Below are 144,179 nucleotides of genomic sequence, written 5' to 3'. Positions count from 1 at the left end.
ACAGAATCAGAGTAGCCTATAGGTTTATATTATCTGACTCTGTGTAGATTATTATAGGCTACATTTGCAAATGCAGCAAACTTATTTAAGTTTGCCATTAAACCATTGATCAAATCACAGCACTGGCTATTACCAGCATAATGTTACCGTTAATGTGGGCAATTATCATACCTCCCTCATCCTCCTCATCTCTCCTCACTGTTCCTCTGCCTCTGAATTTTTCTGATGTCCATCTCTGAATAGTTTTATCAGAAGGCTATGTTTAGTTTTACAGTGACAGCTTCACAAACAGTATAGGCTACTTTTACAGGACTCTACAGTATACGTATAAATCATTATTAATTGTCCGCATGTGTACATGCAGCCTACACATGGTGTGAGTGTGTGTGTGAGGGAGAGAGCATAAGCTGGTAAACTGTTGCTAAATGTAGGCTACAATGACGCTAAAACAGATGCTAATTATGTGGGCAACATTCTCTAACAGCGATCAACTTTTTTTTCTATCAAACAAAAGTTGTGAATTTGTTGTAACATTAAAACGGGACGACTTACTCTGTGCTCACAGTGATGTGACGAGCTCCAGCGGTTTCCACTGTGTATGTGTGTGTGTACAACGAAACACTCAAAAGAATCATGTGAACAATTTTCATGTTGCGTTCAATCTTACCCAGCTACAGAGATGCTATTTCCTGATTGGCTGTTATGGCCCTTTTCTTTTTTTCCTTGTTTTTTTTTATTGGCTGGTAAGTGACAGGCTCGAGTCATGACTAAAGCAGGCACAGAGATGCACTCATGAATGCCGTTTCCAGCGAGAGCAGTGCAAGAATTTTACTGCGGCACTGGAGACTTTTACTAAGGCACGTGCCCCAGTGAATAAGGTCTAGTGACGCCCCTGTTGTTAGGCCTCCTGGGTCATTACCTGTATCTGGTAGGCCTCCCGGGTCATTTTTGGCCACTTCTGCATTGGCTGTTATCTGTCTGTTTGTTTTCTTCTTCACTTTAGGCTTCAAAGAAAGAAAACGGCAGACAGGAAAAAACACTTTATTGACAAAGATATTTTTTTCCATTTCACATTTGTAAAATATTTTCAGAATATATTTTGAAATATATTTGAAATATATTTTTGGAATATATGCAAATATTCTAAATTGGCCCGTTAAATATATGTAAATATATATATATATTTTTAAATATATTTTAGTTAAATATGTGAATATATTTATATGTCAATATATTTACTAACAACATATATTTTTTAACTTTTGCAAATTGTTTCATTTGAAATATATTTTGAAATTTAAAAAGTTACAATTTTCACAAACAAACAACACATTTTCAATTTATTTCATTTAAAATCTGAGTTCAGCTATGTTTGAGTTGACAGCTGTCCCCAGTTGTCCCTTGGTGGCCTGTGGAAACTTCTTCAACACTGCGTCTGGGGGTAGAAGGATAGACACTTTGTTTAGGATTAGCTATTAGATGTGATCAGCATTTCCCAAAAGCATAGTTAGCAACTGCATTTGTTTCCTAGATACAGTATCTAATAAACTGGCAACCAGGGTTGGGTAGTAACGGATTACATGTAATCTGGATTACGTAATCAGATTACAAAAATCAATTAACTATAATCAGCCCAGATTACAATAAAAAAATTGTGTAATCAGATTACAGTTACATTGTTGGGGATTACCTGATTACATTTTATTATGCAAGCAATGCAACTTTTTAATGATAGCCTAGTTATCTTTTAATTCGACAAGCTTCGGGCTTGCCGGTTCGATCCCCGACCAGTAGAAAAAATGTGGGCGGGGGAAGTGGTTGAGCACTGCTCTCCCATGCCCACATCCATGGCTGAAGTGCCCTTGAGTAAGGCACCTAACCCCTCATTGATCCCCGAGCGCCGTTGTAGCAGACAGCTCACTGCTCCGGGTTGGTGTGTGCTTCACCTCACTGTGTGCTCATTGTGTGCTTCACCTCACTGTGTGTTCACTGTGCTTCAATAATTTGCGGATTGGGAGACCAAATTTCCCTCACGGGATCAAAACTAACTTATTTACTATTGGGGCAGGTCTCTCGGCACACTGCCTGATCTTTTCCTCCTAATCTTAATGTAGCCTCTTGTTTTAGTGTTACCGTTTACTTTGAGAAAGTCACCAGGTCCCCCTGGTTGAAAAACATCCCAAAGGAATCATTTTCTCACCCCCACAATTTAAATGGACATTCAATCTCAGGCCATGTCCCTGGGTCAAAAAAATCCAGCAAAAGCTAAATTCATTGTCCAGGTGTGCCCTTATAAAGGTTAAGCTGAGTTGTGCATGTTTGGAGAATAGTGATCCATGATCACATCCATGATGACTAAGTGATACATTTTGGGATGGGGAAAATTTCAACCACCAAAATACCACCCCCAAAGTGGAGAATAGCTATAGAAATGTATTAGTTTTCAGACAATGGGACCTGGTGACCTCAAAGTAAATGGTAACACTAAAACAAGGGGCTACATTAAGATTTTTTGGAGGAAAAGATCAGTTAATTCACACAGGAATGCTTTACTCAGAGCAAAGAGATTTCTTAGATGTAATGAAATAATAAACAGAAAAATAGAATGAGAATTCTTTCATCAATTCAGTGGTGGTGTCTTTTACTTAGGGGACATATTTATTGAAGTAATCTAAAAGTAATCCTAAAGTAATCAGATTACGTTACATGTTTTTGGTAATCCTGATTACGTTACTGATTACCAAAATTGCCATGTAATTTGTAGTCAGTAATGGATTACATTTCAAAGTAATCTGACCCAACCCTGGTAGTGACCATGGCTTTCTTAATCTATTTTTAATAATTTTACAACATGTGTTTCCTCTGTAAAAGAAATATTTAGCTTGCTTTGCATTTAACTTCACAGCCTGCTGTTAAAATCCTTAAATTCAGGGACAGGGCAAAAAAAAAAACTTCACTCTTAACAGCAGCCTGCCAGCCTAGATGTGAAATATTCACTGAGATTTTGTTTAAACGGCCAACGTTATAGCCAATATTTTAAAACAATTTATTAGGTAGAGATGATGCCACATGTCTACATGCAGTGTTATCGATGTCAATTCGAAAGTTTGTTTAACGTTACAGTGAAGCCCTCGTGCATGTAAATGAAACGTCACACGTACTGTAACGTTAGCAAAAATCTAACAGTTAGCTAACGTTAACCTTAGCTGCTAGCCTTTTATTTTTATTTTTTAAAATATTTTTTTGGCTTTTTTGCCTTTTATTTGGACAGGACAGTGGAGAGTGACAGGAAGCAAGTGGGGGAGAGAGAGATGGGGTGGGATCGGGAAATGACCGCAGGTTGGATTCGAACCTGGGTCCCCGTGGGCACTTGGACCCGTATAAGGTACTGGCGCTGATAACGTTCACAACACTAACGTTAACGTTGAGGCAAACGCATTTAATCTTCAATTTAACCTGAACATGTTAAGATTTATGAACTAAAAAAAAACTCACCTGCAATTTTTTTCACGACTGCCTGAGACTGGCCATCCACCTTTTGGAGCGGTTTTGGCCTCCTGCCACTCAACAGCAAATAACGTTATTTCTTCTTGAGAAATAAGTCCATCCATCCATTTATCCAAATTGAATCCCCTCATGTTGGTTACAGAGATGATGCTGTGCTTCCCCTTATTTGTGTCTTCAGTCCACTCAACCCAGGCATTACATTATTATATTTAACATTAACTTACATGCAAATAAACTAACCTAGAGCTAACAAACGACCGTTATGTGTGAGTTGTCAGTTGGAAGCAAGGATCCTAGAGCTCTAGAACAGTGGTTTTCAAAGTGTGGGGCGGGGCCCCCTGGGGGGCCGCGAGGGAGTGCCAGGGGGGGGGCTCAGCAAGTTGGAAGGAAAAATAAAAGCAACAAATAAAATGTAAATATACCTATTACTATGAGGGTTGTTATACAATGCCATTACAATAATTTGTTGCATATCTGAACATTATATTTTCCATGATAATGACTGGGAACTGGGAATAATAGTAGAGTGAAAGCTATCAGCAGAAAGCCCCAAATGCAATTTTTACACACTATGCTCCATCGCAAAGTGCTAAAATAATTATTAGAATTAGCTTAATGTATTTTTACATTTGCCGTAGTATTGTCGATGGGTTTAATAACACATCAAGGGGGTCCTTGGCTAGTGGTATTTGGAGGGCCTTGTTGTGGAAAAGTCTGGGAACCCCTGCTCTAGAATCTTCAGTTTGAAGTTGGAGATCATAGCGACACATGATTGGCCCACAGTCAACAAGGACAAAGCACGCACAAATATTACTATGCCGGTTCATTTGCCACGGAGTTAATCTTGCGCAAAAAAGCGTTGGATGAGTTGTTCCAAGAAATGAAGCGCCAGGGAGTGCCAAATCGCAGTGGCATCCTGTATAATATGTATTGTATATATTGTAAATGTATATATTGTATATAAATGTACAATCAATGTATATATTGTATATAAATGTACAATAAATGTATATATTGTATAAATACTTTTACAGAATTTAATACAGTTATTTAATAGTGTGTGTATGCAGTGTTAGTCAAGTGTTAGTTAGACACTGAGTTCTATCTATTGTTTAAGTGCACTTCACTGTTGGAGTGTCACTGTTATACTACATCATAAATATTGTGCATATTTTCAATATTTAAAGGACTTCAGGAAAGATGTAAAAAAAAACAATAAATCTAATTGCACTTATAGTGTTAGGTGCCACCTAATATGGCCTAATAGTCCTAGCAACTATCTGTCATTTTACATTGCAGTCATTTAAATATAAGTAGGCCTACAGTATAGTACAGTAGTGAAATATGGTACTGTTGTGAAAAGGTAGGAATTACTATAATCAAAATACATTTTCGACCATTTAGCATAACATTTTATGACCATATATTTTGTCATATATTTTACATTACAAGTTATACATGTAAATATATTTCACACTTAACATCATATATGTTTGTTATATTTCAGAATGTATTTCAACATGATAAATATAAGTGAACAACAATGCAAATACATTTCAATGTATTTGGAATATATGCCACATATATTTTTGACACTTTAAAATATATTTCAATATTTTTTTTTTCTGTATGGGACAGAATGAACAAGTGATAACTCCTAATTAAATGATAATATCTTACTAACAATTATGTTAGTTACTGGCTAATTAATGATGAATATGGGTGTGTTAATTTAAAGTGTTACCATTTTTTCCAATTTGATGGTGAATTCTTAAAAAAGCCAGCAGTTTCGGTTGGCACAATTTGCAGCACATTCACCAGGAGTCATTCTTAATGCCTACTATCTCAAACATCTCTCTCAGATAATGGCAAGGATGATTGGGAATGTCTTGCTGCTTGTCTGCCGAATCTCTCGGATCTCCGTTTTCTTCATTTTCAATCATGTCCTGGCCGTCCATACTACTATCTGCTAACGTTAACTTTACTGCCATCAAGCTGCAATGATTTGCCGCGAATGAATGCCGCCCAAATCTGTCGAGTCGTCTTGTAGTGGTGCATCGAGTGCAACGTATATTCCCATCTAATTAGATTAAATGCGGAAAATAATAATGGTAACTCCACTGAAATTATTTGAAACTAAAGTAACAGGCCAATTTTGTAAAATGTAAGGAGTAGAAAGTACTGATATTCATGTTAAAATGTAAGGAGTAAAATTAAAAAAGTCGCCACAAAAATAAATAATAAAGTAAAGTAAAAATATCTGAAAAATCTACTTGAGTACAGTAACAAAGTATTTGTACTTTACAGTAACAAAGTATTTGTACTTTGTTACTTCCCATATCTGCGGATAATAAACTCCTTGCGGGCGGGTAGCGGATGAGAACCAAAACAGTATTTTAGTTTGCTGAAATAGGCTAAAACATAAATGAAAAATATGTGTAATATTTGTATGTCTAAATTACCATCACGTTACTACTGCGACTTTACTTCTTCTCGTAGTTGCACAAACTTCCTGTTACGCCAGCAGAGTGAAGAGACGGCTGTTGTGACGATATGCGCGTGCAGAGAGGAGGGGCTGTGCAGGTGATAACACCTCATGCCACTCAGCCATTTCTCATTTACTGGGACAAAATAACATACACACACCAAATAAATTAATTTAGAATGTGTGAATCACCTCCTATTTCTGTTCAAGCTTCAGTAACAGAATAAATGTGGACATTAAGTGTTTTACTTAATCCCTGTGCATGTCATTTGTTTGAATTTTATGTTTTATTCACATAGTTTCAATTTTATTGGGTCATTAAATATTGAAAGGTGTCCTTTCTAATTGATGAAAGTAAACAAAGCTGGCATTTGCTTTTTAGCTCAGGTTTACAGTTTTTCCTCGATTGCTTTGACCTGCTTAAGGAAACTGGGATCCACTTGGTCTTCATGAACACTGTCTTTGCACAGCAGAAGTCATCTCTTGCGAATGTGTTCACACATTTTCATTGGGTTCACACAGTTCTCACACCCTTTTGCAAAACAGTTAACACAGGTGTCATTCAAAAACCCTAAACTCTATTGGTTTTCCCGTGCTAAACAAAAGGAAAACATCTGTTCATAGGTGGTATAGATTCCTTGCATAAGTCTGAATCTCTGATTTACACCTGTGTAAAACTCCTTTGCACAATTCTTCAATCAGCAATCATTCATTATCCATAAGATATGCCATGTCTGTTCTGTGTTGCTATTTGCCAGTACGCTGGATCTAAGGCACATTTAGAGAAATTATTGTATAGTGTATTTAGTGAAGAAAACAGTAGAAAATGTGTTTACTGTAGATCTATTTTGATGACAAATGACAAGTTGTAGTTCAATGAAATGTGCCTTGTCTAAGTGCTTACTGTAAGTTACAGTTACATCTTTGGAGGAATGAATACAATTATTTTTTATTCAGTACATTTAGTCTTTTCAGGAAAATGAAAAAGAAATGGAACAGACATAGCAAACATGCTCATTTTGAGAACTATATTTTGTATTTTGTTGTCCAGTGTGTAATGATTGATTGAAATCACACAGTGATTTGACGACAGGATATGTTATTTGAAGGCAAGATTTGCCTTTGCTGCAAGATTTGCCTTTGCTGGAAGTGTTGCTGGAAGAGTAACAGCCTTTTGCAAGCAAAAGCATGTGTCATTTTGGCCAGAGTGCTTTTGTTCAGACACGGGTGTTAACTGTTTTGAGAATGTGATGTCAGAGTTGACACAAGCATCAAAACGATCGAGAAAAACTGTAATATAGTCTAGTGTATTTCAGTGGCAATTATCATCCTTGCATTACACCACCCCTAGTGGACAAAAATAACTTTGCATCCCTGTAATTATATGTGAATCTATGGAGATTCATTTATGTCATATTATATTAAGAATGCCTATATAAAAAAAAAATTCATAGATGAGATTAGAGGATTCTAGACTGGAAGACTCTACTGGGATTACACTAAGAAGGTTGGTGTCTGGCCAGCACCAAAAACACAACAAGCCAGAATGTACTCATTGTATTGATGCAATCAGAGCATCGGGGCAAAACAGCAGGTTAAGATCCTTAATGTAGCACTTTGTGGAGACTGTAGTGTGAGCTTGGAGAGGGGAAGGTGGGGTGAGAGGGGGTCGGACGAGAGGGGAGCGGAACTGCAGAATCCGGAATCCGGCTCCCGATCCAGATTTTCCTGTTTGCTGGAAGCCTGTGGAACATGCAACGGATGTCTCCTCTATCTCCCTCTCTCACTCTCTCTCTCGCTCTCTCTCTCTCTCACTCTATCCCCCTCTGTGTGTCTCTCTCTCTCTCTGCCTCCCTTCTCTACCTCCTATTCGCTTCCCTTATTTTTGTCCCTCTATCCCCATTTTTCTCTTTTTTTCCATCCTCCCTCTCTCTGTCCCTCCATCCTCTCCCCTTCCAGCCTCTTGTGCGCACTCTATGTCTCTCCTTCCTCTCTCTCCCTCTCTCTCTCTCCCTCTCTCTCTCTTCTCTCATTCTCTCTCGCTCCCTCTGTCTCCCTCTTCTCTCATTCTCTCTCTCTCCCTCCTCTCTCCACTGCAGTGAAGGACCAAGACCACTGTGATACACTCACACACACACACACACACACACACTCACGCACGCACACACACACACACACACACACACACACACTCACACACACACGGGAACCCGCGCTAGCACCTCTCCTGTCTCACTTGCGCGGCTTGCATGAGAGGAACGGGGAAGGGGAACCGGCTGGTTTTTCTTTTTTCTTTTTCCTTATTTTTGTGTTGCGTGTTCCGTGTCGATCGTTTCCCGGGGAGGGATTTGACGGATGGCAACCCCACCAGCACCAGCCGCTCCATCCTGCCCACCCACCAGCCCGCTGCATGTCACACCATGACTGAACGGAGCTTCATTGCACTGTGAAGGAGTCTGCACGCGCTCAGATGTGGCCACCGCGCCAGGAACCGACTGCCAGGTAACGGCCACAGCTGTACGTATGTGTGTGTGTGTGTGTGAGGGAAAGGGCTGACTTGCTGCAGGGATTTGATGTGGTATCTGAAGGTGATTAGACATTGCTCTGTGCCAGATGTTGCTTGTAGTGTGAACGAGATGCAGTGTATGTATGCGTGTGTGTGTGTGTGGTGAGAATCACCTGTGATTGGGGGGGTGGGGGTATGTGTGTGTGTGTGTGTGGTGAGAATCACCTGTGATTGGGGGGGTGGGGGTATGTGTGTGTGTGTGTGGTGAGAATCACCTGTGATTGGGGGGTGGGGGGCTCCATTCTGACAGAAGAGAGAGAGAAGGAGATAAGGACAGGATGAGGAAGAAAGGGACACAGAAGAGAGAGATGGAGGAAGAGAGGGACACAGAGAGAGAGAGAGATGGAGGGAAAGAGGGATATAGGACCAGAGGAAGAGAGGGCATTGGGGTGAAATGAGAGGAGTGATAGAGTGAGAGAGAAAAAGACAAGCGATGCAGAGGTGCTGGACCACATCTGGAACATCTGTGTTTCAGACACACACACACTGTATGGCCTTTATCTCATGCAACATCTCTCCCTCTCTGCCTACATGAAGCTGAAGAAAAGGTTGCCTAGCAATAATCCAGAGAATGGTCTGATTGGCCGGTGGGGGGGGGGGGGGGGGGGCGTGAGCGAGGCTAAAGGAAGGAAGGAGAGAATGATAATCTTCTGTTTTTTATTTAGTGCTTCCTCCACACAAACATACTCCTAGTGCAAACATGCTGTATATGTGCCATTGTGCTGTGCACTGTGCTGGGAAGGGACTACATGGAAAAGGCTGGAGGAGAGAGAGAGAGAGGGATAGAGAGGGATAGGTGCAGCATGCATTGTGCATGACAGAGAGAGATGGGACAGCTGTATGAGTGCACGCGCGCGCGTGTGTGTGTGTGTGTGTGTGTGTGTGTGTGTGTGTGTGTGTGTGCGCGTGTGCGCGCCAGAGAATAAGAGAGAGAGAGGTTTCTCCAGCCTATGCAATGACATCTGGATCTCATTAGATATAGAGTCATCAAACCCCTGATAAGATTCATGGCTAATATTCAGCCTCTGTGTCTGTGAGAGAGTGTTCATTTACACTGTGTGTGTGTGAGAGAGTGTTGATTTACACTCTGTGTGTGTGAGAGAGTGTTGATTTACACTGTGTGTGTGAGAGTGTTGATTTACACTGTGTGTGTGAGAGAATGTTCATTTACACTGTGTGTGAGAGAGTGTTCATTTAGAGCCAGCCAATGGATCTCTGATTAAGATTCATTACTCCTGTGTATGAATGTGTTTTGGTGAGTGTGTGTGTGTGTATATATGTTTCAATTCTCTTTTGAAGATCACCATCATCACAACATATCACAGTTGTGTGCATGTGAACATGTGTATGATAGCAAGCAAATGGCCTCCTCATTAAAATGCATCTGTAATACTCTACTGGTGTGTGTGTGTGTGTGTGTGTGTGTGTGTGTGTGAGAAAAGTGAATGTGTACTTCGGTGTGACAATAAGTGAGCTATGGGGTCCTGATTAAGATTCATCATTCATTGTGTGTGTGTGTCACAGGATGTGTGTTTAATGGGAGTGTGTGTGTATGTGTATGTGTGATTTTGAGCCAATGGCTCCCTTATGAAGATTCATTACTAATGTCCTTCCAGTGTGTGTGTGTGTGTGTGTGTGTGTGTGAACGAGAGAGAGAGAGATAGAGGGAGTTCAAGCATATTTGTGAGTGCGATCACTACCAGCCAAATAATGAAGATTCATAAATGGTGTCCCGCCTCTAGAAGTGTCTGTGTGTGTTTCCTTTGATGTGTGTTTGTGTAACTGCGTGTGTGTGATAGAGTGAATGTGTGTGTGTGAATATGTTTTTGTGTTTTGTCAGGTGTGAGTGTGTAAGTGGATGTATGATTGAGGTCCGTCACTAATATCACCGTTGCTTCATTTCTCGCTGAGTGGGGTGAGGGCCAGTGTGTTAGACTGGTCACCTTGCCTGTTTCAGTATCCCCTCTTATGTTTTGACAAGTGTGTGTGTGTGCGTGTAAGATCATGCTAGATTATAGCAATCAGCAAAAAAGTTTGTGTGTGTGTAAGACTGGCATTACTAGTTTATATATTTGTAAGTGTCTGTTTGTGTACATGTGTGTGTATGTGTGTGTGTACATGTGTGTGTGTGTGAGAGCGAGAGTCACTGAAAGTAGCAGTCTGTTTGCATGTGGGTGTGTTGATCTGCTAGTGATTATCAGTCTGTCTCTGTAAACATAACTGTGATAAGCTGTGTGTGTGTATGTGTGAGAGAGTGTGTGACAGTTATACTCAGTATAAGTGTGTGTATTTGTAATGTATGTTTGACTGAATGACACTAAAAGTACCTGTTTGTTTTTGTCTTGGAGTTTGAGTGAGATCGACAGCCTGTGTGTGTGTGACAGTGTGTGTGTGTGTGTGTGTTAGAGAGTCATTACCAGTGTGTGTGTATATGTGTGTTAGTCAGCCTTGTATCTGCATGTATACATGTGAGCTAGACTGAAAATATCTTTTTGTGTGAGTGTCGGACAAACTGACATTTCCAGCATGTGTGATGTGTGATCATGACAGTTAGTCAGAGACCATCAGGTGTAAGTTTCTCTCTCTGTCTCTGTCTCTCTCTCCCTTTCTCTCTCTCTCTCCATTTCTCTCTCTCTCTCTCTGTCTCTCTCCCTTTCTCTCTCTCTCTCTGTCTCTCTCTCCCTTTCTCTCTCTCTCTCTCTCTGTCTCTCTGTGTGTATGAAAAAACATGTGTGATCATGGCAGTCAGTCAGAGACCATCAGGTGTGTGTGTGTGTGAGTTTGTGTAAAACCATCTGTTTGATGGACCACCAGTATCATCATAAATTGGTGGAAATCCAGCAGCAACTCTGCAATATCACTGAGAGGGAATGTGGGATGACCTGTCAGCGTGGATTTGTATGTCTGTAAATGTGGGTATGTGTCACTGACTTACAGGTGTGTCTGTCTGACAGACAGGCAGGATAAGTGTTTATGTTTGGAGATACTCTACCTGCCCTTAACCCTAAGAATAGATGTAAGTAAATGCTGCACCCAGAATCTACTTGTGTGTCCAAGACCATAATACGTGACAGAGAGGGATTATGTATGTGCTTGCTTAAGTGTGTGTATGTGTGTGTGTGTGTGTGTGTGTGTGGTAACAACAATATTGATTTTGCACTTCATACTGTATGTATGGGGTTCATGTCAGAAATATAGATTTTGAAGCGGTTTGTATTGGCATTTGAAATTAGAACCGGTAGGTTCATTTTCCTCTGCACTGATTTCAACACACACCTTCTCATTCCCATGGACACCCAGGCTACTGTGCTCACCTGCTCACAGAGGAATACCTGTGCCCGCTCACCTGTAGTATGCAGCGATGCCCCAGTACATCGGCCTAACATCGGTATCGGACCATACTTTCCTTGTTGACTGGTATAGGCCATATTATTTAGTATCGTCGAATAATATGATGTTTATCCATTATGTCACATCAATTCTGCATCGGCTAAGTGTTACGTTATGCGTGGACCGGTGTCGGCTAAGTGTTCGTTATGCACGGACCGGTGTCGGCTAAGTGTTCGTTTTGTGTGGACCGGTGTCGGCTAAGTGTTACGTTATGCATGGACCGGTGTCGGCTAAATGTTACGTTATGCGTGGACCAGTGTCGGCTAAGTGTTACGTTATGTGTGGTTTGGTGTCTGCTAAGTGTTACGTTATGCGCAGACCGGTGTCGGCTAAGTGTTATGTTATGCGCGGACCGGTGTCGACTAAGTGTTACGTTATGCGTGGACACAGCTGAAAGTGATTCAAGCAATGGAAATGGTTCAGTTATTTTTTTATGTTGAATATTTGTTTTCCTCGGAATACTTGTTTGCCAAGTCAGGAATTCTTATTTGGGAAAAGGGCAAGCACCCTGTCTTTCGTTAATGGCAATACGTAAATTAAACTGGATTGGAAACTGAATTCAACCTGTAGGACAGGGAAGGTTAGCTGGGCTAGTTATGAAATACTCAGACATGATATTGTGTGTGTGTGTGTGTGTGTGTGAGAGAGAGTGAGTGAGTGCGGGCAAACATTGAGCTAATAAAAGCCTTAATATGAGCAGTTTATACCTGGCTCGTCTACAGTAATTTGTCAGAGAACTGAGACACGTAAAAAATGTAACATAAAATTGTTTTAATTAATCATAATCAAGCTAAGTTTACAACAATCGTGATATTGATTAAATTGTAATTGATTCATCCTGCCCTGGTTTGTGCATGTGTGTATGTGTGTGTGTGTGTGTGTGTGGGGGGGGTGTTATGGGTGGGTTTTTAAGAGTTGGTTTGAGAGTGTGTGTGTGTAAGTTTGTGCAAGGGGTCAGTTTGGATTATATGAACCAGGACATTGACATAAACTTTATTGTGTCACCAATTCTCCATGTGGCAGTGTGTGTGTGTGTGTGTGTGGGCGGGGTACTTGTATGTATACTCAACATGAGTCTTTGAGTTGGCAGGTGTGTATCTGTATGTTGAGAGTGTGTATAAGAGAGTGTGGGTGTACTGTATGTGAGTGTGTATATACTGAGACAGAGGTTAGCTGGGTTTATTGAGTCCTGTGGCACAGACAAACACACACACACACACACACACAATCTGGGGGTAGTGTGGCAGAGAAACCTCCTGGGAGCTTCGGACCATAATTACAGATCAACACATTTTCATTTGGCCTCCTGAGTTGACCAATCTAGACATTCTTTACAGAATCAGTGTCTAATAGGCGAGAGTGCGAAAGACGAACACTGCTGTCTCTTTTACAGTTCGGCAGAGGGCTCTGCAGCGATCATGTCTGTATCATGTATGTTTTATATAATGATTTACACAAGTATGTGGAAGCCCTGTTGAAACGGCTGCGCTTGCTATAGAACCAAATGCTTACATTACAGAATAACTCATGTGTGCTTTATAGGCCTAATATATCACACAGCGGGTAAAATGAGGCTACCCTCAGGGCGCTGCTGCCGCTGGAGGAAGGTTTCGGGGTGAAAGGTTACGTGTGCATGTGCGCGTGATTGCTCACAGCAAGATTTATGCTGTATAAAGCCTTTGAGAACTCTTTATGTAGCATGAGGAGATGGTGACTGTGGTATGCGTTGGGCTTTATTCTGTACTACTGCATAGGGTAGGAAGACAACACACTGTTTCCTTTCTTCGTTCTATATTTTTGTAAATAGTCAGTTGAAGCATACTTATGTGCATACAGTCATGCGTGACTTACCAGGCTCCTCGCTCAATTCCATGTTGTACAAGCCCAAGTTATAACATCTTGCACTAACACAAGAAGTTCCTCATAAAATGTATACGGCTCTGTGCCGCTACACAGGCCTCTGTCATTGCCATGTCAACGCAGGCAGATGTGAAAAGTGTAGAAAAGGCACGCACGTCCATACCAGGGCAAGTAGCCTCTCCTAAGTTTCGTGTACTGGACAAAAGCAAGAGTCACAGCGATAAGAGTAAAGGCCACAGACCAGACGTAGCTCCCAAACATATTTAATGACGTGACGTTTCGGGGCAAGTCCTTCCTCAGAGGATGCAGGCAGATGTGGCTGTGTGAGGAGTGAGGAAGAGAAGCTGGGGGAAGCTATCACTTAGCTGTTAGGGCACCGTCTCTGTACCACACTTCCCAGAGTGACACGCTGTTAGAGTTGTGATGTTCAGGTGTGAGCTCCTCGACTTGGGGAAGCCCCGACGCACCTTTAAAAGAGAATAGGGAAAACAAAGCTGAAAGGAAGAGACTGTGATTTTAACTTAACTTAACTTCCACTGCTAATTGCTTCGTAAAGAGTGCTAGCTGTCTGATCGTGTAAGCTAAAAAGAAAGGTCATTATGCTCTAATTTTGTATGATGTGCAACACCAAAGGCAGTTCATTAAAGCTGTCAGCCCCAGAACAAAGACTTATTTTATTGTATTTTATTTTATTTATTTGCTAGGCAAAAGTCTCAAATTAGAGCCCATATTGACCAGTGTGTCAGCACAAGGCCTGGGTCTGCCCACACGGTGTTGGGGTCCCAAATTGGAGCCCATGTGGACCAGTGTGTCTGCCCACACGGTGTTAACCGTTACCGTACACTTGGAAATATTGGCATCTAGTTCTCACTCCATGGTTCTCACAACATTTATAGCCTATTTGTGGTACGTGTTGGGGTCCCAAATTAGAGCCCATATTGTTCGTAGCGTCCTGGCTCTTTAAATGGTCAACACGCACAGTGGCTCAGACTGAGCCATCAACCACTCCAGCTTCATGTCGCTTCAGGAGCAGGGATAGGAGGGGCCACATCCTTCACTCAAATATGAGTCCGTGCAATTAAACGCTGTGTAATGCAGTGAGTCATGGTGATTAATGGTGATTCATCGCATAGTAATGGTTTGTACTTACGCATATTACGAGTGAAGGTGACGAGTCTTAGTTATTATGTACAATTTGTAATTACATGTAATGTGTGGTTATTCACTGATGATTAATGTGTAACGATGGCTGTAATGCTGCAGGTGGTAACAGTATATCAAAGTGAAATGAAATGATACCGGTGATGCAGTGAAGTGAAATAAAATAATAAAGTGTAATATGTCTGAACTACTGTACATAAAGTTTAATTGGTAGCGGTGAGGAATATTGAATCTTAGAGAAATAGATCCTCCTGTTTTAAACCGATAATTTATGTATTACACCGTGCATAAGGGTGTGATTAAACCAGGACAACGGCCCTTTAACATTACGTGGTGCTATTTAGAGCTGATGTGCTTCTGCTGCAGGGAGGAATCCAATATCTACATTTTAGCAGAGAAGATGCTCTTCCTGTGAGTGATAACTGTGTGTGTGTGTGTGTGTGCAGAGAAGATGCTCTTCTTGTGAGTGATAACTGTGTGTGTGTGTGTGTGTGCGCAGAGAAGATGCTCTTCCTGTGAGTGATAACAGTGTGTGTGTGTGTGTGCAGAGAAGATGCTCTTCCTGTGAGTGATAACGGTGTGTGTGTGTGCAGAGAAGATGCTCTTCCTGTGAGTGATAACAGTGTGTGTGTGTGTGTGTGCAGAGAAGATGCTCTTCTTGTGAGTGATAACTGTGTGTGTGTGTGTGCAGAGAAGATGCTCTTCTTGTGAGTGATAACGGTGTGTGTGTGCAGAGAAGATGCTCTTCCTGTGAGTGATAACGCTGTGTGTGTGTGTGCAGAGAAGATGCTCTTCTTGTGAGTGATAACTGTGTGTGTGTGTGTGTGCAGAGAAAATGCTCTTCCTGTGAGTGATAACGGTGTGTGTGTGCAGAGAAGATGCTCTTCTTGTGAGTGATAACGGTGTGTGTGTGTGTGTGCAGAGAAGATGCTCTCCCTGTGAGTGATAACGGTGTGTGTGTGTGTGTGCAGAGAAGATGCTCTTCTTGTGAGTGATAATGGTGTGTGTGTGTGTGTGCAGAGAAGATGCTCTCCCTGTGAGTGATAACGGTGTGTGTGTGTGTGTGTGTGTGTGCAGAGAAGATGCTCTTCTTGTGAGTGATAATGGTGTGTGTGTGTGTGCAGAGAAGATGCTCTTCCTGTGAGTGATAATGGTGTGTGTGTGTGTGCAGAGAAGATGCTCTTCTTGTGAGTGATAATGGTGTGTGTGTGTGTGTGTGCAGAGAAGATGCTCTTCTTGTGAGTGATAATGGTGTGTGTGTGTGTGCAGAGAATATGCACTTCTTGTGAGTGATAACAGTGTGTGTGTGTGCAGAGAAGATGCTCTTCTTGTGAGTGATAATGGTCTGTGTGTGTGCATAGAAGATGCTCTTCTTGTGAGTGATAATGGTGTGTGTGTGCATGTGTGCAGAGAAGATGCTCTTCTTGTGAGTGATAATGGTGTGTGTGCATAGAAGATGCTCTTCTTGTGAGTGATAATGGTGTGTGTGTGTGCAGAGAAGATGCTCTTCTTGTGAGTGATAATGGTGTGTGTGTGTGTGTGTGCAGAGAAGATGCTCTTCTTGTGAGTGAAAACGGTGTGTGTGTGTGTGTGTGCAGAGAAGATGCTCTTCTTGTGAGTGATAATGGTATGTGTGTGTGTGTGTGTGCAGAGAAGATGCTCTTCTTGTGAGTGATAATGGTGTGTGTGTGTGTGTGCAGAGAAGATGCTCTTCTTGTGAGTGATAATGGTGTGTGTGTGTGTGTGCAGAGAAGATGCTCTTCTTGTGAGTGATAGCGGAGTTCCCGCAGCGAGCTGCAACACCCTATTGACACTGATCTCTGATCTGTTGTATTTTTACTCTCACCAGCCAAATCATCTGTTTTATGCTGTTGCATAAGGTCTCCTCTTCATCGCTGCCTAGCCTGCCTCTATAGCTCCCTCTCCCTCTCGCTTTTTCTCAACTTCTGCCTATAGACTTCCCATCTTACCGCTCACTCCCTCACACACACACACACACACACACACTCACGCTCTCTCTCACACACACAAACACACACAGTCTCTCACACACACACACATGCGCAAACAGTCTCTGTAACACGGCGCACAGAATAAGATGAGCTGCTCCCGGCCTGTTTCCATGGCGATGTGGAGGAGGCTGTGTGTGTGTGAGAGAGAGAGAGCGAGAGTGTGTGTGTGTTTGTTTTTTCTCTGTGCATTCCTCCAAACGGATCCAGGCCAGAACAGTGTGGCAGAGTGGAGGTGGTTTTAAATATTTCTGTGCATGTGTGTGTGTGCGTGCGCACGAGTGTGTATGTGTGTAAGGCAGAGAGCGGGTGAAAAGGTGTGTGTGTGTGCGCGTGCACATTTGTGTATGGAAGAGAGCGGGTGATGCATGTCCAACACATGCGATTTTATGTTTGTGTTATACATTGAAAGATGTTCCTGAATGTGTGTTTATGTTTGTGTGTGTTTTAGAGAGAACAAGCAAAAGCATTTGGTACCCATTTTACATAATTCTGTCAGGTATCCTTAGGAGAAAAGAAGAGATCATTTAAGCTGTGCGCTTATGATGCTGTGTCTATGAGACAGACAATAAATGGTATCATTTGGGAGATTTTAATTGTGTGTGTGTGTGTGTGTGTGATTTAGTATGATGCATTGAGTGGTGTGTGTGTGTGTGTAATTTAGTATGATGCATTGAGTGGGTTGTATAATGTGTGTTTTGTGTGCACGGTTGGCCTCTACCGTTTGTCCTCGCGTCAAAGTGTGTATAGGTGGCTTACTGTGTATCAGGATGTGTGTGTGAGTGTGTGTGTGTGTGTGTGTATCATCCGTTGCTCTGATTGGTACATTACAGAAGAAGCTCAACTCTGTGCTGGCTAGAAGTGTGTCCTTCTCTGGATGCTACACATGATTGCATATCTCTATGTTCAATAACTGCAAGCAGGGTAGCGTGCATATCCCATCCTTATAACTATGAGCTAACTATGTTCAAAGTTCTTTCTACTAGACATCTTCTCTTGACAATATTTCTACTAGTATGTATTTTTCTGATACATGTCTGCTAGCACACTCTAGCTCTACTAAAATCACTGCTGGGTCATTCCACGTCAATTCAACCAGGGCCCACGCACTTAGGTCTGAATTGACGTGGTCTGAAAAAATTACCAGGTGTACCTATGTTACCCAGGAGACACACTGTAAAATTACTCTTATGTAAGATTAATACTTTCCAAGATACAGCCAGTTTTACAGGTGGAGGGGGGTGTCGATTTTGTTCGGCCTCTTTTTTTTGTCAAAGTTCACAAGCCCACAGCGCAAGAACTAAACCATGTAGGAGGCTCAAATTTTGCATTCTGGTTAAATTACGTGGAATGACCCTGCTTGTATTGTAGTAGTTAGCCAGCTAGCATACCTTTTCTTATGAAGCATCGGCAAACATGCCTCTGCTGGTGTCACTCTGTCCATTTTGATGGACCCAGGTAGCAGCAGGCTGGCGGACTGCTGTCGGCCCACTTGGGGCAGATCTGGTGGACTGCTGTCGGCCCACTTGGGGCAGGTCTAGCGGTCCGCTGGTGCTTTGCTCATCGGTTTTCCGGCGGTCCACTGGCGGGTCGCTGACGAACGCCACATCATTTTGTCACATATCAATCCAGACACTTTTCAATTTCAGTTTCAGTTATAATTTTTCCTTAAATCTTACACTTACCCCCCTATTTTGAGTTTTTGCTCGAAATTGCACACCGCCTACTAACAATGGCCCTTATTCCACATACTTTGACTTATATTTAAGTGCTTGCCCTCTTTTGAAAGCTGAGGCCTTGTAGGTTATGTTAGTACCAATAGATTGACTGTGTGATGAACTGTCAGAGAGTGGCAGTAGAATGATTAAAACAATTTAGGGGTTTTTGTACATCTCTGGAAATGACCACATTCTGCCCTCTTGGTCATTTATTTAGTCTTGGAAACACAACTGAGGCCCACTACCAGGTCTTGTGAATCTGTATCTCAAAGTAGATCAATATAGAATGAATTATGAGTACTTTAGACCATTATTTGCCAAGGTATGCTCATGCCTTTTATACAATGCGCTATGGAAACTCCCCATAGGACTTTTGGTTACCCAAAATGCATACTGACAATACAAGGCTTATAATGTGTGGCAACCTCTTGGTGTAGAAGCATAATCCAGGTCTCAAATGAAAGGTAACACACACACACGTGTGTGGTAGGGGAAACCAGTCAATAGTCAGGGTTTAAGTATCCTTCCAGGTTGCCGTGAGATGCAGAGCCGGACAGTAACGGAGTACATTTACTTGAGTACAGTACTTGAGTACAATTTTGAGGGATCTGTACTTTACTCGAGTATCATTTTTGGGGAGTACTCATGACTTTACTCAAGTACATTTGAGAGGCAAATATTGTACTCTTCACTCCACTACATTTCTATCCATAACCGTGAGTACCCGTTACTACTTCTAAAAAAAAAAAAAGGAAAAAAGAAAAATCTCGAAAACCCTCAATTTGTTGTTTCCCTCTCAAACGTGATTGGATTGTGCAGCCGCCACTGATTGGGACAGCCTATCAGCAATCACCTTCAGCTTTCCGCCAAAGTCAACTCCATGGTCAGATTTAGATAAGAGACGAAACCATGGACGAAACAATGGATGAAGACACAGCAGGTCCATCCCGGGGATGTGCCAACCTGTGGCCCCACCTCGCCAGACTATTTAAATTTTCTGAACAAGTTAATGATAGTTTTCGCTTCAAGTGCTTCAATTATAAAATAGTATTTTGTATTTGAAATATGTATGATTGATTTTACTTCCAATTAATTTTACATTCTCCAAGGTATTAACATTAACATTTTTCATAACTCCATGTAGGACGTTTCTGTACATAAATGTAAGCACTGTGGCAGTAGTAATGCAATATTTAGAAAATGTAGGCTACTCTTGTACTCTTGATACTCAAGTACTTTTAAAAACAAGTACTTCAGTACGTTTACTTAAGTAGACATCTGACTGTTGTACTTTTACTTGTAGTACTTGAGTAAAATTTAGCAAAGGGTATCTGTACTTTTACTCAAGTAATGAAGCTGTGTACTCTGTCCGCCTCTGGTGAGATGTCATTGGTCACCTCAGTACATGTGGACCACACTGAATAAGACCCTGATTCAAAGTCAAAGTCAAAGTCTGCTTTATTGTCAATTTCTTCACATGTCAAGACATACAAAGAGATCGAAATTACGTTTCCCACTATCCCACGGTGGAGACAAGACATTTTACCAATTAGGTCCACAGACAAAAACATAACATTCAATTAAACAATATAAAAAGTAAATAAGAAGGCACATACAGTGAAGAAATAAGAGCAGCAAAAAAAAAAAAAAATGGGTTGCAATTGTGCATACAGTAGACAGTCAATATAATAATAGTGCAAAAGTCAGGCCAATAAATGGCTGAGGTAGTTCTGTTTGACCTAAGTATGCAAGTGGCATAGTGGTGCAAGTTATGTAAGAGCAGCATAAGTGTGTTCAGAAGTGTTTTCAGGACACAGGACAACAACAACAAGTTGCAAAGTGTACAAGTGGAGTAGTGCAAGTGGAGTAGTGCAAGGCAGCCATTGTGGGTCCAAAAGTCCAGGATGTTATGTGGCTGAGGGTGGAGGGGGGAGAGGGGGGAGAGAGTTCAGCATCCTAACAGCCTGGTGTATGAAGCTGTTGGTGAGTCTGGTGGTGCGGGAGCGCAGGCTTCTGTACCTCTTCCCAGAGGGCAGTGGATCAAACAAATTGTGAGCGGGGTGACTTGCAGATTGCATGATAAATGATGATTAGACATGAATTGAATTCTCTTCATTTCTATACTACTTGTGAAGAAAAGGTGACAGACTGTTGGTCAAGCCTGTTGACCTGCCTGTTGAAGTTCTTCTTTTCAATTGTGTATCACATAGAAATAATAAATGGCCAAACTCATGGATTGATAATGCAGACGGTAGTGATGTCAGGGCGGTGGGTGCTTCTGACGTGCTGATTGGTGCTGCAGGTTATGGCATGAAATTGCTTTCTGCTGCACTCTTACACAACATCATTTGGCTTTGCAACTTTATGGCCTCAGTTGGTCCTGAGACAATTAGGCCCATTTTGTTGTAAATAATGATATGCAAAGCACTCTCCCAAGCCGTAATGGTCTGCGGTGTTAAACAGGCTTTAAGGGTGCAGAGCTGGTGCAATATGAGTGGAAGATGCACAGGAAGGCAGAGCTGTGGTGGCAACAGTCAACAGAATGGTGCTTCACACATTTAAGGTTTTTTTTTCTTTCTTTTTTTTTCTTAACAGGCTCTTTTAATTAAGTGCTGGTATCAGATAATAAGCGCCCAATTTCTTGAAGTTCATTGCAGAAACTCTATAGCCTGCAGACAGTGTGTGTGTGTGACACCCCTCTGATCTCCCACCCAGCCATGTGTTGCTCCTGGAGTGTGAATGATTTGGAGGGGGGTAGGTGGGGGTTGGAGGCAGATAGGAGGGGGTGGGTGGGGGTTGGAGGGGGATAGGTGGAGGTTGGAGTGGGTGGGTGGAGGTTTAACTCCATACTGGAGCACACACAGAATGTAGACAGTACACCGCTGAACACCGTTTAAAAGGTACACAATGAAACGCTTCAACAACCAATATCACTTCACAGCCCTTTGGGAGGTTCAAGTCTTAAATGTGGAAACGATCTCATGTTGACATTTGCACTGTAGTCGATTCCATTGGTGGTGCACAATAAAGAGAGAGCAACACACTTACATAACCCAGTCAAGTGTGTCTTGTGGCTTCAACTAAATTAATTGATATGAACATGCAGTGCAAAAACTTTGACACAATACGTTGAGCTAACTTAGTCAAGGCAACTCGATAACTTAACTGGGTGATATTGAGTGCGCTAATCTTTTTCTCTCTGGAGGAATCAACACCATTAACGGATGGAGTAAATCATGTCTCCTCTTCAAAATAAAGTGCTGGTGTCAGATTTGTCTCAAACCAGTTCCCTCCCAGACTTCACCACAAACAGTATTGGGGGCAGCCGTGGCCTACTGGTTTGATCCCGTGAGGGAAATTTGGTCTCTGCATTTATCCCAATCCGTGAATTAGTGAAACACACTCAGTACACAGTGAACACACAGTGAGGTGAAGCACACACTAATCCCGGCGCAGTGAGCTGCCTGCAACAACAGCGGCGCTCGGGGAGCAGTGAGGGTTAGGTGCCTTGCTCAAGGGTACTTCAGCCGTGCCTACTGGTCGGGGTTCGAACCGGCAACCCTCCGGTTACAAGTCCGAAGCGCTAACCAGTATTTAGCACATACATGGGCAACATACGGCCCGCGGGCCACATCCGGCCCGTGGGCTTTCCCTGACCTGCCCGCGTAAGGTCCGTGAAAGAACAATAGTCAAGAGCCATAGAGATAATGCATGCAAATCAATATCGTTGTTTTTATTTTGAAAGCGACTGCTATTTGTACGCCCATACATTTGTGCGTGGATGCATAAGACGTAAACACCCTCACTGATGTGCTGGTGAATAGAATTTATGCTTCTGCGTCGACACAATGCAGTTGCCTTTACGTTGGCGTAAACCTTTCAAAGTTTTGTGTCTCTTATGTCTGCGTCGCTCACCACTGCAAAGGTTGTTAGAACGAACTCCTACTGCTGCTCGTTGGCGATACGAAGTGTTCATTTCAAAACGTAGACAGTTTACAATCGGATAACCCTGTAATTGTAACCAAAATATGTCTGAGTTTATTTGCAAAGCTTATGTTAGCGAACTAGTATGATGCTACTACCCACAGGTTGCTTGAAGCAGCCGGCTCAACACACAGAGCGAGTTGACCAATCACAGTTATGTGCATAAAGCCCTCCTCAACAGTCCCAGTTTGTCATGTGGCCCCTTGAGGAAACTAGTTGCCCACCCCTGATTTAGCAGTATTTAAGTATTTAGCACACGGTCAGTATTGAGCACAAGGTCAGTATTTAGCACACGGTCAGTATTTAGCACATTTAGCACACGGACAGTATTTAGCACATTTAGCACAAGGTCGGTATTTAGCACAAGGTCAGTATTTAGCACAAGGTCGGTATTTAGCACACGGTCGGTATTTAGCACACGGTCGGTATTTAGCATGGCGGTCAGTATTTCGCACGGCGGTCAGTATTTAGCACGGCGGTGGTCTGCCAGTAGGGTTGCTCCCGTCCTGGTCTAGTTCACACCTCCTCTTCTGATGGGCTGAGGCGCGACGGGCAGGAGGTACACTGACTGGGTCGTGGGTCTCCATGGTGGTGGTAGCCTACACTTCCTCCTCACCTACAGGGAATATTTATACGCATGAATTATTGAACACTTGCTGCATATGAGCAGTTAGTGACCAAATGTAATTTATATTAGTTTGTTTGGGAATATGATCAGGCAATAACCAACTCTTTAGAGACCAACGCATTTGAATTTGCTCTGGCAGATCCATTGGGCCACTCTCTCATTCATGCCCATTTCCTAATCACCCAAAACCCAGGAGCCAATCACAACAGCATATCCAGCATAGGGGCGGGCTTACAATGACAGACAGAGAGAAGGATGGTTAGCACCACTTTGTACACAGCCAATGCCTATGCTGATGAAATTGACACAACTGCATTTAAAAACCTTTGTGTGTACATCATAAGACTTTAATGTACAGGGCCCTAATATCTCAATTAAGAATTAGTCTGCTGTCGGCCAGGCTAAGTCTCACCAGATTACGTCCATGACCACATCCGACAAGTAAAGTTATGAGTGGAAATGTACTAAACATGTCATAGTAACCTAGTAGAATAATGTAGTACTTATAGCAGACAAGGGGAGATGCTGTTGGTGGTAGCCTACACCAGAGGACTTTAACTGGTCTCTGACCATGCATTCAATAATGTTGTTTAACTGTAGGCATCACCATTTTTAAACCAAACACCTCATATTAATAGTAGTGGTCCTCATGGTGCGTTGCTACTTAGTCAGAGTGGTGGTCCCCAGCTCACAATCAGTTGATGCCTTGATGCTTCAAGTCCAAATTGGCTTCTGTCAAGCACCTTGAGTCATATTCATATATTTTTACGCTAAAATGAAATAAAATTTAATTGAATATCCGTTGTGCTCTATGCCTTTAGGAAAACACTATTTTTCAACAGAAAAATGTATTTGTGTGTGGACATGCAGTAGGCCTTACACACACACACACCTTCTCACAGCAGTCTGGGGACTAGTAGTTGTGTGGTTTGGCATAGCGTACCTGGACAGGTAGTTTTGCGGTTTGGCATAGCGTACCTGGTCAGGTAATTGTGAGGTTTGGCATAGCGTACCTGGACAGGTAGTTGTGTTTGGCATAGCGTACCTGGACAGGTAGTTTTGCGGTTTGGCATAGTGTACCTGGACAGGTAATTGTGAGGTTTGGCATAGTGTACCTGGACAGGTAGTTGTGTTTGGCATAGTGTACCTGGACAGGTAATTGTGAGGTTTGGCATAGCGTACCTGGACAGGTAGTTTTGCGGTTTGGCATAGCGTACCTGGACAGGTAGTTTTGCGGTTTGGTATAGCGTAGCTGGACAGGTAGTTGTGAGGTTTGGCATAGCGTACCTGGACAGGTAGTTATGCGGTTTGGCATAGCATACCTGGACAGGTAGTTGTGTTTGGCGTAGCGTACCTGGACAGGTAATTGTGAGGTTTGGCATAGCGTACCTGGACAGGTAGTTGTGCAGATTGGCATAGCGTACCAGGACTGAGCAGATTATTGCAGCTGGTATCCTGGTGGCGGGTTCTGCATTTGATCCCAAATTAGCCCAGAGCTGTGGCCTGGCATACAGTTCGGCCGTTTATTATTCAGGAGAACGTGCGGCTTGCCAGCTTGGCTAGCTGTTGACAGATCTAGACTGGAACATTTCGGCTCTCCCATAGCCAGGTGACTGCTACTGATAGAGCCGACAGCTTCTGTGTTTCATCCCAAATGGGTCCAGATCTGCTGTTCCTTTTCTGACACACAGAAAAGGAACGAGTTGCTTTAAGGCCAGGTGTGATTTCAACACCAACGAAAGTGAGTTCAGAGCCCTATGCTTTGTTTTGTATATACAAATATGAATGTATAAGTTTGCCCAGGTGAGACTGAATGGGCCGCCAAGAATAATTAACCCATTAGTTATGAATGATAACATCCACACATTAACATATAGTTTATGAGTAGACGTTGTCATTCATATTAGCTAGAGTGATATTATACCGGTAGTTTATGAGTGGACTTTATCATCCATATTAGCTAGAGTGATACTTTTTTGCTATTATTGTTATAGTTATCATTTTTGGCATGAACGGCCTTTGACTAGTACTAGTGGTGGTAGCTGCTAGAGAAGGCAACATTTCAAAATGATAAATAAAGGAATCGTGTTTACAGTTTTGGAGAGACAGTTCAGTGAGTCCTTTATTTAGGATCAGGTAGCTCGGTAACTCGGCGCTGAGTAACCAGACCACCCACATGTTGGTACCTTTCTACACCAGTCAGCGTTCGCTTAACGGAAAGTCTGACTCCAGAACAGCTCGAAAGCCCCAGTAGAGATTCCCTCAGGGAGAAGAAGGCTGCAAACGCATGCATATTTAGGCCCTGAAGGCCAACACATGCTCTCTCACACACACTCACACTCACACACACACAAACACACACACGTTGTGATTAACACACAGGTGAAGTCCTCTACCCCTCGACTGGTCCATGCGTTGGTTGAGCGATGCAGTTTCCATGACGATGCTCCATATTCATATCCACATTCAGACTGTATTTTTTCTATCAACAGAACTGTCCAAAGCTCCCGCCTCCCACACGCTAGTCAGCCTCTCTGCCAGCCGCTCGCACCAGTTGTATGCTGGGACTTCAACACACTGATTCCCTTCCACATCTGTTGCTTGATGTGGACTAAAACAACGTCTGATTCTTAAATGGTCATTATCGTCGCTATCATTTTGATACCTTTGTATTTAGTAAGATATATTTCAACCACTGGCCATTGTGCTGGAATGCAATTGACAGTAATGTGATGGGTAAATGGATAGTGATAGCTCATGTGGTTATGTTATATAGACATTTAATTCACTTCATTCTGAACCGATTGTCATGAAATTTGGTTTGCTATAAATGTGGGAGAATGATATCGGTTACTTTTTGGAATCTAATCCCATTATGACAATCTAATCACTGTTTGCTTAAATTCTACTAAAAAATGAATAGCCAGAACTTCATGTTTTGGTGGTAATTACATATGCCCTCCGCAACAGAATTAATTAATTCAGGTAAGTAATCTAGACCACTCCAATGTGACAAAAGCATTGACGTATTCCATCTAATAGAAGTGAATGGAAATGCAGTATCTCGGTTTCTGTGTCCCATCACATCCCATACGTGCACTCAGCTCTGCTGTTACCATCAGTAACCCTGAACACACACACATACACACACACACACACACACACCCAGCACCACCACCACAAGCGCAAAACCAACAAAACGCCCACATACACCTCAGGCAACATCTACTCTCTATCTATCTGTGTTCTCCTCCGCATATCCTTACAGGGATTAAATGATACTTCATTCAGTTGCTGCTGTCAGGGATCATGCTATTCTCCTCTGCGTTTTTTTGTCATTTTTTATACTGTTACAGAAGAGGAATTGTATTAAGTGATATCACATTCAATTGATGTTCCTGGGAATTGTGTTTGTGTGTGTGTGTGTGTGTGGGGGGGGCATAACCTGCATTGTTGGCATGGTGAAATCATTCAAAAGTGGGTGAGGTATAGCCTGGGCTTTAGCATGTAGCCTGAGGTTTAGCATACGCTGGGCATCACAAGAGGGATCTTTTCAAATTACAGTCTCATTTCCAGTCCTGTGTCAAAGTCTCTTAAAAGGAGCTATTACTATTTGAAGCTTAATATGAACACAGTAATTGACTCACTGCTTGCGATAAATGGTCTTTGTGGGCTGTGTAACAAATTTTAAAAGCTATGATGGATAAGATATTAATGAAAGGGTGCGACCAGAATTCTTGTTTCAAAAATAACAGGAGAGAAGGGTGTTTTCAGATGGAGTGACATAATGCTAATTAACGATGGAGTGACATAATGCTAATTAACAATGGAGTGACATAATCCATATAACACTGGAGTGACATAATGCTAATTAATGATGGAGTGACATAATTAATGATGGAGTGACATAATGCTAATTAACAATGGAGTGACATAATCCATATAACACTGGAGTGACATAATGCTAATTAATGATGGAATGACATAATTAATGATGGAGTGACATAATGCTAATTAATGATGGAGTGACATCAATCTATAAAGCAAGAAGCGTCTGTGTGTCCGGATGTCTGTGTGTCTGTGGCACACATATCTCGCTGACTGTTTGTCAGACTGATTTCTGGTGTCTTGCTATGGACATGAGTAAGTGCAGTGCCAAATTTGATGTTGTTTGAATAAGAAATGCAAAAGATATCGGTAAAAGAAGCACATTGGCTTTCGCCACTAGCCACTCCCCCTCCCACACACCACTGTACTGTAAGCTACCAGTGAGGATAGAAGCAGGGCTTTGGCAGAGCTGGATCAGTGTAGGTTACACGGGTAAAAACTTAACATGTCTGACCTCAACAATAAAGTAAACTCCGCGGATTTTGCAACAACACGCCAACACACACAGGTATGCAGGCTCTTCAAAATGACGTAAAAAATGATGTGCAATAAACGGACACTTCGAATAGCCCAGGCTTTAAAGAACGTCTCAGAATGCCACACATGCAAAGCATAACCAGCGACGAGTGGCAGACAGAGTGTGATGTCACTTATATGAATAGCCCAGGCTACTTTGGACTGTCTTTAGACTTTGAATAACCAAACGACAATTCCAACTGCAAGGTCCTAAATTGAAACGAGCAATAATGGTCCCGAATTAAAGAACGTCTCAGAATGCCACACATGCAAAGCATAACCAGCGACAAGCAACGAGTGGCAGACAGAGTGTGATGTCACTTATAGGCCACCAGAGACTGTTTTTGAGTCACACCGTTGCAAATTTCATATGCATCATTCCACAAAATGGTTTGTTTTCTCTATCATCAAGGTATTCAATAGGTTAAGCATATATCCTTGACTCAAAACAGCTGTTAGGATTATGTCATTTTGATTTGTAAAAACTGTCACATGCAGCCATGCTTAAATTCTGCTCACTTCACATTTATTATATTATTATATTATCTGCATTTATTATTGAATGCTTACCTGGAAATATGTTTTTCCCTATCATCCTATTTTTAAAGCAGGCCTATACCTGCAGGCATGTAATTGGGCTACAGGAATAGCATGTTTGAACAGGCACTGCACCAGTAATGCTAAATAATAATGGAGTGACATAATGCTAATTAACAATGTAGTGACATAATGCTAATTAATGACAAGAACTACATTCAAGTACATTTAGAAGTCCTTTTTAGATTTTCCTAAATCATTTTAGTATAATCTAAAATGTCTACATGTTATAACATTTCTACCAGTAATACCCTGATTTAATTTCTGTTCATGATAACATGATAACAGTCATGTTTGAGTCTGTATTTAATCTTTACTGTTAATAAGGTCTATATGAAGATTCGGTAACACTCCATAATAAGGTGCCATAATAAATAGCAAACTAGTAATTACCTAACCCTTTGTTAATATTTGTTAATTGTTACTAACATATCTATTTGGCACAAGTTAATAGTTTTTTCATCATCAATTAAATATTTGTTGTTTGCATAAAATCTGTATGTTAATGTTTTAGCAAATCTATTAACTAATATTGTATTAATATGTGTTAATAGTTAACTAAATGTATTTTTGGCACTAATTAACAGTTATTTCTTACATCATTTAAATGTTAAATGTTTATTTACAAACTTTATGTTAATAGAAAAGTTAATGACTTATTATTATTTAGCTAATTGATATTAAACTGTGCTTCTGCCTATCCCAATATGAACCACTTCCCATAGGACTCTTACAATAGATAGACAGATACTTTATTGATCCCGAAGGGGAAATTCAAGAAAAAAACACGGAGCTACCTTGACATGCCGCCACTCTTGTCGGCGCCAGAAACGCTTGCAATAAAATTGGTTAAGCTTAATTAATATATTAGTAGTATATAGCTATAAGCGTGGGGCCCCTTATAATAAAGTTGGTTGAGCTTAATTAATATATTAGTAATATATAACTATCAATATGGGGGACCCTTATAATAAAGTTGGTTAAGCTTAATTAATATATTAGTAATATATAACTATCAGTATGGGGGACCCTTATAATAAAGTTGGTTAAGCTTTATTAATATATTAGTAATATATAACTATTAGTCAGACAGTGAAGGGACTGAGACCAAAACTGGCTTATCACTTTTATTCCTTTAGGAAAAGTTCAAACAAAACATGCCTTCAGACACTGGCATACATAAAACAGCATCTGCACAAGCAAAATAAAAAGAAGTAGTTGAATGGGCTTTATTACAGTACATGCATGATTCCTATACCATCACTGTCAGCCCTACTAGCGGGAGACGTGCGACATGGAATGTTCAGGTGCACAGAACGAGTTTATTAATATTCTGAGACTCACTAAACACTCACAGACGTAGACCATACGGAGGTAATGCATAAACATAATGCTAAACTAAATGTACATTAATTTCCTGCTAGACTGAATTGCACTTTCCATGAGCACTAAGCTAAACTACACTGAATGCATGGAAAGTTGCAAGCGGAGTTTACAGCTAGTCACGTTAGACTCGTGTGTATGAACTCGTGGTCATAATGAAAACAGGCCTATTTACGTGTGGATTTGTGTGACTTTCATGTGAAGAACGTCTCAAAAACACGTAACTTTGGAAAGCGAAGAATGCGTGTGCTTGTGATCCACAAATGCAGACTCACATTTCACAAATTAAATTTTCGGTTTTACAAATGGCATTTTATTTACAAATGCACATCTATATTTGTAAAAATCAATATACGAGTTACAAATATGATTTTTTTTATTTGTAGATATCAAAACACACATGCAAATCAAGAAATATTTGTGGATCCCCCTCTGTGCATATACAAATATTATTGAGACAAATTTAGCTCCATAATTTGTGTGTGTGTGTGTGTGTTCATGTGTTTAGGTAAGTTAATGTATGCATTTGTGGCAGTAGCATATTGTGTATGTTTCCAGTAGCGTGTGTGTGTGTGTGTGTGTTTTCATCTGACAAGTGTGTGGTTGGAAGAAACCACCAACTGCATTGATTATGTGGAGGAGGCTGAGTGTGTGTGTGTGTGTGTGTTCTCTGTTGGCTGACGGGTTGGGTTAGGGACTGGCACACACCCCTCAGCCAGGCTGTGGATGGGAAAAGCAGGACGCAATAATCCCTTTTCTCTTCTCCTCACTCCTATCTTCCTTCCTTCTCTTCTTCCCCTGTTCTGTTCTGTTTGTTTCCCTCCATCCCTCTCTTCCTCCTGTTCTCCTCTCCTCCTCCTGTTCTCCTCTCCTCCTCCTGTTCTCCTCTACTCCTCCTGTTCTCCTCTCCTCCTGTTCTCCTCTCCTCCTCCTGTTCTCCTCTACTCCTCCTGTTCTCCTCTCCTCCTGTTCTCCTCTCCTCTTCCCTGCTCTCTTCCTACTGTTCTCCTCTCTCCCTCCTCTCTTCCTCCTGTTCTCTCTGTTCTGTTTCTTTCTTCTCTGTATTCATATTCACCCTCCATCTGTTTACCCCCCCCTCTACCTGGAAGCATGTCAATCTCTTCCTCCTCCTGGCTTGTCCCCTCTTTCTATTTGTGTGAATGCTGTGTGTGTGTGTGTGAGGAGGGTCTCCGTGTGCGTGTGTATGTGTGTGAGAGAGAGAGGGGAGGGTCTGATCTGTGTGTATGTGTGTGAGAGAGAGAGGGGAGGGTCTGTTTTGTGTGTGTGTCTGTATCTTTACTGTATGTGTGTATTCTGGCTTTGCTCTTTAGTCATTGGTCCTTAAAGGAGAATTCCGGTGTGATTTTGACCTAAAGTGTGTTGAAACATGATACCGAGTGTGAACGTATGTCTCCTAGCTCATTTCGGCTTGTCCCCTGCACTCAGAAATCTGGCGCTAGTTAGCCAATGCTACCAACAGTTTTTCGATGGGGGTGATTCCAAACATAATTCTGTGGAAAAGCATGGATTCCAGTTTCTAGAATCTGATCCCTTATCATACCTGTTCATTCTTACTCGTCGCTCGACTTATCGTGACTAAAACGCTAAACTCTGTGAAGATACTGTCTGTATAAATCGTCTTGTAAGTGAACTACCAGTGCTTTTTCAATGTCTTGTTTTAAATGTCAAGGCCCTTGGAAGTCTACCAATGAAGTATGGAGCTACTTTGAGCCTCGTAAATGGTGTAAAACAGTGATTTATTTGCATGGCTAGGCCGATGCCCGAGGCACCCCCATCGAAAAACTGTTTGTAGCATCGGCTAACTAGCGCCACATTTCTGAGTGCAGAGGACAAGCCGAGATGAGCTATAAGCATACGTTCACACTCGGTATCATGTTTCAACACACTTTAGGTCAATATTCTCCTTTAAGCACGAGTGTGTGTGCAGGCGTGTGTGTGCGTGTGTGTGCATGTTCTCCCCAGGTATTTAGCCTCTCCTTATGCAGTCTTGCAGTCCATACTTGAGGAATGAAGAATCACATAGAAATTGCACTAATCTGTTTCCCTCCTCTCTCTACAGAATAACTGCTCTGTTACAAACATCACTCAGGCTCTGTTTTATCTGTTGCCAATACTGCTGTCAATTTGCTCCCCAGTAACGTAAGCTACTAACAATTTGTTCCTAAATAGTGGCAGCCTTCTCCTCCACAGCATGCTGCAGAAATGCAGTGTGTTACACAACGACACGGTTCAATTATAAACTGCCATTTCTTTTAACAGTCTTTTGTGAGCACACAGCCTGCATCAGAGAAGCAAATCACTTTCAAAATAGCGTCACTTATTCTAATAGTATGAGAGTATGTATATAAGTGACAATAGCATCACTTATTCTAATAGTATGAGAGTATAATAAGAGTATATGAGTGACAATAGCATCACTTATTCTTATTCTTTAATGATTTTATGCTTATGCAAGTAGTCAGTAGTCATATGATAGCTTACAACAGCCAGCAGACCATCTCCTTCTCTCTCAGCCTACAACAGCCAGCAATAAGAACACACACACACACACACAACATTAAATTGTACTTTTGTACTTTTTCTTTTCGTATGTTTATGAGAATATGGCTTGAGCGTGGTGACCCTTTGACACCATGTTGTTTGTACGTGAGTGTTAAGGAGGCCACACAGACACAGAGAGTGCTAGCGAGGAGACGATAATTAGCTTCTTATCCAACCATGTGTTTCTGCTGATTGCCAAAGCCACAGCTGGTCTGTGAGGCGACGGTGTGGAGGAGTGGGATGGGTAAAGCGAAACAATATCATGGATTTAATCGTACATTATACATGTTGGCGTGGCAACACATACAGTACAGGAGGGAAGAGAGAAAAAGGGGGAAGTGATAGTTAACAGAAATGATAACGAACAACTGAACTTAGCAACGAGTGATGTTTAAATTAGTAACTTAATATTGGACGGTCACTATAATACTAGCAGAATAGATTTCAACTGAACTTAGCAACAAATGATGTTTCAATTAATAACTTAAACATTGGATGGCCATTAAGCAGAGTACTAGCAGAACAGATTTCATGTTGAGCACCAGTAGAATTTCACTCTTCATTAAAAGACATGACAAGTAAAGGTGATCGGTATTTAGCAAACAATTTTCTCCAAAATGACATTGACTTCCAACAGTGGGTTGGCAATCAGACCAGGCCGGGCTAACCCATTATCAAGTAGTAATGCCACCGATGCTTTGCCACACCCATGAGTGCAGCGAGATCTTTTACCAGTCTGCTGTTGCACATCTTTTACCAGTCTGCTGTTGCACATCTTTTACCAGTCTGCTGTTGCACATCTGGTGATGCACATCTTTTACCAGTCTGCTGTTGCACATCTTTTACCAGTCTGCTGTTGCACATCTGGTGATGCACATCTTTTACCAGTCTGCTGTTGCACATCTTTTACCAGTCTGCTGTTGCACATCTTTTACCAGTCTGCTGATGCACATCTTTTACCAGTCTGCTGATGCACATCTTTTACCAGTCTGCTGTTGCACATCTGCTGTTGCACATCTTTTACCAGTCTGCTGATGCACATCTTTTACCAGTCTGCTGTTGCACATCTGGTGATGCACATCTTTTACCAGTCTGCTGTTGCACATCTGCTGATGCACATCTTTTACCAGTCTGCTGTTGCACATCTGGTGATGCACATCTTTTACCAGTCTGCTGATGCACATCTTTTACCAGTCTGCTGTTGCACATCTGGTGATGCACATCTTTTACCAGTCTGCTGTTGCACATCTGGTGATGCACATCTTTTACCAGTCTGCTGTTGCACATCTGGTGATGCACATCTTTTACCAGTCTGCTGATGCAAGTGCCGTTTTCTTTGCAGCCATCTGTTGTGGCAGCAGCATCAGAGCCAGTCACACCAAGGCATACAAAGCAGCACGATGTGAGTTTAAGTCTAAAAGCCAGGAAGCTAGCCATTGCACAATCTCTTATTGGCACCACTAGAAGCTTGCCAACATGCTAAATTATGTCTTTTGACACCACAGTCAGCAATATGATGCTGTGAAAAGTTGTCTTTCATTTTAGTGGTGTGTTCCTACCCGGGATACAGAACTGCATAGTGCCTATCCTGGATGGCCGGTGGTGTTTATTGGTCCTTCAAATGACCGTATACTGGCTCTGTACTGGGGGAAGCTCAGGAGCCCTTAGAGTTGGTGGTTGAGAGGGATGTTGCACATATGACTCTTCATGATGGACAACACTATACATACCCTGTACAAACTACTGGTCAGACAGTGTCTACAAACTCTGCTACACTAAAGACTGCTACAGGAAACTCTGCTACACTAAAGACTGCTACAGGAAACTCTGCTACACTAAAGACTGCTACAGGAAATGACTGTAACTGCTATAGCAGTATTAATAGCCCACAGTCATAGGAGTATACACTGACTCATACAGTGCTATATTTATTTATTTATTAGCTGTGTATCTGTGGGATTCGCTAACCAGCTCTTTCTGTGTTTTCCCTGTTCTTTTCTTCTCCCCTCCTCTCATTCGCTCTTTTCTCCCCTGTACACTTCTCTCCATCTCCTCTCTTCTCCTGTCTTCTCCTTTCCTCTTCTCTCCATCTATCTCTTCTCCTTTATTCCTCTTTCTTCTTCTCTCTATCTTTTCTCCTGACTTTTCACCTCTCTGCACTGCTCTGTTCGCTCTTGTCTCTCACCCTCTCTCCGTTTCTCCTTCTCTTTCATCCCCTCTCTCTCTCCTCTACTCTCTTCCTCCTGTTCTCTCTCCTCTCATCCTCCTCCTGTTCTCTCTCTCCTCTCCTCTCTTCCTCCTGTTCTCTCTCCTGTCCTCCTCCTCCTGTTCTCTCTCTCCTCTCCTCTCTTCCTCCTGTTCTCTCTCCTCTCATCCTCCTTCTGTTCTCTCTCTCCTCTCCTCTCTTCCTCCTGTTCTTTCTCTCCTCTCCTCCTCCTGTCAGCCCAGCAGTGTCCCCCCTCCCCGCCGTCCTGATGTTCCGGTGATGCCCGGCGCCCCCCCCTCAGGAGCATGAAGAGCCTAGCAGGCGGGCGGCCGCAGTACCCGTACCCCCCAGTGCACAGCCGCGACCCGCGTTACGCCCCCTCCTACCTCCTGAGCCCGACGGAGGGCAGCTTCCCCCTGGACACGGCCCTGCTCCAGCAGCACGTGTCGCCCCGCACCTCGCTGCACTCCGACTGCCTGGTGATGGCGCCCGGGCTACTCCCCGCCAGCGCCGGGGTGCCCGCCGAGCACGTCTCCAGCAGCACCTTTCCCAGGATGCACTACAGCTCGCAGTACTACAACTCCATCCCGCGGGAGGACTGCGTCGCGCTCACGCCCACCGTCGCACACGCGCCCTCGTCCTACTCCTCCTCCTCCTCCCATCACCACTACCACCAACAACAACAACAACAACAACAACAACAACAGCACCATCACTACAGCAACGCCCTGGCCGGTCACCACAGCAACCCGCGCAGCAACCGCCTCCCGTCGGGGATGATGGACCAGGTGGAGAAACAGCGGCCGGTCCAGCGCGAGGGCTTCCACACGCTGCAGTACCACCGCGGGGGCGGCACCGGCGAGAGCCCGGGCCGAATCCGGCACCTGGTGCACTCGGTGCAGAAGCTGTTCACCAAGTCGCACTCGCTGGAGGGCTCGTCCAAGGCCAACGGCGGGGGCGGCCGTGTGGACAGCGTGCACCAGCATCACCACTCGTCCACCTCCTCCAAGCACGGCGGCAGCGGCAAGCGCAGCAAGAGCAAGGAGCGGAGACACCGCTCGTCCGGCGACTGGTGGAGCTCCGACGACAACCTGGACAGCGACGGCACCTTCCGCGCCGCGCACGGCATGATGGGAACGCGCCAGCAACAGATGGAGTACGCTGCTCAACACTGCCCCCCGCTGGACCACCCGAGCGGCCACTTTGGCCGCCTCTCGCTCAAGACGTCCAAGAGCAGCGGCGACATCAAGTGCTCGGCCTGCAAGGCCGCGCCGCCCGACGGGAAATTCCTCAAGCGGAGCTCCTGGTCGACGCTGACCGTCAGCCAGGCCAAGGAGGCGTACAGGAAGTCCTCGCTCAACCTGGACAAGCCGTCCTCGCTGCACCACGAGCACATGGGCCATCGGCTGCACCACTACCTGCAGGTGAGTCGCACGACCCAGAGCACAGGTGTGTTTGCTAACATTGGCAAGCATGTGTGGGCAATAGGCAATAGGCAAACGCAACACAAAGTGTTGTAACAGTGGACAGTGTGCAGTCTGGTATGGTGTGGATGTGTGGGTTGAGGGGTCTTGTTCCGCCCTGAAAGGACTTATTTTCCCAGTAATGACCGGCGTTCTATACATCATCCCGCTTATTACACGGCTACTTGCCAAAACAAAATAATAAACTTCCCACGATATGACTCTTTAGCCTACATAGCCTAGGCTATAGCCTATTTGTTACCGTTCATCGTGGCATTTGCTGAGAATAGTTCGCAACAACACACGTTGAACTTGAATCAAACATTCTTTAGAACACAGCTGATCAACCGTCTGCTTTCACTTTTGAATGAAGTTCCAGTTCTTGCGTAGTGATATGAAATACCTGAAGTAGAAGCACAAACCGTAGAACTTTGGGAAAGCCCATTCAAGTCAATGGAGCGTTGTACTTGCCTTGTGAAGAGCCGTGTAATAACTAATCAATAGTGCTGCCGGCTATCTGAACACATCGATAGAGCAGTGGACTATTTGAACATCAGACTGAGCCAAAGGAGTGTCCGGTGATTACAACGCTGACTTTAATCACATGTGCCTTACGCAGGGGGGGTGACTTACGTTGGGGGGGGGGGGGGCGGGGGCCTTTAATCACATGTGCCTTACGCAGGGGGGGGTGACTTACGCGGGGGGGGGGCTGGCTTTAATCACATGTACCTTACGCAGGGGGGGGGGGGGCCTTTAATCACATGTGCCTTACGCAGGGGGGGGCCTTTAAAGGTGTATTATGCAGGTTTAGGTATTTTGGGCGAGTTTAGAGATCCCTCTAGAGTCGCAATGTATTTATATGGTTATATGGTACTTATCCCCCCTGTACACAATGCAAATGATTTTGTTGTGGAGGTGAAGGAACAACAGGCAAAAACTATCTCCAAAGAGCTATATCTAATGACAAAGTAATGTTTCACGATTCTCGTGAGTTTTGGCGGGGTGCCGCTCTTGGAGGTTGCATGGCTGGTTTTCTCGGTAGGTACTCGCTATGTCTATGCTGTATAGCTATGCTAGGTAAACGATTTGCCTATTTGCAAGTTCGTTTACCATCAAATTGGCTTCATAAAGGGGAAAATCTTGCATAGTGTGCCTTTAATCACATGTGCCTTATGCAGGGGGGTGGTGATGGTGGCGGGTGCAGAGGCACCTTACGCAGTGCAGGGAGATGACAACAGCAGGACAGAGCAGCTCTGACCTACAGCATGCTCAGTGCCCATTCATCTTCATATTCACACCGCAGACGGACATGGAGATACATTACAGGAGCGATCGGCAGGCGGACGCAGAGATCTACTAAAGCTCTCACCCCCGGTGCTTACTGGGCCTCAGTGCTACAGCCAGAGTGCCCTCTTGGCAGAAGGAGCCTGTCATTTATCATGACGATAATGCCTCCGTTATAATGAACTAAGAGCGTATGCAGGTGTCAGAGAGTGTGAGAGCGTTTGCCCCTCATAATGTGTGCACTTGGCCCTGATAACCTCAGATTACACACATTAGGAATGGAAGCAGACGCTATGGCAGTGCGTCTCAGATTACACACATTAGGAACGGAAGCAGACGCTATGGCAGTGCGTCTCAGGTTACACACATTAAGATCGGAAGCAGACGCTATGGCAGTGCGGTGCCTCAGATTACACACTTTAAGAACGGAAGCAGACGCTATGGCAGTGCGTCTCAGATTACACACATTAGGAATGGAAGCAGACGCTATGGCAGTGCGGTGCCTCAGATTACACACATAATGTGTGCACTTGGCCCTGATAACCTCAGATTACACACATTAGGAATGGAAGCAGACGCTATGGCAGTGCGTCTCAGATTACACACATTAGGAACGGAAGCAGACGCTATGGCAGTGCGTCTCAGGTTACACACATTAAGATCGGAAGCAGACGCTATGGCAGTGCGGTGCCTCAGATTACACACTTTAAGAACGGAAGCAGACGCTATGGCAGTGCGTCTCAGATTACACACATTAGGAATGGAAGCAGACGCTATGGCAGTGCGGTGCCTCAGATTACACACATTAGGAATGGAAGCAGACGCTATGGCAGTGCGGTGCCTCAGATTACACACATTAGGAATGGAAGCAGACGCTATGGCAGTGCGGTGCCTCAGATTACACACATTAGGAATGGAAGCAGACGCTATGGCAGTGCGTCTCAGATTACACACTTTAAGAACGGAAGCAAACGATATGGCAGTGCGTCTCAGATTACACACATTAGGAATGGAAGCAGACGCTATGGCAGTGCGTTTCAGATTACACACATTAGGAATGGAAGCAGACGCTATGGCAGTGCGTCTCAGATTACACACATTAGGAATGGAAGCAGACGCTATGGCAGTGCGTCTCAGATTACACACATTAGGAATGGAAGCAGACGCTATGGCAGTGCGTCTCAGATTACACACATTAGGAATGGAAGCAGACGCTATGGCAGTGTGGCGCTTTACAAGAGTAGTCGAGGAGCTCTTGGCAGAAGGAGCCTGTCATTTATCATGACGATAATGCCTCCGTTATAATGAACTAAGAGCGTATGCAGGTGTCAGAGAGTGTGAGAGCGTTTGCCCCTCATAATGTGTGCACTTGGCCCTGATAACCTCAGATTACACACATTAGGAATGGAAGCAGACGCTATGGCAGTGCGTCTCAGATTACACACATTAGGAACGGAAGCAGACGCTATGGCAGTGCGTCTCAGGTTACACACATTAAGATCGGAAGCAGACGCTATGGCAGTGCGTCTCAGATTACACACATTAGGAATGGAAGCAGACGCTATGGCAGTGCGGTGCCTCAGATTACACACATTAGGAATGGAAGCAGACGCTATGGCAGTGCGGTGCCTCAGATTACACACATTAGGAATGGAAGCAGACGCTATGGCAGTGTGGCACCTCAGATTACACACATTAGGAACGGAAGCAGACGCTATGGCAGTGCGTCTCAGATTACACACATTAGGAATGGAAGCAGACGCTATGGCAGTGCGGTGCCTCAGATTACACACATTAGGAATGGAAGCAGACGCTATGGCAGTGCGTCTCAGATTACACACTTTAAGAACGGAAGCAAACGATATGGCAGTGCGTCTCAGATTACACACATTAGGAATGGAAGCAGACGCTATGGCAGTGCGTTTCAGATTACACACATTAGGAATGGAAGCAGACGCTATGGCAGTGCGTCTCAGATTACACACATTAGGAATGGAAGCAGACGCTATGGCAGTGCGTCTCAGATTACACACATTAGTAATGGAAGCAGACGCTATGGCAGTGCGTCTCAGATTACACACATTAGGAATGGAAGCAGACGCTATGGCAGTGTGGCGCTTTACAAGAGTAGTCGAGGAGCTCCTCAAAACATCTACTGGTATCTACGGCAACGTGAGGAGACAGGCCATTTATTAGACTAATTGCCTTTAGTAAATAATGCATTTTTCAGTACACTAAAATATTATCCTTAACATTTCATTCATACATATTTCATTCTTTTTTATTAATTTATTTTATTATTAATATGTCTATTTCTCTTGATCTTCTATCTCTTCCCATCGTCATTACTGGTTCCTGTTCCTCTGTGGAACATGAAGAATGGCCTGCGGAAATACAAACACATGTACATTTGCCATTGCCATCTGAGCCCATTTTGCTCATAAAATATTATAGTATTTATTTTTTTTCATTAGGCTATTGATTGAATTGAGTTGTTTATTATTGCTATTCTCCTTAATGTTATCTTACCAATATAACTATTGTTGTTATTTGTATGTCGCTTTGGACAAAAGTGTCTGCTAAATACCATAACCATAAAATAGGCAACACAGTGTGTGACATGGTGAGTGTAGTGTGGTTATAGTCATAGTCATAGTAGGTTTTGTCACATGTGTGGGGGTTGTACAAGTGAAATGGACCTTACTACATAAGCAGCAGGTAGGCCAGCTAACAGTGAATTACAATAGTCCAGCTTGGAGATAACAATGGCCTGTTCAAGAAGTTGTGTGGAATCTTGTGTCAGATAAGGTCTGATCTTCCTAATGTTGTAAAGGACAAACCAACATGATTTTGCAATTGAGGCTACAGTACATGCTCAAAGAAGTTAAGTCGATCATCAATTACGACGCCCAAGTTTACGTGCCGACCTAGTTGGGGTCAATGAAGATGAGTCAAGCTGGATGTTAATCTAATGGGAAACGCTAGAGTCCTCAGGTGGGAAAGATAGGTAAAGTTGAGTGTCGTCCGCATAGCAATGATAATCAAATCCATGGGACCGAATGGCCTCACCTAAAGTACCAGTACATAATGACTAGTTGACTAGTCGACAGCTGTTACGAAAAACTTTTAACTAATACATTTTTTTATCCTTCTCAATCCCTCAGTAGCCTAACTAAATCGAGTTAACATCACTTATGTCATTGTCTTTTATTTGTTCCAGTGATAATGAAGTATTTACTCAGAAAGAGGCCAGATTTTGGACGCTAATCACACACTAGACACCCATTAGCGTGTGATTAAGAAAAGGCCAGGCCGCAGTGTCACTGTGTGTGGTGATTAGTAGAGCACAGAGTAGCTGCAACTAGTGCGTCTGGACTGCAGGCTGTTAAACATGAAGATCCAAAAAAAAAATCCATCACAATAACTCACAGTGGACTGGACACAGGAAACACTGAAATCACACTTACATTTCACATCATATTTAGTGGGTATGTTGCTGTACCATTATGTATTTGAGTACTGGTGCTACTACTATGTTGAGTATTACTATGCATAAACACTGAGACATGTTTTGTAGATTAAGCTTAAACCACCTTTGCACTTTACACTAGAGCTTCAATACGCAAGAGGCTTCACTGTCATGCTTTGTCTAAATTCATATGTCTGTGCTATTCCTGTGTGTTGGTTTACTGTACATGAATACCAATACTGGTTAATGTTTCTCCTTATTAATGAAAGCTGTCTGGTCTCCTAATTAGTCTCGTTTCCTTGCAAGGCCTTTAAGACTGTGGGCCCTATCATGACATTCTAAAGTGCATCGTCACTCGTCAAAAGTCTATTCAAATTTAGTAGGATGTCCAGTTCACATTGGGAGGGGTTTCGTTCTCAAAAGTGGAGCGCATGGCGTAACAAGGTGTTCCTAGGTCTTTTAATCAGTCATATGGGTGTGTTTGGGGCGTAACATCATTTTAAACCAATGAGAATGACATCTGCCATTCCCTTTAACGGCGCAACGCGCGATATGTCAAATAAATGCATCGGTATTTTGGCATTCAACGGCGCATTTGAAGGAGGCTGCTTGCGAGACCGTATGGAATAGTCATTCTTAAACCATGCTTTACTAAAACCTAGCATAGCCTTCACGCATTTGCACTCGTCTATTATTTGAACTCATTGGCAAAGTGAAACTAACTTCACCAAGGAGTCAGTCAACGACAAGACAGTTATATGCAGTTACTTTCACTATTGACTGACAATGGGTTACCATAGAAAACATAGGCTGGAAAAAGCAACACTTACCCTAATGTTGCTCAAATGACTAAATAAAACAACATTTATCCTGCAGAGGAGTTGCTTATATCGTGACAGTGCGTCTTCAGCTGTGCTCCATTGTCTCTCGCCTCTCCCCTAATCACTTTTAACCGTCATTACCAATTTGCAAATGATGGTGAATAACTACTCATCATGAGATGTACAGTATTTCGTAATATCTTTATTCTAATTATGTTTACCATTGTAATCGTGCAATTTGTAATGCTTTGCATGGACGTGCGCTGGTGTGCGTTCATGAATGATAGAAGGATGGTGCGTGCACCTGCCAATATGACTGTTGACATGCGCTCTTAAAATAGCATATGAACAACTCGCCATTGACTTCTGACCAGGTTTAGGTGGTGTATGATAGCGATTTTTAGACAATGCGCCAGGTCCCTCCCTAGGTTGTTAATTGCCACACCCCTGGGCGCAATGCTTAAAAAATAAAGGTGCAAAATAACGAATTCAACTTCGCGCCGGTGAATAACGAACTTTACGCCATGCGCTGGTGACCGAAAATACAGCCCTGTATGAGAAAGCCTGGCGACTCTGCTGCCTCAGAAGCAGTTAGCCCAAATCAAACAAGCTCGCTATGCAAATCGTTTGCTATAAAACAAGATGATAGAACCAATTCTGCAAATGATTTGGTTGGGTATGGGGTTATAATCAAGATAAAGATTGACTTATTGCCATTTCAACATACAGTAGTTGGTTAGGGATTTGGTTTGGTGAGCTCAAACAGGATAAGACTAGACCAAGGGAACTCTAATACACAAGGAAAACATAAGTATACCATGTTTACATCACTAAATTAAGAATTATGGTTAAAAAAAAAGAATCATGGTGGCTTACTTAACTTTGTTTGCCTGTTCCAGATGTTGATGTTTACTTACTATAACTATGGAATGCTGCTGTGCTTTTGATATGATTGGTTGGCTGTAGAGTGGTTACAATTGATTGGCTATGGCGTCGTTGTGATGTTAATAGACCTCTTGTTGTCCCGTGACTGTGAAATGGGAGCACAATCCATAATAAACGGATCCACCTGAGCTTTGAAAGGTCTGTAGTGAGACAAGCCATAATCGTTTCTTCAGCATTTCATGGAAGTGATTCTTGTTTCCCCCCCGAGAAGATAAACTTGGTCTCAGTGGACTTTTGTGAGGCAGGGAAATTGCTTTTTTATGGTTTATTGTGTCCATTTCACAGCGATATGAGAATGAAGACAAAGATATCTATAGGTCACTGCTGTAGTGTATTAATTGGTGCATTCATCCATCCATTCATCGTTCATTCATTCATTCATCGTTCATTCATTCTTCATTCATTCATTGTTAGGGCCCTGCCTTTGTTTGTGTTCTTTCCTCTCCTGTCTGCATTGCAGGGGTGGAGCCTAGTGGTCAGGCGTGCCTCGTCTGCCCTAACTAACCGACTGGGACATAACAGGCTACCTGGCAGCTGGACAGTGTTCCTCCTCCCCACCTTAGACCACTTTGCACCTTTGCTTTGCTTTACACACCACACTGCATTCATTCAGACTTACATGATGACACTCCTGTTTCTTGCCACACTTATCCGGACATTTTCTCTCTTTTCTATTTACTTTAATAAATAACGTTTTATTTAGATGTTATCCTTGCGTGGTCGCCCTTCATATTGCCGAGCCACACGCATACAGGCATGGTTTGGTAATATCATCCATTCATCTATTAAATTCATTCATCCATTCATTTGTGTTTGGGACAGGACAGTAGAGAGGTAACATAGTTAATTCATCCATTCATTGGTGTAGATAGTGGTGGGAAATGAGAGGAGAGATGGGTGGGAGATAAGACTCGATCCCGATCCTCTCCTTGGGTGCTGAGACTGTATGTGGTGTGGGACATGCATGCTACCATCTACACCACTGCCATCTACACTCATCTCACCCATCTACACCACTACTATCTACACCCATCTACACCACTGCCATCTACACCCATCTACACCACTACCATCTACACCCATCTACACCACTACCATCTACACCCATCTACACCACTACCATCTACACCCATCTACACCACTACCATCTACACCACTACCATCTACACCCATCTACACCACTACCATCTACACCCATCTACACCACTACCATCTACACCACTGCCATCTACACCCATCTACACCACTACCATCTACACCACTGCCATCTACACCGCTACCATCTACACCACTGCTAGCTACACCACTACCATCTACACCCATCTACACCACTACCATCTACACCCATCTACACCACTGCCATCTACACCACTACCATCTACACCCATCTACACCACTACCATCTACACCCATCTACACCACTGCCATCTACACTCATCTACACCACTACCATCTACACCCATCTACACCACTACCATCTACACCCATCCTTACCACTGCCATCTACACCCATCTACACCACTACCATCTACACCCATCTACACCACTACCATCTACACCCATCTTCACCACTGCCATCTACACCACTACCATCTACACCCATCTTCACCACTACCATCTACACCACTGCCATCTACACCCATCTACACCACTGCCATCTACACCCATCTACACCACTACCATCTACACCCATCTACACCACTACCATCTACACCACTGCCATCTACACCACTGCCATCTACTACACCCATCTACACCACTGCCATCTACACCCATCTACACCCATCTACACCACTACCATCTACACCCATCTACACCACTGCCATCTCCACCACTGCCATCTACACCACTGCCATCTCCACCACTGCTTTCCTGTTTGACTGATGTTCGGGTTTGTCTTCTGTCGTGGCGGTGGTGGGGCACAGGTTCCCGGGGACGAGTGGAGAGGTTACCCTGGCGATGATGAGATTCCGTGCCGGCGGATGCGGAGCAGCAGCTACGTGAAGGCCATGGGAGACGAGGAGAGCGCCGGAGAGTCCGACCCAAGCCCCAAGAGCTCCCCGACCAAGACCGTCCGCCCTGACGCCCTCGTCCTTAAGTCGGCCATACAGAGACCCCACCTAGAACCCCACAGGTACCTGCGCATACAGAGACCACACCTAGAACCCCACAGGTACCCTTGCATACAGAGACCACACCTAGAACCCCACAGGTACCCTCGCATACAGAGACCACACCTACAACCCCAGAGGTACCTAGACATGGAAAGACCACAGCTAGAACCCAAAAGTTGATCTGTGCAATTTTGTTCACTGTTTTACAATCCCTTTATAACATTAATGATGACATGTTGACATTTCTTGTGCCATGTCGGTCATACCGAGACCACACACACAGACCCATAACGGCACCTGTACAATTTGGTTCACTGTTTCACAACCCCTTCCTAACACAAACGATGAGAGGAGCGATTCCACTTAGCGCCCGTGTCCTCATGTTGGCCATACAGAGATACAAAGGTGTGTATGTGCTTTCACTCCATGGGACCCCCTATATAGAGACCACATCATGGACCCCCCCCCCCATATAGAGACCACATCATGGACCCTGGACCCCCCCCATATAAAGACCACATCGTGGACTCCCCCCCCCCATATAGAGACCACATCATGGACCCTGGACCCCCCCCCCCCCCCATATAGAGACCACATCGTGGACCCCCAAAGGCGTACATGTCACTGTAACTCCAACCAGCAGCTCCGTCAAGGGCATTACCTCAGCCTCATGCAACCAACTTACAACCCCAAATCAGAAAATGTTGGGACGTTGTGTAAAATGCAAATAAAACCAAACTTTAATAATATAATAATATAATAGTCTCGTAAACCCATATTTAGCAGCAAAAACGACTTAGACAACATATGAAATGTTGAAAATTAATATTTTTGACTATTTGACTATTGATGACTATTTCACATAATTTTTTTTATTTGATGCCGGCAACATGTTTCAAAGTTGGGCCAGGGAATTTTTACCACTGTTCTGCTTCACCTCTTCATTTAACACAATTCTGTAAATGTTTAGGAACTGAGGAGACCAGTTGCTAGAGTTTTGAGAATTAAATGTTGTCCCATTCCTGTCTGATATAGGATTTCAGTTGCTCAACAGTATGGGGTATTGTTAGTAATGTTTTTCATGTTTAGCAACTTAATATGAGTTTACAAGATTTGCAGATTACATTCTGTTTTTATTTGCATTTTACATAGTGTCCCAAGATTTTCTGATTTGGGGTTGCATAATGCATACAATGATGTGTATGTAGGCTATGAGCAAAAAGCATGTTGTGTTTTACACCACACACACACACACAAACACACCAGTAGGTTTACCGTAGCACGCACATACACACAGGGAGAGAGAGCGAGAGGGAGAGAGAGAGCAGAGAGAGAGGGAGGGAGAGAGAGGGATAGAGAGAGCAGAGGGAGAGAGAGAGCAGAGAGAGAGCAGAGAGAGAGCAGAGAGAGGGAGAGAGAGGGAGAGAGAGGGATAGAGAGAGGGAGGGAGAGAGCAGAGATAGCGAGAGCCGAGAGAGAGAGTAGAGAGAGAGAGAGAGGGGAGAGAGAGAGAGGGGAGAGAGAGAGCAGAGAGGGAGGGAGAGAGAGGGAGAGTGAGAGCAGAGAGAGAGAGAGGGAGAGAGAGAGCAGAGAGGGGGAGAGGGAAGGAGAGAGAGAGGGAGGGAGGGAGAGAGGGAAGGAGAGAGAGAGAGCAGAGAGGCACTTTCTCTTTTATCTGAAGCTGGTCTCTCCTGACATGCTGCCTTCCCAGTGCCACAGAGCACAGAGCCCCTTTCATTCATCCCCTCTCATCTACACACTCCTCCATCCCTTTTTCCTCCTCTCCTCTCTCCCCTCTCATCTACACACTCCTCCATCCCTTCTTCCTCCTCTCCTCTTACCCCCTCTCCTCTCTCCTCTCATCCCCTCTCCTCTACACACTCCTCGATCCCTTTTTCCTCCTCGCCTCTCCTCTCCTCCCCTGTCCTCTCCTCTCTCCCCTCTCATCACCTCTCCTGTCCTCTCCTCTACACACTCCTTGATCCCTTCTTCCTCCTCTCCTCTCCTCTCCTCTTACCCCCTCTCCTCTCCTCTGTCCCCTCTCATCACCTCTCCTCCCCTCTCCTCTCATCTACACACTCCTCTCATCTCCTCTCCTCTCTCTCCTCTTCTCCCCTCTCCTCTCTCCCCTCTCATCTCCTCTCCTGTCCTCTCCTCTCTCCTCTCCACTTAGCCTAGACCAGAGGTCTTCAGTGTTTTTCAGGCCAAGGACCCATTCATCCACTATTGCACATCATATAAAATAATATTGCTAAATAACCCAGGCAAACTGTAATGTGTAGAGAAGCTGTAATATCATGTATAAAAGTGCTTTGTGATGAAGTATGAGTCATTCCATATCAGTTCAAACCGCATTGGTCATAGATATTTGCTAATGTGTCCAATTAGTCATAATACCAATATGTGTGTGTTGAACTGATGGAATAACACGTATACGGTCTTAATAATACTACTTGACACATTGCTGTACTTCTAGAACTGCACTTGCTGCACTTCTTTGTGGAGGGAAAACAAGTTTGGTATGAAATAATCTGGTGCATAAATCTGTTCTTATTCTGTGTAGAGTTGAAAAGATTGAACCTGAACAGCATTTTAATTTCTTGTTTTCTTGCTACGTGAATTCCATAATCTCCCATTGCTGCTGTAGCCGGTCACTTGTCATCTCTGTGTGTTAGTGCTGCTGCTCCCCCACCACCACCATATGCAGAGCTCTCATAACTGCCCCCAGTACTGGGAGAGTGCAGACCTCTCATAACTGCCCCCAGTACTGTGGGGGAGTGTAGAACTCTCATTTAAATGCCCCCAGTACTGTGGGAGAGTGCAGACCTCTCATAACTGCCCCCAGTACTGTGGGGGAGTGTAGAACTCTCATTTAAATGCCCCCAGTACTGTGGGAGAGTGCAGACCTCTCATAACTGCCCCCAGTACTGTGGGAGAGTGCAGACCTCTCATAACTGCCCCCAGTACTGTGGGGGAGTGTAGAATGACTTCCATTTCCAGTTCTTCACCACCTCTTCACTGGTCCACCTCTCTTCTCTTGTATCTCCCAACACCTCTAACTCCCTCTGTCCCTCCTTCTCCCCTCTGCAGACCTGTTGTGGGTTCCACCTCGACATGGCTATAAACCAGGGGGTCAGGATTTGGTTAGCTTCAGCCACTTAGCATGGCATTTGGCCGCCGACATTTTTGAAAACATGGCGTTACATGGTTGCAACTTCCGGCACCAGTTTTTACATGCTGATTGGTAGATGACAGCTCATGCACGAGTTTAGTGTTGGGCACGAGCGTCCTCGCGCGTCCATGTTGGTTTGCATTTCTGGAAGACGACAAATAAAACAACTAACTACTTGGATTAAGTTACTGATACTTGACTTAATGCCTACATTGTTTAGGCTTATTATACCAGACTTTGTGGTAAATAAAAGAAAAAAGTAAATGTTGTCATATACTATTATTTGCCTTATTTGTGGGTTGACAAGGTAACTGACTATGACAATACATGTATGCATAGCAATTACCTATATCCAATTATTAGCCTACTCATTGCGTTGTGTATGAAAACTATTTTAAAACGCTGTAGTAGCCTACCTGTAGTCCATGACAAGGCAACGTCGGGATCATGTAACCTCCCCAAGTCATTTAAAACGAAGCTTATTTAGTTTGCTTTCTTGCAACATTGACATGATTAGGCCATGCATTTGATTTAAATGGCCAGGCTGCCAGTCGAAGCAAAAGCCAAATATCCAACAACAGTTGCAGACTCTTGAAATGCCTGCTCGAACCTCAATACCCGAGGGATTTGCGCTTCTATCGGTAAGTTTAATTTGCGTTGCCTTCATTTCGTCTGCCTGCAAATGTAGCCTAGGTTTAACAAGCTGCAAATTCACACTGGGTGCAGCAAAAATCCCAGCTATCCACAAGTTTCTTCGTCCCATGTCTTATAGTCATTTTCGTTGAATAGCTTATTGCGCAATTAGTATACAGCTTGTCCAAATATACATTTAGGGATCATTATTTGTGTAGCCTAAAGTGATTCAATATTGATTCGCATAGTTTATTATCACATATGAACATCACATTAAATAACCTAGGACTTCAGAGACAGGGCAAACACCACCATTCCCAAAATGTTATCCCAACCAATGAAATACATTTGCGCTTATAACGAGGTGAAGTGAAGCGCGTTCACGAACAACTTCTTTTCCTCTGAGGGAATGTCCAATCTTCATCAACGACATACCGTTGTACCTTACGTTGTCTCTGTCTGTAACGTGGAATTTAATAGGCTAATTCTACCTGGTGCCGGAAACGAACACCCATGAAACGGCATTTTCATAAAGATGGCTGCGGTCAATTTCAAACTTTTTTGGCTGAAGTAGCTAGCCTAGCATGGGCCATTGAAATGAATGGGGGCGGGACTTAGTCACTCTCTCCAGTTATATATAATACCTACATGCTATAAACCTATAAATATATCGCTTCACTAAAGTGTGCTAAAGTGGTTCAGACAGGACTTGATTCCAGACCGCTGCAAGTCTCTGCACGGTACGGTGGCCTGGAAGTGTAAAAAAAATTAACAATGGTAAATTAATTATTTACAAGATTAAAAACAAATGTACAATGTTTTAAGCAAATGTACAATTTTTTAAACAAATTTACAAGTTTTAAACAAATTTACAATGAGTGAACAAATTTACAATGAGTGAACACGTTTACAAGTTTTTAAACAAATTGACGATGAGTGAACACATTTACAAGTTTTTAAACAAATGTACGTTTTTTACGGAAAGGGTAGGTACAATAAACGGAAGTGTGGTCTATCAAACACTTCACACTTTCTAGCCTTCTTGTTAGCTAAAATGTATTGCGAAGCCGCTATTCGTCCGATAAATTACTACTTTAATCGAGGCCATAACTTGACGCCTTATCGTCTCCGTAGGGCAGACATGTTAGGCTTTTGTCACAGTTCTGGCAGAAATGGCCACGGTTGGTGGGGGTGCTGCAGTAGGGGCAGAACATGGTGATACCAGAGAATGTACGTTGGCTGTTGCTCTGTGCTTTCTGACTGAGAGAAAGCTCACGCATCTTACCAGGCTCACGCTACTATTCGAAAAGACCTCACTTCCTGTAGCCACTACTTCCGTCTACCTACCCTTTCCGTAAAAAACATACATTTGTTTAAAAACTTGTAAATTTGTTCACTCATTGTCAATTTGTTTAAAAACTTGTAAATTTGTTCACTCATTGTAAATTTGCTTAAAACATTGTACATTTGTTTAAAAACTTGTACATTTGTTTTTAAACTTGTACATTTGTTTTTAATCTTGTAAATAATTCATTTACCATTATTATTTTTTTTGCACTTCCAGGCCACCGTAGCACGGTGCTCAGGATAAAAGCATTCACTAGACACCGGCCATCTAGGTTTACCTTTAGTTATGTGTGTGTGCGTCTAAGTTTACCTTTAGTAATGTGTGTGTGCATCTAAGTTTACCTTTAGTAATGTGTGTGTTCGTCTAGGTTTACTTTTAGTAATGTGTATGTGCGTATAGGTTTACCTTTAGTAATGTGTGTGCACGTTATTATGGTCTGAGCATTGCATTACAATTAATCACGTTATTATGGTCTAAGCATTGCGTTACACTTAATCACGTTATTATGGTCTAAGCATTGCGTTACGCTTAATCCGTTATTATGGTCTAAGCATTGCGTTACGCTTAATTGCGTTATTATGGTCTAAGCATTGCGTTACGTTTAATCGCGTTATTATAGTCTAACCATTGCGTTACACTTAATCACGTTATTATGGTCTAAGCATTGCGTTACACTTAATCACGTTATTATGGTCTAAGCATTGCGTTACACTTTATTACGTTATTATGGTCTAAGCATTGCGTTACACTTAATCACGTTATTATGGTCTAAGCATTGCGTTACGTTTAATCGCGTTATTATGGTCTAACCATTGCGTTACACTTAATCACGTTATTATGGTCTAACCATTGCGTTACACTTAATCACGTTATTATGGTCTAAGCATTGCGTTACACTTAATCACGTTATTATGGTCTAAGCATTGCGTTACACTTTATTACGTTATTATGGTCTAAGCATTGCGTTACACTTAATCACGTTATTATGGTCTAAGCATTGCGTTACTCTTAATCACGTTTAGGGTTGGGCACCGAAACACGATTCTAATATGGCACCGGTGCCAACGCAAACGGTAGTAACTGCATCGAATAACAACGTGGATTTCGGTGCCTCATTTCGGTGCTTAAATAGCGTTTTTTTATTTATTTTTATACGAGGCATCACTGCATGTCATGCGCCATCTCTAACCTCTTGCTCTGATAGCAACACATCCAGATACAGTTAGCTAACATATGATAAACACTGGATGTATAAACCAGAGGGGTGCACCACATAGGCGAGTGGACAGTGTTTGACAGCTTGCGTGAGCCCAAAGTAGCTTACTTTAAAGCGATATCGCGAGCTCCTGTCAAAATCTAGCAGTGGGCCTAACTACTAACCTGACCCTAGCCAGATGAATTTCGCTCCGCCTAGCTCCACTCATCCATCTGGAACCAATCCATTGAAGTGTTGCTTCAGAAGGCTGGGCCTAATCAAAAAATGCTTGCATATGATTGAATAAGCCACTTGTCCGTCATCTATTGACGTGCTACTTCAACCACTCACATCGAAGCCAATCCGTGACGCTAATAACAGTCTCACAGTCGCTTCGACGCTATGTGACATCTATGAAACTCGCGCCCTGCGTCCTGATTGGCTGTAACATAAAATCGGTTGCAGAAATCACTGTCAATGGAAGAGGTCCCAGATGGATGTGAGTGAAGCTAGGCGGAGCTAAGCAGAACGAAATTCATCGGGCTAGGGTCAGGTTACCTAACTACTACACACAAGCAAAAGGCTATGAAACAACATCAACAGTAGGCTAGCCTATACGTTACACAATATCCTTGCTAATGCGCTAACTGACATTTATTTGAAATGTTATCAGCAAAGTTGTAAGGTGAAAACTTTATTTCACGGTGTGGTATGGCATTATATTTATCTTTCATGTGCACGAGGCCCATATAGCATCACAATGAATATGAAGATCATGTTAAAAGTTAGCTGGCAAAAACATAAATATGTAGGTTACATACCTGATGTCACTGAGCTGTCAAAAAGGCTATGAAACCATCTCCGTACGTTATTGCTAATTAAACTCAGCTGACTGGTGTTAGCGCATAGCCATAGTTGCTGTTAAAATGCCTACTAGGCTAGCGATGGGAATCTAAACACTTCAACACCGACATGTAGCCTAACATGTTCAAAACTACTGCGTGTTATGGGTTAAGACATGTAATTTCTTTAAGCATTTGGGAACACACTGAATTAACTGGAAAGTAGAGTCCCTGTTAGATTAGCTTGCTTGCAAATGCCGTTGTCCATGACCTGGCAGTTTTATGGCAAGCGGTTTTAACCGCCTACACTGGGTAAATTTGAAAGCAGAGCTTACCATTGTGTGTGCATGCATGGCAAGCTGTTTTAACATTTAAATGTATTATTCGTAGGAGCAATGAGATATTGATAGTAAATTGAATATAACAGTTTAATTTCATGTTCAAATTTGTCTTATCAATAAAAAAAAAGCAATTCATGTTTTAGACCATTTTAATTTAAAACATTTTAAAAACAAAGTACCGGTTCAGGCACCGTTTTGGCACCGGCACTGTTTTAAAAGTATCGATTTAGCACCGGTATCGGATAAAACCCAAATGATACCCAACCCTAATCACGTTATTATGATCTAAGCATTGCGTTACACTTAATCACGTTATTATGGTCTAAGAATTGCGTTACACTTAATCACGTTATTATGGTATAAGCATTGCGTTACACTTAATCACGTTATTATGGTATAAGCATTGCGTTACACTTAATCACGTTATTATGGTATAAGCATTGCGTTACACTTAATCACGTTATTATGGTCTAAGCATTGCGTTACACTTAATCACGTTATTATGGTCTAAGCATTGCGTTACACTTAATCGCGTTATTATGGTCTAAGCATTGCGTTACACTTAATCACGTTATTATGGTATAAGCATTGCGTTACACTTAATCACGTTATTATGGTCTAAGCATTGCGTTACACTTAATCACGTTATTATGGTCTAAGCATTGCGTTACACTTAATCACGTTATTATGGTCTAAGCATTGCGTTACACTTAATCACGTTATTATGGTATAAGCATTGCGTTACACTTAATCACGTTATTATGGTCTAAGCATTGCGTTACACTTAATCACGTTATTATGGTATAAGCATTGCGTTACACTTAATCACGTTATTATGGTCTAAGCATTGCGTTACACTTAATCACGTTATTATGGTATAAGCATTGCGTTACACTTAATCACGTTATTATGGTATAAGCATTGCGTTACACTTAATCACGTTATTATGGTATAAGCATTGCGTTACACTTAATCACGTTATTATGGTATAAGCATTGCGTTACACTTAATCACGTTATTATGGTCTAAGACTACACTTGCCGCTGCTGCTTCGGTATTTTCAGTGTGATGGCCACCTTACCCTCTCTCTCCTCCTCTCCTCGTCACCCCTCCCCAGTCAGGGCTACCACCTGCAGACGTCTCGTGACATGCGTCCCCTCCCCAGCGTGAGCCTGGACCCCCCCACCACGTACCATCCCCCCCCCTACCGCTCTCGCAACCAGAGCTACATGCGCGCAGTGAGCACTCTCAGCCAGGCAAGCTGCGTCAGCCAGGTGAGTCCACACTAGTCCACATCAATGCACACACACAACACATACACACACAATACAGTCTCTCTCTCCCACACACACACACACACACACACACAATACAGTCTCTCTCTCCCACACACACACACACACACACACAACACATACACACACAATAATGTCTCTGTCTCCCACACACACACACATCACATACACACAATAGAGTCTCTGTCTCCCACACACAGACAACACATACACACACAATACTGTCTCTGTCTCCCACACACACACACACACACACACACACAATACAGTCTCTCTCTCCCACACACACACACACACACACACAACACATACACACACAATAATGTCTCTGTCTCCCACACACACACACATCACATACACACAATAGAGTCTCTGTCTCCCACACACAGACAACACATACACACACAATACTGTCTCTGTCTCCCACACACACACACAACACATACACACACAATACAGTCTCTCTCTCCCACACACACACACACACACACACACACAACACATACACACACAATACTGTCTCTGTCTCCCACACACACACACACACACACACACACACACACCACACACAACACATACACACACAATACTGTCTCTGTCTCCCACACACACACACACACACACACACACACACATACACACACAATACAATCTCTCTCTCCCACAAACACAAACACACATACACACACTCTCTTCACACACACATGTGCACACACAAACCTTCATTATGTGACATCTGAGATCATCTGACACAAATAGAACAACGTATTCTCATTAGACCAGCACACACACACATACACCATACCTCTTCATTAACACTAGATGTCTCCAACTACATCTTACTATTTTTATTCTGAACACAGACAGACACACTCACACACACACACACACACACTCCACCTGTTTTGAGTGGTACTGTAAGTATAAACTAGTGCATTCACAGCAGGACTGGGCTTCTTATTGGCTGACAAGTCTACAATGGGATTATCCTGGTTTCGAAGTGAAAAGTGGGTTTATTGAGTTTCAGACCTCGACAGCAGGTTTATTTGCTTTCAGGAGTACAGAGTAGGTTTCATAGACTTTCACACAAGAACAGTGGATGTCTTTCATGTATTACATGATGTAAGTAGTTCATTTTCTACTTTTCTTCAGAGAAGCTTACTTGTATGTCTTTTGAGATAAAGTAAATTCCACCATTTCAGTTTAATGCTTGAAGAAACTAATGTCTAGCTGTGTACTCATGGTTGCTTTTAATCACAAGATTCTATTCTAGAAGTGTCAGATTCAAGGTTCTAGCTATTGACGTTAGGAGTCAAGGTTCCAGCAGGCGATTGCACCAGCTGAGTTTAAGTTCCATAGAAAGTTTGCATGCAACATGTTTTTAAAACATTGAAACTTAGTCGTTTTAAAATAGCGCTGCATTCTTTTTCAGTTGCATCACTGCTAGTTAAGTTACATCGAAGTTAGTTGTTCCTAAATCAAAATATTGTCACAGACTGGTGTATTTTCACCATGGACAACCAATATAGACTGATGACGGAAACCCCATCTCAGCAACCCCATTCTCTACATGTGTCGTGTTTTCCAGAGATTTACAGCCACCATGGCTGCTTTATTGTGTGGAATATAAAAAACGTGTAAATAAGATTTGTAATACACGTGCAGAATGTTCAGACACTGTTCAAGTGATTAAAATGTGGAATAGAATGTAACTCCATGGTTAAATGTAACCTTCCTACCACTTAACTGAGATAACAAGTTATATACTTACTTATTTCAGTTACAACAACGCTGAAACTATTTGCATGGTACAATCCATTATATTTTAGTAGCTTCTAAATTCCAAGTTAGTGACTATTTACTATCGAACAGGGCAAAGACGTATTGTAGCTTACGCTCTGCTGGTGCAGGCGGCTTCAGATGTGCAATAAAGGTTGTGCTCAGATAAAAGGTTTTAGCTGTGCAATAAGAACTGTCTTTACCTCTAGAGTTTTGGCTGAGGCTGCCTATACTCTTAGGTTTCAAGCTATATGGTAAAGGAGATGTAGTTTAGGAATGAGAATTGCTCCCTGTCTTGTGATTAGTGGATGGGGTGGGGGATTCCTCAGGGATAGCCGCATGCCTAGGAAAGAGCAAACATCCCATGCTGTTTTATCTGGTCTACACCTCAGTGAAACTGTCTCTGTTCATTCTCTTCTCTCTTTATTCGTGTTTCTGTGTGTTGAAGTCTATTGATGTGTCTGATTCTAATTCACAAGACACCGTTTGCAGGTTTCCTCCCTCTGACAAGGTGAGACGTTTGCCTGTGTTGTTGTCTGCGTGCTAACCTTCCTTCCATATTCATCACCGCATAAAGGGGAAGAATCAGAATGAGAGAGAGAGTGGAAGAGGAAAAACTAAGGACTGCTATTCCTGTTTTTGTCTCTCAGGTGAGTGAGACTGAGGTCAATGGCCAGTTTGAGTCAGTTTGCGAGTCCGTTTTTAGCGAACTAGAGAGCCAGGCCATGGGTGCGCTGGACTTGCCCGGCTCGTTCCGCACGCGGAGCCACAGTTACCTGCGTGCAATACAGGCTGGGTATTCCCAAGACGACGACTGCTTGCCCTCCGTGACATCCTCCACTGTCACGTCGACTCTCAGATCCACAACAGGTAACGAAGCAAACGCTGGGCCCCATCGCCCTTCGCTACTTGCCACCACCACCATGCCCGAAAAACTCCCCCCCCCCCCCCCCCTTCCCTCAACTCTCTTCCCGAGAGAGAGTCTGTGAGACAGCCAGCCAGCGAGTCGGCAGTGAGAGGTGCTTTAGTCACATGTGCTCACCGTTGTGCTGTGCTGAGCTGCGCTGTGCTGCCTCATCCCCCCCCCCACCCCCCTCCTCCCAAACACACTCGCCTCGCGCATCTGCAGAGGGAGACCTGTTGCCTGCCATCCGGATGCCTGCCTACCATCAGTGGATAGATATCTCTGTCGGCTCCTGTCCCTGTCGCCATGTGTCTGTTTTCTTCTGGTGCTCTGTGTGTTGGGGGGGGGGGATTGATGGTGGTGTGGGGGTGGTGGAGGTGGGGGCTGGTGGTTGTGAAGGGAGGGTGGGTTCTGCTTGCCAGTCCTTGTGCACGATCCATGCATCATTCTTTACGGTTCCCTGCTTGGTGTTGTGTGCTGGGGGGTGGGGATGTGGGGGTGGGAAAGGAGTCTTGTCAATAACAACAGCAGCAGCAGCAACAACAAAAACAATGTGTGACCTCACACGCCAGCGCCAGAGTCACAGAGCACCTAGCATGCAGTAGCTACATCCCACTTCCTGGTCACAGCATGAAGCGTGTTTATAGAGGAACATGTGATGAGGGAACAAGCACAACCAAGTTCACAACAGGCATCACTACAACACAGCACAACCTAGATCACATCAGAGACTATAACAAAGCATCACTAACACACAGCACAACCTAGATCACATCAGAGACTATAACAAAGCATCACTAACACACAGCACAACCTAGATCACATCAGGGACTATAACAAAGTATCACTACAACACAGCACAACCTAGATCACATCAGGGACTATAACAAAGCATCACTAACACACAGCACAACCTAGATCACATCAGAGACTATAACAAAGCATCACTAACACACAGCACAACCTAGATCACATCAGGGACTATAACAAAGTATCACTACAACACAGCACAACCTAGATCACATCAGGGACTATAACAAAGCATCACTAACACACAGCACAACCTAGATCACATCAGGGACTATAAGAATTATCACTACAACACAGCACAACCTAGATCACATCAGGGACTATAACAAAGCATCACTAACACACAGCACAACCTAGATCACATCAGAGACTATAACAAAGCATCACTAACACACAGCACAGCCTAGAACACATCAGGGACTATAACAAAGTATCACTACAACACAGCACAACCTAGATCACATCAGGGACTATAACAAAGCATCACTAACACACAGCACAACCTAGATCACATCAGATACTATAACAAAGCATCACTAACACACAGCACAACCTAGATCACATCAGGGACTATAACAAAGTATCACTACAACACAGCACAACCTAGATCACATCAGGGACTATAACAAAGCATCACTAACACACAGCACAACCTAGATCACATCAGGGACTATAACAAAGCATCACTAACACACAGCACAACCTAGATCACATCAGAGACTATAACAAAGCATCACTAACACACAGCACAGCCTAGATCACATCAGGGACTATAACAAAGTATCACTACAACACAGCACAACCTAGATCACATCAGGGACTATAACAAAGCATCACTAACACACAGCACAACCTAGATCACATCAGGGACTATAAGAATTATCACTACAACACAGCACAACCTAGATCACATCAGGGACTATAACAAAGCATCACTAACACACAGCACAACCTAGATCACACACTTGCATAGTGCGGACCTTTGCTAAGGTCAAGTGCTGTGTCTCCCGACGCTAGTGAAGAATAACTAAGTTCATCAAGCCATCCCATCAGTCGGAGCCGCTCCCAAGTTTAATGGGTACTTCCTTGGCTCATGCTGCACCTTGAAAAGTTACGTTAAAAGCAGATTTTTGGCATAATCCTGCACACAGACGGATAAACAAACAATCCGCACCAGAAACACAAACTCCTTTGTGGAGATAATGACAGTTACCAGTTTATGAGACAATCTGCGTCTAGCTCACATTTCTACGTTCTAACTCAAATCAGGGACTAGGAAACAACAGCCCAGTTCATGTTATTATTGAGAACGTCCCATTGCACCATTAAGTAAATAACATCAGACTTCATAACTGATAGAAAAAACTAGCACATGGTAATAATCTTTTCACATTTACTATAGGAGCTAGCCGCCGGTATGAACCAGTTCATTCTATTTCACTAGCAATTAGGATTGAGGGTAAAGGCTGAGACATTACAGTCGATGACGTCATTTCACTCTGAAAGAGGTTTTGAGGGGTGAACTATCCGCCTACAAAACAAGCATTTCTGACAGATCTTTATTTATTAAAAAGATGACATCAGAGGGAGGCAAAAATACACACATACAACTAACTGACTTGTGCTGTATTGTTTTATTGTGACGTCTTGAGTCACGTTTTTAGTTCTACACACACACACTCACACACCACATATGCATACAAACACACACTTACACACCACATACAAAGACATACTAATGTCTCATGGCGCCTTAGGCACAGCAGCAAAGCACATCTGGCATATTCCACAAAATGTTGATAAACAAAATGAAAATACTCTAATCTTGTGTAAATGGTACAGCCCCCTTAACGAAGACCTCGTCCTTCAGTGATATCAAATATAAAAGCAGGACCAGGTATAGAGTTGGACAGCACCAGGTTATAATGGCATCAAGTCAGACAGTGAAAACGGGGAGCAAGCAGTTCTTCCCTTGATGCAGCCTGCAGGGATTTCTTTCTGTAACTCTTGAACGGAAAGGGCTCTGTGAATCTGTGTAACTTAGGCCACATTCCAGATCATTCGGAAGTCGGAGATCAGACAGGGACTGGGGTTCTGACTTTGTACTTTTGTACCATTGTACTTTTTTCCAATAGGAGGTCGGAATTCTTGACTTCCGAGTTTGTCTGGAATGAAATTGGGAGATTCCAACTAGAAAGTATCCAAATGAAAGATTACTTTACCTTGTGCACATATTACCATGTGAACTGACCCGTTGTCATCAGTGCTTTTGGTGTTGTCATAAAGACTAAAGCTATGAACCCTATTGAAATACCACTCTTTAACATGGCCTACCAAAATGGATTTTATGACAATTTCATGGCTATTTGGTTTACAAAGTCAGGTTGGACCACAGCTGAACAGAACTGATTTGGGGTTTCTGTCAAACAAATGTCCTTGTGCATCATTACATTTCCATGCTTGATTTGGTCTGCTAGAAAAACAATCCCTCAAGTCACCCCCTGTGACCAGAGCATACTTGAGGATCAAGGAGAGCGTTCCAATCCCACAGTCCCGCGTTTTGAGTCCTGTTGCCTGGTAGACTGGTCCCTCGAGCCACTTGTAGACTGCAGGTGTGTAAAGCACTTGACCTGAGGGACATCAACCAGGCACTGTCCTCGGATGTCACAAGATCAAGGGACTCTTGTGCTCAAAAATGTGAAAATAAACAAAAAAAAGTCAAATTGATTGAGGGAAGAAAGAATACTAAATCATCTTGATTCTTGATGAACATGGTATAACTTACAACTTAGGCCCAAAAAATATTGCCTCAAGTAGTTTACACAGTCATCAATGGGCACCAAAACCCAAGTATATTTTGTTTGAGAGCCTTTTTGTGTTTTCAACCCACCCAAGAGGCGGAGACTAGCTGGTCCTCTTGTAGAGAGCGGGGCTGGGCACCAGCCCTCCTTCAACCCCAGCAGGATAACCAGGGGGGAGAGAACAGCGGGAGTCCTTTCAGGTGTCTGTCTCAGGTACTTTAATGTCAACACGCATACATATATCTATGTATATGTGTGTTTCTTTCCACTGCCTTCTCATACAGCCACAACTGCGAAAAGACTCATGTAGACGCAATCCTTCTGAGATCTTTGAGCACAAACTCGACCATGAGGAAAATATCAAACACCTGCAATACTGTAGAAAGTAAAAAGTGTCAGTCCTGGATTTCAGGAGAATTTTTTTTTATCTAATTCGAAAGTGCTTATGTGACTGATAACATCAGGTGGAATCTGTATAGGTTATGTACTGCTATAGAGGGCTGGCACTGTCATTCACTTGCATTCATTTTTTGGGTTCTCATAAGTGTATGGAAGTAAATAACAGTGTTTTAGGTAGCTAGCCGCCTGGAGCATTAGCTAAACTTATTGATATTACATCTGCCTTTATTGGTGATGTTGGCAGTCTTAATGAAGGGCCCAAAATGTTCAAGTATTAATATCTTTCTACATCATGATAACTGTACTACAACCACTGTGGATATTTGATAAAGCAAGGGCTGGAGACTTCATTGATCGTTTGGTGAAACAGTTGTAGGTTTGTTCAGCCTACCTGAAGCCCCTCATTTAGCTCTGTCCTCTGGCGAGGTCAAGCCCCGCTCCTTTCTTTCTCTATCTTCGGTAATGACCAATCTGCCTCGTGGCACATGGAGTTGACCTAACCCGTAGGGCCGTGGGATTGCAGCCTTTCCCTGGTAAATCCTTCTACCACCCCACTCTCAAACAACCCCTCCCCCCCTTCCAACCTGTAACTATATGGAAGGCCAGCGTGCCTCTTTATAACCAAATAACAGACCTTACAGTGTTCAATAGGGTTCATAACTATGACTGGAGCCGACGGCTTGTGATTTTACCATTGCCTTTTCATCTTCTCTTGCACCCAAAACAAACTGAACTGCTATGGCACTCTTAACTGCACAAATGCAGTTAGAGTGTATTTCGGTAACACAATTACCGCCTTGACTCGATGTCGTTGAGAGTGATGAGAATAAGACTGAGGAGGATTGGGGTTGCGTGATAGAGACTCTCATTCAGTGAAAAGATGAAAAGACATTGGACTGTTGATGTCGTGTGTGAGAAGGCAGTGTGAAAAAACACCTCATGACACCAGAAGTGTGTGAGTTAAATATCTAGCCACAGACCTTAATTAATTAACAGACCCTGTGCAAGTGAACTTCATTTTGCAGTGGGACAGGGTAGAAATATTAAAAAACTTAAAGCAAAGATTCCCTAGAACTGTAACACTGTAAGGAACACCCAAAGGACAGCAGTAGGCAGCGCCATCTCAGGTCCAGCAGAAGACTAAACCATTTGACTGGGTGATCGGTGCAAACATGCTGGGCAATCATTATACCACCAACCAGCCAAGAGACCAGCAGAACTGTGTCGACTATAAGTGCACTATCCTAAGACCAGGGGAGTACTGCTATCCATTGAGATTTCCAGACCAAAAGACTGTAGATATTATCCATATGGGAGATCAGTAGATCTGTTCACCATTCTAGCTGACCTTAGGACCCGTGGCAAGCCATTATCCAAAGATCATCGAGTCACCTTGAGACTAGACTGTACAGATGTTGAGACCATCACAATCTCCACCCTGTACGCATCTGAAAATGATTCAGAAATCTGAGACCAACTCTTAAAAAACCTTGCAGATAACCTCCCTGAGGCTAGCAGTCCATCAGACTTCTATTCTATGACCAGTGTTTACCCAAAAGGGAATACCATCCTATGACCAAAAGACTGTCCAGTTACCACAAGAAGAGAACCATCCCAAACCCAACAGTTTGTCCAGTGTAGACTAGCCGGCCACTACCCCAGGACTTGTAAAACCTGCATCCTGAGATTGTCAGGGAACTGCCACGACCCTTTCTACCCAACACAGACAAGTGTACATGTTCAATAGACCCTTTCAACAATAAAAACAAAAACAATGCTTGAACGTTCTATTTGGTTCCCAATCTACTTCCTCTGCATTAAGATAACATATGGAATGTTAAAACGGAAGCCTTGTGGGACCACCTATGATGCTGATAATGGAACTCTCTTGAAAGGGTCTATAGTGAGACAAGGACACAGTAGAGACCAGCACAGCAGACACAGGCATGCAAAAAATATAAATATCAATAATGTAATCCTACTTAGTTGATGAGACATTGAATTTCACACTTTTCCTTTGCTAAACCATCCTAATTTATTAGGTTTCACTTAATCGCACCCTGGTAAGTTTAGCATTTGAGATGTTCTGTTAGGATCTGTTGGGTCTGTTTAACTCACACACTTTTAGGGGGTTCTGTAGACTGTCATCATTGAGGCCCGTGCCTGTGTTGACACCTGATTCCCGTTGCGGTCTTTCCTGTCTATGTTCTCTCCCTTCCTGTGTGTCTACTGCTTCCTGTCTCCACACTCACGTTTGTGTTCCCAGAGGGCTACGATGGCCTGGACGCTACGTCCTTGCTGAATGACGACATCATCGAGGACGATGACGCAGCCAGCTCATCGGCCTATCAGGAGCTGGAGAACTTGGAGCGCGAACATGCCGCGCGCAGTCAGCACAGCACCAGCTCCACGGTAACCGCCATCTCCGTCCCGCCCTCGTCCCCCCGGGGATACCGCGTGCCACCGCGTCCGCCGCCCACGGAACCCGCCGCGCCCCAGGCCCTGCAGGCCTTCAAGGAATCCGCCGGAGTGCTGGCGGCATTTAACATGCAGTGGAAGGAAGAGATCTCAGCCATGCGCTACGAGCTGGCCGAGCTACGCAGAGACGTGTGCGGGGAACTCAAGACCTTCAACAGCAACTTCTTTAACTTCACGCAGTGCTACAACATGTGGACCATGTGCCGAGAGGCTGCGGACGGGAGCGGGGGTGGGGGTGGGAGGAGCGGAGGAGGTGGAGGGGGGTCAGGGGCGGGCGGCCCTGGGGAGCGCGTTTCCGTGGGAACGCAGGCAAACGCGGCACCCGTGCGGCAGGACACGGTGGATGCCTCGGTGATGTGCCAGCCAGAGCCGTCGGTGCTGTGCCAGCCGGAACCGTCCGCCTTCAGCATTCTGGACCTGATGCGGCCGCCCCTCATCACCATCCCGTCTGAGCCCGCCGTGCCCGAGCTCACCATCACCTCCGCCAGCCCCACATCCGCCAGTCCCGCCAGCTCTCGCACCTCCGAGGACTCCACCTGGGACCCGCCCAAGAAGCAGCGCCATCAGCACTACCACCACCGGCCCGAACGCCACGACGGCCGCAGGAGCACCAGCCTCGAGCTCTGGAGTCGCAAGTACCCCAGCGGGCCCATGGCCTACCTGTCCCTCTCGTTCTAGTGGGGATGAGCCAGCAGTCTGCTGACCAGCGTCCTCTGGTTGGGAAGAGTCAGCAGCCAATCAGAGACCAGCGGCCTGCCTGTCTCGCCGGCATTCTAACAGAGAGAGAAGGAGACCAGCGGTTCCACAAGCCACCTGTCTCTCTCTCGGAACTGGCAGCCTCGAGCACCTAGCTGTTTTGTTCTCTGACAGAGGAATCAGCTGACTGATGGCCTACTGGTTCCTTTGGTTCTAAGGGCTGGTTCTAATCAGCTGACTGATGGCCTACTGGTTCCTTTGGTTCTAAGGGCTGGTTCTAATAGCTGGGGGCACTGACCAGTGTTTAGCCTGATGGACGAGTCAGCTTGTGTCCTCATGATTGTGTCTTATAGTGACTGAGCACAGTGTACATGCACACACGCAGACATGCAAATACCCTCACCGCAATGCAGCCCGTGCTTCTGAGGAAACTTACACAAGACACATACACACACACACACCTGCACACCTTAGCACAGTATTGCCATATCCATCTCATGAAACACGGTCACACACAGACCTGACAGGCTAGAGTCACTCACCAAAAGACACTTCCCCACATTCTAACCAACCAGGAACACAACACCAGGAACACACACATTCACCTTGCACAAAATCACACTCGCACATACACACACACACCCAGACCTACCACAGTGACATCAAAATAACATATCTCCTAACTGCATAGACATACAGCCACACACAACACATATATACACCTAGCACAGAATAGCCAACCCTACCCCAGGAGCAACACGCACGCACACACACACACACACACACAAACACACACACACTCCCGCAGCGTGTGCATTCAGAGGTGAAAGGTGTGTTCTGGGTCAGGGGTAACCCAAAGCGGACACGAGCTGTGCAGGGAGCCAGGTGTTGTTTGTTTATGCATTTAATTTGTGCATGTCTTTAATCTGATATTTTTCAAAAATATCTCTCTCTATATACATACATAGAAATATATATATATTTCCACAGAATGTGTAAAACGATGTCACAAATATCATTTTTTTGACAAATTATGTAAATCAAGTCCCAAAAAGCTTCAATCGTTAGTGGCAGATAGTTATCTCGTGATTCCACGCTGACACTACTCAGAAAGTATGAGATCGTCCTGTCAAAATCACTGTGTGTTTACTTGGTGGAAAATGGACCAGTGTCTAATATTTATGGAAACGCTCTTTATTATTTTCTGTTTACAAATCACGACCACAGGTATGTGTGTAGTGACATTTCACTGAAGTGATCCATCAGAGAGGATGCCCTCTACTGGCAGAAATGTATCTACTTCAGGCAAGGGACAGGAACCAGACTCAGTTTAAGAAGTGACGGTGATCGGACCAATCCAAAAACAAGCCTGCTGGTCAAGAGGAGTTAAATCTCTTGCCTGGATTCAGCTTGTCAGTCCTATCATCTTTCCCCTACACTTTTCCTTGACCTTGACGTAAAATGTCATGAGGTCAAGGTGAGATGCGAAGAACTATTCAATATGACTGCTTAGAGATCCCCACTGCACTAACTCTAGACTACATAATTGTGTGAAGGCAGACATTGATATTGTCATGGGTCAGGTTTATTGTTATTGTTATTATTTGTTCCTGGTGCACTGACTTGTAGGGCACCACTATTTTCTTTTCCTTTTGTAAAGGATGCACCATATTCCCTTTACTAGGAGATTCGAAAGGAAGCACTTTTAGAGACTTCGACCTGGTGTCATCATGGCGGTCACTTTGATAATTCTGTTAGGAACCTTCCTAAACAAGAAAGACTATCTGAATCCAGCCCTTGACTCATGTCTTATGAGACTTAAGAGAGGAGCGCTTTACAGGTGTTCGTTAGGGCTACTGAACATGCAAATGTCATTCCTTATTAGATAAGATGTTCATTGAGTTGTTTTTTTAAGAAACAAAGCTCAATTGTTTACACCCACTTATCAAGAAAACAAGATGTCACTCTGCAATTCAAGCTTCTTCTTAATATGTCTACGTAAGAGGGTAAACATAATGGTTAGATAGCTAGGAACAAAATCTTAGTAAAAATCTGTTGCTATTAATTGCAGAGAATAACTTCAGAGCAAAATATTCACATACTTGGGCTCCTTTTGCACTGCCCTGTAGTGGAGGGAAGCTAGGATGCCTATCTAGGGTGCCCCTTTTCCTTCACAACAGTATGTAAACAGCACCCAAAAGATGCACTTCGGAGAGCAAGGACACAAGAGTGTGATGATGAATCGGAAGCTATAGCAGACGAGTAGAGAAGCGAAAGATGCTTGGACGATCTTATGAATCAAAATGGCGCCCATGTTTTCCCCATTTTATATCCCCACTGTGATGTGTTGACAGAGAGAAAGAGAGTGAGTGTTTGTGAGCCTTAATTAAACGTCATTAAAGAGCTGATCACTAAACAGAGGCTTGGATTAGTGTAAAGATCTGTGTGAATACTGGAAACTACAGGAAGATCAGTCATGATGTCTGCTCATTCCACTGTTTGGTTGAATTTCCCCATTCTCATGTATTCTTTAGATTGTGTAATAACCGTAGGTTATTTGCACACCTATGAAGTAGCTCCAGTTTTTTGGCCGTATCACACTTATATATATATGTATATTAATTCACCGAACTCCTTGTGAAGTTTAAATTAACTGTCACGTTGCATCAGAGCTGTAAAATACAGACGTTATTACAGAAAGAAATGCATTTACGAGGTGTAGGCTAAAGGCCCTCTGTTGGCACGTCGGTAGGGTTGCCAACTGTTCCTAATACGGGATTGTCTCATATTTGAAAGGAAAAAGATGTGTTCCGTATTGAACTGATATGGAACACATTTTGTTCCGTATTATTGAGAGTCAACTCAGTGCAAATCCATGACAGATCAGTATAATAAGTTAGACTATGAACGAAGAATGCACGATTCGTATGAGATAAAGGGAAACCTTGCTGCTGTCATTTTTCCCTCTCGGCTTGTCTGTCATTACTATCCCAACAGAGAATGCACTTTTCATTTGAGCCACTTTTTTTTGAGCCACTTTTTTTTCTTTTCATTTGAGCCACTTATTTTTTTCTGTCATATCTGCCAGTCCAGTTTTATACATATACGTTTTTTGGTTTTAGTAGAATATAGGCTACAAACAGTTATTTCTTTATTAAGTGTTTTTGCATCAAAATGATTCTTGTTTTGCACCGGATAGAAAATGAGTAGGCTAGTAGGCTACATTAATTCACTACGGAGCCCTGGAGGCATCATTGCAAGAATTTTTGTAATTGCACATTGCAAGAATTTTTTGTATATCATGAGAAAAACCTTGTCTTGTTAGCGAAATGTTCCTGGGAATTTTTCCGCAGACCCAGCCAAACGTACAGTACCACCAGGTACGTTTCTGAGGTGCAAACTAGCCAGTGGGGGTGCTACAGAGAGGCATTTAGACATAGTTTACTACAGTTAGGTCTGGTCAAACTAGATTGTAGCTTACACGAGCTCAGAAGTATTCTTTGGTTAACAAAGTTTTGAATTAATGGTGCCTATTTATCGCTAAGTTTTACAAAATATAAGGGCACAAACTCTGATCTGCCCCATCTTGGTTGCAGCCCAGGGATTTTAGCTCAATTGTCAACACGCTTCCGACACGACTTCCGCTCCGTGGCGCAGCTGTTCGCCCGTTCGAATTCGGCCGTGTGGCAAGTCTGGTCTTCGTGCATTGTGTTGAATTGCGCGGCTTGGCCGGACTCGTTGTGTGCACATGGCCGAACTCGACCACCCCCCCCCCCCCCCGTTCATTATTTTCATATCAGGAAGTTGCTAACCCTACGTGTCGGGGGCTGATTTATCACCTCGAATGTGCATTTCTTTCTGTGAACTGAACGCCGTGTCGTCCATTATTCCACATAGTTTCCAATCAGCTCTGGTGAATCAAATGATTCATTATAAGGTGCATACTGTGCACACCTACCCTGGCTGTGGCTGTGCTTAAGACATGTATGAATGTTTGTTTAAAATGTTCCTGTTTCATTTGCGCACAGCAAAAAACACACTGGCGGTGTCTGAAACACCAGACAGCATTTAGGCCCATCGACTGGGTCTCCAGAGAAGTGTAGCTAGAATAAGCTGTTTTACAAGATAACATAGCACATACAGTTGGTAAAATTGCCTTTTATGTCTACCATCAACATTAACATGTTAGTGTGTGTATAGTAATTGCAATTCATTACAATTTCTTCAAATCTATTAGCTCAAATTTAAAAACCAAAAAGAATAATCCATTCAAAACTTGATACACTGTGTTGTAGCCACAAATAGCCTTCATTGGAGTAGATTCATTGTTCCTTTTCTTCTAATTCTTCTTCTTCGTGGTAGCATTAGTAACATTTCACCAAAGCATCAGGCATCTGTTTGCGCAACATTATGTAAGCTACACACGGCACGTGTTGTGACTAAGACTATAGCTAAAGGCTAGCTTGTAAGGTAACTGAAGTTATTTCAAATGTTTATGGGATGGGCCCTTTCACAGAAAAAAGTATAATTCCACCCATAAGTATCATTCCATATGGCCAAGTAAGTTGCAGCCATGTATGGGATTCATACAGAAGCCTTTCAGTCAACTTCAACCTTTTTCAGTACAGGGGTCATTCTATAATTCAGGGTACATTTCAAGTGTAGAGAGAAACCAAAACATGTAATGACTTTTTTATCATTAAACTTTTGTATAGTCATAGAACACACTTCAAAGTTAACATGACAAGTATTTGCTGAGCTTAAACCTGTAAGACTTCAAGTATTTATTTGAATAAATTATGTAATAACACAAAAATCTGTCAACTCTGTTAGAGACAAACTCGGTAAATTATATATATTTAGCAAATGTGATACATTTTTAAATTATGCCTTCCCTAAGAGAACTTTGGTCTCTACAGTCACTGTAGCAACTTCTGATAAGATCGCTCACTTTTTGTCCTGAGATAAAAACACATTCGACTGGCAAGTTTCCAAGAGGTACAGTACATATTTTCTAAAAAAAGGTAGCTTTTACATATATAATTAAAAAAAAGAAAATATGTGGTAAAAATATTAGTTGTAACACATCTTCTGATTTACATTTGGAACAAAAAAACATATTTACCCATCATTTTAAGAGCAAACTCTTAAATTAGCAGAGTTGACACTCATTAAATGCTATTGAAAACAGAGTTGACACCACACCATTGTCAACTCTGTTAATGATCTAACAAATCATTAATCTATGCAGAATTAACACAGAATTAACAGAGTTACTGCATACTCAAACTAGTTACTGCATGATATGTATAAAACCAGAATTTAATGGCTTTTAATCATATTATTGTTTTTTTAAAAATTGAGTGAGAGTTTCACTCCAATAACGCAATAATAGAGTTTACGGATAATTACTCTACTGTTGGTGTATCCTCAACATTTTGTTCAAATTAATGAGAGAAGAAGCTTAACATATCTCACTGCCTTTCCAAAGTTTCCTGTCAGAGGAATTGGCATCTGTCTGTGTAGGCATCATGCTTCATATTCAAAGTCTGTGTAGATTTTAAGCAGTTTTATAACAGAGTTGACAAGAACTTTGAGATGGACCAAAATTATATATTATTTAAACTTAAATCTTGCATAATACAGAAAATACACAATGTATAAAACTAATGTTATAAAAGTTAGTAAATTAATCTCCAAAAAATAGATTGTTAGACTTAGCATCATGTTTAGTCAAGTTGAATGCATGACTCTGTAGTCGGAGACAGTCAATAATATGGGGTGTAGAAGTAATTTAGTTAATATTTTGTGGATAAATTGGGTCTAAAATAAAATAAAGCATTGTTATTCAAATGCATAATTGCATAATTGTTCAAAATTCAAAATATGCATAATTGTTCAAAATTGATTCATTATGATTTATTTTTTTGATAATAACTAAATCTTTATCATGGAGATGGGAAATGTACCCTGAATTATAGAATGACCCACAGACTGAATATGTGAATATGGAGCTATGGTTAGTAGTGGGAACGACAATGTGAGAGAAAAAAAACCTAAACATAGCGTGATGGCTATTGTTGGAGTTTGAGACTGGTGTGTTCGGCTTCTCAGTAGCAGGTTTTTCCTAAATGGACAGAGAGTTTGGTTTGTGAGTGGAATTATCTGGAATGATTGTATTATCTTTACTAGGAGAGTCTGGATGTAATGACGTCTGATATACTTTCTGCACCCTCCCAAAGGCAACTCCTTAAATTGTTCAACATTAATTATTCTCTGAACAGAAGTAAAAGTAAAGGTCTGATCACCAGAACTACATTCTAACTCACAAGAAGGAGTCTACCTTCCCAACCTAGAGAGTTAGCAACTACGTTTTAGCTACTTTTGTACATTACAAAGAGGGTTTAATTTCAGTACATATCAAAGATATATATATATTCATTCATATATTAATCATATATAACACATATTAAGATAGCAATGCCCACTTAACAGAAAATTTAGATTTTCATCTATTTTATGTATTTTACCAAAATGAACATTCCTGTTAGATGTTAGAAACTGTGACCATATCAAAACCACTAATGAAGCATACTATGCACAGACTAGCCACTAGACTACACATTACAGTACCACACACACACACACACACACACACCATCAGTCACACTGCCACCAACCATACACACATTACAGTAGGCCTACACACATGCAGTCAGTCACACTCAAGCATACACACATTCCACAGCACCATGAAAACTACTGCACACACACAATGTAGCACTACACAAACAGACAGACACTCTTAGACCTAATGGCTCTGTTTGTGCCATGTTAATAGATAGATAGATAGATAATTTATTCATCCCAAGGGACATTTTAGAATTTTTATTACCCACCTATGCCCACCGTAAGGAGTGGTGTGGCATCTAACTAAAGAGAGTAAAATATATTTTATCTGATTTAGATGCCATTCAGGGCACAGGTTATACTGTGAACTGCGTTGCCATGGCTGGGCAGGCATGCCCACAGTCCCGATTAAGGCAGAGACTTGAGAGGTCTTGACCAAGGCCATGTTTATAGGGCTTCATGAACAGGGCCATGTTTATAGGGCTTCATGAACAGGGCCATGTTTATAGGGCTTCATGAACAGGGCCATTGTGTCACAACACACCCTGGAATGTATTCAGCAAGAAAGACCCACAACATCATACTTACGTAAGAGAAAGGGAAAAAAGACCTACACTTACTTAAACACCTGCAATAGCTGTGAGTAACTACTTTCAGCCTATAGAAGTGGCGCGGTGGGCCAAGAGCAATTGTCCCAGACCTGACCCCACACACGACCCTGAGCAGCTCCTCATAAACACAGATTAAGTCGAGACTGAACCACCATACCAGTGGTCTGGCTGTGTAGGACTGCCAGGTCGTTTTAGCCTGGAAGAGGGGGTGGTGTTTGTGACCGCTGCTAGTCTCGCTAGGGTGTCATGGCAACCATAGGATATGTAATGCCTTCAAGATAGAAGTATGGCATGTTACATTTATAAGAAAAAGTCATCTCCAATGTTGCACACATTTTATTTAATGGTGGTTTTCATATGTAACTCCCTGTCCTCTATGCAGGTATATGGAGGAGAGACATCACATCGGGAAATGGGAGGGGAAATCATATATAATGATTTAAATGGTATATTAATCATATATAATGGTGCTCAGTCTCATCTTTCAAGGATGCCTCAAACATTCATTCTATGCAAAGCCGGTGTTGCATATCTTTCATTTGATTTGTTTGGATGTCATGCAGTTGAACTATGTGGCATGTGCTCATTTATAGACGGTCATATAGCACTTTGAGATGTATTTGCAGGTATGCTTACTGTATATGCTAGTCAGTTTGCCATGTTCAGGTTTTCTCATATACTGTATTAGTGAGATTGTTATTTGAAGGGTATACTCATATTACAGCATCTGTGATGTTCTTTTAATCATTCATCTTGAAGCTGTTTTTAATCAGTTCATTTTCAGTGTTTAGGCTAAGCAAAGCTAGAGATATGTGGGGGTCATTAAGTCCTCGCTGTGCTGGTCAGAATCCACTGATAACCACTGATTATTGTAATAAAAGAACAGTTAGACGTAACAGAAACAGGCTTATGGGTTCATGAATACAACTGCAGTTGCCCTTTATGTGCGAAAATGTATAGTGTGCCCAATTCCACAAGATATATTGGTCCTTGGGTCACTTAAAAATCAACACAGTAGGCCACACTTCTATCTTTAGCAGACACTATACAGTGTTAGCATTATTAGAAAAATGTCTATCTTACACAGACGCCAGGGTGTCTGTTTAACCAATATCGTTAGTTGGTGCTGAGACAGGTGACTGTCATTTGCCATATAGTGTTTAGTACAGGCATAGATCTTAGATAACCATTTCCCTAACGCCAAAGTTTTTAGCATTTGCTCATAATAGGTGACCAGCATAGAGAGATTTTGCGCTAACACGAGTGACTGTTCGAGCAGTTTTTGCAAACCTAGCCGACTGCTACTGAGGCCTTTGGTGTACATTGCAGCCAACACGGCGTCAGACTAGCGGTGACATCAGCCACCTGACAGATGAAGTTTGCTGTTGGTACAGGTGACGTTTAGAGAGTTTGCTGCAAACAGGTTTGGTGACTCACAGGACAGGTGATGTTTTCAGCGTAAGTCTGCCTCACTATGTAATAAATTTTTCTGCTTTTGCAAAAAGGAAGGTTCCTCACACAGGCTATGCAGGCATCTAGGATAACTCACTTTTTATTTGAAGCATGCAGGGATCTAGGACAACTCACTTTTTATTTGAAATATTGAATGTGATTTGAATTAACACATTTTCAAAAGCATCTGTTGATGTCAGCTATTTGCAGATGTTTTGGTAACTGATGTATCTGTAACATAACTGGTGTAATGCTATTATTAATCATTGTTTCATATAAATTATGATAAGTTAGTGACTTTTTTCAGTCACTCTGAGACAGATTATAACCCAAATGCACAAATTAGTGTTTAGTGTCACAGCCAAGTTTAGTGTCACAGCCTATCCCCTAACTATGAGTGTGACTTGGGAATGTGGAGTAATTGACTCAGGAATCAGGTACAAGAATATATGTTATTATTATATACATATATAATCTATGTCATATGATAATGTTATATAAAATACATCTACAGATTTCAAATATTAAAAATACTAAAATAGTGCCACAGTCGCCCATTTAAATCAGATATCATGTCTGTAAACAACTTTGTCTGAATACCATTACCACAGTTTGGGGACCCAAACTACACTTGCCTTCCTGGTACACTTACTTTCTAGGGTGATACATCTTACACCACTTGTGAATGTTAACATGTTACAGTCACAGAGGGGCATTAAATATAACACCTATGGATCTGAATGATACTCCAAACTTCCCTCTACTGGGGCCCCAGTTCTACAATTAAAATGAGACTAATTTATTAGTAATTATTAGAATATTGAACAATGAACGAAACGAGGAGAATACTGATGACATTTGTCATTCCTGATAACTGAAATATAGGTGGCCTCAAGTAGCTTCACAATTACCCACAATGCATCGGTAGCATTGGTATATTTGTATTTCCAAATTGGCATTTGTATGAGCAGGTGGGTTAACAGAAACAGAAACACTGGCAATGGTTACTGCTGATATCTACACTTACATATACAACCAATTAGATTCCTCATTGAAGCATCTCAAAATGATGTCTTTGTCTGTGATGTTGGTGTGTGTCTTTGTTTTAGACTGTTCATAGCACCTTCCATGGGGAGAATGCATAGCTTGTGTGTTACACATGGTCACTAGGCCATGTGGCAGAAATCATAAAGACTTTATAGAAGTATTAACAGAATTGTCTTTCCGTTGTATGAAAATGAAATTATGTAGATCTGTTCAAATAGATTGAGATGAACTGCAGGATGTGATAGTGTGGAGTGAGAGAGAGTGTGTGTGTGGGGGGTTACATTATGTGCAATCAGATAAGGTAATTACTGTGGTATGGCTTCTTTCAAGGATGTGTGTGTGTGTGTGAAGTAAATCTCTATGGGAGGTGGACCTCTCTTTACGTTCTACCAGTTATTAATTTAAAACCACAACAGAGATTGCAACTTAATATTTGATAGTGTACAAGAGTGTACAACAAGGTTTCATTACAATTTTCTTACCCCTTGTCATGATGGAAAAAAAAATAATCATGTCAGTGGTTGACAGGTAGGAAACTGAAGTTATTTTGAACGGTCATCATTTGCTTACATCTGTAGCTATTGATTGCTTTATGTACATTTTTACTGTGGGAATGTGTTTGGAAGACGCCTAAACAGGCCACCTTTTCATGTTTACATTAGCAACGAAGCTGCCATGGCGATGTGGTTGTTATGACATGTTGAACGGAACATAAGACCATCCAATGAGGACATGGCAAAGAGAGAGAGGAATGTGATCAGGGCAAGGGGAGGACTTGTGAGACTGGAAGAGGTGCGCTACAGGTATCCTCCTCTCAGATCAACTGTCTGTCTCCCTGCTTCCTCTTGTGTGCGCTGTGGTGGTCACTCCAGAACATTTGACCTGCCAAGTCTTCTTTTTTCTTGAACTTTTCTGGCATTTCAATGGTATTTTCTTTTGTTTGTTTTTCATACGTTTGATTACTTGAATGCTTACTGTGATGCTTAAATGTGAATTTATGGTTGATGGTTCATAAGTTGTATATTTTTTCATAAACCAATATATGAGACATTGAAACCAACTCAAAAACACTGTTCTCTGGCTTGATTCCACAGACACCACTGGGTGGGGTTTTCATGGTTCATGGTGTCACTCTGCGAGCTGGGTGGCTTAACACAACTGGATTTTCATGGGGCTCATAGCTTTAATCTCAAACCATGCGTCCAGCACAATGACAATGGCAAGCAATATTCACACAATATTCTCACAAGAACCAAATGACCACGGTTCATTCAGAGCACCACATATCCTTGGCTCAGAGTAGCCATGTTCCACATAATGATAGCAGATGTCAGTAATTCAAATATGTAAACGTGTCCGCTCACTTATGACAGATAGAGAGGCTATAACTGCTATGTGTAATGGGTTATATCAGAAGGCCCCTACCAGTGATCTGTGGCCCTATAATCAACTGTGCACTCGCAACATAAGGAAGTCGTTAAGGTAGAGGGTGATTAACCACCAACAGTCATGTCCCATGCTAGCAGTACTCCATCCCAGCCGAAAAGCCATGCTACAGTGCTCCAGTGTTACAATGCTCCGATTACATTTGTTTCAACACTGAAAAGCCATGCTACAGTGCTCCAGTGCTACAATGCTCCGATTACATTTGTTTCAACACTGAAAAGCCATGCTACAGTGCTCCAGTGCTCCAATGCTACAATTACATTTGTTTCAACACTGAAAAGCCATGCTACAGTGCTCCAGTGCTACAATTACATTTGTTTCAACACTGACTGTGTAGGTAGAACTGTAGCTGCAACATGCCGTTTCGTAAGTAAAACCCTGTTCTAAAACAATTCCTATTTTCTCCTAATTAGGAAGCAACACTTCAGTTTTATTCCACTTGCTATCTTTGGAATCTCCACTCATGAATTAGAAGTCAAGCCCAATGCCAAAATCCTATATTTGACTTTTTAAACCTGATAAAGCTGGTAAAGTTCCGCTTTAAAATCTACTCTGTTAGAGAAGTCCTTATCTCTCATGGAAAATACAGTGACTGAATTTGTTCAGATGTTTTCTCCAAAGTTCTGATCAGCTCTAAAAGTCTTTTACATTGGCTTTATTCTGGATTAAACTCAAAAAACGCATTTCCTTAGTCATTTATCCTACATCAATGGATTAAACCACTTTTGAACCAACTGGTTTAAATGTATGTTTTTGGTTAGTAAAATATTCTCTAGATTAAACTGAAATAGTTTTTCAATCCAAAACAAGCAGGCCAAACATAATGCAGATATGATTAAAATAGCTCCTTTAAGTTGTTCTAAGTTGTCTCCCTCTTCTTGTCCTATAGGTACTCGTATATTAGCAGAACGACGTAGGCGGGATGGTATGTGTGATGGGATCCCCTCTTCAAATGTTTCTCCATCCCATTTAAATCAGTTGTCAATATTACTGTATCAGAATAAAAGCGTAGATATTAACAAATAATGATTTACTAAGATTTGGTCCTGGATATAAATGTGCATAAACTGTATGTTAAAGTAAGTTTTGTCTATTTAAATGTGTCATGTCACTTTATAAACATTATTGGAGCACATAGCTACTCAATACATTGTTGCTTAAATATTGAGTCGATACATTTCAAACTATACCCTGCACGGATTTTAATTTACACAACTGACTACACAATGACTACACTAACAACCATACAATCTGGAAATAAATCACACAGGAGCCTGCAAACCTCTGGTGTCCTGCAGCCAGAGGCCTGTGTATGTACCAGAGTCTGTGCACAAATCTAGCGATCACCTTTCTACGTATTATCTTTATAAACAGCATCATATTTCCTGCCTTCTGTTCTGGAAGTAGAGCTCTTCAGTGCTCAGTGTCATTCCAAAAGGAGATCCTAGAGAGCAGTTTCTTTGGAGCAATGTACACCATAATCCTACCCTACCCTACCCTTAATATCCACCATAATCCTACCCTATATTAATACTGCATATACCATAATCCTACACTACCCTTAATATCCATAATCCTACCCTACCCTACCCTTAGTATCCACCATAATCCTACCATTAATATGCACCATAATCCTACCCTACCCTTAATATGCACCATAACCCTACCCTACCCTTAATATGCACCATAACCCTACCCTTAATACACAGACCCCCCCCCTTCACCCTAGGCCCTCCTAAAGGCCCCTGTGGATCAGGAGAGTCCTCCACGCTGACACTGAGAGCATGCACTGTGGCATCATGTCTGTGGACATCCAGAAGCTGCATATGAACGTCCCCATAGTCTCACCACACTCCACCTGAACGTCCCCATAGTATCGTCTCGCTCCACCTGAATGTCCCCATAGTGGCGTCTCGCTCCACCTGAACGTTCCCAAAGTGTCGTCTCGCTCCACCTGAACGTCCCCATAGTGTCATCATGCTCCACCTGAACGTCCCCATAGTGTGGTCACACTCCACTTCACGCTCCAGCTTCTTGAATTTCCCCTTGGGGATCAATAAAGTATCTATCTATCTATCTATCTATCTATCACCCGAACGTCCCCATAGTGTGATCACGCTCCACTTCACGCTCCACCTGAACGTCCCCATAGTGTGGTCTCGCTCCACCTGAACGTCCCCATAGTATCATCACGCTCCACCTGAACGTCCCCATAGTGTGGTCTCGCTCCACCTGAACGTCCCCATAGTGTGGTCGCGCTCCCCCTGAACGTCCCCATAGTATCATCATGCTCCACCTGAACGTCCCCATAGTGTGGTCTCGCTCCACCTGAACGTCCCCATAGTATCATCATGCTCCACCTGAACGTCCCCATAGTGTGGTCGCGCTCCCCCTGAACGTCCCCATAGTATCATCATGCTCCACCTGAACGTCCCCATAGTGTGGTCTCGCTCCACCTGAACGTCCCCATAGTGTGGTCGCGCTCCCCCTGAACGTCCCCATAGTATCATCATGCTCCACCTGAACGTCCCCATAGTGTGGTCGCGCTCCCCCTGAACGTCCCCATAGTATCATCATGCTCCACCTGAACGTCCCCATAGTGTGGTCTCGCTCCCCCTGAACGTCCCTCAGTGGGCCCGTGCTATTCTATCCTCTCTGACGATCACGGCCTCTGAAGAACAGAGCCAGTAGATGGGGAGCGGGCACAGACTGTTCTCTGGTTGTGTTGTTGTGTCCATCCTGCTCATCACTTCATCATTTCTGTAGGGTTTGTATCTGGTATTTCATAATGTAATATCAGGTCAAGAGCATATAAACAGAAGTGTCCCTCTCTCTTTCTTTCTCTGTCTATCTCTCTTTCTACAGAGGGTTTATTCTGATCTGTTAAATGTACTGTATCAGTCAATCCTGTTGAATCTCCTGTGGATCTCTTATGTCTTAATGAATCTCTCATGTTGATGTGACATAAGTCTTACAGGGTATTGTAACATTTGAATGACTTGTGTACTCCATACCAGTTATTTTATTGTTTATTATCTGCATTTTTTAATTATTTTACAAAACTTTTCAAGTATGTTTTTGATTTAATTTCTTATTTTCTGTTCCCGTTTATGTATTCATTGATTGACTTGTTTTATATCAATTACATTTGCCTTTCAAAAATCTCCATCACGTTGCACCATTTGTGTTTTGTTTATGGTATGGTATGAAGTTGTTGTGATCTGCCTGATTTCATGACATCATCTGGGGATGGAGAGATAACTGTCTGACTAACGAGGTTCTCAGGGTTCCATGTGATGTCATTTATGCAATGCTGTGCAATGCATGTGTGCACTGTGTGTGTGTGTGTGTGTGTGAGAGAGAGAGTGATACATTTTCTGTGTGTGTGTGTACTGTATCTGTTGTCTGGCACAGTGAAGTGGTGTCAAGAGGTGGATTTCAAGACAGTAATGTTTTATATGTTTGTAGTGTGTGTGTGTGTGTGTGAGTGTGTGTGTGTATGACACCTCTTTGCTGTGTGAATTGTAATGATGTCACCTCGTGTCCACAGGGATCCAGTTCCGTCTCCCCACCGCCTGCAGCGTTGACCGCACACAACCTGCACCCTCAGGTATCACACACACACACACACACACAACCTGCACCCTCAGGTATCACACATACACACACACACACACACACAACCTGCACCCTCAGGTATCACACATACACACACACACACACACACACACACACACACAACCTGCACCCTCAGGTATCACACATACACACACACACACACACACAACCTGCACCCTCAGGTATCACACACACACACACACACACACACACACACACACACACACACACACACACACACACACACACAACCTGCACCCTCAGGTATCACACACACACACACACACACACACACACACACAACCTGCACCCTCAGGTATCACACACACACACACACACACACACACACACACAACCTGCACCCTCAGGTATCACACACACACACACACACACACACACACACACACACACACACACACACACACACACTCAGCGTTGACCGCACACAACCTGCACCCTCAGGTATCACACACACACACACACACACACACACACACACACACACTCACCGTTGACGGCACACAACCTGCACCCTCAGGTATCACACACACTAACACACACACACACACACACTCAGCGTTGACCGCACACAACCTGCACCCTCAGGTAACACACACACACACACACACACACACACACACACACACACACACACACACACACACACAACATACATACACACACTTTACTCCTCTCCCACCTCTTTGTCACTCGTGATGTAGACTGTGCATGGCTTGCCCCCACAGTCAGGAACCCCCCCCCCCCCCCCCCACACACACACACACAATGCTTCCTGTACAGATCACATAAACACTTTGCACTTCCTTTCCCAACATTCAACCATAACACCCCAGTCACTGACATATACTGTATCATCTGGGCTACATATAGCTCCACCCACACTCACTCCATCACACCATACTCAGCTATGTCGTTCTCATCACTCCAGTTCTCACACACACACACACACACACACACACACACACACAGTCCCCTCCTCCTCCTCATCACACACACACACACACACACACACACTGACCCCTCCTCCTCCTCATCACTCCAGGAGGGACAAGTAAAATGTTTCTTTGTGCTACCCTGGTGCCCATGACCACAACTAAAATGACATGTCCGTTAGAGGTCTGTCCATGAAATCAGGATCAGCTTTCAGCACCTAGTGGCTGCAGCTGGAACTGCATCTGTGGAAGACTATGCAGACTCCTGCCTCCTCCTTACATTGTGTTTAGTAATAAAATGGAGATAAAATTAAATTCAGCCTTTCATCATAACCAATCATCCACAATAAAAGATCTCGTTCTTTTTTTTATATATATATATATTTTTTTTTTTGGCCTTTTATGCCTTTAATCTGATAGGATAGTGGAGAATGACAGGAAGTGAGTGGGAGAGAGAATCGGGGTGGGATCCGGAAAGGACCACGGGGCGGGAATCGAACCTGGGTCGCCGGTGTACGGTGCAGGTGCCCCAGCCAGTTGCGCCACGGCCAGGGCAAAAGATCTCGTTCTGTTGTGATGCAAAACTGACTTGATTTAGTTGATTGATTATAATGGGTTCCTATAGCACAACACATGGAACAATGTGTGCTTACACACACACACACACACGGGCACACACACACACACACACGGGCACACACACACACACACGGACACACACACACACATGGCACACGGACACACACACACACACAAACTACACTGTGAATAAGACACTTAAGGAGCCCATATGCTGATAATTTTTTTTAGAATTGTAGCATATTGTATGTGGCTGTGCCAAGGCAATTAACTATCATCGCTTAATTGACCCAGAGTAAATGATTATCCCTTTAGTCCTCACCTCATCCTCTTATTTCTTCTCTCTTCTCCTCATCCTTATTTCTCTCTCTTCTCCCCATCCTCATTTCTTCTCTCTTCTCCTCGTCCTCTCATTTCTTCTCTCTCTTCTCATCCTCTCATTTCTTCTCTCTCTTCTCCTTATCTTCTCATTTCTTCTCTCTCTTCTCCTTATCTTCTCATTTCTTCTCTCTCTTCTCCTCATCCTCTCATTTCTTCTCTTCCCCCCTCTCTGCTTTTATAATTTGTCTGTTTCTGAAATGATTTTGTGTGTTTATGTTCATTGATGTATCTCCATATCTCCTTTCCTCTCTTCACTTCTTTCCTCTCTTCCTTCTTGCCTTCTGTCTTTCGTCTGGCACCCCAGTCACCTACAGTACATATCACACACACCCACCCACACACACTTACCCCCCACACACACACACACACACAGCCATAGCACCCTAGTCCTTGGCATTTATGAGTCACCAACCTCACCCCCCCTCCTTTGGCTGAGATTACATAATTTGGGGTATTTATATCAACTCTTTCTTCATCCGCCTCTGATTTAAGGGCTGCCAAACGGGTGTTGTTATTCTCTCCTGCTGAATAGTGTGGGGGTATTTATATCACATGTGTCTCTTCTCTTCCTCCTCCTCTCCTCAGCTCCGGGAGTGTCCTACCCCCCCAGCGTGAAGCAGACCCCCCCTCAGGTGCCCCCCCGCAGTATGACGCGGCCCATCATTTCCGTCACAGCCCAGAGCAGCACGGAGACCGCGCCGGACACACAGCTGGAGGCGGGCCTGGGCCTGACGGAGGGCACTAGGGCCCTGCGGCATCTCCCCTCTGGAGTGGACAGTGGTGGCAAGCGGCTGCTGTCCACGGGAAGCCAGGGTTCCATCCAGACCTGCGACAAAGCTGTGCTGGTGTCAAAGGCGGAAGAGTACCTGAAAACACCACGCTCATCTGTGGGGATACAGGTACACGTACACACACACACACACACACACACACAGACTCTCGTAAAGCCATGCTGGTGTCAAAGGCAGAGGAGTACCTAAAATCAAAAAACCTTTACTGCCAATATGAAACAACATAAAAAAAGGTGCACCTCATTGCAAAAACCGTATCCTGTCTGATTGCCCCTAAGATAGCTGTCAGTGGTAACAAGGCATCAAGGCATGTCCGAATCAAATATTTTTATAAAATGCTGCCTTCTGAGATACCTATGTTTTGGAAACTCCCTTTAACATCCAACATTCTATCGAATTATGTCAGCGATGTCGGTATCCTGGCAACAGCTTTTTGTGTTGCTATCTTGCTAGGCCGTCCGAAAACAAAGTTCATAGCTGCTACCTTGATGCCTGCTACTGTGAGTGACTTATTAAACAGCTGGCGACAGCGAGACAGCAGGCAGCGGCCTTCCGTTTTGGACAGACTCACTCTCTCAAAGAAGAATGCTAGTCTACAAACACCAAGTACTTTTCATTATGCGAGCATGTATTCTTGTGGGGAAATTCTTGAATTTGTGTGTGTATGTGTGTGTGTGTGTGTGTGTGTTATATTAGGTTGAGACAACAACTGACTCGGAGTCAGAGAGGAGAGGGCTTCCACAATTCCACTCGGTGGGCATCCAGGTGGAGGACTTCAAACGGTAATGTCTTTCCGTACACCACACACACACACACACACACACACACATATTCCTCATCAAATTACACCTCACCGATACATTAGAGTACATCCAGAAGGTAAATTATACCTCACTGATACACACTTGAATTTCCCCTTGGGGATTAATAAAGTATCTATCTATCTATCTACATTACAGTACATCACCGATACATTAAAGTACATCACCATTACAGTACCTCCACGATACATCAGAGTACATCACCGATACATTAGAGTACATCAGAGTACATCAGAGTACATAACCGATACATTAGAGTTCATCAGAGTACATCACCGATAGATTAGAGTACATCACCGATACATCAGAGTACATCACCGATACATTAGAGTACATCAGAGTACATCACCGATACATTAAAGTACATCACCGATACATTAGTGTACATCAGAGTACATCACCGATACATTAGATTACATCACCGATACATTAGAGTACCTCACCGATACATTAGAGTTCATCACCGATACATTAGAGTACATCACCGATACATTAGTGTACATCCAGAAGGTGAATTTCAAACAGTAGGGTCTCTACTACCCTTATATTCAACATACTGTATCTTACATCAGATGACCTCACTCTACATGTCACCACATTGCATCATGTTATCTGTGTGTGTGTGTGTGTGTGTGTGTGTGTGTGCGCGTGTGTGTGTGTGTGTGTGTGTGCGTGTGTGTGTGTGTGTGTTGTCTACCTGTGTGTCCTATATCATGTTATCTCTGTGTGTGTATGTGTGTGTGTGTGTGTGTATTTGTGTGTGTGTGTGTGTTGTCTACCTGTGTGTCCTATATCATGTTCTCTGTGCGTGTGTGTTGTCTACCTGTGTGTCCTATATCATGTTCTCTGTGTGTGTGTGTGTGTTGTTGTCTACCTGTGTTTCCTATATCATGTTCTCTGTGTGTGTGTGTGCGTCCTCTCAGACAGGGGCGGTTCAAGCGCTCCAACAGCGTGACGACGGCGGTGCAGGCGGACCTGGAGCTGGAGGGATTTCCCTCCATGGAGGACAAGGGCCTGCAGTTCGGCGGCTTCCACTCGGAGCCCACCACGCCCACGCAGTACGGCGCGCTACGCACCGTCCGCACCCAGGGCCTCTTCAGCTACCGCGACGACTACCGGCCGCCCAGCCCGCAGACGCCCGCCTGGATGGCCGAGGGCCCCCCCGGGGCGGAGGGGGGGGTGGCCGGGGCGGAGGGAGGCCCTCGGGCATCGCCGCTGCGGAGGGACGGCAACTGGTTCATGCAGCTGCTGGACGAGGAGAGTCGGCGGCTGGAGGACTGGTGCCGGGACATGGAGCAGGAGGCCGAGCAGCAGCAGCTGACCGAGGACAGTGAGTGTCCTGCAGCTGACAACACAGACAGCCCAGGAGGCTCCCTGGGCCCCCAACCAGGCATGGAGCACCAATACTCTCTCAGCGCACACACACACACACACACACACACACATCCCTCCACACCACACACACATACACCCCTCACCACACACACACACACACACACACACACACACCCCTCCCCACCACACACACACATCCCTCCACACCACACACACATACACCCCTCACCACCACACACACACACCCCTCCCCACCACAAACACACACACACACCCTCCCCCCCACCACACACATACACACACACCCCTCCCCACCACACACACACACATACAAACCCTCCACCCCACCACACACATATATTGTACACACACACACACATACAAACTCTCCACCCCACCACACACATATACTGTACACACACACACACACACACACACACACACACACACACACACAGACCCCACCCCCTCCCCTCCCCCCTGCCTGGGGTCTCACAGGGTCAGGGCCTACTGTGTTGTGAGAGCACTAGTCTGGGAACAACTGATTAAAGTTGTGGGATGAATTTGCGCTGAAATCCACCACAAACACACACAGCTGTTTCGCTCTATCAGATTTGCACACAATTCAACCAGAGCACCAGTCAGTATTGCGCTTTTCTGTTAAAATCAACAACACTGAAAAGCTGTGGAAGGATTATGGAAATGTGTAACAAGTTGCCCTGAACATGCAAATCAGTTCTATCTACATTAAGGTCCCATTTCCCTGATTGTGCCCAAGTGTCATGAGTTGTCTGGACCTGGGAGACCACAACTCACATTTCCTGGAGTCTCACCGAGCCAGTCGTGACTTCCACTTGAATATTTCAGCACTGGAAATCCCCTGCAAACAAATTTTATTGCAGCATGCCCTGACAAAAGCCACATTCAGGGCTGCTGTTTACGTTTTGACTAACCACAGCACTATGTGAGTTTCTAAAACTAGTGAGCTAGCAGCCTAAGACGCATACAGAAGCCTTGTAAACTCCACCCTTAGCATTAATGACTCTGTTAGAAGCCTTGCAAACACCACCCTTAGCCTTAATGGCACTGTTAGAAGCCTTGCAAACATCACCAGGAGGGATGAATGAAACATTGCGCACGTTCCACTTTTGCTGAAATAATTCCCGAAGTGTGATGTTCAGAACTGAAAATGCAACTGTATCCGACAGAGGACAGATGTAGGTTGCTAGTGACAAAATATTAGCTTTCAGCAGTGTTGGGGAAGTTACTTTTAAAAAGTAATGCTCGTTACTCGTTACTTCTCAAAAAAGTAACCCGTTACTTTACTTAGTTTTTTACGTTACTCGTTACTTTTACGTTACTTTTATGTTGCTCGACTTTGGGGCAGAACCTAATATCTGTTCCTAAATGTGTAGGCCTACATAAAGTTCTACTATGGAGGACATAACAGGTATTTCTTTTGTGCTCTTTATTATAAAAAAATGCCACAAACAGAGCACTTGACAAGAAAACATTGGGCTTATAGGCTTCAACACCACCACTAAAGCCCTATGAAACAATATCAAATAACATAGCCTCGCTACATCTTGGGCATATAGGTGAACACAAAATATATGAGGGCTTATTTTATAGCCTTATACTCTTTTATTAAACAGGCACACCTCCGAAATTTGCTGCAAAGCTAGTGCAAATCGTATCAATAGGCTGACAGTTGAGTTAACGGCAGTGGACAAAATCGGGACACATTGTAGGCTACAACTAACACTCACATTCCTTCCCTTTAGTTTCAATGAGTTCGAAGTAATGTGAATACATTGCCACCAGCCCCTGTCACGTACCGTGGAGCTATGATTGCACTTCATGCTACCAGCCTCTGTCACGTAGGCTGCCGTGTGGCGCTCATGCCTATTGCGCAAGCACTCAGCTGTGAAAGCAGCGTCGCTGTCAAATCTGTCCCTGCCTGGGAAAAGTAACGCTGCGCCGATATGAAAAAGGAACTACGTTACGTTACCAAATTTTCAGTAGTAGCGCGTTACACTACTTTTTACTCTAAAAAGTAGTTACGTTACTGTAACTCGTTACTTTGTTACTTTGTAACGCGTTACACACAACACTGGCTTTCACTGGTATGATCTTTTTGTAAATTACGTTTAATTAAAAATGTCAATCGTTCTGGCTGTTCCCCTTTGGTAGTCTGTCAACAATCAAAGTTCTCCTGCATGAACTCTAGCTTCCATGTGGTAGTTCCCTGTGGAAGTTTTGGTCTGACTCCTCAATGTTTGCGGAAAAGGACTGGCTCATGGTGACACATTTTGCCTTATTGTTATTGTTTGACTTAAGACTTTGCCCAACAAACAAATAAGGGTCCATAGTCAGCGATGACATGTTCCCTTGGTCATCCCCAGTGTGTGTTCTCTTGGTCATCCCCAGTGTGTGTTCTCTTGGTCATCCCCAGTGTGTGTTCCCTTGGTCATCCCCAGTGTGTGCTGTGATGATTGCCTGGCCCTGTCAGACCCCCTTACTGGTCACCTCAATCGCCACCTTCCCCCTCCCCACACTGCCCTCTCACCTGGCTCAACTCCACTGCACACCCTTAACTCAGTTCACCTGATCCCTAGATTCACCTGACATCCTTACCTCTCTCAACCTTTGACCTCTCACCAAAGGCTCACCTCTCTGGGTTACTTATCTGAACCCTCAATTTACCTGAACCTCAGCTGCAGCCAACCTTTGAACTTTCCACTCAGCTGAGCTCTCAACTCACCTTCAACCCACCCAAAAGTAAACACAACCTCACCGTCATCTGAGCGCTCTAAACCCACTTGACACCCTCGACTCACCTGACCTTTGACCTTTCTACTTTCCTTCCCTCTTACCTATCCACTAGGCCCCATGTCCAGAGCTAACCACACTGCTGTCTCGGCACACTCACCTGTGCTTAACTCACCTGAGCATCTCCTTTATCCAAATCCCCCTCTCTGCTCTCTGAATGATGAGGCCCACCACCACATATAGTCACACTACTGCCCTCCGCGCTCTCACCTGAAGCTCACCTGAGACTTTACTTTTCTACCTCAAGGGCGCGGCTGGTAGCACATGCACACCTGTTGGGCCCTCCGCACCGGTCATCTCTGCTTCATAGCACCTGCCTACTTTCAGCTCGCATACATGTGCAGAGGCAGGGAATACTACACACATGAACATGAAAGCTCAAATAAAACTGCTTCCTTTGTGACTTGGTGCTCATCTCCGTCGTTCCATCTCATTTGTCTAATCTGTTCCAATTTTTAGCTGAGAAACGGAAGTCCATTTGCGTGTCCCATGAATGTCATCTCTCTTCCTCATCTCACACATGAAGCACCCCTCCCTTCATCTCAGCTCAGTGGTTTTCTGCTCATCAGGGCTGTGCAGGGCTTCAGAAGCTACGCTTTCATTCAAATTCCATAACAGACTTCACAACTACAATGACAAAAATAATCATGAAGTGGATTTGTCCTTCAGATTAGACAGATTACATAGTAGATTAGACAGATTACATTATGGATAGGCAGTGAAGGTTTCTTTTGTGCTTGGTGGTTGATAAGCGCATAATAAAGTCACCTTACACCTTCTTAAAATATTCTTTGTTATTCTTAGCAATCTTATTTAAAAATATAAATGTTATCCTATTTGGTTGGAACCTGAGTTGAAGACTATATTGACAGATTATAACACTATAGCACATCCACCATCCATTCCCAGTCTAGCCTATCCCCACACCTGTGCGTTCTGCATCAATGTGGTAGTCATAATACACTCCTGGAGCAGTGCAGTGGGAAGATGCCTATCCCCACACCTGTGCGTTCTGCATCAATGTGGTAGTCATAACACACTCATCATAATACACTCCTGGAGCAGTGCAGTGGGAAGATGAAAGTAAAAATAGCTGAAATGACTATAAAGGATTGAACTGCTGGTGTCAGCCCTATGTTCCCACAGCCCTCCCACATTTCTAAGGTTAGGATTGGAGTTGGGGTTAGGCCTGGGTGGTTAGGTGTGGGTGGGTGGCGGGTTAGGGAACATAGGGCTGTGGGAACATAGGCATGTTCCCGAACTGCTAGTCATTAGAGTTAGCTCTTGATGCTAACTCATTTTCCTGATAGATATTTGTAGAAGTACTGAGGATATGTTGTGTGTGTGTGTGTGTGTGTGTGTGTGTGTATCTGTGTTTTTGTGTGTGTGTATCTGTGTGTTTGTGTGTGTGTTTTTCAGTCCTAGGTAAAATCAGGAGTGCGGTGGGCAGCGCTCAGCTCCTTATGTCTCAGAAGTTCCAGCAGTTCTATTGGCTCTGTCAGCAGAACCTGGTGAGTGACTCATCTTCACTGCAGTCTGCATAGTGGTGCTAGTGCATAGTAGTGCTAGTGTAACCTGCCTTCTGTAGACTAGCAAACTCGTAACCTCTGATATGAGAGACAGGCGTGCTAGGAGACTGTTAGCATTCACAGCCTGCGTTCTGTTAACAAGCATAGTCCCTCAACGTACTCAAACTTATGATACAGTACATGTTCAGCAGGTATATCATGATCATAACTGGTTTTGTATTAAAGGTACAGTCAGCGATTGTGCAGGAAATCGTATGTGTTTGTGTTTATGTTTATATTAACAAGCCAGAGACGTAGCTCACCCCTACCTTCAATATTCCTAAAGAAACTCCTCGCAGAGTTTCACTTTGGTTTGGCCCACAGGCTGCCCCCACTTTGTTTGTTTCCAGTTCTCGGAGCCTGGGCTGCCTACAGAGACAGAGGCAGCTAGCGTATCGTGATGAGACGATTACTGAATGTGACAAAAATGGTTTGGGCTTGAGATCGCATACGATCGCTGACTGCACCTTTAAGTACTCTCTGACAGTAAATCTGAGTGCGGTGCTTGATTATGGTTCAATGTCGCCCCCTTCAGGACCCCAGTGCCATGCCCAGGCCAACATCGCAGGACCTGGCGGGCTTCTGGGACCTGCTGCAGCTGTCCATCGACGACGTGTCCACCAAGTTCCAGGAGCTGCAGCAGATAAGGGGCAATGAGTGGAAGCCTTTAGAGAGCCCAGAGAAGAAGGTGTGTAGCACACACACACACACACACACACACACACACACACTGTACATACACCTACACACTCTCACACACACACACCCACACACACACACACACATACACACCACATGCATACTGTACATACACCTACACACTCATACACACACACACACACACACGCACACCACACGCATACATTCACCTACACACTCACACACATACACATACACACACCACATGCATACATACACCTACACACTCACACACATACACACTCTCACACACACACACCACATGCATACATACACCTACACACTCACACACTCATACACACACACACACACACACCACACGCCTACATACACCTACACACTCACACACGCACCACACGCATACATACGCCTACACACTCACACACATACACACACACACACAGATACAAATATATACACCTACACACACACATACACACATACACACACACACACACACGGATACATACACGAAAACATCCACCTACACCCGCAAACACCTACACACTTGGCATACAAACACCACCAATTGCATACACATACTCACACACACACCACACGCCTACATACACATACTCACACACACACCACACGCCTACATACACATACTCACACACACACCACACGCCTACATACACATACCACACGCCTACATACACATACTCACACACAACAGAAAGACCTACATCAGGGGTCGGATCATTGCATGACTGGCCAGAACATAGCTGCATAGCTGAGGAAGAACATAGCTGAGGAAGAACATAGCTGCATAGCTGAGGCAGAACATAGCTGAGGAAGAACATAGCTGCATAGCTGAGGAAGAACATAGCTGCATAGCTGAGGAAGAACATAGCTGCATAGCTGAGGAAGAACATAGCTGCATAGCTGAGGAAGAACATAGCTGAGGAAGAACATAGCTGCATAGCTGAGGAAGAACATAGCTGCATAGCTGAGGAAGAACATAGCTGAGGAAGAACATAGCTGCATAGCTGAGGTAGCCGTGGCCTAATGGTTAGCGCTTCAGACTTGTAACCAGAGGGTTGCCGGTTTGAACCCCGACCAGTAGGCACGGCTGAAGTGCCCTTGAGCAAGGCACCTAACCCCTCACTGCTCCCCGAGCGCCGCTGTTGTTGCAGGCAGCTCACTGCGCCGGGATTAGTGTGTGCTTCACCTCACTGTGTATTCACTGTGTGCTGAGTATGTTTCACTAATTCACGGATTGGGATAAATGCAGAGACCAAATTTCCGGGGATCAAAAGAGTATATATACTTACTTAGAACATAGCTGCATAGCTGAGGTAGTAGTGGCTGAGGAGTGTTCCTAGATTCGCAATTATTATGACCGCCGCGCAGCAGATTTTTTTTTTTTTTCTTTTCTCTTTTTCGCACGGCCAATTTTCCGTCAAGGATTCCCGGGACACTGAAAGACCGGGGTACACGAAACTTGGTGGGCATGTAGCCCCACATGGATACCTGTACACCAACTGGCCTGTAGGTGGCCAGACACAGTTTTCTGTGAATATCTCGAGAACCGTAGGGTTTAGGAGGACCACCTTTTTTTTGTATGTTGATCTTAAGGGGCCATGTGAACCCATTCCATAACCACTCATTTCATGTATAGCGCCACCTAGTTAAAAACAAAAAAGTAAAAATGAGGTGTTGTAATCGCAGGTATCTGTGACCTAACATGGTCAAAACTGCACGAAATTGGAAGTGTAGGATCATTATGACACCCTCTGAATGCACGCCAAGTTTTGTGGAATTCCGTTCATGGGGGGCCATACAATAAATTAATTTATGTTACTATACACCAACTGGCCTGTAGGTGGCCGGACACAGTTTTCTGTAAATATCTCGAGAACCGTAGGGCCTAGGAGGACCCCCTTTTTTTTGGATGTTGTTCTTAAGGGGCCATGTCAACCCATCCCATTACCACTTATTTCATGTATAGCACCACCTAGTTAAAAATTAAAAAGCAAAAAATTAGGTGTTTTAATCACAATATCTCTGGCTGACATGATCAAAACTGCACGAAATTGAAAGTGTAGGATCATTATGATACCCTCCGAATGTATGCCAAGTTTCGTGGACTTTCGTTCATGGGGGGCCATACAATACATTATTTTATGTGTACATTTAGTGACCGTAAACCAACAGAGTTTTCTGTGAATATCTTGAGAACTGTAGGGCCTAGGATGACCAATTTTTTGCGTATGTTTTCCTCCAGGGGTTAATGTTAACCCATTCCATATGGGTTATCATTATCATAAACAGATACACACGCACACACATACATTCACAGTAATCATACGTATGACACATACTCACACAGTAGACATATGTACGCATGCATGCACATGCACACACACAGGCAAATACACAGGCAAACACACAAGCACATGCACGCACACACACACCCACCCACACACACACACATAAACATAAACATGTACACGCACACATGCACACAATTCAAGAATTTCTCAGAATTATGAACAGGCAAGATGGGGGTGGGGTTGTATAAAATGTATTTTACATGTGAACTCTATGAACTAATCATGTTTTGGTACTTGTTGTCTAGCAGATATCAATGAGAATTGAGTGTGCATAATGCAATTCAGTGAGACAGTTAGAATCATATATGCCTTTCAGCGTGACTTATTTTTGTGAAAAAAATGTGCTGGACTTGGCGGGGGTCATATTTTGTACCGCTCTGCGGTACATCTAGTTATTCTTTGGACTTGTTTTGTTATGTAACTCGATTCCTGTGTCTGTGCTCGTTTTCATTCTTTCAGAAAGCTAAATAACGCCATAGAATGTTGATATCATTATGATGTCATTAACACACCTCTCTTTCACCTCTTTTTCCCCTCCCTCTCTCTATACTTCCGTATACTTTACCATATCACATTATTTTTATGCAGGCAGGAAAATGGCCACCCCCTGTTCCACGGAGGCCCTCTAGAGGCCGCGGGGCGATGATGCGGGACCGTTCCCTGGACCTCCAGGACCGGCAGCGTCAGGAAGCTCGGCGACGTCTCCTGGCAGCCAAACGGGCTGCATCCTTCCGACAGAGCTCTGTCACGGAGCGTGGCGACAGCATCGAGATCTACATCCCTGAAGCCCAGACCAGGCTCTGACACACACACACACACACACACACACACACACTCACACACACACACTCACACACAAACTCTCAAAGCAACACACTCACCAATCTACACCCACTTCCTGCAGCATGTGGAGAGATCAGCCAATGGTGTTTTTCTCCCCATGGCTTCATTAGTAATATTCTATTTAATATCTTACACCTCTTTGATATCAGTCATCAAACTCATCTAGTAATCTCTGACGTTAGTTATCACATGACCCGTCACATCAACCGCACGACCTCTGACATCATCAGTCATCACATGACCTTTATCTTATTATGACATCAGTCAGCACGTGGCCAGTTATGTGTCACATGACCTCCAGCATCAGTCATGAAGTGAACTATAATTCATCGAATGGTATACAACCTCCCAAGACACAACCACACGTCATCATCCTACCACATGAGTGGCTTCATTCTTTTGATATCTCGCACACCAAATAGGTCATCCTTCAGCCTTTGTCCGTCCAGGATATGGACGCAAAGTGGTGCAAAAACACTCCTCAATACGTCGGAGTGAAGACTACTGAATCATAACCTACTGAATACACCTTGAGTAAACCACTGATGGTTCTCTGTGTGGGCGCAACACAGTGAACACTGCTGAATGAATGCACACTACCGAGTGAGCGCTACGCGACCCGCAGAGTATAAGTGATGAACTCTCAGACGTGAAACTCTGCTGTTTTAACACCACCGAGTGTGAAATTGTAAACACTACTGAGAGAAATCCTACTGACTGTAAATGGTGCTGCTTTTTACTCTCCCGTTAAGCCCCGCCCTACACAGGCACTTCAGCCAATCACAGATGTCCATGTAGATGGGCTCCTCCCTCTAACCAGGAGGCAGGCATTGGGATTGGATTACTTTAAGCAGGCTTCTTTAACAGGAGAACAGATGTGGGGATTGGTTGTTTTTTTAAGTATAGAATTATTTAAACCTGCATACAGAGACTGCCAACAATTCAGGAGTCTCACTTTAGTCCTTTGTTACATCATGGCATTATGACATCACCAAATGCATCAACGATCGACTGATATGGGTGATGTCACCAGTGTTACTATGGAGATCCCCTGCTGGTTAAGTGTTAAGTTACTGGAGTAATGTCTGTTGGATAAAGCATAAGCAAAGCCCATTGTTATAGAATATATTATTAGTTAATATTTTAGTCTGGTTTCAGTTTTGAGTCGGTTGAAAATGTTATCCCCAGACGTTCATTATAAGCTCCCGAGGAATCTTCCAGCTGCTCTTTTTATCTGTCTGTGTCTCATGAGTATAAACAATCCTATAAGTCCAAATGATGGAATACTTTACAAGGCAGCCTTAACTTTCCAAAGCAAAAAAAGTATATATATAAATAAATATATATATATTATATCTATATAACTTCATGAATGTATCTCCCTTATCCCTGCAAAAAAGAAAGAAAAGACCTCAGAGCCCCCTGTGTCAGACCCTCCCCCGTGTCATCTGAAACAGTTTAGTCCCCCCTCTGCCTTCTGTGTGCCCCGTCATGTAATCTGAAAGACCATTGTGTCCTCCATAGGAAGATCAGTGTGCCCCCCCCCCCCCCCCCCTCCACACACACACCCACACACACACACCCCCACCTTCCCCATTGTGGGGTGCATCTGTTGAGGTTCCTTGTCCATCTTCCCTCTTCAGGATAGTGGGGTGGATCCAGAGGAGGTGGGGTGACATGTAGTGTGTGTGTGTGTGTGTGGTGTTACCGTACCTCAGTCAGTGAAGCTTGAGCGCTGTGTGTGAGTGTGTGTGGTGTCACCGTATCTCAGTCAGTGATGCTTGAACGGTGTGTGTGTGTGTGCGATATATATGAGACTTATGAGCATACGAGAAACATATAATTTTAGAAGCATATAAGTGATGGGGGTGTTTTTGCATAAGCACGCCTATGTGAGTAACCATGTCATAGGTGAGTTACCATGTCATAGGTGGGTTACCATGTCATAGGTGGGTTACCATGTCATAGGTGAGTTACCACCATGTCATAGGTGGGTTACCATGTCATAGGTGGGTTACCATGTCATAGGTGGGTTACCAGTGAGTCATGTGTTCTGTATTATAAGGGGAACAGACGACACAGCCTTCCAACCTTAGACAACTCAGCACTGAAGACATTGATGATAAATATTATTAGTAGTTGCTGTGAGCAGCCTGCAGGGGGTGCTGTTTGCTGCTGTTGTGGACTCTAAGCCCATACAGCTGATCTGGCCTACCTGCACGCTGTGCGTCCGCATGGATGTGGGGCCTCACCTAGATTAAGGTGACATGTTTACAACTTGAAAAGCCAGGGGGCATTCTGTTTCTGGGTTGACCTTAAGCAATAGTGTATCATATGATTAGATGGAACACAAGTTACCTCATGCATTGTATTGTTCGTGATCAGGACAGCTGGCCCTCAGAGTATCTGTGCAATCAATCTTTAGGGTGGAAAAGACACTTTTTCTTTCCTATGCATTACAAGGAGAGATGTACAGTTATGGATCAGTAACTGCCTACAAAGAGAGAGCGGTTGAAGTGTTGTAAGTGAGGTGTGTGTGTGTGTGTGAGAGAGAGAGAGAGAGATAGTGAGCAAGACAGAGAGATTCTGAGATTGAGTTTATCTGTTGTATGAAGATTCCTCCAGTTTGCTACTGAATACTGAGTTAACAGCAATTCTGGGGTTTTCAACCTTGGGGGGTCTGAGGGGCGGAGTGGTGTGTGTGTGTGTGTTTGGGTGGGGGGCAGGGACATAATGTTATGATAGAAGAAGAAAGGGACAAAAGCATGATAAATGGCATTGAATTAGTGTTTTTTTTATTGTTTTGGATTGATATTTATAAAAGTTCTTATTGTATTAATTATATTATTTCATCATGTCATTTCTGTTACTTGGAAAAGTTTTCTTAGTGATATTTGTGTGTGTGTGTATGTGAGGGTGGGGGACAAGTTTAAACCACACAAAGATGTGCAATTTGTCCTAAAAGGTTGAAAATCCCAGTTGGTGAGTGTGTGCAGCAGTGAAGGAGCATTCGAGAGGTGCGTGCGCTCTGTCTTCTGCAAACACAGAATGTCGTGACACACGTCAGTCATCTCATTGGGGTTTGCATACTCAGAGCAGAAATATGGTTGGTAAGAGCAACACACATAAAAGAAGAAACCAGGACGGGCATCTAGCAGTATGACTACACTGTAAGAATATTGTTTCAAAAGGACAATGACTGTGAATATGGGTGGGTACGTTCTCACCAAAGCCTCTACATAATATTCTCCATTAAGCAATCTGCATTGCAGTTACAGAGTAACCCCATATGCCCTATGGCACAGTATCCATACCCGGCTATCGTGGGATTTCTTTTGATTATGTTACAGACTTACAAATTCAATTCTATCCTCCCATTGATAAAAGCAGTTCTATCTCCAAAATAGCTAACAAAACAATCCAGGTTTAAAGATGGATTATACATGAATTCTGAACTGTTACATTTCAGCAGAGGATTCACTGACTTTCTATGCCATTTGTGGCAGACAGATTACCAGGGAACCATAGCGACAGAATGCTCCTTTACTTTTCACACCAGAGGCTGTCACTGCCAACAGGGCTCATACGAAACAATGTCACTCCTGCATTATTATTATTATTATTATTATTATTGGTGATGCTATTGTTATTGATGTTGATGTTGCTCTTTTTCCCCTGCTCATGCACTGATCTTTTGAAGTATCCCATAACACTCCCCACGCCCCTTTTCACTTTATGGCCCAGGAGATGTAAAGATGAGAGATACCTGTTCCTTTACTCACGAGGGTACTAGGGCTATTTTCCACAGCATCTTTTTGTAAGGTCATTCTCTTTGAGGTGCCGAAGGGCCGAGGTGCATGCTGGCCTGTACCGGCAGAACAGGAGGACTTCAGCAGAATGGTGAATGGATACACAGACTGTTCCGGAACATTGGACTGGTGAAAGGATACATGGATTGTTCCGGAAGATTAGGGGAACACCTCAACAGCACACAGGGAAAGTGACCAATAAAAGAAATTCAGCGCGCATCAATACCATGGACAACGAAGAAGAGAGGGATGGAGAAAAGGAAGAGAGAGAGAAGGCCATTCTTTTGGTTGAGTTATGAATACATTCTAATAAAAGATCATTTTCATGTTTCATTTGCAGACTGACATTCTGTGTGCTTGTTTTTTCTTTGAGATGGAGGACAAGTAAATGAAATCATAAATATGAACTCAGAGGAAAACACCCACCCCACTACCATGACACAGTCCTTAACCCAGCAGAGAAGAGCCCTACAGTATAACAGCCTAAAGCATCCCAGAGCACAGGGCATAGCCTCTAGTGCCACATAGCACTGTACAAACCCACAGCATTAAACTGCTGCACAAACCCACAGCATTAAACTGCCCTGATGCACAGCACAGCATTCAACTGCTGTACAAACCCACAGCATTAAACTGCTGCACAAACCCACAGCATTAAACTGCCCTGATGCACAGCACAGCATTCAACTGCTGTACAAACCCACAGCATTAAACTGCTGCACAAACCCACAGCATTAAACTGCTCTGATGCACAGCACAGCATTCAACTGCTGCACAAACCCACAGCATTAAACTGCTCTGATGCACATACTGTATGCACAGCATTAAACTGCTCTGATGCACATATGCACAGCATTAAACTGCCCTGATGCACATATGCACAGCATTAAACTGCCCTGATGCACATACTGTATGCACAGCCTTAAACTGCTCTGATGCACATATGCACAGCATTAAACTGCCCTGATGCACATACTATATGCACAGCATTAAACTGCCCTGATGCACATTTGCACAGCATTAAACTGCCCTGATGCACATATGCACAGCATTAAACTGCCCTGATGCACATACTGTAAGCACAGCATTAAACTGCCCTAATGCACATACAGTATGCACAGCATTAAACTGCCCTGATGCACATATGCACAGCATTAAACTGCCCTGATGCACATACAGTATGCACAGCATTAAACTGCTCTGATGCACATACTGTATGCACAGCATTAAACTGCTCTGATGCACATATGCACAGCATTAAACTGCCCTGATGCACATACACATGCACATGTATGCACAGCATTAAACTGCTGTAAGGCATATGCACAGCATTTAACTGGCGTAAGGCACATACTGTATGCACAGCATTAAACTGCCCTGATGCACATACTGTATGCACAGCATTTAACTGGCGTAAGGCACATACTGTATGCACAGCATTAAACTGCCCTGATGCACATACTGTATGCACAGCATTTAACTGGCGTAAGGCACATACTGTATGCACAGCATTAAACTGGCGTAACAGAGTCCAGAGGCATAACGGAGCCCAACAGCGTGAGAAAGCAGAACTACACCACAGCATTGTACAACCTCATAGCATGACACAATTTGAATTTCACAGGGATCAATAAAGTATCTATCTATCTATCTATCTATCTAGCCCTGGAGCAAAGCAGAACCCTGAAGCCCAACACAAACTCATAGCATAAAACAACCCTAAGGCTTGCAGAACACAACCCCTAAAACACGAATACAGTGGAATATTGGAAGATTGGAAGCAATTACAACTTAACACAACCCTGAAACATATTAGAACACCACAGCAGAACCCAACCCTGAAACATATTAGAACACCACAGCAGAACACAGGGCTAAAGCAGAACCCAACCCCTGAAACCCCCCCCCCCACACACACACACACACACACACCGCAGGAGCCTTGAGGAAAATACATTTTCATTTATTTGCACACATAGAGTCGACTTACATTTTTATAAGGTAATTTTGAGTATGTTTCAGTACGAGTACATTCACATAACTCTCAGGGTGAGAGTAGGAAAAGTTACAATACCGTATCCAGTTTGAAACACATTTGAGGAAGATGAACTGAAAGAGTGACTACCACTGATAACACAGGAGTGGTATTCACGGGCCACTGCGGCACTACTGGGCACAGGAGGGGTATTCACGGGACACAGGAGTGGTATTCACGGGGCACAGGAGTGGTATTCACAGGGCACTACTGGTTACAGGGGTGGTATTCACAGGGCACTACTGGTTACAGGGGTGGTATTCACGGGACAAAGGAGTGGTATTCACGGGGCACAGGAGTGGTATTCACGGGTTACAGGAGTGGTATTCAAGGGGCACAGGAGTGGTATTCATGGGGTACAGGAGTGGTATTCCAGGGTACAGGAGTGGTATTCACGGGGCACAGGAGTGGTATTCATGGGGTACAGGAGTGGTATTCCGGGGCACAGGAGTGGTATTCACGGGGCACTACGGCACTACGGGTTACAGGAGTGGTATTCACGGGGCACTACGGGTTACAGGAGTGGTATTCATGTGGCACTACGGCACTACTGGTTACAGCACTCGTACCATATTTGGGTCTGGGTGCCAATGGGGACCCAGGTTTGAGTTCGGCCCGTGTCATTTTCCTGTCAAATTAAAGGCATAAAAGCCTTTAAAAAATTTATGAAAAGAATCAGGTGAATCAAAAATGAATCAGGTACATTAACTTTGTTAAAAAAGGAGTGGTATTCAAACAACATGCGCATACAGAACATTTACAAGCAAATTATCAAAAATACAGTTAATACACAACAAGAAAACATCTCTACAATCTGTGCGACATAGTAAAAAAACTTTCAGATTATTTCTCATTCTAATTAAATCCTCTAGAGGCTGCAAGAGACAGGGGATGAGGCTAGATAACGGTATTTCCAGTTGAACATGTTGTGGTAACAAAAACTAAAAAAGTGAAAGGGTTGCACTAGGATTGGACATTTAAGTTAGAAAGCGTCACTTTATGGGGTTCACAAGCCAGACGTGCATATTTCACAGCATGAGAACAATTCAGTACCAGCATTAATTGCAGTTTTTTTTCCATCTCTAGTTGAACATTAATGTGATCATGAAAACTGGTGCTAGCCTAGCTGTTTCAACCAAAAATGTATATACTTAATTGGCTGCTGCCATCTTTTAAAATGGTGTCCCACATATGCTCACTTCCTGACACATTCTCACAAACAAGCCAATTAGGTGCTTCATTACAGATGGTCGCAAATGATGTAGTCCGTTTGAATTGACTGATCCTCTCAGTGTGGAAGCTGCAAGCTCATGGTAACATCCACAAATCCACAGAAAACATACTCCTGTGTCTGTGGCACCTGATTGGCTGTTTCTGTGGGGCTGTGGCAGGTAGTGAGCCCCCGTGGGACGCCATTTTTAAAGATGGTGGCGGCCATAGATTGATTCCGCATTGGGCTCCAACAACAATCACTGTAGGCCAAACATGTGTCTCTGATTGGAAATCAGACAGGTGTCTCTGATTGCAGGCAGTGTTGCCCATAGACAGTAAGGTGTTTGCCCCCAGCAATACGGCGGCCACGTTCACGATGCCACCTAAAAGAACTCGACGGACAATGCTAGCTTTCTATCTATGGTGGCGGCCAACTGGCTGAAGCTAACCCTCTAAAGGCTGACCCCTGACCCCTTGGTTTTAATCACACAGTAAAGAGTGTTAGTCAGTCCCAGTCCATGGGAGGTCAGATTCCAATGCCCAACTGGATCAAGCCACATAGTAAATGTGGCATGTTTAGCATTTTATCTGAACTAAAGTAAAAAAGAAGTCCTGGGGGGATCCATTGGGATCACATGGTGAAGGACGTGGCGTTGTCCGTGTTGGATCCGTCGAGTGACTTGCGCATGGACAGACAAACCTCCGAGGTGATGCGGGAAGAGGGGCGTCGGGCACGCATGTAGTCTTTCCCCACGCACCACAGGTCCCGTAGAACCTTCTGGAAGTGGTTGCGGAAGCGCACGCCAACGAAGGCGTACAGGAAGGGGTTGAGGCAGCAGTGCAGGTAGGCTAGTGTCTCAGTGATGCTGAGTCCCACCATGAAGGAGATCTCGGCAGGACACTCCCTCTCCTCACCCAGAGTGATGGTGTACGCCAGGCGGGTGAGGTTGTAGGGCAGGTGGCAGAGAACAAACACCAGCACCACCGTCAGCACCACCCGCACCGCCTTGTGCCTCTGGAAGTTGCGCGCCTTGAGCAGTGTGAGGATGATGCAGGTGTAGCAGAAGGTCATCACCATCAGGGGCAGCAGGAACCCGATCCCCATCTGCAGGCTTGGGATCAGGACCTTCATGAGGTCTGCCGTCTCAGTGCTGTTAAAGTAAAGCCTACACTCCACCAATTCTTCATCTGTGGAATTTTCAGGTGTTACACCAAGCATGACTGTTAAATCTCGGGGCTGATAGGTTGTTGAGTACATGAATGTGGGCAGGGACAGCAGAAGTGCCATCACCCAGACGGTAAAGCAGATGGCATGGCTGTAGACGAGGGTGCGGGAGCGGAGGTATCGGGAGCTGCTAGCGCGGACGATGGCGAGGTAGCGGTCGCCGCTGATGCAGGCTAGCAGAAGCACACCACTATACAGGTTGAGACTGTAGGCCCCACTCAGGACCTTGCAGGCCCCATCCCCCATCACCCAGCCATGCTGCTCGTTGTAGATGATGAAGGGCAACACCACAACGAAGAAAACATCGGCCACCGCTACATTGAGGAGGTACACATCCGTCATGGACTTGGTCTTCTTGTAGAAGGCATACGTGACGATGACCAGTAGGTTGCCCAGCAACCCTAGCACAACGATGATGGAATGGACGTACAGACTGAGGTGATAGTACACATTGTCGAAGACCTGTGTGTAACACAGTCCATCATCTCCGTATCCATAATAGTCATCATAATTCATTTCTGATGAGCTGTTGTCGGGATATTTCATGTTATAATCTTCAGTAGCAGTGGCCATTTTCTGCAGTCACCCTACAAAGGAAATAAGATGTGACTTTGGCAAACAAGGACATATCTGCAAAACATATTTAATTTTCTCCCAAACAAATCATATTTGGGATCATATTTTTATATTTTATATCTTATATATCAATCATTTTATATAAGGATAACTTTCATCATGTCAAAAAATACTAAAATGTGAGCTGATGAGCTCATAACATGGCCTGAAATGCCCAACAGAGTTCAATTAGGACATTGTCTTAATTTGCAAATACCAAGACGTCATGAAAAGGATTTAGTTACTGTTATAACAGTAGTTGAGGTCACTATAAACCATTTTGGATTTAAAATGTGTCTACTACCTTTCAGGCTGAGAAATAAGGTCCTAAGAGATTTAGATAGATAGATAGAAAGATACTTTATTGATCCCCAGGGGAAATTCAAGGTCTCAGTAGCGTACAGACATCACACACACATTCACTAACAGCAGAAAAAAGTAATTAAAAGTATATAATATAAAAAACACAACTAAGCAATAAGGACGAGAACTAGACGAGGACTAGAATTTGATCTAGAACCATAAAAATATATACAGTAGTAGGAGTTTTTGTTAGAATAGTATATTTTGATTGAAATATGAGCAGTAGAGTTAGATGTCAGTGATAGGATGGAAACTGTCAATGTGTATATATGAACTGGAACTTCAGGTGAAAGGTGTTGCATATACTGAACAAACACCTTTGTTTTCCCTCCAATTTCTCATGAATGGAAATATACAGTACACACAAAAGATTCTACACAAACAGTGTTAGTGAGCACTTCACCAAGATAATCCCTTAACCCGATACGTGTGACATATTGGTCGCCAAGGTCACCAGAGTACCAGGCCTGGAATTCATAATTTTAGGGGCAAGGCCAGTTGGCCTTCCGTTGGGCATATTTGGCGGAGGACCCAAAGGCCACATGTGAGGGCCCCAAGGCCAAAGTTAGCAATAGCCTACAGTAGGCTACATAAAAATGATCAAAGTTGAATTTAGCCTATTAGTCTGAGCGAATTAGAGTTGAAAGTGGCAGTAAATAGTGTGAAAACATATTTAGTATTATTTGAACCGTTATTTTATGTAGATTAAGAATTTCAGGTGCCTCCAACACCAATCCTTACCAGAAAACAAATTACAGGGGTTTCCTTTGTACCAAAAAACAATGGATATTGGGCCAGCATTATATGTTAAAACATCATAATATTAGGCAATATCTACCCAGCTAGTTAAAGGATCTTTATCAAACTTGGTATACTTACTCATTATAAGGGCTTGATGAACTGATTAGGTGTCAAAGGTCAAGGTCACATGAGGTCAAACTTGAAATATAGTGTTGCTGTGATATCTCCCAATCAGACTGAATGATCTTCATGAAACCAATACAGTTAATACATCCTACATGCACTGATTAGGTACTAAAGGTCATGGGGTCTAAGGTAAAGGTCAAATTCTTGCAAAGTTATATGAGCCTATAGCAGGCAAAACAAATTACATATTACGTTGAAGGAGAAATGTTGGATTACTAACATTTTTATGAAATAGAAGTGATTATTAATAATGTTATATGTATTAGAAGTGAATACTAATCTACATTTATTACATAGAAATTATTAACATTTCATTTTCTTATATTCTTTGTATGCTTTCTATACATTCAATACTGTGCATCAATTTTGCTTTGTCTGTCATTTGCTCTCTCCATGTCATGATTTTCTAATAAAGGTCATGCGACCCCCTTTGTCACGGGTTAAGGGTATTCTGCCTTAGGCAGTAATATTAGGAATATCCCGACAGGAACTAGACTATGGCAAGAGAATGCTGAAGGATGTATATGTATTGTATTGACCAATTATCTACTTACTTAGCCACATAGCCACATGACTTGCGTATGGTGCATGGATCACATGCTATGTCCAAGAAGTGTGTATTGTTGTATTTCTGCATGTATGAGGATTTTTGGAAAATACCATTGTACTCATGTGATTTGTATTACCAATGTAATTAACATGTATAAGATGGGGCTAGAGAACTTTGAGTAGTGTTACTGGAACATGCTGTTGCTAGTGACCTGCTCCCGGTATCGTGAATAAACCTGCAGTGGTTCCTCACACCTGAGTGTTGCCTGAATATTTTTGACCACAACGTCATTAGTGATTTGTGTCATTAGTGATTAGTAGCACACAACGTTTGCATTACGTATTTTCTCAAAATTATTAAAGCAAACTCTATTTTAATATTATCTTCAATCTCAATAGGCTTAGTCTTTTACTCTAATGCCCTCTTTTAAACCAGGGAAAATGAAAACAATTGTATTAGTCCATGAGCTTGAGGCCCATTTTGGGACGACCGGTGCCAACTGAAGGCACCAAACTTTATTACAGTGCATGAAAATGCACTGTACTGTTATTCCAAGGCATTTTATTATTATTCTTCTTCTAACGCACTTAATGCAGCTTCAACCGTTTAACGTAGAAACTTCATTCAAACTATGTTACGTAGGTCTTACTTAGGACATGTGAGCTTTGTATTTTTCAACTTTGTAACTTTTATACTTTTTAAACTATTAATTAAAAACTAATCAAAATTTCCCCATTGACTTAACATTATGATTATGACATCATAATACGGCCGTTAAGCAATTAGAATCCTATGGCAGGTGTTCGGGCCACCTGTTTCAACTGCCAGTCTCAGGCTTTAAGCATACAAACTGGCCCTATTAAGACTACACATCCTGTTCAACTGCTTCCTCTGCCAAAAACTGTTTCAAAATAAAAGTCCTCACTACAATATTTCACTGTTAAACAATTTAACCCTTTAAACTACTGAACTTTTTAACTGTTCAGCCATTGCAACTGTTACTTGTCATCAACTATGACTCCTACCCACTGTAGCTAGTTAGCATGGTTAGCATGTTAGCATGCTAGCATGTTAGCATGTTAGTTAGCATTTTTTACAAAACTGCTAAAAATGATTAGCTAAGTTAGCTAAGTCACATGGTTACCATAGTTAGCATGCTAGCATGTTAGCATGCTAGTTAGCATTTTTTACAAAACTGCTAAAAATGATTAGCTAAGTTAGCTAAGTCACATGGTTACCATAGTTAGCATGCTAGCATGTTAGCATGCTAGCATGTTAGCATGCTAGTTAGCATTTTTTGCAAAACTGCTAAAAATGATTAGCTAAGTTAGCTAAGTCACATGGTTACCATAGTTAGCATGCTAGCATGTTAGCATGCTAGTTAGCATTTTTTGCAAAACTGCTAAAAATGATTAGCTAAGTTAGATAAGTCACATGGTTAGCATAGTTAGCATGCTAGCATGTTAGCATGCTAGTTAGCATTTTTTGCAAAACTGCTAAAAATGATTAGCTAAGTTAGCTAAGTCACATGGTTAGCATAGTTAGCATGCTAACATGTTAGCATGCTAGTTAGCATTTTTTGCAAAACTGCTAAAAATGATTAGCTAAGTTAGCTAAGTCACATGGTTACCATAGTTAGCATGCTAGCATGTTAGCATGCTAGTTAGCATTTTTTGCAAAACTGCTAAAAATGATTAGCTAAGTTAGCTAAGTCACATGGTTAGCATAGTTAACATTTTAACATTGTTAGCATGCTAGTTAGCATAGTAATTTGGTTAGCATTATTATCTTTGTTAACATAGTTAGCATAACTACTAGCAAACATTGGAGCCATTCCAACTGTTAGTTATCGTCAACTATCTGCCTAAATAATTTAACCATTTCAATTATCAACCTATTTAACTGTTTAGTCATTCCAACTATATTAAACCTTATCTACCAAGCAAATAATTTAACCATATGAACTCATCATATTTTTGCATTTTCATGCACTGTATTTCCTTCAGGAAATGCTTTTCTAGTTGTTATTACAGTGCATGAAAATGCACTGTGCTGTTATCCGAAGTCTTCTTCTTATTAGAGTGCATGAAAATGCACTCTACTGTTCTTCCTAGGCTTCTTCTTCTTCTTATTACAGTGCATGAAAATGCACTGTACTGTTCTTCCTAGGCTTCTTCTTATTACAGTGCATGAAAATGCACTGTACTGTTCTTCCTAGGCTTCTTATTCTTCTTCTTCTAACGCAATTAATGCAGCTTCAACCGCTTAACGTAGAAACTTCATTCAAACTATGTTACGTAGGTCTTACTTAGGACATGGGTGCTTTGTATTTTTCAGCTTTGTAACTTTTATACTTTTTAAACTATTAATTAAAAACTGTTCAAAATTTCCCCATAGACTTAACATGGGCTGATGACATCACAATAGAGCCGTTAAGCAATTAGAATCCTATGGCAGGTGTTCGGGCCAGCTGCATCAACTGCCAGTCTCAGGCTTTAAGCATACAAACTGGCCCTATTAAGACTACACATCCTGTCCAACTGCTTCCTCTGCCAAAAACTGTTTCAAAATAAAAGTCCTCACTACAATATTTCACTGTTAAACAATTTAACCCTTTAAACTACTGAACTTTTTAACTGTTCAGCCATTGTAACTGTTACTTGTCATCAACTATGACTCCTAGCCACTGTAGCTAGTTAGCATGGTTAGCATAGTTAGCATGTTAGCATGCTAACATGCTAGTTAACATTTTTAGCAAAACTGCTAAAAATGATTAGCTAAGTTAGCTAAGTCACATGGTTAGCATAGTTAGCATGCTAACATGTTAGCATGCTAGTTAACATGCTAATTAGCATTTTTATCAAAACTGCTAAAAATGATTAGCTAAGTTAGCTAAGTCACATGGTTAGCATAGTTAGCATGCTAACATGTTAGCATGCTATTTAGCATTTTTAGCAAAACTGCTAAAAATGATCAGCTAAGTTCACTAAGTCACATGGTTAGCATAGTTAACTTGCTAGCATGTTAGCATGCTAGTTAGCATTTTTAGCAAAACTACTAAAAATGATTAGCTAAGTTAGCTAAGTCATATGGTTAGCATAGTTAGCATGCTAACACGTTAGCATGCTAGTTAGCATTTTTAACAAAAATATTAAAAATGATTAGCTAAGTTAAGTAAGTTAACTAAGTTAAGTAAAAATGATTAGCTAAGTAACATGGTTAACATAGTTAGCATGTTAATATTGCTAACATGCTAGTTAGCATAACTACTAAAAATGAAAACATTAGCTAAGTTAACTAAGTTAAGTATTATCCTCCTATTTAACCGTTCAATCATTCCAACTATATTAAACCTTATCTACCAAGCAAATCATTTAACCATATAAATTATCCACCTATTTAACTGTTCAGTCACTCCAACTATATTAAACCTTATCTACCTAGCAACCAATATAGTTTGTTTTTACTCTGTAATATATTTTACATCATATTTTTTGCATTTTCATGCACTGTATTTCCTTCAGGAAATGCTTTTCTAGTTACAGTGCATGAAAATGCACTGTACTGTTCTTCCTAGGCTTCTTCTTCTTCTTCTTCTTATTACAGTGCATGAAAATGCACTGTACTGTTCTTCCTAGGCTTCTTCTTATTCTTCTTCTTCTTCTAACGCATTTAATGTAGCTTCAACCGTTTAACGTAGAAACTTCATTCAAACTTTGTTACGTAGGTCTTACTTGGGATAAGAGTGCTATGTATTTTTCATCTTTGTAACTTTTATACTTTTTAAACTATTAATTAAAAACTATCAAAATTTCCCCATTGACTTAACATTGCCCTTTATGACATCACAGCAATTAGAATCCTGTGGCAGGTGTTCGGGCCACCTGGATCAACTGCCACTTTCAGGCTTTAAGCATACAAACTGGCCCTATTAAGACTACACATCCTGTTCAACTGCTTCCTCTGCCAAAAACTGTTTCAAAATAAAAGTCCTCACTACAATATTTCACTGTTAAACAATTTAAGCCTTTAAACTACTGAACTTTTTAACTGTTCAGCCATTGTAACTGTTACTTGCCATCAACTATGACTCCTACCCACTGTAGCTAGTTAGCTAAGTTAGCTAAGTAACTTGGTTAGCATAGTTAGCATGCTAGCATGCTAGTTAGCATGCTAGTTAGCATTTTTAGCAAAACTGCTAAAAATGATTAGCTAAGTTAGCTAAGTCACATGGTTAGCATAGTTAGCATGCTAGCATGTTAGCATGCTAGTTAGCATTTTTAGCAAAACTGCTGAAAATGATTAGCTAAGTTAGCTAAGTCACATGGTTAGCATAGTTAGCATGCTAACATGTTAGCATGTTAGTTAGCATTTTTTACAAAACTGCTAAAAATGATTAGCTAAGTTAGCTAAGTCACATGGTTAGCATAGTTAGCATGCTAGCATGTTAGCATGTTAGTTAGCATTTTTTTCAAAACTGCTAAAAATGATTAGCTAAGTTAGCTAAGTCACATGGTTAGCATAGTTAGCATGCTAGCATGCTAGTTAGCATTTTTTACAAAACTGCTAAAATGATTAGCTAAGTTAGCTAAGTAACATGGTTAACATAATTAGCATGTTAGCATGCTAATTAGCATAGTTATCATAACTAATAAAAATTATTAGCTAGGTTAACTAAGTCATATGGTTAGCATAGGTAACATTTTAACATTGTTAACATGCTAGTTAGCATAGTTACTTGGTTAGCATTATTATCTTTGTTAACATAGTTAGCATAACTGCTAGCAAACATTGGAGCCATTCCAACTGTTAGTTATCGTCAACTATCTGCCTAAATAATTTAACCATTTCAATTTTCAACCTATTTAACTGTTCAGTCATTCCAACTATAGTAAACCTTATCTACCAAGCAAATAATTTAACCATATGAACTCATCATATTTTTGCATTTTCATGCACTGTATTTCCTTCAGGAAATGCTTTTCTAGTTCTTATTATTTTTCTTCTTCTAACGCAGTTAATGCAGCTTCAACCGTTTAACGTAGAAACTTCATTCAAACTATGTTGCGTAGGTCTTACTTAGGACATGTGGGCTATGTATTTTTCATCTTTGTAACTTTTATACTTTTTAAACTATTAATTAAAAACTACTCAAAATTTCCCCATAGACTTAACATGGGCTGATGACATCACAATGGACTAATTAACTTGATTTGCACCTGGTATCATCTTCCAGCTGCTCATCTAGGCCCCATCAAAGAATCAGTTCAACTGATTGCACCTGTATCAACTGCTTTCTACTGAACTAGACCAACTCTCTCTGTCTCTCCATTCTACAAGGATATGACACATTTCCTCCAACTTTCTATCCATTCATCCTCTTCAAACCATTCACTCATCCACCCATTAAACTATCCATCAACATCCATTAAACAATCTGCCTATCAACATCCATTCAACTTTCTGTCTATCAACATCCATTACACTATCTACATTTAACTTTTAAACTATATATTCTGTCTCAGCCTTTAAGCATACAATATGGCTCTATTAAGACTGCCGTTAAGCAATTAGAATCCTATGGCAGGTGTTCGGGCCAGCTGCATCAACTGCCAGTCTCAGGCTTTAAGCATACAAACTGGCCCTATTAAGACTACACATCCTGTCCAACTGCTTCCTCTGCCAAAAACTGTTTCAAAATAAAAGTCCTCACTACAATATTTCACTGTTAAACAATTTAACCCTTTAAACTACTGAACTTTTTAACTGTTCAGCCATTGTAACTGTTACTTGTCATCAACTATGACTCCTAGCCACTGTAGCTAGTTAGCATGGTTAGCATAGTTAGCATGTTAGCATGCTAACATGCTAGTTAACATTTTTAGCAAAACTGCTAAAAATGATTAGCTAAGTTAGCTAAGTCACATGGTTAGCATAGTTAGCATGTTAGCATGCTAGTTAGCATTTTTTGCAAAACTGCTAAAAATGATTAGCTAAGTTAGCTAAGTCACATGGTTAGCATAGTTAGCATGCTAACATGTTAACATGCTAGTTAGCATGCTAATTAGCATTTTTATCAAAACTGCTAAAATGATTAGCTAAGTTAGCTAAGTCACATGGTTAGCATAGTTAGCATGCTAACATGTTAGCATGCTATTTAGCATTTTTAGCAAAACTGCTAAAAATGATCAGCTAAGTTCACTAAGTCACATGGTTAGCATAGTTAACATGCTAGCATGTTAGCATGCTAGTTAGCATTTTTAGCAAAACTACTAAAAATGATTAGCTAAGTTAGCTAAGTCATATGGTTAGCATAGTTAGCATGCTAACACGTTAGCATGCTAGTTAGCATTTTTAACAAAAATATTAAAAATGATTAGCTAAGTTAAGTAAGTTAACTAAGTTAAGTAAAAATGATTAGCTAAGTAACATGGTTAACATAGTTAGCATGTTAATATTGCTAACATGCTAGTTAGCATAACTACTAAAAATGAAAACATTAGCTAAGTTAACTAAGTTAAGTATTATCCACCTATTTAACCGTTCAATCATTCCAACTATATTAAACCTTATCTACCAAGCAAATCATTTAACCATATAAACTATCCACCTATTTAACTGTTCAGTCACTCCAACTATATTAAACCTCATCTACCTAGCAACCAATATAGTTTGTTTTTACTCTGTATGATATTTTACATCATATTTTTTGCATTTTCATGCACTGTATTTCCTTCAGGAAATGCTTTTCTAGTTAGAGTGCATGAAAATGCACTCTACTGTTCTTCCTAGGCTTCTTCTTCTTATTCTTATTAGAGTGCATGAAAATGCACTCTACTGTTCTTCCTAGGCTTCTTCTTCTTCTTCTTCTTCTTCTTCTTCTTCTAACGCAGTTAATGCAGCTTCAACCGTTTAACGTAGAAACTTCATTCAAACTGCGTTGCGTAGGTCTTACTTATGACACGTGGGCTTTGTATTTTTCATCTTTGTAACTTTTATACTTTTTAAACTATTAATTAAAAACTACTCAAAATTTCCCCATAGACTTAACATGGGCTGATGACATCACAATGGACTAATTAACTTGATTTGCACCTGGTATCATCTTCCAGCTGCTCATCTAGGCCCCATCAAAGAATCAGTTCAACTGATTGCACCTGTATCAACTGCTTTCTACTGAACTAGACCAACTCTCTCTGTGTCTCTACATTCTACAAGGATATAAGACACATTTCATCCAACTTTCTATCCATTCATCCTCTTCAAACCATTCACTCATCCACCCATTAAACTATCCATCAACATCCATTAAACAATCTGCCTATCAACATCCATTCAACTTTCTGTCTATCAACATCCATTACACTATCTACATTTAACTTTTAAACTATATACTCTGTCTCAGGCTTTAAGCATACAATATGGCTCTATAAAGACTGCCGTTAAGCAATTAGAATCCTAGGCCAGGTGGCCAGGCCACCTGCACCCTATCAGTTTCTCAGGCTAACCTTTTACACTATCCACCTATTTGACTGTTCAGTCAGTCCAACTATATTAAACCTCATCTACCTAGTTCAGTCATTCCAACTATATTAAACCTCATCTACCTAGCAAATAATTTAACCTTTTACACTATCCACCTATTTAACCGTTCAGTCATTCCAACTATATTAAACCTCATCTACCTAGTTCAGTCATTCCTATATTAAACCTCATCTACTTAGTTCAGTCATTCCAACTATATTAAACCTCATCTACCTAGCAAATAATTTAACCATTTGAATCCTATGGCAGGTGTTCGGGCCACCTGCATCAACTGCCAGTCTCAGGCTTTAAGCATACAAACTGGCCCTATTAAGACTACACATCCTGTTCAACTGCTTCCTCTGCCAAAAACTGTTTCAAAATAAAAGTCCTCACTACAATATTTCACTGTTAAACAATTTAACCCTTTAAACTACTGAACTTTTTAACTGTTCAGCCATTGTAACTGTTACTTGTCATCAACTATGACTCCTACCCACTGTAGCTAGTTAGCTAAGTTAGCTAAGTAACTTGGTTAGCATAGTTAGCATGCTAGCATGTTAGCATGCTAGTTAGCATTTTTAACAAAACTACTAAAAAATGATTAGCTAAGTCACATGGTTAGCATAGTTAGCATGTGAGCATGTTAGCATGCTAGTTAGCATGCTAATTAGCATTTTTAACAAAACTGCTAAAAATGATTAGCTAAGTTAGCTAAGTCACATGGTTAGCATAGTTAGCATGTGAGCATGTTAGCATGCTAGTTAGCATGCTAATTAGCATTTTTAGCAAAACTGCTAAAAATGATTAGCTAAGTTAGCTAAGTCACATGGTTAGCATAGTTAGCATGCTAATATGCTAGTTAGCATTTTTAGCAAAACTGCTAAAAATGATTAGCTAAGTTAGCTAAGTCACATGGTTAGCATAGTTAGCATGCTAACACGTTAACTTGCTAGTTAGCATTTTTAGCAAAACTATTAAAAATGATTAGCTAAGTTAAGTAAGTTAACTAAGTTAAGTAAAAATGATTAGCTAAGTAACATGGTTAACATAGTTAGCATGTTAGCATTGCTAACATGCTAGTTAGCATAACTACTAAAAATGAAAACATTAGCTAAGTTAACTAAGTTAAGTATTATCCACCTATTTAACCGTTCAATCATTCCAACTATATTAAACCTTATCTACCAAGCAAATCATTTAACCATATAAACTATCCACCTATTTAACTGTTCAGTCACTCCAACTATATTAAACCTCATCTACCTAGCAACCAATATAGTTTGTTTTTACTCTGTATGATATTTTACATCATATTTTTTGCATTTTCATGCACTATATTTCCTTCAGGAAATGCTTTTCTAGTTATTTTTCTTCTTCTAACGCAGTTAATGCAGCTTCAACCGTTTAACGTAGAAACTTCATTCAAACTGCATTGCGTAGGTCTTACTTAGGACATGTGGGCTTTGTATTTTTCATCTTTGTAACTTTTATACTTTTTAAACTATTAATTAAAAACTACTCAAAATTTCCCCATAGACTTAACATGGGCTGATGACATCACAATGGACTAATTAACTTGATTTGCACCTGTATCTTTTTCCAGCTGCTCATCTAGGCCCCATCAAAGAATCAGTTCAACTGATTGCACCTGTATCAACTGCTTTCTACTGAACTAGACCAACTCTCTGTCTCTCCATTCTACAAGGATATAAGACACATTTCATCCAACTTTCTATCCATTTATCCTCTTCAAACCATTCACTCATCCACCCATTAAACTATCCATCAACATCCATTAAACAATCTGCCTATCAACATCCATTCAACTTTCTGTCTATCAACATCCATTACACTATCTACATTTAACTTTTAAACTATATACTCTGTCTCAGGCTTTAAGCATACAATATGGCTCTATTAAGACTGCCGTTAAGCAATTAGAATCCTATGGCAGGTGTTCGGGCCAGCTGCATCAACTGCCAGTCTCAGGCTTTAAGCATACAAACTGGCCCTATTAAGACTACACATCCTGTTCAACTGCTTCCTCTGCCAAAAACTGTTTCAAAATAAAAGTCCTCACTACAATATTTCACTGTTAAACAATTTAACCCTTTAAACTACTGAACTTTTTAACTGTTCAGCCATTGTAACTGTTACTTGTCATCAACTATGACTACTCCTACCCACTGTAGCTAGTTAGCATGGTTAACATAGTTAGCATGCTAGCATGTTAGCATACTAGCATGTTAGCATGCTAGTTAGCATTTTTAGCAAAACTGCTAAAAATGATTAGCTAAGTTAGCTAAGTCACATGGTTAGCATAGTTAGCATGCTAGCATGTTACCATGCTAGTTAGCATTTTTTATAAAACTGCTAAAAATGATTAGCTAAGTTAGCTAAGTCACATGGTTAGCATAGTTAGCATGCTAGCATGTTAGCATGCTAGTTAACATTTTTTGCAAAACTGCTAAAAATTATTAGCTAAGTTCACTAAGTCACATGGTTAGCATAGTTAGCATGCTAGCATGTTAGCATGCTAGTTAACATTTTTAGCAAAACTGCTAAAAATGATTAGCTAAGTTAGCTAAGTCACATGGTTAGCATAGTTAGCATGCTAGCATGTTAGCATGCTATCATGCTAGTTAGCATTTTTTTGCAAAACTGCTAAAAATGATTAGCTAAGTTAGCTAAGTCACATGGTTAGCATAGTTAGCATGCTAGCATGTTAGCATGCTAGTTAGCATTTTTTACAAAACTGCTAAAAATGATTAGCTAAGTTAGCTAAGTCACATGGTTAGCATAGTTAGCATGCTAGCATGTTAGCATGCTAGTTAGCATTTTTAGCAAAACTGCTAAAAATGATTAACTAAGTTAGCTAAGTAACATGGTTAGCATAGTTAGCATGCTAACATGTTAGTTAGCATAGTTAGCAAAACTGCTAAAAATTATTAGCTAGGTTAGCTAAGTCACATGGTTAACATAACTACTAAAAATGAAAACATTAGCTAAGTTAACTAAGTTAAGTATTATCCACCTATTTAACCGTTCAATCATTCCAACTATATTAAACCTTATCTACCAAGCAAATCATTTAACCATATAAACTATCCACCTATTTAACTGTTCAGTCACTCCAACTATATTAAACCTCATCTACCTAGCAACCAATTGAGTTTGTTTTTACGCTGTATGATATTTTACATCATATTTTTTGCATTTTCATGCACTGTATTTCCTTCAGGAAATGCTTTTCTAGTTACAGTGCATGAAAATGCACTGTACTGTTATTCCAAGGCATTTTATTACAGTGCATGAAAATGCACTGTACTGTTATTCCAAGGCATTTTATTACAGTGCATGAAAATGCACTGTACTGTTCTTCCTAGGCTTCTTCTTATTCTTATTCTTCTTCTTCTTCTAACGCGCTTAATACAGCTTCAACCGTTTAACGTAGAAACTTCATTCAAACTGCGTTGCGTAGGTCTTACTTATGACATGGGTGCTATGTATTTTTCATCTTTGTAACTTTTATACTTTTTAAACTATTAATTAAAAACTAATCAAAATTTCCCCATTGACTTAACATTATGATTATGACATCACAATACAGCCGTTAAGCAATTAGAATCCTATGGCAGGTGTTCGGGCCACCTGGATCAACTGCCAGTTTCAGGCTTTAAGCATACAAACTGGCCCTATTAAGACTACACATCCTGTTCAACTGCTTCCTCTGCCAAAAACTGTTTCAAAATAAAAGTCCTCACTACAATATTTCACTGTTAAACAATTTAACCCTTAAAACTACTGAACTTTTTAACTGTTCAGCCATTGTAACTGTTACTTGTCATCAACTATGACTCCTACCCACTGTAGCTAGTTAGCATGGTTAGCATAGTTAGCATGCTAACATGTTAGCATGCTAGCATGTTAGCATGCTAGTTAGCATTTTTTACAAAACTGCTAAAAATGATTAGCTAAGTCACATGGTTAGCATAGTTAGCATGCTAGCATGTTAGCATGCTAGTTAGCATTTTTTACAAAACTGCTAAAAATGATTAGCTAAGTTAGCTAAGTCACATGGTTAGCATAGTTAGCATGCTAGCATGTTAGCATGCTAGTTAGCATTTTTTACAAAACTGCTAAAAATGATTAGCTAAGTTAGCTAAGTCACATGGTTAGCATAGTTAGCATGCTAGCATGTTAGCATGCTAGTTAGCATTTTTTACAAAACTGCTAAAAATGATTAGCTAAGTTAGCTAAGTCACATGGTTAGCATAGTTAGCATGCTAACATGTTAGCATGCTAATTAGCATAGTTAGCAAAACTGCTAAAAATGATTAGCTAGATTAGCTAAGTCACATGGTTAACATAGTTAGCATGTTAGCATTGCTAACTACTAAAAATGCATTAGCTAAGTTAACTAAGTTAAGTATTGTCCACCTATTTAACCGTTCAATCATTCCAACTATATTAAACCTTATCTTCCAAGCAAATCATTTAACCATATAAACTATCCACCTATTTAACTGTTCAGTCACTCCAACTATATTAAACCTCATCTACCTAGCAACCAATATAGTTTGTTTTTACTCTGTATGATATTTTACATCATATTTTTAGCATTTTCATGCACTGTATTTCCTTCAGGAAATGCTTTTCTAGTTATTATTATTCTTCTTCTAACGCACTTAATGCAGCTTCAACCGTTTAACGTAGAAACTTCATTCAAACTATGTTACGTAGGTCTTAATTAGGACATGTGAGCTTTGTATTTTTCAACTTTGTAACTTTTATACTTTTTAAACTATTAATTAAAAACTAATCAAAATTTCCCCATAGACTTAACATGGGCTGATGACATCACAATAGAGCCGTTAAGCAATTAGAATCCTATGGCAGGTGTTCGGGCCAGCTGCATCAACTGCCAGTCTCAGGCTTTAAGCATACAAACTGGCCCTATTAAGACTACACATCCTGTTCAACTGCTTCCTCTGCCAAAAACTGTTTCAAAATAAAAGTCCTCACTACAATATTTCACTGTTAAACAATTTAACCCTTTAAACTACTGAACTTTTTAACTGTTCAGCCATTGTAACTGTTACTTGTCATCAACTATGACTCCTACCCACTGTAGCTAGTTAGCATGGTTAGCATAGTTAGCATGTTAGCATGCTAGCATGTTAGCATGCTAGTTAGCATTTTTTGCAAAACTGCTAAAAATGATTAGCTAAGTTAGCTAAGTCACATGGTTAGCATAGTTAGCATGCTAGCATGTTAGCATGCTAGTTAGCATTTTTTGCAAAATTGCTAAAAATGATTAGCTAGGTTAGCTAAGTCACATGGTTAGCATAGTTAGCATGCTAACATGTTAGCATGCTAGTTAGCATTTTTTATAAAACTGCTAAAAATGATTAGCTAAGTTAGCTAAGTCACATGGTTAGCATAGTTAGCATGCTAGCATGTTAGCATGCTAGTTAGCATGCTAGTTAGCATTTTTAGCAAAACTGTTAAAAATGATTAGCTAAGTTAGCTAAGTCACATGGTTAGCATAGTTAGCATGCTAACATGTTAGCATGCTAGTTAGCATTTTTAGCAAAACTACTAAAAATTATTAGCTAAGTTAGCTAAGTAACATGGTTAACATAGTTAGCATGTTAGCATTGCTAACATGCTAGTTAGCATAACTACTAAAAATGAAAACATTAGCTAAGTTAACTAAGTTAAGTATTATCCACCTATTTAACCGTTCTATCATTCCAACTATATTAAACCTTATGTACCAAGCAAATCATTTAACCATATAAACTATCCACCTATTTAACTGTTCAGTCACTCCAACTATATTAAACCTCATCTACCTAGCAACCAATATAGTTTGTTTTTACTCTGTATGATATTTTACATCATATTTTTTGCATTTTCATGCACTGTATTTCCTTCAGGAAATGCTTTTCTAGTTATTATTATTATTATTATTCTTCTTCTAACGCACTTAATGCAGCTTCAACCGTTTAACGTAGAAACTTCATTCAAACTATGTTACGTAGGTCTTACTTAGGACATGTGAGCTTTGTATTTTTCAACTTTGTAACTTTTATACTTTTTAAACTATTAATTAAAAACGAATCAAAATTTCCCCATTGACTTAACATTATGATTATGACATCACAATACGGCCGTTAAGCAATTAGAATCCTACGGCAGGTGTTCGGGCCACCTGTTTCAACTGCCAGTCTCAGGCTTTAAGCATACAAACTGGCCCTATTAAGACTACACATCCTGTTCAACTGCTTCCTCTGCCAAAAACTGTTTCAAAATAAAAGTCCTCACTACAATATTTCACTGTTAAACAATTTAACCCTTAAAACTACTGAACTTTTTAACTGTTCAGCCATTGTAACTGTTACTTGTCATCAACTATGACTCCTACCCACTGTAGCTAGTTAGCATGGTTAGCATAGTTAGCATGCTAACATGTTAGCATGCTAGCATGTTAGCATGCTAGTTAGCATTTTTTACAAAACTGCTAAAAATGATTAGCTAAGTCACATGGTTAGCATAGTTAGCATGCTAGCATGTTAGCATGCTAGTTAGCATTTTTTACAAAACTGCTAAAAATGATTAGCTAAGTTAGCTAAGTCACATGGTTAGCATAGTTAGCATGCTAGCATGTTAGCATGCTAGTTAGCATTTTTTACAAAACTGCTAAAAATGATTAGCTAAGTTAGCTAAGTCACATGGTTAGCATAGTTAGCATGCTAGCATGTTAGCATGCTAGTTAGCATTTTTTACAAAACTGCTAAAAATGATTAGCTAAGTTAGCTAAGTCACATGGTTAGCATAGTTAGCATGCTAGCATGTTAGCATGCTAGTTAGCATTTTTTACAAAACTGCTAAAAATGATTAGCTAAGTTAGCTAAGTCACATGGTTAGCATAGTTAGCATGCTAACATGTTAGCATGCTAATTAGCATAGTTAGCAAAACTGCTAAAAATGATTAGCTAGATTAGCTAAGTCACATGGTTAACATAGTTAGCATGTTAGCATTGCTAACTACTAAAAATGCATTAGCTAAGTTAACTAAGTTAAGTATTGTCCACCTATTTAACCGTTCAATCATTCCAACTATATTAAACCTTATCTTCCAAGCAAATCATTTAACCATATAAACTATCCACCTATTTAACTGTTCAGTCACTCCAACTATATTAAACCTCATCTACCTAGCAACCAATATAGTTTGTTTTTACTCTGTATGATATTTTACATCATATTTTTAGCATTTTCATGCACTGTATTTCCTTCAGGAAATGCTTTTCTAGTTATTATTATTCTTCTTCTAACGCACTTAATGCAGCTTCAACCGTTTAACGTAGAAACTTCATTCAAACTATGTTACGTAGGTCTTAATTAGGACATGTGAGCTTTGTATTTTTCAACTTTGTAACTTTTATACTTTTTAAACTATTAATTAAAAACTAATCAAAATTTCCCCATAGACTTAACATGGGCTGATGACATCACAATAGAGCCGTTAAGCAATTAGAATCCTATGGCAGGTGTTCGGGCCAGCTGCATCAACTGCCAGTCTCAGGCTTTAAGCATACAAACTGGCCCTATTAAGACTACACATCCTGTTCAACTGCTTCCTCTGCCAAAAACTGTTTCAAAATAAAAGTCCTCACTACAATATTTCACTGTTAAACAATTTAACCCTTTAAACTACTGAACTTTTTAACTGTTCAGCCATTGTAACTGTTACTTGTCATCAACTATGACTCCTACCCACTGTAGCTAGTTAGCATGGTTAGCATAGTTAGCATGTTAGCATGCTAGCATGTTAGCATGCTAGTTAGCATTTTTTGCAAAACTGCTAAAAATGATTAGCTAAGTTAGCTAAGTCACATGGTTAGCATAGTTAGCATGCTAGCATGTTAGCATGCTAGTTAGCATTTTTTGCAAAATTGCTAAAAATGATTAGCTAGGTTAGCTAAGTCACATGGTTAGCATAGTTAGCATGCTAACATGTTAGCATGCTAGTTAGCATTTTTTATAAAACTGCTAAAAATGATTAGCTAAGTTAGCTAAGTCACATGGTTAGCATAGTTAGCATGCTAGCATGTTAGCATGCTAGTTAGCATGCTAGTTAGCATTTTTAGCAAAACTGTTAAAAATGATTAGCTAAGTTAGCTAAGTCACATGGTTAGCATAGTTAGCATGCTAACATGTTAGCATGCTAGTTAGCATTTTTAGCAAAACTACTAAAAATTATTAGCTAAGTTAGCTAAGTAACATGGTTAACATAGTTAGCATGTTAGCATTGCTAACATGCTAGTTAGCATAACTACTAAAAATGAAAACATTAGCTAAGTTAACTAAGTTAAGTATTATCCACCTATTTAACCGTTCTATCATTCCAACTATATTAAACCTTATGTACCAAGCAAATCATTTAACCATATAAACTATCCACCTATTTAACTGTTCAGTCACTCCAACTATATTAAACCTCATCTACCTAGCAACCAATATAGTTTGTTTTTACTCTGTATGATATTTTACATCATATTTTTTGCATTTTCATGCACTGTATTTCCTTCAGGAAATGCTTTTCTAGTTATTATTACAGTGCATGAAAATGCACTGTACTGTTATTCCAAGGCATTTTATTATTATTATTATTATTATTATTATTCTTCTTCTAACGCACTTAATGCAGCTTCAACCGTTTAACGTAGAAACTTCATTCAAACTATGTTACGTAGGTCTTAATTAGGACATGTGAGCTTTGTATTTTTCAACTTTGTAACTTTTATACTTTTTAAACTATTAATTAAAAACTAATCAAAATTTCCCCATTGACTTAACATTATGATTATGACATCACAATACGGCCGTTAAGCAATTAGAATCCTATGGCAGGTGTTCGGGCCACCTGTTTCAACTGCCAGTCTCAGGCTTTAAGCATACAAACTGGCCCTATTAAGACTACACATCCTGTTCAACTGCTTCCTCTGCCAAAAACTGTTTCAAAATAAAAGTCCTCACTACAATATTTCACTGTTAAACAATTTAACCCTTTAAACTACTGAACTTTTTAACTGTTCAGCCATTGTAACTGTTACTTGTCATCAACTATGACTCCTACCCACTGTAGCTAGTTAGCATGGTTAGCATAGTTAGCATGCTAGCATGTTAGCATGCTAGCATGCTAGTTAGCATTTTTTAGAAAACTGCTAAAAATGATTAGCTAAGTTAGCTAAGTCACGTGGTTAGCATAGTTAGCATGCTAGCATGTTAGCATGCTAGTTAGCATTTTTTACAAAACTGCTAAAAATGATTAGCTAAGTTAGCTAAGTCACATGGTTAGCATAGTTAGCATGCTAACATTTTAGCATGCTAGTTAGCATTTTTTGCAAAACTGTTAAAAATGATTAGCTAAGTTAGCTAAGTCACATGGTTAGCATAGTTAGCATGCTAACATGTTAGCATGCTAGTTAGCATTTTTTATAAAACTGCTAAAAATGATTAGCTAAGTTAGCTAAGTCACATGGTTAGCATAGTTAGCATGCTAGCATGTTAACATGCTAGTTAGCATAGTTAGCAAAACTGCTAAAAATTATTAGCTAGATTAGCTAAGTCACATGGTTAACATAGTTAGCATGTTAGCATTGCTAACTACTAAAAATGCATTAGCTAAGTTAACTAAGTTAAGTATTGTCCACCTATTTAACCGTTCAATCATTCCAACTATATTAAACCTTATCTTCCAAGCAAATCATTTAACCATATAAACTATCCACCTATTTAACTGTTCAGTCACTCCAACTATATTAAACCTCATCTACCTAGCAACCAATATAGTTTGTTTTTACTCTGTATGATATTTTACATCATATTTTTTGCATTTTCATGCACTGTATTTCCTTCAGGAAATGCTTTTCTAGTTATTATTATTATTCTTCTTCTAACGCACTTAATGCAGCTTCAACCGTTTAACGTAGAAACTTCATTCAAACTATGTTACGTAGGTCTTACTTAGGACATGTGAGCTTTGTATTTTTCAACTTTGTAACTTTTATACTTTTTAAACTATTAATTAAAAACGAATCAAAATTTCCCCATTGACTTAACATTATGATTATGACATCACAATACGGCCGTTAAGCAATTAGAATCCTACGGCAGGTGTTCGGGCCACCTGTTTCAACTGCCAGTCTCAGGCTTTAAGCATACAAACTGGCCCTATTAAGACTACACATCCTGTCCAACTGCTTCCTCTGCCAAAAACCGTTTCAAAATAAAAGTCCTCACTACAATATTTCACTGTTAAACAATTTAACCCTTTAAACTACTGAACTTTTTAACTGTTCAGCCATTGTAACTGTTACTTGTCATCAACTATGACTCCTACCCACTGTAGCTAGTTAGCATGGTTAGCATAGTTAGCATGCTAGCATGTTAGCATGTTAGCATGTTAGCATGCTAGTTAGCATTTTTTACAAAACTGCTAAAAATGATTAGCTAAGTTAGCTAAGTCACATGGTTAGCATAGTTAGCATGCTAACATGTTAGCATGCTAGTTAGCATTTTTTACAAAACTGCTAAAAATGATTAGCTAAGTTAGCTAAGTCACATGGTTAGCATAGTTAGCATGCTAGCATGTTAGCATGCTAGTTAGCATTTTTTACAAAACTGCTAAAAATGATTAGCTAAGTTAGCTAAGTCACATGGTTAGCATAGTTAGCATGCTAGCATGTTAGCATGCTAGTTAGCATTTTTTACAAAACTGCTAAAAATGATTAGCTAAGTTAGCTAAGTCACATGGTTAGCATAGTTAGCATGTTAACATGTTAACATGCTAGTTAGCATAGTTAGCAAAACTGCTAAAAATGATTAGCTAGATTAGCTAAGTCACATGGTTAACATAGTTAGCATGTTAGCATTGCTAACTACTAAAAATGCATTAGCTAAGTTAACTAAGTTAAGTATTGTCCACCTATTTAACCGTTCAATCATTCCAACTATATTAAACCTTATCTACCAAGCAAATCATTTAACCATATAAACTATCCACCTATTTAACTGTTCAGTCACTCCAACTATATTAAACCTCATTTACCTAGCAACCAATATAGTTTGTTTTTACTCTGTATGATATTTTACATCATATTTTTTGCATTTTCATGCACTGTATTTCCTTCAGGAAATGCTTTTCTAGTTATTACAGTGCATGAAAATGCACTGTACTGTTCTTCCTAGGCTTCTTCTTATTCTTATTCTTCTTCTTCTTCTAACGCGCTTAATACAGCTTCAACCGTTTAACGTAGAAACTTCATTCAAACTGCGTTGCGTAGGTCTTACTTATGACATGGGTGCTATGTATTTTTCATCTTTGTAACTTTTATACTTTTTAAACTATTAATTAAAAACTAATCAAAATTTCCCCATTGACTTAACATTATGATTATGACATCACAATACAGCCGTTAAGCAATTAGAATCCTATGGCAGGTGTTCGGGCCACCTGGATCAACTGCCAGTTTCAGGCTTTAAGCATACAAACTGGCCCTATTAAGACTACACATCCTGTTCAACTGCTTCCTCTGCCAAAAACTGGTTCAAAATAAAAGTCCTCACTACAATATTTCACTGTTAAACAATTTAACCCTTTAAACTACTGAACTTTTTAACTGTTCAGCCATTGTAACTGTTACTTGTCATCAACTATGACTCCTACCCACTGTAGCTAGTTAGCATAGTTAGCATAGTTAGCATGTTAGCATGCTAGTTAGCATTTTTAGCAAAACTGCTAAAAATGATTAGCTAAGTTAGCTAAGTCACATGGTTAGCATAGTTAGCATGCTAGTTAGCATTTTTAGCAAAACTGCTAAAAATGATCAGCTAAGTTCACTAAGTCACATGGTTAGCATAGTTAATATGCTAGCATGTTAACATGCTAGTTAGCATTTTTAGCAAAACTGCTAAAAATGATTAGCTAAGTTAGCTAAGTCACATGGTTAGCATAGTTAGCATGCTAACACATTAACATGCTAGTTAGCATTTTTAGCAAAACTCTTAAAAATGATTAGCTAAGTTAAGTAAGTTAACTAAGTTAAGTAAAAATGATTAGCTAAGTAACATGGTTAACATAGTTAGCATGTTAGCATTGCTAACATGCTAGTTAGCATAACTACTAAAAATGAAAACATTAGCTAAGTTAACTAAGTTAAGTATTATCCACCTATTTAACCGTTCAATCATTCCAACTATATTAAACCTTATCTACCAAGCAAATCATTTAACCATATAAACTATCCACCTATTTAACTGTTCAGTCACTCCAACTATATTAAACCTCATCTACCTAGCAACCAATATAGTTTGTTTTTACTCTGTATGATATTTTACATCATATTTTTTGCATTTTCATGCACTGTATTTCCTTCAGGAAATGCTTTTCTAGTTATTATTATTATTATTATTATTCTTCTTCTAACGCACTTAATGCAGCTTCAACCGTTTAACGTAGAAACTTCATTCAAACTATGTTACGTAGGTCTTACTTAGGACATGTGAGCTTTGTATTTTTCAACTTTGTAACTTTTATACTTTTTAAACTATTAATTAAAAACTAATCAAAATTTCCCCATTGACTTAACATTATGATTATGACATCACAATACGGCCGTTAAGCAATTAGAATCCTATGGCAGGTGTTCGGGCCACCTGTTTCAACTGCCAATCTCAGGCTTTAAGCATACAAACTGGCCCTATTAAGACTACACATCCTGTTCAACTGCTTCCTCTGCCAAAAACTGTTTCAAAATAAAAGTCCTCACTACAATATTTCACTGTTAAACAATTTAACCCTTTAAACTACTGAACTTTTTAACTGTTCAGCCATTGTAACTGTTACTTGTCATCAACTATGAGTCCTACCCACTGTAGCTAGTTAGCATGGTTAGCATGGTTAGCATGCTAGCATGTTAGCATGCTAGCATGTTAGCATGCTAGTTAGCATTTTTTACAAAACTGCTAAAAATGATTAGCTAAGTTAGCTAAGTCACATGGTTAGCATAGTTAGCATGCTAACATGTTAGCATGCTAGTTAGCATTTTTTACAAAACTGCTAAAAATGATTAGCTAAGTTAGCTAAGTCACATGGTTAGCATAGTTAGCATGCTAACATGTTAGCATGCTAGTTAGCATTTTTTACAAAACTGCTAAAAATGATTAGCTAAGTTAGCTAAGTCATATGGTTAGCATAGTTAGCATGCTAGCATGTTAGCATGCTAGTTAGCATTTTTTACAAAACTGCTAAAAATGATTAGCTAAGTTAGCTAAGTCACATGGTTAGCATAGTTAGCATGCTAGCATAGTTAGCATGCTAACATGTTAGCATGCTAGTTAGCATAGTTAGCAAAACTGCTAAAAATGATTAGCTAGATTAGCTAAGTCACATGGTTAACATAGTTAGCATGTTAGCATTGCTAACTACTAAAAATGCATTAGCTAAGTTAACTAAGTTAAGTATTGTCCACCTATTTAACCGTTCAATCATTCCAACTTTATTAAACCTTATCTTCCAAGCAAATCATTTAACCATATAAACTATCCACCTATTTAACTGTTCAGTCACTCCAACTATATTAAACCTCATCTACCTAGCAACCAATATAGTTTGTTTTTACTCTGTATGATATTTTACATCATATTTTTTGCATTTTCATGCACTGTATTTCCTTCAGGAAATGCTTTTCTAGTTATTATTATTCTTCTTCTAACGCACTTAATGCAGCTTCAACCGTTTAACGTAGAAACTTCATTCAAACTATGTTACGTAGGTCTTACTTAGGACATGTGAGCTTTGTATTTTTCAACTTTGTAACTTTTATACTTTTTAAACTATTAATTAAAAACTAATCAAAATTTCCCCATTGACTTAACATTATGATTATGACATCACAATACGGCCGTTAAGCAATTAGAATCCTACGGCAGGTGTTCGGGCCACCTGTTTCAACTGCCAGTCTCAGGCTTTAAGCATACAAACTGGCCCTATTAAGACTACACATCCTGTTCAACTGCTTCCTCTGCCAAAAACTGTTTCAAAATAAAAGTCCTCACTACAATATTTCACTGTTAAACAATTTAACCCTTTAAACTACTGAACTTTTTAACTGTTCAGCCATTGTAACTGTTACTTGTCATCAACTATGACTCCTACCCACTGTAGCTAGTTAGCATAGTTAGCATAGTTAGCATGTTAGCATGCTAGTTAGCATTTTTAGCAAAACTGCTAAAAATGATTAGCTAAGTTAGCTAAGTCACATGGTTAGCATAGTTAGCATGCTAGTTAGCATTTTTAGCAAAACTGCTAAAAATGATCAGCTAAGTTCACTAAGTCACATGGTTAGCATAGTTAATATGCTAGCATGTTAACATGCTAGTTAGCATTTTTAGCAAAACTGCTAAAAATGATTAGCTAAGTTAGCTAAGTCACATGGTTAGCATAGTTAGCATGCTAACACATTAACATGCTAGTTAGCATTTTTAGCAAAACTCTTAAAAATGATTAGCTAAGTTAAGTAAGTTAACTAAGTTAAGTAAAAATGATTAGCTAAGTAACATGGTTAACATAGTTAGCATGTTAGCATTGCTAACATGCTAGTTAGCATAACTACTAAAAATGAAAACATTAGCTAAGTTAACTAAGTTAAGTATTATCCACCTATTTAACCGTTCAATCATTCCAACTATATTAAACCTTATCTACCAAGCAAATCATTTAACCATATAAACTATCCACCTATTTAACTGTTCAGTCACTCCAACTATATTAAACCTCATCTACCTAGCAACCAATATAGTTTGTTTTTACTCTGTATGATATTTTACATCATATTTTTTGCATTTTCATGCACTGTATTTCCTTCAGGAAATGCTTTTCTAGTTATTATTATTATTATTATTATTCTTCTTCTAACGCACTTAATGCAGCTTCAACCGTTTAACGTAGAAACTTCATTCAAACTATGTTACGTAGGTCTTACTTAGGACATGTGAGCTTTGTATTTTTCAACTTTGTAACTTTTATACTTTTTAAACTATTAATTAAAAACTAATCAAAATTTCCCCATTGACTTAACATTATGATTATGACATCACAATACGGCCGTTAAGCAATTAGAATCCTATGGCAGGTGTTCGGGCCACCTGTTTCAACTGCCAATCTCAGGCTTTAAGCATACAAACTGGCCCTATTAAGACTACACATCCTGTTCAACTGCTTCCTCTGCCAAAAACTGTTTCAAAATAAAAGTCCTCACTACAATATTTCACTGTTAAACAATTTAACCCTTTAAACTACTGAACTTTTTAACTGTTCAGCCATTGTAACTGTTACTTGTCATCAACTATGAGTCCTACCCACTGTAGCTAGTTAGCATGGTTAGCATGCTAGCATGTTAGCATGCTAGCATGTTAGCATGCTAGTTAGCATTTTTTACAAAACTGCTAAAAATGATTAGCTAAGTTAGCTAAGTCACATGGTTAGCATAGTTAGCATGCTAACATGTTAGCATGCTAGTTAGCATTTTTTACAAAACTGCTAAAAATGATTAGCTAAGTTAGCTAAGTCACATGGTTAGCATAGTTAGCATGCTAACATGTTAGCATGCTAGTTAGCATTTTTTACAAAACTGCTAAAAATGATTAGCTAAGTTAGCTAAGTCATATGGTTAGCATAGTTAGCATGCTAGCATGTTAGCATGCTAGTTAGCATTTTTTACAAAACTGCTAAAAATGATTAGCTAAGTTAGCTAAGTCACATGGTTAGCATAGTTAGCATGCTAGCATAGTTAGCATGCTAACATGTTAGCATGCTAGTTAGCATAGTTAGCAAAACTGCTAAAAATGATTAGCTAGATTAGCTAAGTCACATGGTTAACATAGTTAGCATGTTAGCATTGCTAACTACTAAAAATGCATTAGCTAAGTTAACTAAGTTAAGTATTGTCCACCTATTTAACCGTTCAATCATTCCAACTTTATTAAACCTTATCTTCCAAGCAAATCATTTAACCATATAAACTATCCACCTATTTAACTGTTCAGTCACTCCAACTATATTAAACCTCATCTACCTAGCAACCAATATAGTTTGTTTTTACTCTGTATGATATTTTACATCATATTTTTTGCATTTTCATGCACTGTATTTCCTTCAGGAAATGCTTTTCTAGTTATTATTATTCTTCTTCTAACGCACTTAATGCAGCTTCAACCGTTTAACGTAGAAACTTCATTCAAACTATGTTACGTAGGTCTTACTTAGGACATGTGAGCTTTGTATTTTTCAACTTTGTAACTTTTATACTTTTTAAACTATTAATTAAAAACTAATCAAAATTTCCCCATTGACTTAACATTATGATTATGACATCACAATACGGCCGTTAAGCAATTAGAATCCTATGGCAGGTGTTCGGGCCACCTGTTTCAACTGCCAGTCTCAGGCTTTAAGCATACAAACTGGCCCTATTAAGACTACACATCCTGTTCAACTGCTTCCTCTGCCAAAAACTGTTTCAAAATAAAAGTCCTCACTACAATATTTCACTGTTAAACAATTTAACCCTTTAAACTACTGAACTTTTTAACTGTTCAGCCATTGTAACTGTTACTTGTCATCAACTATGACTCCTACCCACTGTAGCTAGTTAGCATGGTTAGCATAGTTAGCATGTTAGCATGCTAACATGTTAGCATGCTAGTTAGCATTTTTTGCAAAACTGCTAAAAATGATTAGCTAAGTTAGCTAAGTCACATGGTTAGCATAGTTAGCATGCTAGCATGTTAGCATGCTAGTTAGCATTTTTTACAAAACTGCTAAAAATGATTGGCTAAGTTAGCTAAGTCACATGGTTAGCATAGTTAGCATGCTAGCATGTTAGCATGCTAGTTAGCATTTTTTGCAAAACTGCTAAAAATGATTAGCTAAGTTAGCTAAGTCACATGGTTAGCATAGTTAGCATGCTAGCATGTTAGCATGCTAGTTAGCATTTTTAGTAAAACTGCAAAAAATGATTAGCTAAGTTAGCTAAGTCACATGGTTAGCATAGTTAGCATGCTAGCATGTTAGCATGCTAGTTAGCATTTTTGCAAAACTGCTAAAAATGATTAGCTGAGTTAGCTAAGTCACATGGTTAGCATAGTTAGCATGCTAGCATGTTAGCATAACTGCTAAAAATGATTAGTGAAGTTAGCTAAGTCATATGGTTAGCATAGTTAACATTTGAACATTGTTAACATGCTAGTTAGCATAGTAACTTGGTTAACATTATTATCTTTGTTAACATAGTTAGCATAACTGCTAGCAAAAATTGGAGCCATTCCAACTGTTAGTTTTCGTCAACTATCTGCCTAAATAATTTAACCATTTCAATTATCAACCTATTTAACTGTTCAGTCATTCCAACTATATTAAACCTTATCTACCAAGCAAATAATTTAACCATATGAACTCATCATATTTTTGCATTTTCATGCACTGTATTTCCTTCAGGAAATGCTTTTCTAGTTCTTATTCTTCTTCTTCTTCTAACGCGCTTAATACAGCTTCAACCGTTTAACGTAGAAACTTCATTCAAACTGTGTTGCGTAGATCTTACTTATGACATGGGTGCTATGTATTTTTCATCTTTGTAACTTTTATACTTTTTAAACTATTAATTAAAAACTAATCAAATTTTCCCCATTGACTTAACATTATGATTATGACATCACAATACGGCCGTTAAGCAATTAGAATCCTATGGCAGGTGTACGGGCCACCTGTTTCAACTGCCAGTCTCAGGCTTTAAGCATACAAACTGGCCCTATTAAGACTACACATCCTGTTCAACTGCTTCCTCTGCCAAAAACTGTTTCAAAATAAAAGTCCTCACTACAATATTTCACTGTTAAACAATTTAACCCTTTAAACTACTGAACTTTTTAACTGTTCAGCCATTGTAACTGTTACTTGTCATCAACTATGACTCCTACCCACTGTAGCTAGTTAGCATGGTTAGCATAGCTAGCATGCTAGCATGTTAGCATGCTAACATGTTAGCATGCTAGTTAGCATTTTTAGCAAAACTGCTAAAAATGATTAGCTAAGTTAGCTAAGTCACATGGTTAGCATAGTTAGCATGCTAGCATGTTAGCATGCTAGTTAGCATTTTTTACAAAACTGCTAAAAATGATTAGCTAAGTTAGCTAAGTCACATGGTTAGCATAGTTAGCATGCTAACATGTTAGCATGCTAATTAGCATTTTTTACAAAACTGCTAAAAATGATTAGCTAAGTTAGCTAAGTCACATGGTTAGCATAGTTAGCATGCTAGCATGTTAGCATGCTAGTTAGCATTTTTTGCAAAACTGCTAAAAATCATTAGCTAAGTTAGCTAAGTCACATGGTTAGCATAGTTAGCATGCTAACATGTTAGCATGCTAGTTAGCATTACTGTTAAAAATTATTAGCAAAGTTAGCTAAGTCACATGGTTAACATAATTAGCATGTTAGCATGCTAATTAGCATAGTTATCATAACTAATAAAAATTATTAGCTAGGTTAGGTAAGTCATATGGTTAGCATAGTTAACATTTTAATATTGTTAGCATGCTAGTTAGCATAGTTACTTGGTTACCATTATTATCTTTAACATAGTTAGCATAACTACTAGCAAACATTGGAGCCATTCCAACTGTTAGTTATCGTCAACTATCTGCCTAAATAATTTAACCATTTCAATTATCAACCTATTTAACTGTTCAGTCATTCCAACTATAGTAAACCTTATCTACCAAGCAAATAATTTAACTATATAAACTATCCACCTATTTAACTGTTTAGTCATTCCAACTATATTAAACCTCATCTACCTAGCAACAAATATAGTTTGTTTTTACTCTGTATGATATTTTACATCATATTTTTTGCATTTTCATGCACTGTATTTCCTTCAGGAAATGCTTTTCTAGTTCTTCTTCTTCTTCTAACGCATTTAATGCAGCTTCAACCGTTTAACGTAGAAACTTCATTCAAACTTTGTTACGTAGGTCTTACTTGGGATAAGAGTGCTATGTATTTTTCATCTTTGTAACTTTTATACTTTTTAAACTATTAATTAAAAACTATCAAAATTTCCCCATTGACTTAACATTGCCCTTTATGACATCACAGCAATTAGAATCCTGTGGCAGGTGTTCGGGCCACCTGGATCAACTGCCACTTTCAGGCTTTAAGCATACAAACTGGCCCTATTAAGACTACACATCCTGTCCAACTGCTTCCTCTGCCAAAAACTGTTTCAAAATAAAAGTCCTCACTACAATATTTCACTGTTAAACAATTTAAGCCTTTAAACTACTGAACTTTTTAACTGTTCAGCCATTGTAACTGTTACTTGTCATCAACTATGACTCCTACCCACTGTAGCTAGTTAGCTAAGTTAGCTAAGTAACTTGGTTAGCATAGTTAGCATGCTAGCATGTTAGCATGCTAGTTAGCATTTTTTTCAAAACTGCTAAAAATGATTAGCTAAGTTAGCTAAGTAACTTGGTTAGCATGCTAACATGTTAGCATGCTAGTTAGCATTTTTTACAAAACTGCTAAAAATGATTAGCTAAGTTAGCTAAGTCACATGGTTAGCATAGTTAGCATGCTAACATGTTAGCATGCTAGTTAGCATGTTTTGCAAAACTGCTAGAAATGATTAGCTAAGTTAGCTAAGTCACATGGTTAGCATAGTTAGCATGCTAACATTTTAGCATGCTAGTTAGCATTTTTTGCAAAACTGCTAAAAATAATTAGCTAAGTTAGCTAAGTCACATGGTTAGCATAGTTAGCATGTTAGCATGCTAGTTAGCATAACTGTTAAAAATGTTTAGTGAAGTTAGCTAAGTCACATGGTTAATATAATTAGCATGTTAACATGCTAATTAACATAGTTATCATAACTAATAACAATGATTAGCTAGGTTAGCTAAGTCATATGGTTAGCATAGTTAACATTTTAACATTGTTAGCATGCTAGTTAGCATGGTTACTTGGTTAACATTATTATCTTTGTTAACATAGTTAGCATAACTACTAGCAAACATTGGAGCCATTCCAACTGTTAGTTATCGTCAACTATCTGCCTAAATAATTTAACCATTTCAATTATCAACCTATTTAACTGTTCAGTCATTCCAACTATAGTAAACCTTATCTACCAAGCAAATAATTTAACCATATGAACTCATCATATTTTTGCGTTTTCATGCACTGTATTTCCTTCAGGAAATGCTTTTCTAGTTATAGTGCATGAAAATGCACTATACTGTTCTTCCTAGGCTTCTTATTATAGTGCATGAAAATGCACTATACTGTTCTTCCAAGTCTTCTTATTCTTACGATTATTATTATTCTTCTTCTAACGCAGTTAATGCAGCTTCAACCGTTTAACGTAGAAACTTCATTCAAACTATGTTGCGTAGGTCTTACTTAGGACATGGGGGCTTTGTATATTTCATCTTTGTAACTTTTATACTTTTTAAACTATTAATAAAAAACTATTAAAAATTTCCCCATAGACTTAACATGGGCTGATGACATCACAATGGACTAATTAACTTGATTTGCACCTGGTATCATCTTCCAGCTGCTCATCTAGGCCCCATCAAAGAATCAGTTCAACTGATTGCACCTGTATCAACTGCTTTCTACTGAACTAGACCAACTCTCTCTGTCTCTCCATTCTACAAGGATATAAGACACATTTCCTCCAACTTTCTATCCATTCATCCTCTTCAAACCATTCACTCATCCACCCATTAAACTATCCATCAACATCCATTAAACAATCTGCCTATCAACATCCATTCAACTTTCTGTCTATCAACATCAATTACACTATCTACATTTAACTTTTAAACTATATACTCTGTCTCAGGCTTTAAGCATACAATATGGCTCTATTAAGACTGCCGTTAAGCAATTAGAATCCTATGGCAGGTGTTCGGGCCAGCTGCATCAACTGCCAGTCTCAGGCTTTAAGCATACAAACTGGCCCTATTAAGACTACACATCCTGTCCAACTGCTTCCTCTGCCAAAAACTGTTTCAAAATAAAAGTCCTCACTACAATATTTCACTGTTAAACAATTTAACCCTTTAAACTACTGAACTTTTTAACTGTTCAGCCATTGTAACTGTTACTTGTCATCAACTATGACTCCTACCCACTGTAGCTAGTTAGCATGGTTAGCATAGTTAGCATGTTAGCATGCTAGCATGTTAACATGCTAGTTAGCATTTTTAGCAAAACTGCTAAAAATGATTAGCTAAGTTAGCTAAGTCACATGGTTAGCATAGTTAGCATGCTAGCATGTTAACATGCTAGTTAGCATTTTTTATAAAACTGCTAAAAATGATTAGCTAAGTTAGCTAAGTCACATGGTTAGCATAGTTAGCATGCTAGCATGTTAGCATGCTAGTTAGCATTTTTAGTAAAACTGCAAAAAATGATTAGCTAAGTTAGCTAAGTCACATGGTTAGCATGTTAGCATGTTAATTAGCATAGTTATCATAACTAATAAAAATGATTAGCTAGGTTAGCTAAGTCATATGGTTAGCATAGTTAACATTTTAACATTGTTAGCATGCTAGTTAGCATAGTAACTTGGTTAACATTATTATCTTTATTAACATAGTTAGCATAACTACTAGCAAACATTGGAGCCATTCCAACTGTTAGTTATCGTCAACTATCTGCCTAAATAATTTAACCATTTCAATTATCAACCTATTTAACTGTTCAGTCATTCTAACTATATTAAACCTTATCTACCAAGCAAATAATTTAACCATATGAACGCATCATATTTTTGCATTTTCATGCACTGTATTTCCTTCAGGAAATGCTTTTCTAGTTATTATTCTTCTTCTTCTAACGCAGCTAATGGAGCTTCAACCGTTTAACGTAGAAACTTCATTCAAACTATGTTACGTAGGTCTTACTTAGGACATGTGAGCTTTGTATTTTTCAACTTTGTAACTTTTATACTTTTTAAACTATTAATTAAAAACTAATCAAAATTTCCCCATTGACTTAACATTAGATTATGACATCACAATACGGCCGTTAAGCAATTAGAATCCTACGGCAGGTGTTCGGGCCACCTGGATCAACTGCCAGTCTCAGGCTTTAAGCATACAAACTGGCCCTATTAAGACTACACATCCTGTTCAACTGCTTCCTCTGCCAAAAACTGTTTCAAAATAAAAGTCCTCACTACAATATTTCACTGTTAAACAATTTAACCCTTTAAACTACTGAACTTTTTAACTGTTCAGCCATTGTAACTGTTACTTGTCATCAACTATGACTCCTACCCACTGTAGCTAGTTAGCATGGTTAGCATAGTTAGCATGTTAGCATGCTAGCATGTTAGCATGCTAGTTAGCATTTTTAGCAAAACTGCTAAAAATGATTAGCTAAGTTAGCTAAGTCACATGGTTAGCATAGTTAGCATGCTAGCATGTTAGCATGCTAGTTAGCATTTTTTGCAAAACTGCTAAAAATGATTAGCTAAGTTAGCTAAGTCACATGGTTAGCATAGTTAGCATGCTAACATGTTAGCATGCTAGTTAGCATTTTTTACAAAACTGCTAAAAATGATTAGCTAAGTTAGCTAAGTCACATGGTTAGCATAGTTAGCATGTTAGCATTGCTAACTACTAAAAATGCATTAGCTAAGTTAACTAAGTTAAGTATTGTCCACCTATTTAACCGTTCAATCATTCCAACTATATTAAACCTTATCTTCCAAGCAAATCATTTAACCATATAAACTATCCACCTATTTAACTGTTCAGTCACTCCAACTATATTAAACCTCATCTACCTAGCAACCAATATAGTTTGTTTTTACTCTGTATGATATTTTACATCATATTTTTTGCATTTTCATGCACTGTATTTCCTTCAGGAAATGCTTTTCTAGTTATTATTCTTCTTCTTCTAACGCAGTTAATGCAGCTTCAACCGTTTAACGTAGAAACTTCATTCAAACTGCGTTGCGTAGGTCTTACTTATGACATGTGGGCTTTGTATTTTTCATCTTTGTAACTTTTATACTTTTTAAACTATTAATTAAAAACTGCTCAAAATTTCCCCATAGACTTAACATGGGCTGATGACATCACAATGGACTAATTAACTTGATTTGCACCTGGTATCATCTTCCAGCTGCTCATCTAGGCCCCATCAAAGAATCAGTTCAACTGATTGCACCTGTATCAACTGCTTTCTACTGAACTAGACCAACTCTCTCTGTCTCTCCATTCTACAAGGATATAAGACACATTTCCTCCAACTTTCTATCCATTCATCCTCTTCAAACCATTCACTCATCCACCCATTAAACTATCCATCAACATCCATTAAACAATCTGCCTATCAACATCCATTCAACTTTCTGTCTATCAACATCCATTACACTATCTACATTTAACTTTTAAACTATATACTCTGTCTCAGGCTTTAAGCATACAATATGGCTCTATTAAGACTGCCGTTAAGCAATTAGAATCCTATGGCAGGTGTTCGGGCCACCTGTTTCAACTGCCAGTCTCAGGCTTTAAGCATACAAACTGGCCCTATTAAGACTACACATCCTGTTCAACTGCTTCCTCTGCCAAAAACTGTTTCAAAATAAAAGTCCTCACTACAATATTTCACTGTTAAACAATTTAACCCTTTAAACTACTGAACTTTTTAACTGTTCAGCCATTGTAACTGTTACTTGTCATCAACTATGACTCCTACCCACTGTAGTTAGTTAGCATGGTTAGCATAGTTAGCATGCTAGCATGTTAGCATACTAACATGTTAGCATGCTAGTTAGCATTTTTAGCAAAACTGCTAAAAATGATTAGCTAAGTTAGCTAAGTCACATGGTTAGCATAGTTAGCATGCTAGCATGTTAGCATGCTAGTTAGCATTTTTTGCAAAACTGCTAAAAATGATTAGCTAAGTTAGCTAAGTCACATGGTTAGCATAGTTAGCATGCTAGCATGTTAGCATGCTAGTTAGCATTTTTATCAAAACTGCTAAAAATGATTAGCTAAGTTAGCTAAGTCACATGGTTAGCATGCTAACATGTTAGCATGCTAGTTAGCATTTTTTGCAAAACTGCTAAAAATGATTAGCTAAGTTAGCTAAGTCACATGGTTAGCATAGTTAACATGCTAGCATGTTAGTTAGCATAGTTAGCATAACTGTTAAAAATGATTAGCAAAGTTAGCTAAGTCACATGGTTAACATAATTAACATGTTAGCATGCTAATTAGCATAGTTATCATAACTAATAAAAATGATTAGCTAGGTTAGCTAAGTCATATGGTTAGCATAGTTAACATTTTGACATTGTTAGCATACTAGTTAGCATAGTTACTTGGTTAACATTATTATCTTTAATATAGTTAGCATAACTACTAGCAAACATTGGAGCCATTCCAACTGTTAGTTATCGTCAACTATCTGCCTAAATAATTTAACCATTTCAATTATCAACCTATTTAACTGTTCAGTCATTCCAACTATAGTAAACCTTATCTACAAGGCAAATAATTTAACCATATGAACTCATCATATTTTTGCATTTTCATGCACTGTATTTCCTTCAGGAAATGCTTTTCTAGTTCTTCTTCTTCTTCTTCTTCTTGTTCTTATTCTTCCCACCAAATTTCTGCGTCTAATTCAGCTTCAACCGTTTAACGTAGAAACTTCGTTCAAACTTTGTAATGTAGGTCTTGAAAAGGACACTTGAGGAATGTATTTTTTACTTTTCTAAACTTTATACTTTTTGAGATATTAACAAAAAACAAGCTTATTTTTCCCCATAGACTTTGCATTAGCACTATGACATCACAATGGACTAATTAACTTGATTTGCACCTGTATCAACGTCCAGCTGCTCAACTAGGACCCATCAAAGGGCCAGTTAAACTGATTGCACCTGTTCTGCATAACTAGGCCAACTCTCTCTGTGTGTCTCCATTCTACAAGGATATAAGGCACATTCCATCCAACTTTCTATCTATTCATCCTCTTCAAACCATTCACTCATCCACCCATTAAACTAGCCATCAACATCCATTAAACAATCTGCCTATCAACATCCATTCAACTTTCTGTCTATCAACCTCCATTACACTATCTACATTCAACTTTTAAACAATATACTCTGTCTCAGGCTTTAAGCATACAGCTTAATATACAGTATGTTTATATTTTCATGCACTGGTAATTTCCTCGAAATTACATTTTCTAGTTTTCTGATAGCTATATGTGTCTTTAACCCAAAAATGCATTATGGACATCTGGGACTCACAGCTGAAGCTTATTAGAGCAACTCAATATACAGGTAGCCATACACCTGATTTACCAGCACTCAATATACTGTACAGGTAGCCATACTCCTGATTTACCTATACCCACAGAGCACTCAATATACAGGTAGCCATACTCCTGATTTACCAGCACTCAATACACTGTACAGGTAGCCATACACCAGATTTACCAGCACTCAATATACAGGTAGCCATACACCAGATTTTCCTATACCCACAGAGCACTCAATATACAGGTAGCCATACACCTGATTTACCCACAGAGCACCAAAGTCATGAAGAGGGTGAGAAATGTCATTACTTCACTACAACAACATTTAGGGAATGGATCCATGACAGCTGGCATTAGGCTATTGCTTCCCAAAGCTGCCTATGTCTTGCCTTGTCTTCTGGCTGCTGATTGTTGGATTTTTCTTGCCGTGTGCTGTTTCTCTACCGCATCAAAGACAAATAAATTAATTTGTGTTGTGAATGCTATTATTTTGACATGCCATAGGCTACAAATTAAAATCGCTGCATCAGTCGGATACAAAGCAGAATATGAAAAGAAGGGGGAAGTAGTCATGCAGGTCACCAAGGCCACAGTGGCCTGTGAACCTCCACTTTTTTAAAGGGCATCATAAAGGGCAACGCAAGGGGCAACGACGGCCATGGCCGCCGTGAAATTCCAGCCCTGCTGAGTACTGTCGGTACGAAACCCCCTTGAAAAAACAACAGATAGAGCAGCCAGGCAGCTTCAGTGCTACACCCCAAGACAGCTTCAGTGCTACACCCCAAGACAGCACTGTAGCTGCCTGGCTGCTCTAGCTGCTGTTGGCTGCAGTATCCTATGACGAAAGTGTGGGCTCAGTTAACTGCATTGCCACTCTTGCAAAGAGAGGAAATTTGCACAGAACCAGGTCAAAACCCGGGTCAACACACACCTCATGGAGAACCGCAGAGATCAAATCCAGAACACAAGGGGCCAGAAGCTTTGAACATCTAGGACAACCATTCTAAGGCCCCATTCTCCGCTCCTATCTAGGTCAACATGAGGTTTGCCCTCCTTTCTGCAGACAACACATACACACACACACACACACACACACTACAGGCCTGACACTAGTCTGAGCTGACACACTCATCACAGGCCTGACACACTAGTCTGAGATGACACTCTCTTGAGAGGCGTTATATCTGTGGGCATCACTAGTTTCATATAGGGTAAATAACTACCTACTGTATACTGCCAACATCAGAGGTGTGTGTCTATGTGCAACACATGTGCCTGCCCTGTCGGTGTGTGTGTGTGTGTGTGTGTGTGTGTGTGTGTGTGTGTAGCACATTTTCTATAACTGTCTGTGCTTCTGCTTTGTAAACAATAGAACTGTTTATCAATTAGCGTCACGCTGTGAATAGAGCAGTGTATTTAAATGCCATTTCACTTCCGCAGACACACACACACGCACTTAAGCACACGCACAGTAAGAGAGAAGATTATGGACCAGAGATGTAGGTAGCGGGACGCTACGGCAAGGCGGGAAATGTGCGAGACTTCTCCGGTGAAGTGAAGTTGATAAACCAGTGTTCAATTTTGATCTATCTATCTATCTATCTATCTATCTATCTTTTATTAATTAACCAATCACATGCAGCCAGTGCTATGTTTTAACCAATCACATGCAGCCAGTGCTATGTTTTATTAATTAACCAATCGCATGCAGCCAGTGCTATGTTTTAACCAATCACATGCAGCCAGTGCTATGTTTTAACTAGGGCTGTCAAAATAACTGATTAATTTTGATTAATTAATTTGAGAAAAAAGAACTGATTAAAAAAAATAACGCAGATTAATCGATTCCGTATGACCTTTGACCCCGAGCCGTTGTAGTCAGCATACCTGTCAACACTCCCGTTTTTCATTGGTTCTCCCATATTTCAAGGTCATCTCCCAGCACCCTCCCGTTTTGTTATTTCTCCCGGTAAACTCCCTTAATTTGCATGGTCATCAAACTTCATTTTAAAATCATTGATCCATTCATTTTTTCTATTAGTCTGACATCTCCCAAGTTGCCAGATTGTGTATGAAATACACCCTACACAAACACGATCACTTAGTTTCAATTTCAACTGTTTTGTCATAGGCTAAAACCTGGCAACCCAAAACCCAAATAAGGAAGCGGGTGCCGACTGCGCAGCCTCGTCGTAAGCAAGCGGGCTAGTTGAATGGCCTACTCCAGAACTAGCTGTTGTGAAATTGTTGGGAATTTAATTGAATAACACATCACATAAACTGTTATTGAGTGTTGATACACTGAACTTGTGCCCTCGGAACCAAATCTGACAGCAAGCAGCTTTGGAGTTTTGGAAGTAGGCTGCAGGCAGGCAGCTGGTGGATACATAACTGGCATGCGTAAGGTAATGGTAAGGTAAAAGCAACGACCGAAATGCAGTGTTGAAACACGTGTATGAAACGTAGCCTATTAATATGCAAACACAGATCCGGTATAAACACTGACCACGCCCCCCCCCCCCCCCCAAATTTTTTTTTTTTTAAAAACCCGTTTTTGGAAAGCTAAATGTTGACAGGTATGGTAGTCAGTAACCATTAGACTGTAAAAAGAAGGAGAGAGAAGAAAATGTGCTGCCTAGATCATTGATTGGAACATTTACTTTTAAAAAACGGCCTGAAAAAAGTCTGCTGCAATGTCTGCAGCAAGGAATTTGCATATCACCGGAGTTCATCAACTCTAAAGTCGCACATCAATGCAAAGAAATAGTGTTGACATTGAGGGGAGTGTTCATTTATTTTCATTGTGTCCCCATAGGTTATATCTGTGGCCTGAAATACCTTGTATATGAAAAAAAACTTCTTCCCGAAGCACTTTTGAATGTATTTCCTCAGCATATTAGGACATATAATAGATTATTATGGCCATTATTAAAATAATAATAAAAGAGTTTTTGAACTTTAATGTCACTAATGCTGATTATTCAATTATTCATTCGAATTTAAATATTTAAAATACTTTCACAGCAAATATTATATATGCAATTAATTTAGATTAATTAATCACAGAGTATGTAATTAATTCGATACATTTTTTTAATCGATTGACAGCCCTAGTTTTAACCAATCACATGCAGCCAGTGCTATGTTTTAACCAATCACATGCAGCCAGTGCTATGTTTTATTTATTAACCAATCGCATGCAACCAGTGCTATGTTTTAACCAATCACATGCAGCCAGTGATATGTTTTATTAATTAACTTGGGCCTGACTCTGCCCACTTTGTGCCTCTGACATTGCTCTGGCCACAGTGCGCATGCACCGTCGGCAAAATACGCTGTCAAACTCACACCCTACATCTCCTATGAGGACCCCATGTGGCCTTGACCTTTGACCACACAACCTAGAGCTAAAGCAGCCAGGTAGCTACAGCGCTACACTCTGGGGGCATGAACATGGGGGCTCAGGAACATGCCCCCAGAGTGAAGCACTGTAGCTGCCAGGCCGCTTTAGCTCTAGGTTGTGTGGTCTGGCTGCAGCAACTCAAACTGTTATCGTTTTTTTTCTGTACCGACAGTACTCGTGACCTTGAGGAATAGAGATCTATGTGAAAAATGTAAGCTTTAAGGGATATCATGCAAACACTGTATGACATGTAGGATGCCATATTAACCTGACCTCCAACAAAATGGAGTACCAAACCATGAGCACCCTACATCAGCATGTAGGCCTTCTAGACCATAATCAGCATGTAGGCCTTCTAGACCATAATCAGAATGTAGGCCTAGACCATGAGCACCCTACATAATCAGCATGTAGGCCTAGACCATGAGCACCCTACATAATCAGCATGTAGGCCTTCTAGACCATGAGCACCCTACATAATCAGCATGTAGGCCTTCTAGACCATGAGCACCCTACATAATCAGAATGTACAGCCTTTGTAGTGATTAACTGTGCAGAGCCACAATGATTCCACTGACATAAATACTAGTCATTTCAGTCACATTCTGGAGGTGTAGTCATACATTCTGGTATGGAGGTGTAGTCATTTCGTTCATGTCAATAGCGTGGTGCAGCCATTAATACTTTTTCCAATATTTCATCAATCAGAGCATATTGGTGAGTACAGCCATTCCAGTGACATCATTAATAATCACTGCAGTGACATCCAGTTATTATGACCGCCACGCAGCGAAGCGGCGGTCATATAGGTTTAGTCAGATTTATTTATTTTTTCTTCTTTTTCGCATGGCCAAATTTCCGTCAAGGATTCCCGGGACACTGAAAGACCGGGGTACACGAAACTTGGTGGGCATGTAGCCCCACATGGATAGCATGGAACCATCGTTTTTCGTTATGATCTGTAGCCCCCCCACTGGACTGAACCCCTGAAAGGAGGGTAGGGCAGACACAGTTTTCTGTGAAAATTAGGTGTTCTAACATGGTTAAAACTGTACACCAACTGGCCTGTAGGTGGCCGGACACAGTTTTCTGTGAATATCTCGAGAACCGTAGGGCCTAGGAGGACCACCTTTTTTTGTATGTTGCTCTTAAGGGGCCAAGTCAACCCATCCCATTACCACTCAATTCATGTATAGCGCCACCTAGTTAAAAGCAAAAAAATAGGTGTTGTAATCACAATATCTCTGGCTGACATGGTCAAAACCTGCACGAAATTGAAAGTGTAGGATCATTATGACACTCTCTGAATGCATGCCAAGTTTCGTGGACTTTCGTTCATGGGGGGCCATACAATAAATTAATTTATGTGTACATTTAGTGACCGTACACCAACAGAGTTTTTCTGTGAATATCTTGAGAACCGTAGGGCCTAGGATGACCAATTTTTTGTGTATGTTTGCCTCCAGGGGTCATGTTAACCAATTCCATATGCACACATGTGCATAAACAGATATTCACACACACACATACATTCACAGTAATCATACGTATGACACATACACACACAGTAGATATATGTACGCATGCATGCACATGCACACACACAGGCACACCCACAAGCACATGCACGCACGCACACACACACACACACACACACACACACACACACACACAAACACGTACACGCACAAATGCACACAATTCAACAATTTCTCAGAATTATGAACAGGCAAGATGGGGGTGGAGTTGTATAAAATGTATTTTACATGTGAAATCTATGAACTAATCATGTTTTGGTACATGTTGTCTAGCAGATACCAGTGAGAATTGAGTGTGCATAATGCAATTCAGTGAGACAGTTAGAATCATATATGCCTTTCACCTTTTGTTTTTAGCCAGCAGCCAGACCAGCAGATACCCTGACTTTGTTCCTGCTCAGCTTCAGTAATTCAGCAAAGTAGGAACTGAACACAATTTGACAAGTGTGCCTTATTTTTGTGGAAAAAATGTGCCGAACTGGGCAGCGGTCATATTTTGTACCGCTCCGCGGTACATCTAGTTAAAGCAGTCATAGTACTGCTGTTTTTACAGTAGTTATTAATACAATTCATTCATAGACAATAGAGCTTTTCATCAACGTCATACAGTCAACAGAGGAGTACATTTATTGCCATATATCATTTATCATATCATACACACACACACACACACACACACACACACACACACACACACACACAGATACTGATAAGACAAATTTCCTTCAGGAAAATTCAGGCAATTATCTCATACACAATAATTCCAAACTATTTCAAACACACTCAGTCATCATTCACACGGATGTGGGGCAGGCTTGATGGGTTTCCTGATTACTGCCGGAGGTCAGACAAGACAGTAGTGTTGTAGCATTTAGATTTACAAAGAAAGTATTCAATAACAAACCACAGTGCCAGAGATAATATGGAAACTTTTTCATAAAGGAATTCTATTGATTTTTTTTTTTTTAATTTAAAGCTTTGAGTCAAAGATGGAAATATGTATGCTGTATGGCTCTACACAAACTACATACACCTCACACACTACTCTTACATAAGTAAGGTATGAAACTCCCCGGCACATACAAAAGTAAACTTGAACAAACAACCCACATAAACTAGAAAACCAGAGGCAATGTCAATCAAGAGTAAAGAAACTGCAGCTTGGACATTAGAGTTGTAATTAACCAGTCCAACTTGTGCTTGGACATTAAAAATTGTAAGAGTGCTTTTATTAACCGGTCTAACTTGTGCTTCCTTTTAGCTCTGTGGCTCAACAACTTGCCTATGTCCTCTTCCAGAAACGTAACTATGTGAACCCTGCAATGTTCTGTGTTCTCATTAGTACCAGGGTTCTAAGTGATCTAAGAAGAGTTCTAAGAATGAATTACATTTTTGAGAGGTTTTGTTGACTCACCTGTGCACAGCACAATCCAACAGAGACTACAGAGAGACCTGCACTGCTGGTGATCACAGAAGGACAAGTGCACAGAGAGAGAGTGACTGACGTTTGAAGAGGAAACAGTGATGCAACAAACACACTCTCTCTCTCTCACACACACACACACACACATTCATACCTGTGCCAAAGTGTTAGCCTTATATTGAGAACAGTTGAACATTTTGGTTGTAGAGATGCATAAGTTTTACTGAAAAAAACAATCAAGAGCAGGAAAATGCCAAAGCAAAACCAAAAGCATATACTGTAAGTGAAGCAGACCAGCCAGACCAGATGATCCATACGGAACTTCCTAAGCCAGCTGAAGGGAGAAAGAGCAATAAGACAAAGATAAGCTCCACTTGACCAAGTCCAGGAAGTGAGACAGGGACAAACAAATCCTTTGATTATGAATCATAAACATGTCCAGAGCTATTGAACAGGACTCTAATTTCACAAAAGGATCAATATCAAGTCTAAGCATAAAGCGATCATGTGACAATGGTATGAAATGACAAGGAAGGAATGAGGAACACACAAGAGACGCACACACACAAGCATACACAAACACACGCAAACACACCCACACCCACACACCTCTCAAAGTGTAGGCCTTGAAAATAGAAGAAAACAAGAACAAAGAAAAAAGAGAACCACAAACCAGAGATGGGAAGATAGATATCGAGAAGCAGCTATATTTAACTAAGTTTATTCACCCAAGGCAACACCAAGGCAGCGCAACGCAAACACATTTCAAACACAGGGGTAATTCAATGTGCTTCACATAAACAAAACCAAAGAATAATAGTTAATAGATGCAAAAAAGAGCAATAATTAAACAATGTTTAAAAATTAAAGTACAATAAAAAATACATAAAAGACACACAGAGAGCCACTGGCGCCTTAATACAGGGACTTACCTGGGCTTCAGCCCAGGGGCCTCGACCAATGAGGGGCCTCCTAATAATAATAATGATAATCAATAATAATAAACGGCGTGTCCGTATTCGCGGCATCATTAGCCTACTCTGGAGCTAGCCTAAATAATTGAGCAGCACATCATACAAACTCTGGAGATAACGTGGGTAGGATTAAAGCAACGATAAACTAATGACGTAGATTCCTGTAACTATCCATGAAAACAGAAGGCATAGCAGGTAAATATCGTAGCAAATAGCCTGGAAATGAAACGGCTTTAAAAACATGTATTTCACTTGTCTCATTGGAGTGAACGCAGAACATGCTGTGGCGCAAATAAATGAATTAGTGATCTGCATCTCCGTTCACCAACATCTAAGTTTGTGCTAACCCATTCGCACATATAATAGTCTACGTTATGTTTTCTCCATTGTTAACGTGAGATATGTCTCCATGTAGTGTAGTGATAATGTATAAGGTAGCCATGTTCACGTCACATGAGCCAGCTTGTTCTGTAGGCTAAAAGTATGTCTGTCCCTCCCAAACTGCATTAGTTTAACGGTGTGTTAAGTAGACAGAATTAAAAAAAAACTCCTGGGGAACGCCCCGACACGACAAACATGCACTTTTGAAAAGCTTTTAAACGTCCATATGTGTACCCATCTTTTAACTTAGCCTACAGCCAGTGTTGTAAAAGTTCAACGCTTGTTTTCGTGCAGTAGGCTAGCCTTTTTGATAAGCGAGGTCATGGGTAGGAGGACGTGATTCGAGGGCTTTCTGTTCCTGTTTATGTAAAGGTTTTACATAGGCTGAATAAAAGGCTACACTGCATGTTATTAACCAAAAGCGCACGCTATGTGTCAGGTCAGATCGCGGGCCGGGTATCATTTAATGATAATTAATATTTGTGGTGGTGGGGGGGGGGGGGCCTTAAAAAACATATAGCCCAGGGGCCTCGGGTGGTATTAAGGCGCCCCTGCAGAGAGCATAACAACTTTAGAATGCTGGAACAGCCAACAAACAGAGCGTAGCGTTAGCTTAGCCAACAAACGGAGCGTAGCGTTAGCTCAGACAGCCATGGAGTCACGCCCAGCAATTTGGCTAACTGCCCAGCTGTTTAGAACCCGACTGATATACAGTAGTATTTTGAACGACAGATACTGATTTTGGAATTTGAGGACTTCAAAAACCGATAAAAGATAAATCGGCTGATATTCATTTTTACCAAACACAATGTAAAATGTTTACTAACATTTAGTATACTGAAAAGTTCCAATCAAGGTGGGACATTGTGTTTAAATTAGGCCTAACTATCTGGTATGCTAATTATTTTATTGTTTAAGAGCCTTTCCTTATTTTGAATAATTGAATCAGGGCTTTGTTCTTATCTATAATAAACACCAATGCTATAATAACCTTCAAGGTATTTACTGTATGCTTTATAATGGCTTTTTACATACTCAACATTGTGATTAGAAAGCAGGGTGACCACCAAGCAGACTCTGAAAAAGAAGGACAAGTTGTGTCTAAAAGTGAGGACAAATTGACCAAAATGAAGACATCCCCAATTTCTCTTTATAGGCTTAGTCCTACTGGTGGGAAAGGGGGTTGCTTATTGTAAAAACGTTAACATTAGCTTTTTACACACTGTTAGTGTACACACCGTTAGCACCATTAAACAGTGTGATCCTTTGTGTGATTGGAAAGGAAAAAATAGCATAATGTAAGATAACGTCCATGCCCTCATGTGGCTTGAACATTGCAGTGTGCAAAGCCGTTCTTAGGACACTGACCACCTCTCATCATTTCTACTGCCCAAGTACTCAGCGCTCATCAAACGTGTGAAACCCACAGTGAGGAGACCACCTCCTTGCCTGATGAGCTGAACCACTTCTATGGCCGCGCTTTAACAGGGACAACAAGGAAGTGGCCATCAAGATTGTGGTCTTTGCACAGCACCAGCCCCTCCCACTCTCCACCACTGACGTATGTG

The 144,179-nt window shown here is 41.1% G+C and overlaps 2 protein-coding genes across 2 annotated transcripts; one reads left to right on the top strand and one right to left on the bottom strand.

The window, feature by feature from the left end:
* The first annotated feature begins 34,765 nt into the window (after positions 1-34,765).
* On the top strand, positions 34,766-91,152 carry LOC143109315 (disks large-associated protein 2-like). The gene is made up of 12 exons (XM_076271968.1): positions 34,766-35,097; positions 35,182-35,884; positions 44,368-44,576; positions 53,205-53,361; positions 55,812-56,031; positions 77,986-78,045; positions 80,561-80,865; positions 81,454-81,539; positions 82,502-82,908; positions 87,165-87,256; positions 87,849-88,001; positions 90,937-91,152. The coding sequence occupies exons 1-12, from the start codon at positions 34,766-34,768 to the stop codon at positions 91,150-91,152; spliced, it is 2,940 nt and encodes a 979-aa protein (XP_076128083.1).
* A 5,790-nt stretch (positions 91,153-96,942) lies between these two features.
* On the bottom strand, positions 96,943-141,716 carry LOC143109767 (C-C chemokine receptor type 6-like). The gene is made up of 2 exons (XM_076272554.1): positions 141,248-141,716; positions 96,943-100,059 (listed from the first exon to the last, which is right to left on the bottom strand). Exon 2 carries the CDS (start codon positions 100,043-100,045, stop codon positions 98,879-98,881), a length of 1,167 nt encoding a protein of 388 aa, XP_076128669.1. The 5' UTR covers positions 100,046-100,059; positions 141,248-141,716; the 3' UTR covers positions 96,943-98,878.
* Positions 141,717-144,179: the final 2,463 nt, after the last annotated feature.

This window comes from Alosa pseudoharengus, unplaced genomic scaffold, assembly GCF_046254945.1.
Source record: "Alosa pseudoharengus isolate Yale_2024_CS ecotype anadromous, Long Island Sound unplaced genomic scaffold, YU_APseudo_1.1 YU_APseudo_1.1_scf_7, whole genome shotgun sequence".
Lineage (NCBI taxonomy): Eukaryota > Metazoa > Chordata > Actinopteri > Clupeiformes > Clupeidae > Alosa > Alosa pseudoharengus.
Note: the sequence above shows the minus strand (reverse complement) of the source record. Positions and strands in the feature narration are given on the sequence as shown.

Coding starts and splice junctions, on each gene's coding strand:
- LOC143109315 (XM_076271968.1), top strand. CDS start 34,766: ATGAAGAGCCTAGCAGGCGGGCGGCCGCAGTACCCGTACCCCCCAGTG. Junction 35,098..35,181: donor ACCGTCGCACACGCGCCCTC/GTCCTACTCCTC, acceptor CCATCACTACAG/CAACGCCCTGGCCGGTCACC. Junction 87,257..87,848: donor GGCTCTGTCAGCAGAACCTG/GTGAGTGACTCA, acceptor CGCCCCCTTCAG/GACCCCAGTGCCATGCCCAG.
- LOC143109767 (XM_076272554.1), bottom strand. CDS start 100,045: ATGGCCACTGCTACTGAAGATTATAACATGAAATATCCCGACAACAGC.